Below are 127,047 nucleotides of genomic sequence, written 5' to 3' on the forward strand. Positions count from 1 at the left end.
CCGGGAGCCGGGCGCTGCTGTCACCCGCGGGGGTGTCTGTCACCCAGCAGAGCCCCCCTGCAGCCACCCCCAGGGACAGCGAGAAGCGGCGTTTTCTCGTGACACATTTCCCATAACCTTCTAAAAACGCTCCCCGGGCTGAGCCGCGCTCGGGAATGCGGGCGGCTGCTGTTTATTGACAAGACATTTCTATTTATACCCGGCCATTAACCGCTGTCACCTTGAGAACAGCCCAATAACCGGGCTCTGAGAGCGGCAGCAGCGACCTGACCGCCCCTGTTTGCTGAGGTCGTGACAAATCCCTCTGTAATTCCACAAGATGCAGAACCCCAGACAGACTGAGGCATTTCTCAGTTTAACAAATAAGAGTAATTAGGAGAGAGGCAACTCGGCCAAAATCCTACTGAATTTATTTCAACTATGATTTAAAAAACAGGTTTGAGCTAAAATAATGTTTCATAATGATTGCAGCTATTACGCAGTTATCTCAGCAGGAGTCTGGTTTGAGAAATCTCAGAAAATTAAAAAAATATATAACGTTTTTGAAGGAGTCCCTCACATCCCCCATTGTTTCAACAAAATATAGGAGATCGGTCATGGCAAAATTAACTCAACAAATCTGCATGTTAAAGATGAGATAAATAGAAGATAATTATTAGCTTATCTGGCTTTGGGGTATTGAGTGTTCACATAATTCCCCAGCTGTGAAACCACCACATCTGGAGACCCTCGAGGGGTACTGGCACATGCTGGGAACAGGATGCAGCTACTGGGAAGCTTGACCCCCATCCAGGGATAACCAAACAAGCAGGTGGAGCACACACACACACGGAGAGCCGTGGGGACAAGAACTGACCATCCACGGACACACAGAATATTCCTGTTCCTGCCACGAGGTTTCCCCTCCACCTCATTCCCGCTGAGTGGAACAGCTCTGGGAGGAGCTGGGGGAAGGCAAAAATCTTCAGTGATGGCAAGAGCCCCAACCTGAGCTCAGTGAGTGAGGCCAGCACCTTCGCCTCGAGCTTTTTGTTAAACAAAGGGATAGAAAATGTTCAATTCACCTCCCTGACAGGACTCAAAGGCCAGGGGGAACACTCGAAAAAACAAAAGCATGAATTTGCGGAACCGAGGCGCCGCATTGCTGTCTGGGAAACCCAATTCTCATCCAGTCCTACAGGGCAGGATTCAATAACGGAAATTTTATCCAATAAGGTGAGTTGGAGCACAGGGACGAAATATTGAATTAAAAAGTGAAACCAGGAGCAAAATCAGAGTATTAAAAAAGCTCACAAGGAAATAAATGAAGGATGGAGACGAGCAGCTGCCCTGGATGGTGGGTGCTGCATGGGGCTGGCACCAGCCTCTCCCAGGTGGAACGTGCAGCAAAGCTGGGAAAGGGGCTGAAGGCCCTGGATAGGCAGGAGCAAACCCTGGGACTTGGCTTGGTCAGGAGAACAAGGACTCCAGAAATTCTGGCTCCCTGTTCCCAGGCACCCACCTTCCACAGGGGATGGGCTGACACCCTCGGGGCTGACAATGTCCCCAGGCCTTTCCTGACACTTTTCCCTGGGTGGGCACAGGAGAGAGGAGCCAGGACCCAGCAGCAGCCACAGATGAGGAGAAGCCCCAGCCACTGCAAGGGTCCCAGCATGGAAACACCATTTCCTTATCCCAGCAAAGCAGGGCTGCAGGGGATGCTCAGAACCATGGATGGGAGCGGAGGTGGGAGGAGGAGGAGGGGAGGAGAATCCTGGTTTAATTTTATTCCGAGTTCAGGTTTCAACCCAGATGCCTCGAGATCTAATTCCGAATAAATAATTGTACTGAGTAACCCAGGTCCCCCGGTGATTAACTAAACACACTGAGGCTCGCTGAAATTGAATTAGTGGTGTGCACTCAGCCGTTATTACCCTCCCCACGTCATGAATATTAATGAGGGGTTATTAAGAAATGTAAATGATGCCTCAGGGGGTTGGGAGCACAGGGGGTGCAGGGCCGTGCGGGCTGATATGACAAACCATTAGGAAAACAGCCTGATTGAAGCCACTTTTTAATTATGTCAGATCTCGCTCTTTGGCGGGTGCAGCCGCGTTTCTGGATGCTTTCGTCTTTATTAAAATGAGAAAAAGGGAACAAGTCAGAGCTGGAATGGGAAATGAGCCTTCGCATGGGGGAAGATTCAGCCGCCCAACAGCCTGGCATGTGGGGGTGACTGAGTCTCGCATCCCACAGGGTCCCCCCCCACCTCAGCTCCTGCCAGGACACCCCTGTGCTGACAGAGGGGGACACTGGCATCTCCACAGCACCTGCACCCTGTCCTTGGACCCCCACAGCACCCAGCTTCCCACCACAGCCCTGCTGCCCGCAGCCCCTTCCCTCGGTTCAGCCTCGCTGGGCAGTGCAGCGGCTGCCAGAGGCTCATGCATTTTAACAGGCTCTCACAGGGCTCCCCACACCGGAATGGGAGCTGACAGGGCCAGCTGAGTTAATCAGAGTGGATAATGGAGGGAAAGAGAGAAATCTCAGCCCAAATTGCTGCAGAAATCATGAGCCGGGACTCAAAACCATCGAATTAAGCTGGGATGATGCTTAAAGTGGAAGGCAGCCGTTTTCCCAACCTGCTGTCCCCCTGAAGCAGGAAAGGAGAATGGCCACAGAGCCTCTGTCCTCCCACAGAGGGTAGGGGCCACCAAACATTGAGGAGAGACAGGTTTCACAGGAGAGATGTGCCACTGGCACTGGGACAGACATCTAGGTTCATCCAGCTCTACAGCATCAGGGGGTCACACATAAAACAAATCAGGCCAGGGGCTGTTCTTGGGAGGGCACCATCGGATCAGATGCTTTATTGTGGTGACGAGTATGGCACAAGCCTGGACCTGCTCCGCCATCCCAACACTCACTTCCCTCCGTGGCGTCTGAGCTCACCCTCCACGAGTATCAAAGCCAGGTGCCTGGACAGGGCTGAGCCGCCGGCAAGGGAACAACGGGCATCGGATGGAATCAAAGCGCATCCCTGCGACCCGCCGGCATCGCCGCGGTGTCACCGCAGACAGATGGAACAGTCTGGGACAGGCACGCACACGGAGATCGTTGGGATTCAGATCTCTCCGCCCTGATAGCTTCATAACACCAGGCTGCCGCTTAATTGCACCCGTAAGTGTTGGAATTACTGAAGGGTAAAATGCAAATGGTGTAACCTTTCCTGAGCTCGCCCGGCACTGCTGTTCCGGCTCCGTGCCGAAGGGAGCTGCCTGAATCCCTTCCCGCTTTTTAATTGCTTGGAAGCTGCTGGGGGATGCCCTCCCCAAGCCCCAGGAGGGAGAGGACAGGCCCCTTGTCAGGGCTGTGTGCTGGATCCCCAGAACTAGAGGCACTGCAGGTGCTGGGGAAGCCCTGGAAGCTGCCACCTGCCCAGTCTGACCGTGACACCATTCCAGCCCCACAGCACCGTGACCAGCTGAGCTGGGGCTGTGAAGGTGTAACCATGGAGCAAAACACAGCCTGTGCCCTCCCTCTCCAGTGCCATTTTCCCACCCTGAGGGCCTGGCACAGCTCCTGACCAGGATCCCTGCATGCCTGGTCCTGGGGTCCCGTGGTGCTGGATGCCAGGGCACAGCCCTGGCTGAACCTGCAGCACTGCAGGAGCTGGAGGGGTCCAGTGCCAGCATGGGAACCCAGCTGTGGTATTATGGTTAATGAGATTTTCATGAACCGGGGAATCATTTGGTGGGAGGGGTGGGGACAGGCCTGGGTAATTAAAGGTTGGTGACCTGTGAAATCAGGCTGTGAGAAGCCAGGCATGGAGCCAAGGGTAGATGGGGCTGGAGGAAGGAGGGAAGAGGAAGGTGCAAGAGGAGAGGGTGTCTGTGGTCAGTCTCTCTCTGCTCCCCACCTGCACCGGTGCCACTCACTGTCCTGGTGCAGCTGGAGCCTGGGTGCTGAAGCAGCACCTTATTTATGGCTCTACTTCCCTGAGATAAACTCCACAAAGTGTGACAATCAAAATTAAAGATTTCTCCAGAAAGGCAGCCTAGGGGAAATCACTGCTGCGGCCAGTGGAAATTTCCCAACGGTGACTTTTAAATTAAAGGAGAAAAAAAATTCTTTAATTTGGCAGCATGCATGGGATGCAGCTCACTGGGCACGTTATTATCCAGCTCAGCAAATGCTCCCAGAATTCACTCGTGCTCCAAATTACCAATCTATCTGTGAGGCTGCACATCCCCACCTGTGCCTGCATCAACCTGCACTGGGGGGCTGTGTCCCAGCCAGGACTGGGTGTGCCCTGTCACCCCAGAGCTAAGTCCTGGCAACTGCCCCCACCACACACAACCTGGTTTTTCTGCCCGAGCTGGAGCAGCTGCCACATGTCCCCAGCACAGGAGCTGCCCAAGGCCATGGGAAATGGTGGCGCAGGGGGTGCAGGCGGCTGTGGCCCTGCCTGCCCTGGCACAGCTCTTCCCCTCCCTCTCCCCCCGCCCCTTCAGGATGAAGCAATGAAATTATTTTTCTACTTGAGTAGTTTTCAATTTAGATTAAGAAAAATCTGCGCTCCGTTAGCGACGCCACAGTAAATCACGCGCGGGCGGCACAGCGCGGCCGCAGCCCCATCGCTTATCGCCTGCAAACCTTTTTTCACGTTGACAGGCTCCAAGTGTGACATTGAGCAGGGCAGCAGCAGCCTGGCAGAGACACTGCAAATGGTGGGGACTCCAGTGGCAGTGCCCAGGGCAGGCAGGCACCCTGGGAAGGATTAGGCCTGCCACCATCCCATCCGATCCCTGCTGGTCCCAGTATGGCTCAGCAGCGCGCTGGGGTCGCACCAAGTGCCTGCTGCCAGCATCACTCAGTACTCCAGCAGCTCACCAAGCCCTTGCTCTTGCCCGTCACCCAACACAGCTGTGACAGTGCCACCGCTGGCTGCCCTGAGGCCATACCGGGAGCAGGTCCCATCCTCGTGCTCATCTCAGCACTGCCACCATCCTCGTGCCGGCACCATCAAAAGGAGCATTTGACAGAAAACAAACCTTTTTTTTCCCTCTGGTTCTTGCAGCTCATTTATCGCTGGCGTGGGGCAGGCGGAGCTGTCAGCGCCTGAACCTCACTCATCCGTTTAACCTTGGGGGAAGAAACACATTTGTGCCGGATAACGTGCATCAGATGGTGGCACCAGGAGCGCCTGTAGCTGCTGCGCCTGATGGATGGGCTACAGGGGCCTCGCCTGACCTGTGCTTGTATGTTATCTGCATTGCTGCGGGAGGCTTTTCATCACGCCGACAGCTCCGGCAGCACCAGCCTGGCAGGAGAGACTCACCTCACCGGGAATGGCTGCGGGCACTGCAAACAGAGGTGCCCGGCCCTGTGGCTGTGCTGGCATCGTGGCACCTGAGGTAGCGAGCCACCATGCCAAAGGACACGTGTCAGGCTGTGCCTGTGCCAGATGCCTGGCTGCAGTGGGGCTGGGGAGAGCAGAGCTGGTGCCTGCCGTGCTGAGGGGACAAAGGGCACTCTCACTGCTGGCAATGCCATCAGGCCAGCTGAGAGGAGAGGCCAAGCTGCTGTACTTGTCCTTTGGGTGACATTTTGCCAACAAGGGGTCCTGTGACAGTGACAGAGAGGGCATGGTGCTGGGCAGCCTGGAGCCCCGGTGACGGATGAGCGCTGCCAAGTGCCGACACAAAAGCCATTTGGTGTAGGGAAATGATAGATGCTAACACTAATTTTAAGCACAGGCAGCCGAATTCCTTCAGACAGTCTCGGCACTCAGGATTTAGGGCACAGCTGCTGGGTTCAGATAAGGTGTGAAATCAGCCCAGTGTGCAGGGTGTTACTTGGTAATGAATGGCCAGTGATGGATGGGGGTGGCTCAGTGCTATAACCTCCACATTTGGAGCCTTTCAAATCTCTTGCCATCAATCCTGGTCGCTGCCAGGCACTGGGAGGAGGAGCCAGGAACTGGCAGTGGGCACACAGTGAGCACCACAGTTTGGATTCCCCCTGCACCACTGAGGAATACTGGAGGGGTCTGGGAAGAGATCCTGCCCAAGCTGGAGCAGTTAAAGCTGGTTTCTCCAGTACTAACACACACCTCTCCTTCTTCTCACCATGGAGCATCACTGGCTGCTTCCACGTGCTGGCAGCAACCTGGTAAGGAAGGGGATGGTGAAGCACCCTGCCCTCCATGGGGACATCGCTGCTCACCCAACACTGCCATGGTGAGCAGCCTCAGACCCACGTGGACAGTGCAGGGACAGCACCAGCCCAAAATATTTATGGTGAAAGTGATGCTGGAAATGGCAAGTGCTGTGCTTGTCTGTAGCATTTAATCTTTCCTCTGACCTTATAAAAAAATCTATTTGTGTTGAGATTTTAAATTCACTTCCTAAATCATCTACTACAGGCTTCACACCATATTAATTCCTCCTCAAGCAAATGAGCTTGGTATTTGTTCTTTTCCGGTACTGCCAAAGCCAGGGCGCTGGAAGGATGGATGCCATGCTTCCCTCAGACATAGTGCTGTGCCCCAGCTGGCACTCTGTGTCCCTTGCACCACTGTGAGCAATGTCACCCTGTGCACACACTCACCCCCCCACACAGCCCCTTTGAAGGGATCCCATCTCCTCCAGCTCACAGGAGAGCTCTGAGCAGGATGGTCACTGCTGCCACCTCCCAGGAGAAGGAAGACTCAGAGGTGAGGGTGAAGGCCAGGGTCTGCACAGAGCAGCAGCCCCCCAAGCACCCTCCTGCCTCACAGGTCAGGGACTGCCTTGTGCCAGGGGGACCTGTGGCACTGCTGCAGCTGGAACAGATCTTCCAGAGGAGCACACCAGCACAGAGCCATCAATCCAGAGCCACTGTCTGCCAGGGTGAGACACGGGCAGTCCTGGTATTGGGCAAATCGCTGGGAATGCAAACCAGGTGCACCTGGAGAAATACATCAACGAATTATTGATGAGGGTTACAGGGCGTTCCCATCTCACAAACTGCACCTGGAATCCTCTTCTCCCTCATCTAAGGTGAGAGGTTAATGATAAACCGTGGGGTTTATCAGTCCCTGTGCAATGGGTGTGAGCAGGGTGAGCAGACAACCTGCTCCTGATTTATTGCCCTGGAAACATTTTATTTAGGCAATGTATTTAAAGGAACTAATTAGAATTGTATTAATATTTATGGACCATATGGAGAAGCTGATAACTGCTATTGGAGGGTATTAGCTGTTATCTTACACTGGGCAGGACTGTAATGTTTGGAGGCAACTTTAATTGTGGTAAGAGCAGCAAAGGTCTCGCCAGCAGCCAGTGACAGCAGCCTACCTGTCACTGCATGGCCAAACCATGCTGGAATTAATAATTCTACTCACATGGTCCACCTAAGCAGCAGAGCATCGCTCCGGGCATCCCTCCACAGGGATGGGAGCCCCTGTTCTTCCAGCCCTCTGGAGCAGCAGCACAGTCTCCATGCTGGACACGACGCTCCCAGTCCTTTTGCTGCCAGTGCTCCCATCCATCCAGCCTGGAGCAGGGGGCCAGGAGGGGCCCCAGGGACAGGCAGCCCCAGCAGTCCCTGGCTCATCCATAACCAGCTCCCTGCCCGTGCCCGACCTCTCGCTATAGCAAAGTTCACATCAATTTTCCTTCCCCTCATTTGTCTGTAAACCATGAAGAAAAATCACTGCCGTCTGCCCGCATCAGGCCGCCGCTGTGATGTATGGCTGTAATAAAATCCCCATTTTGGGAGGCCGCCTTCCCGCGCAGCCAGCCAGGCGCCACGCGTGGCCGTGCCACCAGCCAGGCGCCACGCGTGGCACAGAGCCGTGAGCAGCCAGCACCAGCCCAGCCTAGACCCTTGCATCTTGTCTTGGCTTCACTGCATTATGGATAGGGGCTATTAGAGCTGCTATTGAGCAGCAGTCCCTGCGGGTGTTCAGGCAGGCAGTGCTGTTTAACCCCTAGATTGTGAGGGACAGCTCAAGGTGGGGCTGAGTGGGGCTGTAGCAGGCAGTACCCTGCCTGTGCTGGGCACCCTCCACACCCTGAGCTAGGGGACAGCTGTGGTCCTGCCTGATCTCCCTCAGCTCCTCCAGCTCTAGCAACAGCGTGCTGGGGATGAGGTGCCAGCCCCCTGCCTCCCACACACAGGAACTTTCATGTCAGCACCCAGCAGCAGCCACGGTGCCAGCTCGGGGCAAAGCAGTCCTAGAGTACATGGGACACCTTCCACTGGACCAGGTTGCTGCAACCCACATCCAATTAGGCCTTGAACACTTCCAGGGATGAGGCAGTCAGAGCTTCTCTGGACAGCCTGTTCCAGTTCCTTACTGCCCTCACAGGGAAAAATTCCTTCCTAATCTCTAATCTAAACCTGTCCTCTGTCAGTGGGAAGTCATTCCCCCTTGTTCTGTCACTCCATGCCCTTGTCCAAAGTCCCTCTCCAGCTCTCCCGGGGCCTTTTTAGGCACTGGAAGGTGCTGTAAGATCACCACGGCGCCTTCTCGTCTCCAGGCTGAACACCCTCAGCCTGGCTCCAGAGCATCTCCGTGGCCTCCTCTGGACCCACTCCAGCAGTTCCACATTCTTCTGACGCTGGCTCACCCCCGGGGACGGGGATGGGGTAGCGCTGGCAGAGCCCGGCAGAGCCCGGGCCGGCTCCCGGTCCGCTCCGGCGGAGCAACAGCCTCCTCTGCCGGCCGCCGCCAGGGATCGGCGCCGGGAGCAGGACGGGACCGGCCCCCGAGCCGCGACACACGGCGGGAGGAGACGGGGAGAGCCGCCAGAGGCACCGGCACCGGCCGGGAGGAGCTGCGGGAGGACAGTGGGTGCAGGTGGGGAAGGGGCTGCCCAGACCAGGGGGTCCATTCCCCACAGCCCAGTGGCGGAGGACACGCCAGGCTCGCACTGCCGTGGGCTATCGCTGATGCCGCTCCACGCCGTGACACCCACCAGGCACACAGCAGCTGGGGCAGGAGGAGTGCAAGGTTCCCCGCAGAGCCCAGGGCCAGCGCCAGCCAAAAAAAAAAAACAGGGCTGCTCGGGAGAGGCCCCTGCATCGCCACCACTGCACTGTGGCACATGCCACATTGGGGCAAAGGTGTCACTCAAAGGGACATGTGACCAGGCTGCTCTCAAAGCCCCTGGTTCCTGCTCGTGATTCCTTTTGCTTTAGACACAGAGTTCTGGCAGCAACAAATGCATTCGGCTGCTCGGAACAGGGATGACGCACACAGGAATTTCCAAGTGGGAAAGTACGATCGTTGAGCTGTAAAACCCCGGATGAGGCCACAGAGGTCACATTGGCCTCAGCAAAGATGCCTGCATGCTGGCAGGGTGGCCTTGTCACAACTTCCCAGGCAGGGCATGTCCCTGGTGTCCACCCCCCACATTGGGACCCCAGCTGAGGCCAGGGTCCAGCTCCAACACAGGACAAGTCTCTTCCACCAGCCCCTCAAAAAGCCTGTTTTTGTCCCTCTCCATCCACGGCAGCCCCGGCTGTGCTTTCCTGCAGCCCTGCCAGTCCCCTGCTCTGCCTGCTAAGCCAGGCTGCTTCTGCCCAACTTGCTGGCAGCACCTGCAGGTGCTCTTTGCCATTCGCTGTGCCTGCATGGCCACAGTTCAATGAGAGGAGCCACAGAACAGCCCCCTGGCAGGGCTGCAGTTCCTTGACCATGCCCCTGTCTGCATGGAATGGGATGCAGGAAGCAGAGGTCCTGCTTGGCAGGGTCTCAGACACAGCAGTGGCAAGCACCGTGGGGTCCCCAGGAGCAGGGAGCACACCTCACCCTTGGCATGGTCACCCTTCACATGCTCAGTTTGGGCTCCCTGTGACCCCTCCACACATTTAACCTTGGGCATCCCAGGGTCACCTCTCACCTGTCTGGGAGCATGGAGAGGTGAGAGGCAGCCCCAGTGCTGACCCCGCCACAGCACCCATCTGCTGGGACATGTCTGCAGCCAGCGACGTGTCGGCACTGAGCCACCAGCCTGTCCCCACGGAGGAATGGTGCTCAGCAACGGGTGCACCCAGCCTTGTGTCTCATGGAGGCTTCCCACGGGTTCTGCTCCCCCTGAGGCCATGCTTGCCTGCGGGGACCCAGCCGGTTGTTCCCTGAGGCTCCACCGGCAGACGTGGCGTGATGCAGGCACCAGGCCAGGACTGGGACAGGCAGGCACTGGGTCACTGGGATGGGCATAGCCCAGCAGACCCACAGCTCTGTGTCACCCCAGTGACACACTGCCAGGACAGCAGCCCCCAGGGGAACATCCTCCTGAGCAACCCCCTCTGGGTTCCTATCCCACAAATTCATCTAATCACTTGACACAGATAGGTAGTTCTGGGTTCTGGGCTCCCCAAGGCTGTCGGGTGACCCCAGCCCATGGCCTCATTTCCCTTTCCCCATGAGGGTGCTGAGGGTCCTTCCCCCTGCTGCAGCCGGGTTGCCAGGGCTGGACAAGGCCAGGTAAATCATTTCTCAGGCCGTCACTGCCTCGGGCACAACTGTGACACGCAGCAGCAGTGAGTGTTTTGGCACACGAAGATTGTGTGCACGGCCCCTCCCCAGCCCCACACAGATATAAACCCCGCCAACCCGTGCTCTCCATCCATACCTGTGGCATTCACCAACATGAAGACCACCATCATTTTGTTCCTGGGCATCCTGGCCCTGTGTGCCCAGCTGCAGGCAGCCCCTGCGACTGCTAGGGACAATGGTGAGTGCTGGGGGGCTTGGGGTGGATGCCTTCTGCTAGCCCTTAGAGTGCTGTGGGGCTGATTGGGGCTGGGCTCCCACATGGAACGAGCAGGTAGGAGCAATCCCACAGCACAGAGCCAGGCACATCCCAAGCTCCGGAGCTTCCATGCAGCACTGAAGCTCTGTGCCACAGGTCTGTGCTGCAGGGGCAGGGTGGGCAGTAGGGGGCTTGGTGGTGGCAGGATTGTGGCAGTGTGGCAGGAGCCCTCAGCAGGTGCACAGCTGGACCTGAGGGGCCATGAACCAGTCCATGCCCATGGTGTGGGCTCCCTGTGCTGCTGACTGAGGGGCCCAGCATCTCCAGAGGATGGGGTGTCCCCCTGTATCCCTGTACTTGCTATCCCTGCTCTGTGCCAGCAGCGGGAGGCTGGATCACTGCTTGGGGGCACCTCAGTGTGCCCCTTTTAATCATTGACCACATTCCCTCAGCAGTCAGGAGACGTGACTCCAGCACCTTCCCTGCTGCCATGGAGGAGCCACGGTCACCCGCAAGGCTTGGGTGCAGCCACTGTGACCAGGCTCAGTGGTGGTGGGAACAGCTCCTGAGGGATGGAGCAGAGACGAGCCTTTGGGGTTTGGCTTGGGGCTGCTGTTTCCATATGCTCATCCAGGACACTCCCTGGCCATGGGGACAGCTGGCAGACCCCTGTACTCCCCACAGCCATCCTCAGCCTCTGCTGAAGAAGCACCTGGCAGAGCCAGGGTGGGGACACCAATATCCTGAATGGGACTGGTGCCAAAGCATTCCTGTCTCCCAGAAGGTGATGCCAACTGCGTGGGCTGGAGCTGCTGGCACTGTTGCCAGCTTGCTCAGTCCCTCTCCAGGTGCTCCAGCTGGCTGGGGGCAGCTTCAGCTGGATTGTCCCCTCAGCAGCCAGCTGGGCACCTTGGAGCTGAGGCACAACTGTGGGCAAAACCACTGGTGCCCACACTGTTCCTGATAGCTCTCAGCTTTCCCTGTGGTTTTCCCCTTGTCTCCTCCCATGAGCCTTCCATTTCTGGGCTCCCATCTGCAGTCATCCAGCTGATCTTGTGCGTCCTGGCTGCTGGCATCCACCCTCGCAGCCTCCCAGTGCTGGCTGCTCACTGCCAGGTCACCCCACGCTGGGGTCACCCCATTCTGGGGCAGAGTTGTCACAGGGTCAGACCAGGACAATGATGCTCAAGGACAGCACCAGCACAGGGCCACAGCCAAGTCACAGTGGGACACCTGTGACCCTGGGTGGGCAGTGTGGGACTGGCAGCAGTGCTGCTGCTCTAGAGAAGCTGCTGCTGCGTCCAGGTGGGCTCTGTCCCTGTGCAGCACAGGTAGGGATGGTGCAGGTCCCTCCTCTCCATCCTGGTGGGCAGTGTGCTCACCTCCCAGCTGTTACCACCCCCATCCCACCCTGGCTGACACAGCACTATTCTCTGGCCCTACTGCAGGAGCCGCTGGGCTGCAAGATGATTGTTTTCATTCCTGGCATCCCAGTATTGGCCCTGGGCCCACTGTGAGCGCATCCCTGCCAGCCTGAGCGTGGCCAGGTCCCAGCAGTTCCTCAGCGGGTCCCCGTCCTGGAGGGTGCAGGGAAAACTGCTGCCTTGATGACCTCCCTGCCACCCCAGGCCTCTGCCCATGTGTCACTCCCACTGCCGACAGTGGTGACACGAGGTGCGGCGGTGGGGCAGGCGGCTGAGCACTGGCTCCTGTTCCTGCATAAACACCCGGCAGGGAGGGGACCACAGGCAAAGGCAAACAGTTACTGATTTACTGCCACGCCATCCTGCCACATTGTTGACTGTGGGGTTAAATTACCTGGAGACGGACCCCGGCAGAGCAGACACCAGCTCGTGACTCAGGCAGGGATCATGTCCTAGCCCCATGCACCCTTGGCCCTTGGGCAAGTTTGCAAGATGCCCGGAGCTGGGGCTGCCTCTGCCAGCAGCAAGGGCACATCACCAGGAACAGGGCAGGTTTCATCCTCCTGCAGGAGGCTGTGGAGGAGATGGGCACTGGCAGAGTGGGAAATGCTGATGTGAGCAGGGCAGCCATGCCAGGTGGACCCGTTCAAACCATCCCCAGCTTGACATTGCCAGGGGCAGTGAAGTGACCTGACCCGCCAGACGTGCCAGGGGAAGGGTTTCCTGGACAGGCCAAAGGGACTGGGGTCACACAGCATGCCCTGAGCACTGGGAGTGCATGCCAATGACCCACTCCCTGATAGCCACTTGCACAAATGGTGCTGTCGGATGGTCCATCCACATCCTCGGTGCTGTGGGAGGCTGTGAGGATGGCAGGGTCCGTGGGACAGGGCTGCAGCCGGGCAGGAGCTCCCCTGGCTGCGGGGAGGTGCAGGGCAGCCCTGCGGCAGGCGCCTGCCCAAGGCACAGGCAGCCTGGAGAAGCAAGAGCTGGAGAACAGGAGCAGGAGCTGGGTGAGCAGCAGCAGAGCTGAGCCACAGCCCTGTCTGCATTGCTGGTTCCTCGTGGCATCAGCGACCCAGGCCAGGGGCTCCATTCGAGCTCATGTCTGTGGCCAGGGCAGCGCAGGGTGAGTCTGAGCAGGGACGGGTCATGCCCCATCCCCGGTGCCCTGGTGCCCGCCTCACTCCCTGCGAGCGGTCCCGCTCCATCCCCGCGGCCGATGGTGCCGCAGGGCCCCGGGGGGCTCCGAGTGCGGCCCTGGGGGTCCGGCGTGCGGGGCCGTGGCCGGGGGTGGCTGGCTGGCTGCTGTTCCTGCCGGGCGAGTTCTCAGCATGGCCGCCCAGTCTCCTCGAGGCTCCCCCTCCCTGGTCGGCAGCCAGCAGCAGCAGATACCTGATACTCGGGTTGTGCAAGCGCGAAGGGGGAGCCTGGCCCTGCCCGGCCCTTGGGAGCCACCCGGAAGGCCGAGCCCGCCGGCCCCACCTGGAGAGGAGCTTAAAGGCCGGCCGGGCGGCCAGAGCGCAGCCGGTTCCTGCACCATGCCCACGGCCCGCAGCGTCCTCATCTTGGCGGGGTTCCTGGCTCTCTGGGCAGAGCTGCCGGCAGCATCCGCCCAGAATGACACCAGTGAGTATGAGCGCATGGCCCAGCACGGCTCGTCACGGCACGCCCGGCGAGCGGCCAGCATCCCTCCCTCCCAGCCCCAGGGCAGCCGGCGTGGGGGCCGGGGCGAGCAGCAGCCTGTGCCCGGTGCGGTTGGGCTCGGCAGCATCCCTGGAGCCAGCCCTGGGGCCGGGGCAGCATCTCGGAAAGGGACGCAGCCCTCGCCCTGCCCGGCGCCGGCCGCCCCGCGCCTGCCCACGGCCCCACCTTTGCCTTGCAGCGAAAGCCGGCGTGTGCCCGAGCCCGGCGATGGATGCGGTGAACTGCACAGTTGGGTGCCAGTCCGATGGCGACTGCGAGAGCACCCTCAAGTGCTGCCCGGCAGCCTGCGGCAAGGCCTGCCAGAAGCCTGACGGTAACACTCCCTCCTGCTCCTGGCCGTGCTGACCAGAGTCGGTGCCACTGCCTAGAGCCAGCAGCCCGTCCCAGCCGGCAGTACTGGTGCTCCGGGGTGCAGCGGTGGCCGCAGGCCTGGGTGGCCGATGTGTGTTCAGCTGCAGCACGGGGATTGGGGGCTGCATGGAAGCAGCCCAGCAGGCTCGGGGTGTGCTCAGGATGGGCCATGCTCACACCTTCCTCCTCTCAGTGATGCAGGGGCTAAGTGGACACCCCCAAATGATGCTGGGGCTTGGGTGGAGGGTGAGGTCTGCGCCGCTGCACACTGTTGCCTGCTCAGCCTTGTGGGCAGCTGCCAGCCCAGGATATGGGCACTGTTCTGTGTTGAGCACACTCACACTCCTTCTGGACAGCAACTCAAGGAGATGGGTGCAGGAGTTGGAATCTACAGCTGCAGACAGATGGATGTGACCTGGAGGCTCCAGTGCCTCCATGGCTGCCTGTGGGACAGTGCTGGCTTGTCTGTACCACAGTGGAGGGCATGCCAGTGGCAGGCAGTGGGACAGCGGGGCAGGGGCCCCACACTGCTGGGCAAAGGCTGTTTGGGTGGCACGTGATCCTGGCTGAGGCTTAGGCTGTGCCCCCATGGCATGAACGAACAGCCAGGGTCATCCATGGCATTGCAGAGGACAGAAGGGCCATGGCCTCCATCATGTCTGCGTGTTGTAGCTGTGCATCCTGTGCCAGCCACATGTCCTGGAGCAGGAACACTGGGCATAGGAATTGTTGGGGACCGCTATGCCACGTGGCCTCCCTGACGTGTCCCCATCAGGTCCAGCTGGCTGGGAGTGCCACCAAGCAGAGCTATGGGATGGGGGAAATGTGGGTTCCATGGTGGTCCCTCCTCCATGGCAGATAGGGGCCAGGGCCATGCCCACAGCTTTGGGAGCTGCAGGGTGGGCCCTGCCTAGCATGCCAGGGCCAGCAGGTCTCAGCCATGTTCCTTTGCCTTTCAGAGAAGCCTGGCACCTGCCCACCCGTCAACCCGGGCATCCCCATGCTGGGCGTCTGCACCAACCAGTGCAAGACCGACGCCAACTGCTCCGGGATCCAGAAGTGTTGCAGGAACGGCTGCGGCAAGGTCTCCTGTGTGACACCCATCCACTGAGGTCAGTTGGGTGCATTCCAGCCCCAGGGATCCCACAGCACTGCGTCATGGCACCTGTGCACCCATCCCGCTCACAGCCTCTGCTCCTTTGCAGGTGCAGCCGCCTCCTGCCAGCCCAGCCATGGGGAAGCTGCTGCCCGATGCCCATCCTGATGCCCTGGCCCTGCACCATCACCCCCTGTCTTGGAGCCTTCAGCCTCAGTTTTCTCCCTGGGGTTCTCTGCTCGGGGTGAGCCCCCTGCACTCTGCACCAATAAAGCAGCTTCTCCCTGTCACGCTGTGGCTGCCTCTCCATCCCACACCAGGGCCACCTCTCTGTTCCATGCTGTGGCCACCTCTCCATCACAAGCCATGGCTGCCTTTCCATCCCATGCCAGGGATGCCTGGAAGGGCTTCACACAAGCAGCAGCATCTACTGACTGTCATGCCTCCAAGGGTACCCAGCCTGTGCCCTGCCTGGGGCTGTCTCATGGGTCCATGGCCCCAGCTGTCCCTGTACTCTGGCTTCTCCACTTTGGGAGGTGTTCAGAGCACGTGTTCAGAGCAGAGCTGTTGAGGTGCAGCTGTGTCCATGTCCCATCAGAGCAGAAGTGGTCCCTGCTCCCTGCTCTGCAATGGCCAGGGGACAAACAGGCTGCAGTGCGTGCCCATACACCAGCATCACCCAAACTCCTCCTTACCTCTGCCCTCCCAGCCTGGCCATGGCACCTTGCCCACAGCAGAAGCCTGAAGGGGCTTTCAGCAATGCAACTGACATGCCCCAGTCCCATGCCCCTGCCACATCCCTCCCCACCTGCTCAAAGCTGGGTTCCTGCTCCTGTCCTGTTTTCCCCTGGCACTTCCTGCTCTCCACAGGTCTCAAGGGGCCCTGTTCCTCCTGTACCTGCCTGCTCCTGCTCCCAGCCCCTGGGATCAGAGCATGTCCCTCCTGCCTGAGAGGGGCTGGCACCCCCAGAGCCCCTGCCCTTAGCAGGGGACAGAGCAGAGCCATACCTGGGACTGAGTGAGCCCTCCACCTTGCCCAGCACTGCCCAGTGCCTGCTGCTGGTTCCCCCTCTCTCTGCGGTGCAGGTGCAGGCTGTGCCAGCACCACAGTTCCACAGCAGTTCTCTCTGCTCTATGTGTGCCAGGAGGGATCCAGTGGGCACTGAAGACTGGGATAGGACACTGCTCCTGTGTCCCATCCATGCTCACAGTGGTGTGGCTCTGGGAGTGCTGCTCAGCCCTTGGCCCAGCTGCTCACAGGTCACCAGTGACCTGGAAAGGAGCTGTGGATGTGTCAGCCATGGGCCATGAGCCCAGCACTGCCCCGGGAGTCTCCCCCAAGCTGAATTGTTCATGCTCAGCACTCCCACAGTCCTGAAACTGTGCTGCCATGAGAAGGAGTAGCTTGGCTTGGCCAGCCCCCACTCCAGCAAGGGTTTAAATCCCAGCCCATAGCCCAGAAGCACATTGATCGCAGTGCAATGCTGGGCCACCGCACCCTTCTTCTGGTGCTCCTGGCACAGCTCACCCTGGCCCAGCAGCACAGCCCCAGGGACCAGGGCACTGCCCTCACCTTCACTGCATCCCCACACCGGGCCCTGCAGGGACACTGGAGCCCCACTGCCCCGCCTGCCCCCCCCAAAGTGGGTGAGTGTCCGGCGGGGGCGAGTGGAGCCCCTTGGCGCCCCAGACTGTTTTGCCTCTCCGACCATGGCTGCCCTGGTGCTGAGAAGTGCTGCCAGATCGGGAAGGTCTGGACCTGCCTCCTGCCCGTGACAGGTACTGCTGCTAACCCCAAGGGATGCCAGCACGAGGATCAGGCAATGGGTGGGATGTGGGCTGGTGCCTGTGTTAGTGCCCCTGCAGCAAGCCCTGCTCCCTGGGACACGGCTGCATGGAGCATCTCCCTCTGCAGAGAGCCCGGGCTACTGCCCCCATGCTGGCAGTGCCATTGGGCCAAGCTGTGGGACAAGATGTCACAACGACACCACATGCCACTCGGGGGAGAAGTGCTGCACCCGTGGCTGCTGCACCCGCTGCACGCTTGCTGAGCCAGGTGAGGTGTCCTGGAGATCCCCATGGCAGGCTGAGGATGCCCTGGGGCAGCCCCAGGGGTCTGCAGCCCCCACCACACTGTAGGGGAGTTGTGGGCAGTGGGGCCAGGCTGGCTGCATGCCAAACCCTGAGTCTTCCCTCCAGCCAAACCTGGGTTCTGCCCTCGGAAGCGTGCCCAGAGAGCTGCTGCCTGCCCCAACCACTGCACCGATGACCGGGACTGCCCTGGAGAGCACAAGTGCTGCTTCTCTGGCTGTGGGTTGGCCTGCACCCCTCCAGACACAGGTACAGCCCTGCTAGACCTCTCTGATCCCCACATCCAGCCCACACTGGCGCTAGCCCAGCTCCCCGCTGGCAGAGCCCAGCGTGTGCCCGGCCGTACTGCTGGACAAGCCACGGCGGCTGTGCCCGGCCAAGTGTGCAGCTGGTGGCATCCATCCAGGCCCCAGGGAGTGTGTGCTGCTGGCTGTGGCTCCCAGTGCCACACGCCTGCTCTGGCCACAGCCCCAGCTCTCAGGAGCCCCTTGCCAAGAGCTGGACCTCAGAGTGCTGTGGGAAGGGATCCCCATGCCCAGCTCCTCCGTGATGGGTGGGAGATGGCTCTGAGTACATGAAAGGCTGAACCCCCTCCTGACCCTCCCTCCTGCACCCCCCCTCTGACTGTGCTGCTGCAAACAGAGCAAGGGCTATCTTTCACCACTCCAGCTACCAGCTGGCATCCCATATTGGGCTGTGACTGGTCCCACTGGGTGAGACTGGTATGGGTGTGAGGCTGTGAGGTCATCATGGTGCTCTGGGAAGGAAGACGGAGGCGCAGAACAGGGACAGGATGGAGACCGAGGCTATGCCAGGAGCAGGACTGGGGACAGAATCCTGGCACAGCTGCACCCCTCACTGTCACCAGGGAACCACCATGACACAGTGAAGCCTGGCCTGTGCCCCATGGTGCTGCGGGGCTCCTTGGGGCCCTGCCTGGAGCTGTGTGACACCGACAGTGACTGCACTGGGGACAACAAGTGCTGTACCACCGGCTGTGGCCACATCTGCAAACCACCCATCAAGGGTAAACCATCAGCACCCTGTGGGGCCAAGACCCCTGTGGCCCCTCCCTACCTGTCACCTCTGGGGACTGACTGAGCTGCTGTCCAGTGGGGCAGGAGCTCAGTGAGGAGCTCACCCCTGCAGGCAGGGCAGCTCCCCCACCCCAGAAGGGTGCCCTGAGCCCCCTTTCTCTCTCCACATGTGCCAGCGTGGCCAGGTCTCTGTCCCCCTGCAGCAGAGGGTGATGGGGCAGCCAAGTGCCTCCTCCTGTGCTTGCAGGACAAGGACTGTCCCCTTGGCCAGAAGTGCTGCCTGCAGGGCTGCAGCCGAGTCTGCGTCCACCCACTGTGGGTTATGTCCCCTCCAGCCTGCTGGGTCCAGCCTGGAGGGGACAGAGGGGGGTGGGAACACCCCAGGGCCCCCAGTCCCTCTGACAAGGAACACTGAGGCATCCTCCCTGACCACCTCACATGCCTCTTCCAGGTACAGCATAGCCATGGCCAGGAAGGGCTGCACCAGGAGCTGCCATTTCAGAGTCATCCCCCACCCCACTGCCATTGTGGGCTGAGCAGAGATGCACCCCACACCTCTCCCTGTGCTGGACCCTCTGAACTGGCAGGATGGCACCAGCATTGACTCTGATGCTTCTGGTCAGGGTCCCTGGCATCCCCAGCCATGCCATTAAGGGCTGCACGCTGCCTGAATTATGCCATGGCCAAGATTCCTGCATGAGGCAAAACCCTGCATCCACAATGGCCCCAGCTGCTCCACAGCACTGAGACAGAATAAACCATCCCACAGCCACCTCTGCTCTGGATCAGTATCCCTGTTCTGTGCTCTGGTTCCCAGAGGCGCTGGCAGCCTGGGCTTCGTGCAGGCAGGGAGGTGCAGGCAGCCATCCCTGCAGGCAGGTGCTGCCCCAGGGCAGGGAGAGGGTCCCAGTTCCATGCAGGTGACTTCCAGCCATCATCATTCCATGGTAACCCTCCTGCTGGCCTGGGGGCTGTATGATGTCCCCTCAGCAGTCATGGACTGGAAAACCAGTTCCCTCAGATTCCTTGTGCCAAGGAAGGGCTCATTTGCATCCCAGAGTGTGAAAACCTTGTGGGAAAAGCAGTCACAAGTCAGGACAGATGGAGCACCCGGACAAGGAAGGGGACTGGGAGAATCACTAATGTGCCAGGGGCCACAGCAGGACCTGCTTCCTTATGATGCTGGACCCCAAGCAGTCCCATGCATGGAAGCTACACTTGGCTGAGGAGCAGCACCATGGCAGTAGAGTTGTTAGAACCTCTTGTGCTGCTCCCACTGCCATGCCAGGAGCCATGGGGTCTATCCACAGCCCCCACTCCAAGGAGTAGAGGGGTGAGTGTGGCTGGAAGGAAACCCAGAGAGGGACTGGCAGCCAGCTCCAGCAAGGATGGGGTGGTGCAACATGGGGGTCAGTGCCTGATCCCACCTGGCCTTCCCAGCCCCACAGGTCATTCTGACCCCAAAACAGAGCTTGGCCAGAGATAAGCAGGATGGCTGGCGGGGCGCCGGCGGGTTCTGGGAACTGCCCCTCCTCCTGCCCCTCCTGCCCATAGCACAACCAGCTGCCACAGCAGGCAGCTCAACTTCAGCTGCCCTGGCACTTCAGGCACCCTTGCCACAGACTTTAAACCAAGCCCCAGCTCAGCTCCAGACATTCACAACACCCCTGGCACCACCATGAGCCCAGGAGTTTTCCTCCTCCTGGGCCTCCTCATCCTCAGGGCAGAGCCGAGTGTAACACCAGAGAAGGGCGGTGAGTACCAGGAGTCAACCCCGGCAGCTGCCAGGCACAGGCAGCCTGGGAGCAGCTCCCTGCATCCCGGCCCCCGTGTCCCTGCTGTGTCCCCTCTGTCCCTGCCCAGCATTTGCTGACAGGGACAGTGTCCCAGCTAGCTGCAGCACCTGCACCGCAGCCCTGCTGCCTGGGGGACCCTGTCCCCACCCCGGGGTGCAGGGACATGTGTGCATGCCCTCAGCCCCGGGGGCACCCCCTGCACCCCACAGGCACAGCAGCTCCCAGAGGTACCACGAGCAGCAGGGGCTGTGCTGTGTCCTGGGCACAGCCCCTGCTGCCAGCCCCTGCCCTGGGACAATGCCTGGGGCGGTGGTGCCCAGCTGCGGCGTGGCTCTGCCCACACCGGGACCACAGCCGGTGCCTCTTTGTTTGAACCAAGCAGCTGCTGTTTGCAGTGAAACTCCGGCGGCGTCTGTTTGCAGCCCAAACACCCGGCCCGGACGGGCGGCTGGCAGAGGCGGCTCCCCCCGCAGCCCCAGCTGGCAGCAGGAGCCGGGCACAGGCACCAGCTGGAGCTCGCCTGTACCAGAGGCAGGGCTGTACCAGGTTTCCAGCATGGCCAAGAGGAGCACAGGGTGCCAAGAGGAGGAGGAGAAGGAACAGGAGGAGACAGCTGCAGTGAGGAGTGTGCTGCTTGCAGTGAGGATGCCTGCAGCAGCAGGATGCTCAGGAATAGGTTCTGACCTCCAGCTGGTGCTGGCTTCACCCTGACAGGACCAGTGACACTCCTCGTGGAGTCTGTGCCACACCGCACCATGACATGCCATGCTGTGCTGTGCCACACTGTGCTGTTCCATGTAGGTCTTGATGTGTCCAGCAGCCCCGGCCATGATGCAGAGAAGTCTCCAGCCCCTGGGCTGCAGTCCCTGCTCCGATTCCTTGGCCCCTGCAGAAAGAGCCACATCCTGCTTCCCTAGGGATGGAGGATAAGGGGCTCTGGCACTGTCCTGATATTGCCATCCCAACGCAGGGGACCTGCAGAAACCGGGGAGGTGTCCACGGGACTTCATGCGCTGCTTGCGCCTGGACTCCCCACTCTGTGCCAATGACTCCAGCTGCCCCGCTGGGCTCAAGTGCTGCCACTGGGAGTGCCGGCTCCGCTGCATCCCCCCGGCAGAAGGTACAGCACCGCGCTACAGCCGCTGACACCACCTCTGTCCCGAGGCAGCTGGCACCCTTCTCCCTGTCCCATTCCCTGTGCAATCCCCATTGCTACGGAGCAGCTCCCTGCTAGCAGCCTCCTGGCCGTCGCTGGGATATGTGGATGGGATGGGACACAGGAAGGGGTGCAGCCAGGGCGAGGCACAGGAGCATGGCAGGGGCAGGTTTCTTGGTGCTGCCCTAGGACAGTGCCGTGCAGCCTCACCTCTCGGCCCCTCGGCGCTGCAGAGAAGCCCGGTGCCTGCCCGGCAGCAGCCCCGGAGAGGCTCATTGCCGCCTGCTCCTTCCCCTGCCTGGAGGACAAGGACTGCCTGGGAGCGCAGAAGTGCTGCCCGCTGGGCTGCGGCTCTGCCTGCTTGGAGCCGGCGCAGGGTAAGGACTCGGGGGGACGGCTGGGAGCCCTGGCTCACCCCAGGGAATCCTGTGTGCCACAGTTGTCTCCCTGACGCCCTGGCCCCTGGGGCAGCACACGCAGCTTTCCCTGCACCGGCAGCTCCTGACAGCTGCCGGGAAAACCCAACGCCGGGACGTGGCCGCAGGCACCAGGAACGTGCGGGTCACAGCAGGAACCAGGGACCCCCGGGGCAGGTAGAGCGGCCAGTGGGGGATGCTGAATCGTCACACCCCTTCTGCCCTGCCAGACCAGCCCAAGCCCAGCCAGGGCCCCACGGTGCAGCCAGGACCATTCCGGGAGCGGTGCCGAGATGACGGCGACTGCCCCGACGCGCAGAAATGCTGCAACAGCAGCTGTGGCCAGCAGTGCCTGCCGGGAGCGCCGGCCGGTGAGGCAGGGTGGGACACGATGGACACTGAGGGCGGGGACATGGCTCAGACACCGGGAATGATGCCTGAGGTAGCAGCCACCCTGGCACAGAGCTGTGACACAAACGGGACCCCTCACCCCATGCTTGCCAGGGTGGGGCTCTGTCGGGTCTGGGGCGGGGACACAGTGTTGGGCCTCTTCAGCCCAACATCCCGGTGGTGCACAGCCCCCAGGTGGGCACTGGAGCGGGGAGGGAAGGGGACAGTGTGACCACCCTCATGCTCTCATCCTGCTCCACGGTGCAGAGGACACCAGCCCTGCCCCAGTCACTCAAAGGCCACTGCAGCACAAGTGGGGATGCCTCAAGGACCAGGACTGTCCCCCATTCCATGTGTGCTGCCACCAGCTGTGCACCAGGCACTGCGGGGCAAAGAGCCAAGGTGAGAGGGCTGGGAGCCACCCCAAAGGTTCGACAGCCCCACGTGCCCCGGTCCCCACGGCTGTGTCTCCAAGCAGCGGCACCGCAGCCACCCCACACCGTGCCTGCAGGGAAGGACGGATTCTGCCCAGCCCGTGCCGGGCTGTTCCCCAGTTACGACTGCAGAGCCTGGTGCCGGCACGATGGCGACTGTCCCCGCAAGGAGAAATGCTGCCTCCGCGGCTGCGATTATGTCTGCCTGCCCCCATCCCGAGGTGCCAGAAACGGGCAGGGGTGTCCCCCAGCTCCAGGGACTTTGAGACTGGGTGGGGAAGACCCGCTGTTGCTGCTTGCACTCCCAGCCCCGCTGCCTCCTGCCCCCAGAGAAACCAGGCATCTGCCCGCTGGCCGAGGAGGCTCCGCTGGCCCCGTGTGGCACCACCTGCACCGAGGACTGGCAGTGCCCGGGGGCTGAGAAGTGCTGCGGCAGCAGCAGATGTGGCTACGTGTGCTCAGCCCCCGAACCAGGTGAGGAGATGGTCGCTAGAACAGTGATCCTACCGGGAATGCTGTCAAAGCTCCTGGGCGCAGGATGTGTGACGGCGCTGCCACAGGGCGGGCACTCAGACCCCCGGGCACCCCCAGGCTGCAGGAAAGGAGGTGCCTGCAATACAGGGTAGTCCCTCCTCCTGCTGTCTCTTCCCGCCCTTCGCAGACAAACCCGGTGAGTGCCCAAAGGTGAGGCCACACCAGGCATCCGAACCGTGCACGGAGATGGATTCCTGCAGCCACGACAGGGACTGCTCCCGGCAGGAGAAGTGCTGCTTCTCTGGCTGCGCCATGCGCTGCACCCGCCCTGCCCGAGGTGAGCAGCACGGCCACCAGCACAGGGAAGGGATGTGAGAGCAAGGCTGGGACCTCCGCCCTCCCCCGGCTCCCCTCCTGTGGCAGAGCACCCCGGAGAGTGCCCCCGGGCAGAGCCGTGCTGGGACACGCGGCGCCGGCGAGGGAGCCAGTGCCTGGATGACAGCGTCTGCCGGCGACAGGAGAAGTGCTGTGACACCGGCTGTGGCTGGGAGTGCATGGCCGTGCCCAGAGGTAGAGGGCACAGCCTGTTTGGGGGGAGCTGGCTCCAGCCCCCCAAGGGCAGCCAGGTGACAGCAATTTGGTGCCCCTGCAGCCAGCGGGGACAAAGCTGATGGTCAGTGTGTGGAGGAGTGCCAGACTGATTCACAGTGCCCCCGGGGACAGCGGTGCACCAGCATCAGCTGTGGCCACATCTGCATGGACATCCCTGGAGGTGAGAACCAGCCAGGCCCGCCGGGAGCCATGTGTGGCTGCCCTGGAGTGCTCCATGGTGAGGTGCCCCAGGCCAGATGTCCCGCAGCTGGGTGATTATCTTGCAGGCAGAGTGGGAGTGTGCCCCATCCCCAGGAAGGGCGGCACGTGCTTGGACCTGTGCAACTTCGACGAGGAGTGTCCCTGGGGCCAAAAGTGCTGCAGTAATGGCTGTGGCCACGTCTGCACGCCAGCCTCTCTGCGAGGTCAGCCCCTCACACCCACCCAGCCCAGCAGGGACAGAGCCCAGGTCCCCTTGGTACCCACCCCGGGGCATCCTGGCCCTTCATCCCCAATGGGGACCCCTCACCATGACCACACTGGAGCCCTGAGCTGGGTCTGCCAAGGCAGTTGTACCTCTGGGGTTCTCACACCCTCCACGGATATGATCTGCCCCATCCTTCTTTCCATGCCTCCCCCTCTTTCTGTGCAAGTGGTGAGCACACACAGCCTCAGTTTAGTCACCAGGTGACCATCCTCCCCTGCCCACAGAGCATGACACTGTGGCTGTGCCCCGGCCCGGTGCTGAGCGGTGCTCGGAGGAGTGCGAGGCCAACTCACAGTGTCCCTGGGGACAGAGGTGCACCCGCACCTCCTGCGGCCGTGTCTGCGTGGACACTCCTGGAGGTGAGGCACAGGACACCCAGTGTTGCCCCAGGAGACGTGGGGTGTCTCAGCCAGGTGGTCCATGGCAGGGTGCTCTGCCCTGCAGGCAGAGGTGGAGCCTGCCCCATGCCTGGGGGCAGTGGGGGCTGCCTGGACCTGTGCAGCCTCGATGAGGAGTGTCCCTGGGGCCACAAGTGCTGCAGCAACGGCTGCGGCCACGTCTGCACGCGGGTGCCTGGTGGCAAGGAGGCCTATGGGCACCGTAAGGGGGCCAGCACCAGGGCTAACACCAGGTCATGCAGGGTGCCAGCTGACCTATATGAAGGGAACAGCCCTCGGCGTGCTCCCAGCATCGCTGTGAGGCCAGTTCCCACTGCTGCCCCATTGCTTTGCTCCCAGCAGATGCATTTGCAGGGTGAGGGGATCTGAAGTGATGCAGAGTGGGATGGAGCTCTCAGGGGCTGGCCAGCATGGCTGCAATCATGGCCACTGGTCCCTCACTCCTGCAGTCTAGTTGTTCCCTAAAAGCACATCCTCCTTTTCAGATGCTGCGTGATGGGAGAGCAGCTCCTCTGCAGCAGGAAGATGCCTTCATTAGGGGACATGGGACAGTCACAAGCCCCACCTGGCCTGTCCCCTCCCCACCACTTCCAGCAATAAAGCCTGTGCTTGACTGCCCCACGTGGTCCTCGAGTGGCCTTGAAATCACCTGAGGCCTCCAGGGCCAGGAGGTTCAGCCAGAGTTGGTGCCACAGGGCCAGTGAAGCAGTGCAGACTGGGACAGGCACCACCCCGGGCATCCATCGAGGCAGGAGCTGCTCCTCCTCCATTCAGTGGCTTCAGCTCCTGGTCAGCTTGAAGGCAGGGTTGGGCTGGGAGCCCACTGGTGGCAATGGGAGCTGCAGGGTGGTGGCTGGGTGAGCCCTGCCATGCCATGCTGCTGGAGGCACCCACCGCCCAGTCCCCATGAGGGAGGAGTGCCCAGAGGGATGGGCACTGTCTGCTTCTGCCAGCACAGGCAGGAAGGACCAGACCCAGACGTGCTCATCCAGGGACCCGTCCTTGTATTGTCACAGTCCAAGGGGAGGGACAGGCTCCTCCGGTCAGGCACCACTCATAGGAGGGGGCATCCATGGGCACATGTCCCTGTCCTTAGGCCAGTGAGCATCCCAGGCAAGCCACAGCCCCCAGCATGGCCACCCTGGCCCACAGCCCTCGTTGCCACCAGCCTCATGGTCTCCCTGTAGGGTCAGGGGTATGGCCACCAGCAGCAGCTCCCCCCAGGCAGGGCAGTGCAGATGCCACCACTTCCCAGGCCAGCACTACCAGGCACCTGGCACTGAGAGCTGGGGCATCAGGAGAGGGGCCAGGAGCAGCTTCCATGTGTGGCCCACAGCACATTGCTAGTTACTGACGTGGGAACAGGCCTGGAAACACTCGCCCATGGTCTCAAAGTTGTTCCTGTTGCCGCCGCAGCCGCCGTAGATGAACTCCTCACACTGCTGGCTGGAGGCATTGAAGAAGAAGCGGCGGAAGAGCGCCTTGCAGTTCCCACAGACTGAGGGCAGGTAGCAGAAGTCTGCATGATCCAAAGGGGACAGGCTGAGCCAGGATGGCGGGGGGACACCACCACGCTCAGCACTCTCAGGTCTTCAGACAGCTCTGCACAGTTCTGGTTCCTTTTTACTGCCATACCTTTGTGCCAGCACACAGCTCTGCACCCACCTGCCTCCAGCCCCACACACCAGTAGCTTCCCCACAGCACAGTGTGGTGACCCCCAGGGTCTGCAAGACCCATCAAGAGCTCAGAAGCACCCCAGGGACCTCCCTTCCCAGTTTGCTACCTCATGTCAGCCAACACCCCTCCTGTCACCCATCCCTGCGAAAGCCACGCTGCCACTCCAGAGCCCCACCACTGAGTCCTCACCCAGCACTGGCTCCTGGCACGTGTAGCCACACTTGCTGGGACAGCACTTGGTGACTCCGCGGCAGTCGGCATCGCTGGTGCAGTGCGAACAGGAGGCACCCCTGTGGCAGGAGCCACAGTCCTTGTCCAGCAGGTCCTCAACCTCTGGGATGTGGTAGCAATACCCAGGCTTTGCTGCAGGACACAGTGGCCAGGATGCTGGTGAGAGGCACAGAGCAGGGGCCACAGCAGCCCCCCAGTGCCCTGGGGTCAGACCCCAGGCTCCCACAGTCCCACACTTGTAGGCACCTGGCAGCATATGGGCCAGTGGGAAACACTGGGTAACAGAGGCACCCAGAGCATCCCTATTCCCAGGCCATGACCCGGCCACACTCACCCATCCCCAGCTCCTCTCGTCCAGTTGTGTGTGGGGCTGTGCTGGACCGCTTGGCAAGAGGGAGCAGGGCAGCAAGGAGGAGAAGACAGCCAGATGGCAGCTCCATGGTGCCCTGGATGGCTGGGTCTGGCCCTGGGTGTGGTGGGCTGGGATTTAAGGTGCGCAGGCGGGGCGGAGGGAGCAGGGCTGGTGCCTAAACCCAGCTAATTCCTGCCATGCAGGTAACAAGCCACACCCAGGCAGGGCCTGGTCTCCCTGGTGGCATCCTGGCCACAGCCCTCGAGCTGGGGGGACCGGTAGGACGGGACAGCTCTCCCGGCACAGCCCCTGGGGAGCCCAGCTGGGTGGCAGCAGCATGCCCAGGCTGGGCTGGGGACAGTACCAGCGACTGACACAGTCTTCTAGGGACAAGACTGTGTTGGAGACAGAAATGGGAAGGTTGACAGTGGCCTCTCCATTGCCGGGGATCATGACAGTGCCAAGGCACAACATGGAAAGCCACCAGCTGTGGCACAGCCATCAGCCAGAGAAGGGCTGAGGCACAGCACGCTGCAGCAGCACTCTCTCTATGCTCCCTGTGGTGCAAGTGCCAGAAAGGCTGTGCCAGAGCTGTATCCCTTCATCGCTTTCTCCCGTGTCTGACAGAGAGCATCCCGAGCAGGATGGGCCCACACAGGGCTGAGCCTGTGGGTACCACCTCGCTGCCTACCACTGTGACTGTGGAAGGCAGGTCCTGCTGGACGTGATGCTCCCATCCATTCCCATCCTCTGACCCTTTGCCGCCTCCTTCATCACCCTCTCTCGGTCTGGGGCCTTTCACCCACCCCCCTCCCGCGGAACGCCGGTGCGGAGCCGTGTCCTGTGTCCTCCGGCAGCCCCCTGCTCCTGGCAGCAGGTGGGGTCCAGCGGCTGCACCGTGCCTGGGGCTGGGACACGGCTCGCAGCCGGCTCAGCTTCCAGGCGAGGGGCCCCGGGCGCTGGGCTGGGAGGAACCCGCCGGTACCCGTGGGCGGGCGTGGGGTGAAACCTGCCAAAGGAGGGAGAAACAGATTAAGATGTTCCCATTCAGCAAGAATAATTGTCTTCCTAATTACTGCCGTAATTACTGTCCCAAGGGGGAAGCGGAGGGCGAGGAAAGCTCCGTGGGGAGGGGTCAGGAAAGTCTGAGCGGGGTGGGGTTTGGAGGGCAGTGCCACCCTCGCCCCCCGCCCGTGCCCCACCGCAGCTTTTCCTGCCTCTCGTCGCCAGCCCCAGGATGAGGTCCTGGCGGTGTCCCCGGCACGGGACACGGTGACGTGGCCAGTCCTGAGCAGGGGTGGGAGCAAATCCGGAGGGACGTGCCGGAGGCGGTGGGGGGTGCAGGGGCAGGGTGGGCAGTGGGAAAGCCACAGCCACAGCGCCAAAATCCACCGGGGCTGAATTTATCCTGCTGTCTCCCCGGGGAATCGCAGCGGCTGGGTGGTCACTGGCCGGACTGATGGCGTCTGCCGGAGCGGCCCCGCCTGTCCGTGCGCCGGCAGCAACACCGTGCCAGGGTGGGACAACACCGCGCTGGATGCAGGGACGGTCCAGAGATGGTGGGGGGGATTCTCCCAGGTAGATGTTGAGGTTTCACATGACAGCGAACCACTTGTGGGGGAGGACCTGAGTCGTACCCCCTTGTCCTGCCCTACAGCAGGGACCCGCAGGGTGAGCAATGGGTGTAGCCGTCAGGGCAGAGCCACCAGCCAGACCTCCTCTATGGGAAAGCAGTGACTGGGGTACCAGGGAACACCCAGGAATGCGGCACCTCCCAGGAATGCGGCTCCCAGCAGGACAGAGAGCGAGGCGGCGCTGTGCCGCCGGGGTGATGCTCCCGGCCAGGCCAGGGCGCACGGCAGAGCGCAGGGGGTGCGGGCTGCACACACACGTGTCCACACCCTCTCCCACGTGTGCACACACACGTGCGTGACCCCTCCTGCCTCTCCCAGGGACAGGCACTCCCGGAAGGGACTGTCAGGGAAAGCCCCGGTAGCTCCGGTGCTGTCCTTGCCACGCTTTGCAGTGTCCAGTGCCAATCCCGGGGAAGGGGCAGGGGAGCTTGAGCACCGTGTGACGGGAATCTGAGCACCCACTCTGCCTCCGGCAAGGACACGGGACGCGTTGCTCCAGCCCTGCAGTCCCGGCGCCCTCGCAGAGCTCCCACCCCGTCCCCAGCAGCAGGACTCCGTGGCCCTGAGGCTCTCCTGGTCTCCAGGTGTTGGGCCAGCTGGGCAGAGGTCGGCCAAGAGATGCAGGGCTGACCGGTGGCAGCGTGGAGCTGTGGACCGTGTCCGGTCACAGGACGTCCCTCGGGAACCAGCGATTGTTCCCAGAGGCAGAACAATGCCCGGAGAGCTGCCAGGGCACCACGGGCTGCTCCACAGCGCCCGGCCCGGGGAGCCTCCTCCGCTGTTTCACCAGGCCAGCCCCAAGCGGGATCCCCCGGCCCTTTGCTGCTGCCTGCCCCGTACCTGTCTCCTGGAAGTTGCACTGGCTGCTCTTGTCTTGTGGCACAGCGCAGCTCTCTTGAGGCTGCACGGAGCCCAGCACCAAGCAGCAGCACCTTCCTGCCTCCCCCGAGGCTTGTCCAGCAGCAGCTGCCTGCGGGAGGGACGGGACGGGAGGGTTCACGCTCGGATGGAGCGTGTCAGGTGCTGGGGCACGGGCCAGGTCATGGGCACCAACCTTCTGCCCCAGGAGGATTTAAACCCCTGCCTGTGCCCGGAGAGGCAGCCCCCACGCTGCCCATCCATGCCATGCGGCTGCTGTCGCTGCTCCTGCTCCTGGGGCTCTGCTGCCTCTGGGCCCGGCTGGTCTCCCCAGGTGAGTGTGGATGGGCACGGGTGGGCACAGGTGGGCACGGGTGGATGTGGGAAGCCAGTGGAACAGTGCTGCGGGAGGATATGTGGCCATGAGCACTGTGACCATGGCTGGGAGTGCAGCATCCCACCTGTGCCGTGTCCCCTACATCTCTGCATGCTGCAGAAATGACCACCAACCCCCCACAGCTCCCTGGGAGAGCTGTCTGGGGTCTCTGGAACCCTCACCCCCAGGGTCCCACTGTGCGGGACAGATGTGCCCAATCATGCTACAGGGTGAGGGCCTGAGCGTGGATTCCTGTCTTTCCCAGAATTCACCTAGCCCCCACATGGACCTGGACCAAGGACCCAGTCTGTGCAGCCAACCCTCACCAGACAGCCAGACAACAGCTGGACAGCTGGACAGCCAGCCATGGAGGGCTCCATCAGCTGCTGGATAATCACCCAGCCTCCTCATCCCACCTCAGCACCCTCAGCTCTGTGCTTACCATGGGGGTCTCTGTGCCCCCCACCTCCCAGTAAACTCAGTCTGTGATGAACAATGTCTGGCTCCTGCTGCATCTGTCTCCTGGTGGGCCCCCAGCAGCTTCTGAGAGACCTTCAGTGCCTGTGGGGGGGATGGGGTCTCTGTCCTCATGGCTCCTGGTCAAGCTTTTGGAGGATGCTTGGGGAGCCTCAGGGAGCTGGGGCCACAGACCCTATGGGGAGGTTTCCTCTGGTCCAGAGATGCCCTGTGGATCCTGGGTGGGTGCATGTCTCTGTCTCTGGGGGTCTCCCTCAGGGAACAGAAGCACGTTGCTGTGCAGAGGGCCCTGCTGAGCCCACCCTGAGCAGGAGCAGCACCAGAGGACCCCTGTGCAGGGACAGAGCTGGGGCAGCCACAATGACCTGGCTGTGCCAGTCACTGACCAAGGACAGCTTGTCACAGCCAGTGGCCAGTGTGGGGTTTATTAGGAAAGAGAAGATCCTGCCCAAAACACCTCTGGTGCCCAGGACCAGCCCTGTAGAGTAAGGCAGAGGAAGAGGCCCCTGCACCCACACACTGTGGGCTCTCCTCACTTCACCTGCTCCTCATACACCTTGTGGCATCAGTCAACAAGTGTAATCACTGTCACCAGCACCATCACCATAACCGTCATCATCATATTATCATCATTGGTGTTAAAGAAATTTTTGACTCCAGGCTCTCTCATCTCCATCAGATAGATTTACTGGCAGAGATTAATCATGAAATCTGGTAGCTTGAGCTGTAACCTCAAAAGGAGGACCCCAAACAAAGAAGTCTCTGGGCAATTTTACCCTCATAGTATAAACTCCCCATCTCTCATGTGACAGTCCAGATCAAGAGTATTCTTAGGCTCTGGGGTCTTCTCACTCTTCATTGCCTCGCTGTTTTGTTACCAAGTGATTGCCACGTGGTCATTTTCACGCCCTCTGAAGTCAGTTTTGGTGGGGGTTTCACTCAGTTCTCAGGTCCATGTTACAATATGGTTGTTACAGTTCACACACTGTGATCTATGGGCTGTCCACTCCAGCTATTCATTTTTAAGTAACATTTAAGCTACAGCTTTGTCTATTCTAGCACTAATGTTCAGATTGTCAGCCTGAGTTTCATTACTCTGTCTTTCACCTACACAACACACCCAATATGGTTAGGATAAAGTTCAAATTGCACCCAACAGGTCCAGTTCCTGATATCAAACAAGCACTCAGGTACTTTCAAATAACAGAAGATTTTCAACAGTCATGGTCACCACAGTCATCATCACTGTTGTTATCATCATCATTGCCATCATCTGCCTCCCTGTCACCATGGTCAGATCCAGGATTCTTTCCCTCCTCAGGCTTCTCTGGCTTCCCCTGATCCCTGGCTTCTCCCCCAGCACAGATCTCTCCCCAGATACCAGCTTTCCACCAGTCTCCAGCTTTGCTACAACCTCTAGCTTTTCTCTAGTCACAGTCTTCCCTCACATTCTGGGGTTACTTTCCCTTAATTTGGTTTCTTTCCAGGGGAATTACCATAAACATTCAGTGAATGTTTACACCCCAGTTTGTTAAAGGTATATCGTCCCTTCTCAAGGAAATGCCAATTTCTGTTTTCTTCTCTAATAAGGGGGCTACAAAGGGCACATCTTTCATATGCAGTGCTGCCATCCATGGGTGTGTGGCTACAGAAATCCCATTTTGTGCTGCAGCAGAAGTGGGGTATTGTGGAACACTAGTGATTGTCGAATCAGGGAGTGCAGGTGCTGCACAGAGCACACACTGCAGCCTCCTGATTTCAGGGGTTGGCATTTGAACTGAAGGACCTTACCCTACTGAACAGCAGACACCAGGTTTGGCCTTTCAGAACATCTAAACCCAAAAGTTTTCATTATGATCTCTAACTGCAAAGAAGTGGCTGACATACACTTCATGCCCACACGAGCTTCTTGCCCAGGGGCCATGAATTAACCTGTGTTGTTTGGCATTTGGCACTTGCTCTGTTTACTCCGGTAACTTTAACTCTTTGCTGACCAGGTTTAACACAGCATTCTGTTGTGTTAAAATTGAATCTTGTGCTCCTGTGTCTGCTAAAAATTGCATTAATTTTTCATGGGGTCCAATAGCATCAGAATGTCTGGACCATTATTACGTCTGCATTAATAGGATTTCACTTGCCAGATTTCAGTCTGGCCTGGCTTACAGCCATAGTGCTCTCACAAATCAGTCATCTAAATCAAATCAAATGAGGCCGGTTTGGAGTACAATTTCCCACTCTATCCCAAGGTCCACTGGTTTCTTCTGTTTCTATAATGAGTCTGGTTTCATATTCAGGGGGATTTGAAGGAAACAATCATCTTCTCTAGGTTCACTATGGTCAGGGCTACCCCAAATGTTTCCAGTCTCATTCTTCAGGGGATAACAGTTTTTAATCTATACAATGTCGGGGGACAGGGAGTTCATATAAACTTGAATCTTTTCTTCTGACTTTTATTTTTTTCCCTTTTTTTTCTGTAGCTTTTCTTCCTGTTTATGCAGTTTCTCAATTTTCAAGGACAATAATACAGCTTCTTTCCAACATTCTGTTTCTCTCTTAGATCTTGTTTCTCTCTGCTATGGTTTTTCCTATCCTAACAGGCAGCTTCTATGCAGGTGTCTAATATATTACAAAAAATTCCTTTGCTCTTTTCATCTTTTATACAGCCCCTGGCCACTTTTAGCTATTCTTCCACAGCTTTCCAATCATGCCAGTTTTCATCATGTGGAGCACAAATTTGATTGAGCACATTGCTCTGCATCTTTCCTCAGCCTTGGCATGTTAGTAGTCAACAACACTGAATCTCCTGTAATCCAGAATCAATGGATATAAATTAAAACAATTGTTGGCTGCCCATTAATTACAGTACTCACATAATTTGCTCAGATTGATTTGGGGCACTTGCAAGTGAAGTAGCAGTGAGCATGGAAAGCAAAGCTACAGGAACAGACAGTGGAAAATCTTTTTTAGTGGGCACACAGGGAAGAGCAGGGTCTGGGCTAGAATTTACCTCAGGATATCATGTAGCATCCCCAATCCTGAGATGCTGCTTTTCTCAGGCTCAGTTATTCCATATCAATAGTCCGTCTGCGCTGTGTATCAGTCCTGTAGTCTATGTCGAAGGCAAATCAAAACAGTCTCTTTGAATCCCCCTGTGTGGGCCACACTTCTGCAGATTTTGCCCCAGCACATCAAGCAATTGATGGCCATTCCTTCTGGCATAATATCACTGTGAGCTTTAGAGCTCATTTAGTAGTGCCAACTATCTTCTCCCAGTTCTGCAGCACCTCAGCTAAAAGCATTCCTTTCTTTATGCCAGGTACATTGCTCATCTTTCCCAAAACCCACAAAACTCAAACTTGTAGAAGGCAGGACTTGAACCTGCTTTCGAGATTTCCCACTCACTACTAAGTCTTTCCTTACTTCAGAGCTCCTGGGTGAAACTACCCACTGCTGCAAATTTGGGTATCTGGTGCTTAGAAGAAAACAGGAAAGTAACCAGGTGCCCCATTTGGGTTGCCAGGCTGTTAAAGAAATCTTTGACACTAAACTCTCATGTTCACTAGATACATTTATTGGCACAGAACAATCATCAAATCTGGTAGTCTGAGCTGGGTGCCACAAAAGAGAAACCCAAAAATCTCTGAAAATCCCAACTGTTACAATCTAAAATCCCCACCCCCCATAATCAGCATAATTTTCATTGTTATTGGAGTAATCATATTCATTGTCATTGGAGTCACCATCTTCACTACTATTGTAACTGTCACTGTTGATGTCATCATCACCATCTTCATTGCTGTTGGAATTTTCATCATTGATGAGATCATCGCCATCATCCCTGTCATTGCCACCATTATCATTGTCAGTGTCCTTGCTATCAAAAAGGTCATTTTTATCACCATCATCACCATCTTCATTGCTGTTGGAATTTTCATCATTGATGAGATCATCACCATCATCATTGGCATCATCACTGTCATTGCCACCATTATCATTGTCATTGTCCTTGCTATCAAAAAGGTCATTTTTATCACCATCATCACCATTTTCATTGCTATTGGAATTGTCACCATTGACACCATCATCACCGTCGTTGTCACCATGGTCATTGCAATCACACAGCTGATTTTTATCACCATCATTGTCATTGGCATTGTTGCCATCATCACCAGTTCCACTGCTATTGGAGTCACCCGTTTCATTGCTATTCGAGCTGTTATTGTCATTGTCACCATTACCATTATGAGGCACCATCCTGGGCTCTTTCCCAGGCTCAAGGCTCAGGACACTTCCCAGTTGCCCTGGTGGCGGCCACCCAGCTGGAGCTACTCCATGGAACTCTGTAGGAGAGCAGAAAGCAGCAGCATCAGCCCCAGCATGCTGCCCTCCCATCCACCCAGCAGCCCAGTTTACCACGATGCTGTGCTGTCTTCTCTGCAGCTTTTCCTGGTGGGTTTTCAGGGCTCTGTCTGATCCCTGCTGCCCCCAAGGCTGAGGTGACACAGCACAAGGCCATGCTGGTACCTCCCGGCTCATGGTAGGATCATGGTGGGGCTGGTGCCTGAGGGGCCCTGCTGGCCCTGGCAGGCTTGTCCCACCCCACTCTCACCACGGCTTCCCTGGCCCTCACAAGGCAGCAACCTGGCCCCTGCCAGCACCTCCAAAACACCTGTGATTCTAGGAAAATAAGGAAAAAAATATTCTTAAATATTCTTCCCACCCACCCACACTTGCCTGCAATGGGTGCTGCCTGCAGCTGCGCCCACAGGGCGAGGAGCCCCAGCAGGAGGATGCTTCGTGCCATGCCGATGAAGCCTGTGTCCAGGGCTGTGCCAACTGGCAATTTAAAGCGCCTCGCAGGCAGCCCGGGTCCAGGTATGGGAGGAGGCAGCTCGCAGGTGACTTCAGGAACCTCCCACATTTGCCTCTAATTCTGTTTACCGAAGAGCCACTCCACCTCCACCCACAGCCGAGGAGCAGGATCCAGGCTTGGCGGCATTCCAAGGAGGACAGCACAAGGACTGGTGGACAGAAGGGGAAACCAGGATGGCACAGAGGCAGATTCTTCACTGTTCTGATTCTGTAGGAATCCCTACACTGACCTCTATCAACAGCAGTGACCCCAGTGCCGGGCTCTGCCCCAGGGCTGGGCTCTGCTGCAGGCAGGAGCTTGTCCTGGCCCTGCCATCCCGGATGGAACAGGAACAGGGCAAGAGCACCTGGCAGCAGCACCAGGAGCTCCCTCCTTGCACATGCAAAATGCCCTTCATTCACAGCTACTGTTTCACACGTAAGACTCGTTGCAGATTTTTGTAGGTCAAATATTCAAAGCTTCATTTGAGCATCTGTCTCTGAACCATCCCATTCCCAAGCAGAGTGCTCCAGCTCCTTCAGTGTTCCTACTGTCAGCTGCCAGGTTTAGGTACACAAATGAGCTCAAAGTCTCCTGAGCAATGCTGTTCCCCAGCCCCATGGTCCTCCTGCTTTGTAGCCCCCCCAGGACCCCCCCTTATCACAAGACAGCCCAAGCAGCTCAGCACACTCTGGGCAAAGTCAGAGCCCAGTGTGTCTTTCCCCCAGACCAAACAGACTCCATCAATGTAGCCTCCACACAGCTTTTGGGAACTCCTGAGCATGAGTTGCAGGATTTAGTGTCCATGCATGAGAGCCCTATTAATTTACACACAAGCATTCAATAACCACATGAATTTGCAATGGGAGTGCAGGGTTACTGCATGCACAAACACCAAATTAGTTACTGTCCAAGCGAACATCTGCTCCAATGAAACAGTGCTGCACTACAGTGGACCTTTGTGGAGGAAAAGGTCTTGGGACTTCAAGCACGAGGGCTCACCTGAGGTGAGGAGAGCACAGGAGCCTGTCTGCAAACTGCCAGCCAAACTGCTGGCCTTCACCAGAGACCCACAGTCAGAGTAAATGAAAATTAGATGCACTGCCAAGCTGACTTCCCTTTCCTCTGCATGTGATCTCAGGGTAAAGGCATATTAAATATGTTTGAGACAGCAGACATAGCTTAATTAATTAATTAATTCTGTGAGTGTTAACCCATTTACACCAAGTTACTCTCCAGTCATCCAGGAGTGCGAGTTGGAATCTAATTTTTCAAATTTTTCCTTCTCTGTTTAATTATTTCTTTCTGAATTATGCACAAACCAATGTGCAATCAATAGGATAGGGGAACTTAAGGACTGGTCTGCCCAGGACACATCAGCACCAAGCACAAATGGGCTGGAGTTTCTGTTTAATAGAAAAACTTTAAATTTGCAGCTGTGGGATGAGTGAAATTAATTGGTCTGAGATTGACATTGTTACTACGATTCTAAACTGGCACTTGACAGGAGCACTGGAAAAACAAAGTCATGCTCAAAGAGGTTTCCAACAACATCACATCACGACGATGCAGGAACAGTGCAATCAATGAAAGGAGCACAGCTCTGCACAAATCTCCACAAATCTGTGAGGGAAGAGGGCTCATGGGAAGAAAAATGCTTTTAGTACAGGTTTATCCTTCTCCTCCTGCTGTGACTCAAGGTGGATGCAATTCCTCCACGAACCACCCGTGTCCACCGGAGATGTGGTGCTCCACACCTCGCAGCTGCCTGGCGGAACCCGATGGCCTGGTGCTTATCGCGCGTTTCTGTGGCTGTTAATCACCACCGAGCTGGACACCCCGGAGCAGGCAGTGCTGGCCAGCCCGTGTCAGCAGTGACAACACCCTTCCACACACCTGGAAAACCATCTGGAACAACCTGAGAGATTGCAGGGCTCCTTCCAACCTCAGGAGTGCCATGATGCAGAGCTCAGCACTGCTGCTGTCCCCGTGCTTGCCTGGTGGTTCCTCCTTTTTGGGAACACCGTGATTCTGGCACATTTCTGTTTTAGCAGATCATAATCCTGGATAACATTTAGGGAACTAATGGAAGAGAATGTCTGACAAGCAAATTGCTCTGATGAAATAAACGCCTGAGGATACTGAGGGTCACAGGGTGGGTACAGAGCACAAGCTGGTCTCATAGATTAACAGTATCACTCTCCTCACCTTTCCCTGCGGGTTCCTACAGCCACAGTCATTCTTCCTCTCCTCTGGGCAATGACCGGTTTTTGTTGATGACAACTTAGGGCAACCAAAATAAGTGCACAAGCAGCCCAGTGCCGGTGATAATGAAGTGATGTTGGTGTTGATGGTGACTTGGGTTGGTACCACATCCGCCACTGGGTTTGTCTAACAGCCCAAAGCTTACCCCGGGCTGGTGCAGCCCCAGCCAAAGCAGCAGGAAGGGGACAAAGGCAGGAGCTTCTTCCATGGCCACAGGCTGCAGTGAGAGATGCTGAGACACCAGCACAACACCCTCTAGAGGCACCAATACAGCACCCACAGCATTGGTCACAGATCCACAGAATGATTTAGGTTGGAAAAGACCTCTGAGATCATCGAATACAAGCTTTGACTGATCACCACCTTGTCAATTAGATCATGGCTCTAAGCGCCAGATGCACTCATCCCTTGAACACAAATGAAACAAGATGGAGCATCTGGCAAAGCTGGTGGGAAGGAGATCCCACTTTCCCCCTCAGCACGGCTCAGGGCTGCCCCACTGGCACACACAGGGACAGCGCTTGGAGATGGCTGCTGGAGCACATCCTACACCCCTGCCCTGCACAGCGAGACCCACCCTGCGCTCCAGCAAGTCCCCTTTGCTTGGTTTCTCCCACTGAATCATCTTGGAATGAGGAAGAATGTTACCAGCAAAATAGTAAATGGTTTATCAGTGCAAATTGTTATCCAGCTGATTCAACAGAAAAGCTTCTCTTTGACCACAACATGGGGTGAGATTATCTAGAAAACGACAGTAATGTTGTTTTGACTATTCTGCACATATTAGACAAGATGAGGAAATGCTGCTTCAGAGAAGCAATGAGATTCCGGAAAGAGGAATTATACAAGGAACACACAGATCATGGAAAGACTGGCGTTCACTCCATCTGCAGGGACTCGGCTCTCAGGGCCAGAGGCCACGCGTGTCCAGCTCCACCCGCAGCCCTCCACCCCTGGGTGGGACAGGCTGAGTCTCAGACTTTGGGACTCGGGATGCCCTGCCTCGCCCTCCGGGACCGCTCAGCCCTCCGGGACCGCTCAGCCCCCCGTGCGGGGCGGCGGGGACACCCGGGGGGCTGCGGCCAGCGCTCCGCCGGCACCGTCCGGGCGGGCCCGGTGTGAGCCCCAGGGCTCGGCCAGCACACACCGGGTGTCCCCCGGGCCTCGCCCGCCCCGCTGCCGCCGCGGGCCCGGCCCGGCCCGTGGCCCCGGTACCGCGTCACATCCGTCGGGGCCCGATGATGCAGGCGCGGGATCCCCGCGCATCCGGTCACTCGCAGCGCAGCCGGGAGCGGGGCCATGGGCGCCGCCCGCGATGCGGAGCAGCAGCCGGGGCCGCCGGGCGAGGAGGGCCCGGGTGATGCCGAGGAGCAGCTGGTCAGCACGGTGAGGAGGGGGCCGGGCCGGGCCGGGCCGGGCGGGCGGCGGCGGGGCCGCGGCTGACGCGTGTGTCCCGCAGAACCCCTGGAACATCATGATCAAGCACCGGCAGGTGCAGCGGCGCGGACGGCGCTCCCAGATGACCACCAGGTACGGCGGGAGCGGGATGAGCGGCCAGGGCACGTGGTGGATGGAGGGCGAGGGTGGAACAGCGGGACCGGGATGGGAGCCGGACAGAGGGAGGATCGGGTTAGACAGGGCCGGGCCAGGGGGTTCTGCTCCCTCCTCCTGAGTGCTCCACCCGCAGCTTCACGGACCCGAGCGTGTCCATGGACCTGCTGCGCGCTGTGCTGCAGCCCAGCATCAACGAGGAGATCCGGGGCATCTTCAACAAGTACATGAAGGTGAGCGCTGGGGACAGGTGGGCAGCGGCAGGGGCATGGGGACAGCTCGGCTGCCACCAAGAGCATCGTGCCCGTGTGTGGGAGCTGAGCCAACACGCGCAGGCTGTCACCCTCTCCTGCCTTTTCCCCTCCAGTTTTTCCAGACAGCAGCAATCAATGTGCGTGATAACGTTGGGGAGGAGGTGGACCCAGAGCAGCTCATCCAGGAGACGTGTAGGAGCTGCCTGGAGCAGGTGGGTGCTGGTGAAGTGTTTCTTGGGTGTCCAGCCAAGCAAAGCTGCCTGGCTAGAATGTGTCCCTCTTAAAACCTGTGCTGTCACCATGAGGGGACATACACAGCCCTTGTGTGACTGCTGTGTTGGGATTCATTCTCACTGGGAAGAAGGGAGCAGTCAGGGCTGGGCAGCTTATGCTGCTTCTTCTCACTGCTGCTGTAGGAACATGGCACACTGCTGAAGTCACACAGAAACTGCCCCCCAGCACCCGTCAGAGGGTCCTGGCAGGGTAGGGCAGGATTTTTTCTTTTCACATCTTGCTTATCTGCCAGTTTCTCAGAATTTATCATGCTCAGATTGTGCTTTTGCATCTGGCTGTCCGTGGAAGCATGGCTTAGTAGCACTCCAAAAGCAAAGCTGTTGCAGGGCTTTTAGGTAGATATGTAGATATGTGGGGGTTGCTTATGGGGCCTTCTCTGAGCCCAGAATCCATGGAACCTTCTTTGTTTTCCTGCAGGCCAAACTGTTGTTCTCTGATGGCAAAAAAGTGGTTCCCAGGTTGCCCCATGAACAGGCAGTGCCAAAGGTAATTGTACACAGAAGTTTGAATGACTTGTGAGAGCTGGGAGAAGAGTTGGGATCACTTTGTTGCCTGGTTCTTCTTGGCTGCCAGTGTGGTAGTGCAGAAGCAGAGTGGGGGATGTTTGGCTTGAAGGTGTTCATTCCTCTCAAAGGGAATACAGGGCAGGGAGAATCCCAGGTGTGGGTGCTGCTCACAGAGGTGGGCTGGGTTCAGTGTTCACCTGGCCAGGTAGGGAGAAGAGCCTTGCTCATCCCACTGCCCTTCCCCTTCCAGCGTGCCCGACAGATGGATGAGGAGCTGAGCCGTCGAGGGAGCCCCATTCCAAAAAAGGTAGGGTTGTTTTCCCCACAAGAGATTTTATGTTTTGAGAAACCCGGCCATTCCCACAGTGTGAGTGCATGGAGGTGCACAGGCAGGTTTTTGAGGCATTGGAGGTGCTCACTCCGGTGCCAGGCAGTGTTTTTGCCTGTGAGTAAAGCAGCTTCCCCATGAGAGGGAGAGTTGCTGAGAGGGTTCCCTCAGCCAGCACAGCTGGGTCACAGAAGGGTTTCTCCCATGCAGAGGAAGGGGCGGCCTCCAGGACAGAGCCTGTCAAATGACCGTGGAGTCTCAGGCATGGCAGCGTGAGTACAAACCCTGAGCTAGAGCTCCTGTTTTGGGAGGGCAGGAGGAATGAGGCTGCCTGTGGGGAGCACAGAAATCCCACAGACTCCTCTCCTACAGAGGGGTGATGGGAGATCTGGGTGTGGACAGAAGCAGGGTTAGGTTGAGGTGTTCCCCTCAGGAGGCAAAGACATTCAAATAAGTGGTTTTAAACAGGCCCAAAGGTGTGCAAAGGTCCAGATGGACCATCCAGAGTGAGTGGTGAGACATGGGGGGTGGTGGGATCTGGGCAGCCAGGAGACGAGAATGGGCAGCAAAACTGAGGGTCCAAAGCTGGGCGCTATGGGGGAGTGGAGGGTGTGAAAAAGGGTGGATCTGGAAGGGCTTGGGCTCAGTCCCTGCTGCTGACGGTGACTGAGCTGATCCCACTGGGACACATTCTTACTGTGTTTTCTTTCCCCTCAGGTGGAAGCTCAAAGTCTCTGAGCCTGTGAAAAGGGATGGACCAAAGGTATTAGCTGTCCGACACTGCTGGGCTCCCTCTCTCCTCCCCTTTGCTCCCCCTAGCAGAGCCCTGCAGCTGCAGGAGCAGAGGCTGTGCTCTGGCCTGATGGGGCCCTGGGCAGGGGTGGAGCAAGAAGAGGAAGCGAAGTGCCCGGAGGCCTTTGCTGGTCTCCCCAGGCACCATAGCCTGTAGTCCTGCCGTGTGGTGCCGCTAAGGGAGACCTGAGGGGACCAGGAGTAGCCTGGAGAATCCCACAAGTGTTTCCCATGAGGGAAACTGCTTAGATCAGCCCAGACAGAATGTAACGTCCCTCCCCTGCGGAAGGCTGGAGGTCTGTGGCCAGCTCCCTCCCTCCCAGTCTGGAGGCAGCTCCAAGGTTCCAAGGTTGTCAGAGAGCCAAGGCTTGTGGAGCATGGCCAGCAGCAACTTCATTTCTAATGTTGCCCCTTTTCCAATTGCTCTGTAGTGGGATCCATCCCGACTGACTGAAACCACAACCTTTGTGCTGGGATCTCGAGCAAACAAGTAAGGAACGGCCCTGTCGATGGAGGGTGGTGTCCCCAGGCAGGAGCCCGTGACACTCCTCCCGTCACTTCGCTTCTCTGCCTCAAAAGCAGTAGGAAGGGCTTGGGGAGGAGAGGGGTGTCCCTGTGCCACCGCAGCTGCCCTCCCCACAACCCTAACACCCCTCATGTTCCTATTGCAGAGCTCTCGGGATGGGAGGAACAAGAGGGCGACTCTACATCAAGCATCCCCACCTCTTTAAGGTCAGGTGCCACAGCCAGATGGTTTCCCATGGGAATTGGGAGCGTGTGCTTCAGCTCCCTTGTTTACTTCCACCCCCATGCCCTTGTTTGTTATCTTGGAGCACGTTCCCAAGGTCTGGCTAGCACACAGAACACGAGCCAATGTTGTCGCATGCTGCCGAGGCAGTGGATTTGCCAGAGCCAGGGCTGAGGCTGGAGCAGGGCAGGCGGAACGGGGGGCAGAGCAGAGCGGGGTGCAGCATCGGGCTGCACAGGACACAGGAGCGGGCTTTTAGGGGAGGGTCTGTCACCCGTTCTCAGCTCGGTCCTTGCTGCTTTGTTGTAGTACGCGGCCGACCCGCAGGATAAGCACTGGCTGACAGAGCAGCAGCACATGAGGGCCATTGGGGGCAAGATGGTGAGTACGGCCGGGCACAGGGCCTGCCACAGGGCCAGCACGGGCGGAGGAGCCACGGGCCAGGTGGCGGTGGCAGGAGGATAGGCAGGGCACCGGGACACAGCGCTGCCAAGGTCTATCCCCTGCCCACAGGACTGGGGCATGGGCCAGGAGGCACAGCTGGCTCCCACGGGGACAGCGGTCGCTGGGGCAAGTGGCCCTGCCCTGGCTGCCCCTCACAGGCATCCTGAGGTGTTCCCCACCTTGTGCCACAGGCCTACCTCCTCATCGAAGAGGACATTCGGGATTTGGCTGCCAGTGAGGATTACAGGTGAGGACTAAAGCAGACACTCTGAAGGTGCTGCTGTGCCTGGGGCTGCTTTCCTGGGGGCCTTCAGCACGTCCCCCCTCACTGCTGCACTGCAGGGGTGTCCTGTGTGGGAGGGGCTCTCTCCATGACGGTTGTGGGGCTCGGTCAGGGTTGGGGTTTGGTGCCCAAGGGCCATGGTGGGCGATTAAGGTTTGGACTTGGGGGTACATGGTAGGTTTGGGCTCAGTGCTGATTAAGATTCAGTGGTAGGTTTGGTGGATCTGGGTTTGGTAGTGATGTGTGCCAGGGGACATGGCAGATTTGGGATCAGTAGTGAGTGCTGGAGTCCCTCCATGTCACTTTCCTTCCTCACCAGGGACTCTGTTGATCTGCGGCTGGAAGAGCTGAAGCCCTTCATCCCACCAGCCTGGATGACTGAGAAGATGCAGAAGCACATGGAGACGCTTCGCCGCGGGGGGGACGTGCCGCCCCCCGAGGAGCCCCCCGAGCCCTGATACCCCCCAATAAAGCCGCTTCGTTCCCACCTCGCCGCCTCCTGGGGACCGGGCCGGGGCTGTGGGGCCATGTAAGGGCCTGCGGGACCCGCGGTTCCGCCCCTCGCGGGGCGCTGACCAATCACAGCGCTGCGCGTCAGCGCGGGCGGGCAGTCAGCAGCCGCTGGCCGTTACCGTGGGAGCTGCATCCTCGGCGGGCGGTGATTGGCCGGCTCGAACGGGGCTGCACGCCGATTGGTGGAGGGGCCGCACGCGGAAATATTCAAACGGGGCGCGGGGCCAGCGTACCGGAGAGTGTCCGGGATCGGGACTGCGACCGAGCCGCTCCTGCACCGGAGAGGGGTCGGGACCGAGCCGCTCTTGCACCGAAGAAGGGGTCGGAACCGAGCCGCTCCTGAACAGGAAAGCGTCTGGAACGGGGATTGGGATTAGGCCGCCGCCGCCGCACGGGAGAGCCCCAAGCACCGCCGTTCGGCACTGGGGAGCCCCGCTAGGGGAGCCCTGACCGCCGCTCGGCACCGGTAGAGCCTCACAGGGGCCCGAGTCCTGCCCCGAGCGGGACTGCGGAAGGAGCCAGCGGAGCCCGGTGCGGCGCCGCCCGGGAGCGGGAGCCGCGTCCAGCCCGTGACCCGCCGGCAGCGGCGGCCGGAGCCCGGTGTGCCGGTCCGGGAGCGGCTATGGCCTCACAGAACGCCGACCCCGCCGCCGTGTCCAGCGCAGCAGCCCGCAAAGCGGCCGAGACCGGGGCCACGGCGGCCCGCGGCGCGGTGGGGAAGAGGTGAGCGGGGCCGGTCCGGGGCTGGGGGCGGGGGCTGCCCCGGGGAACCGGCCAGTAACGTGTGATTTCCCCGCAGGCTGCAGCAAGAACTGATGGCACTGATGGTGAGTGGGGCCCCGGGGCCGAGTCGGGGTTTAGGGATCCAGGGACCAAGCCCGGGGTTGGGAGTCCCAAAGGTACCTGGGGCTGAACTAGGGTGGGGGGTGGGGTATCTCGGGGTGTCCTGGGTCGCCCTGACGCGCTGCCCCCGCAGATGTCCGGTGACAAAGGCATTTCTGCCTTCCCCGAGTCCGACAATCTCTTCAAGTGGATCGGGACCATCGACGGCGCCGCCGGGACGGTGAGAGGGGAGATCCCGGTCGAGGGGGGGACCATACCCTGCTCCACCTTCCTGCCTTCAGCTGAGGGTGGTCCCCGCCCTCCACTGCCCCTGTAACTCTTTTTCCCTAAGGCTTTCCCCCACCTCTGGGGCTACAGCCCCTACTGACTCCTGTCCCCCTCGACTCCCACCCCCAGGCCTATGAGGAGCTGCGGTACAAGTTGTCGCTGGAGTTCCCCAGCGGGTATCCCTACACAGCACCCACCGTGCGGTTCCTGACCCCCTGCTACCATCCCAACGTCGACACCCAGGGCAATATCTGCCTCGACATCCTCAAGGAAAAATGGTCGGCACTTTATGATGTCCGCACCATCCTGCTCTCCATACAGAGCCTGCTGGCAGGTGGGTCTAGTGGGCAAACTGCTGCTCCAGTGGAGTGTTGGGGGTAAGGGGTGATGGTGGTGGTGGTGGGGATCTCCAACCCAGATCAGGGCTCAAGGGTGTCCAGTTCACCCCCCACCAGCTAACCCAGCCACTGTTTCCAGAGCCAAACATCGAGAGCCCTCTGAACACACATGCTGCTGAACTCTGGAAGAACCAAGTCGGTGAGTGGCTGAAGCAGAACCGTCCTGCCCCCTCCCCAGTGGGACAGGCAGTAGCACAGCCCCCAGTGCCTGTCTGGCCCCACAGCTGCCCTGGCTGCTGCCTCAGGACCCTTGACATCACGTTCTTCTCTCTCCTCAGCCTACAAGAAGTATGTGCGGGAGACGTACAACAAGCAGACCAAGAGCCAGGAGACCTGACCATCACCACCCCCCAACACACCCCCTCCCTCCCAGCTGTCCCCTGTGTTCTGTATCATAGGCTGTTTTTAAATTAATGTTGCAGTCCGAGCCACGGTTAATGTATAAATAAATGCACATTTATAACTTCTGTAGGGGATTCTATGGCAGCCCTGGCACACCCTGAGTGTCCAGAGGCCCCTATGCGAGTGTGGGCAGGTAGGGTGGAAGGGACACTGATCTCTGTGGGGTAACAGGAGCTTTATCAACATTTGGAGGCCTGGAGTGGTCCCATTCCTTCTGCAGGGTGGGAGCAGCCCTCACCATCACCTGCAAAGGCAGGGGTTGAGGACTGTAGGTATATACAGAGGGCCTCTGTCCCCTGCTCTGTGACAGGGGTGCCACCTCTGCTGCTATCTCCTGGCCCCCTAGCTCACAGCACCCCACAGCAGTGCCCAGCACAGGGGCCTCCCCAGGCTGCTCTCTCTGTGGTGCCGCTTGTCTCTGCTGGCTGTGCGGTCTCTGTGGCTTCCACTGTCCATGGTGGAATGTTGGCTCCGCTCTCCATCTCTGCCAGTGTGGCCCTCACCTGCTCGATCTCCTCCTCTAAGCACTGGGAGGGTGGGGGCTGTGTGGGACCCCCTCCTCGCCGGCTGGGCAGCCCCCAGCCCCCCAGCCCAGTGTGCAGTGGGGCAATGCCACCCCCTTTCACAGAGAAGAGCTGGCAGAGGTGCTGGGCTCTGTACAGGTCCTGCAGGAAGAGCTCCAGGGCGGAGAGGAAGAGCACCCCCAGCCGCTCCAGCTCCTGCTGCTCCGGGGGGCTCACTGGGGCCTGTCGCAGCCCCTCTAGCAGCACCCGCCGCAGCCCTGTGGGATAGGCATGCTGAGCAGGAGCAGCTCTGGAGCCCCTCCTTGGCCCCAGTGTGGGTGCAGAGGTTCCCCGCGGCTGCTGCCCGGTACAGCAGTTTCCTCCTTACCCATGCTGAGCTCACAGGCCTCTGCGCTCCTCCTGCGTCGCTCCTCACGCAGCTGAGGGCTGTCACTGCTCCCCCCAAGCTGCAGCACCAGCTGCCGGTGTCCGGCCGTGGCCTTGCAGAGGGCAACCTGGGCTGTGGCACACGTTCCCACTGCCCCCCGCCCACGGCACGCATCCCTTCTGCCTGGTGCCATTACACCCCGTGAATACAGGGCAGGGGCAGGATGCCCACGGTGGTCGCTGGCTCTCCAGGGGACTCGGCTGCTCTGTGCCACAGCGCTGCGGGTATGTGACCAGCTCTGAGCTGTGTCTGGGTCCCGTGGTCCCACCCACCCTGGCTGGGAGCTGTACCCCGCCTCATCCCTCTTGCTGTGCTCCACCCCAGCTGGTCCCCGGGGAGCTGTGATGTCCAGCAGGCTGGCACAGCCTCTTCAGAGAGACATGCAGAGACAAGTGTCACCCTTCCTCTGTGAGGAGGGGGCTGCTCCTGCCCTTCCACCTTCTAGCCAGGACCTCTGGGTGGGAGATATGGGTCCCAGTGTGGGGCAGGTAGTAGTGGCTCTCTAGGACCCCTGTGGTCCCACAGCCCTGCTCTGGAAGACCCTCGGGGCCAGGGCCATGCTCTCTCGCCCTCTGGCGTGTGAACGAGCTGCTCCGCATGGAAACTCTGAGCTCAGCACTGGCGCCTGCTCAAGAGCCCGTGGGAACCACAACTCTGGGCTGCCCCTGCAGCACCGCCCTGTGGTGTGAGCTCGCCCACGTTCCCTTCCTGGGGAGCAGAGCAGGGGCACACTGACACTACCCCCTCCCCATGCACCCCCAGTGAAATCCTACACCAGCAGCTCAAGCCTTTCCTCTTTAATTGAGGCTTGAATCAAAGCCACAGGTGACAGATGGGAGGAAAAGCTCAGCCGCCGGTGGTGAGATGAGACCGGGATCCTGGCACGGAGCAAGGTCCCAGCCAGTGCTGAGGGCCAGATGCTGTGGAGCTGCTGCTCCCTGGACAGCACGGGAGCAGGGCTGGGTGCAGCAGCCGGCCCTAGGAATGTCTGGTCCTTTACTGCACACCCTCCATCATCTTCAGGAACTCTGCAAGAAAGCAGCAGCCTCAGCCCATGGCCCTGCCTGGGTGCACAACATGGGTGCTTGGCTGGGGCCATCGCTCACCATCAAAGTCGATGCGACCGTCATTGTTCTTGTCTGAGTCCTTCATCATGTCCTCTATGTCGTCATCAGTGACAGGCTCCCCAGTGGCTCTCAGGATCTCACCCAGCTCCTCAATGTCAATGAACCCATCTGCATTCCTGCAGAAGGGTGAGGGAGGGATGGGACCTCACTTGTCCCCACAGACAGGATGGGTCACTTTGCCCCTACACTCACCGGTCAAAGATGCGGAAGCAGTTGGCCAGCTCCTCCTCAGACTTGCCTTTGGCATCCTCTTTCATCTGGCGCACCATCATGACCAAGAACTCCTCGAAGTCGATGGTGCCACTGCCTGTGGGGAAGAAGCCAAGCATGGGTCAGGCTGCCTGCCCAGGGTCCAGTACCCCTCCACCAACCACCAAGGGCTGCTCACCATCCTCGTCCACCTCCTCAATGATGGCATCCAACTCCTCTTTGGTGGGGTTCTGGCCCAGCATTCTCATCACCGTCCCCAGCTCCTTGGTGCTGATGTCTCCACCGCCATCAGCATCAAACATGTCGAAGGCGGCTTTGAACTCTGTAGAGAGACAGGTCAAGTCTCCACACAATGGGACAGAGCCAGGCCCTGCACCATGGCCATGTCTGACCCCTGTCACTGCCATCCCCACACTCACCCGCAATCATCTCCTCGCTGAGGAAGGCACGGGCTTCTGCCTGCTGGTCCGTCTGCAAGGCAAGGGACAGGGGTCACCACACCATCCATATCAGGCCACAGACCCCTCACACAGCATGGCCCAACAGGCCTGGCTGTGGGAAGAGCCTCTCCCCTGCTGCAGGACGATCCTGCCATGGCATGGGCCACAGACACCAGCAATCCCTACAGTTGTGATCCCTTCCAGGCATCCATGAACAATGTGGGCTTCAGGGAGCCGTCAGCTCGAGTCCCCCACTATCTGGGGGACTCCATTGTGCTGGGGTCATGGTCCCTTTGTACAGCCTTGGCATCCTGGGTATGCAGTGTTATTTTTGGGATCTCCTCAGCTCCCCTTGTAGGGATCGCTGGGTCTACAGCCGTGGCACCTGTCAACCCTGATCAAGTTTCTCCTGGAGGCGCAGGCCGGCCCTGGAGCCAGCAGCGATACTGTGTCGCATGACCCAGCACTCGGCTTTCAGCCACCCCCTGCCACCACTGTCTCTGTGCAGCCCTGAGCTCCGAACAAGGCTGAGATGGTGTCCCCAGGCACCTGCACTCCCTCAGCAGCCACACGGTCACCCTCAGATCTGTCCTGCAGGGACTCTGCATCACCCCAATGCTTCCCTGCCCTCACCACCATGGTCAGCCCAGCACTGGGGACCGTACCCCTACTGCCCTTTGCAGAGGCACCTCCACAGCTTAAATCCCCCTGGTGCCTCCTGCCCAGTCAGGTCTTGTCCTGGCACACAGCACATAGCACACAGCACACGGGAGCACTTACCATCTTGGGAATTTATGGTGCTTCCCACCCCCAGAGAACCACCAGGTCCTGCAGCAGGAACTCCCAGAAGCTTCGTGGTGCCCCTGGCACCCCAATTTGTACTGTCTCCTCTGTGGGATGTGTCTCCAGCTACTGCCCCCTGGTCCCCTCAGCCTATCAGCGCTCTGGCAGCACCCAGCCCTTCTCACTGGCAACTGGTGCCTTTACCTAATTTAGCCAAAGCTTTATTGGCCAAGAGCTGGGATTAACGTGGGGATGAGGCTGGGATGGAAATTCAAGCCCTTCAGGAGGGAGACCGAAGCTGTGGCAGGAGCGCAGCTCTGCCCACCCCCAACACCCCCATCCAAGGCAGCTCAGCAATGAGGGGGTTAAAAATAGCCCTGGAGCCATCAGCATCACCCGGGTAAGGGGGACAAGGTTCCCCCTGCACAAGGGGCACGGGCTATCACCCACTGGCCCCTGAAAACGCAGCCTTTCCTGTGTAAACCTCCCAATACCAAGCTGGTTTTCCCCAGTGCAGTGTCCCCCCACTTGCATCCCCATTTTCTGCTCCAGGGGGCCCAGGCAGAGCAGTGTTGAAGCCCCCTGCCCCAGATAAGGAAGGGGTCCCCAGTGGAGCCGAGGGCATGAAGTCCCTGTAGAGATTTGGAGCACGAGCCCCATGGTTTGGGGTCCCCAGCACTGTTGGCATCTGGTTCCGGAAATGGCTCCATCTTTTCGTGCTTCTGAGGAGTGGGAATTATGCCCGGTGTCTCCTCGAAGGCTCAATCTTCACACTCACAGCCCATGCCAGCCACTGCTGCCAGGACCGGCTGGGACTGGTGGCTCTGGGGACACACTGGCCAAGTGGCCCATGCCCTGTGGTGCTCAGCCTCAGGGCTGCAGTGAAGTCAGGGTGACAGATCCCTGTCCCATAAGGTCCCAGTGCCAGGGACACCCAGGGCTTTCCTGGCTCCTGGTTTTGCCAGGACCCTCATTCACCAGGTGGGAACTGGGAGCGAGTCCAGCCCCTAATGCATCCCACCCTGCCCAGGAAAGCTCAGGGGTCCCATCTGAGCCCGGGTGGGGTGCAGGGTGCTGGAACACGGCGCAGTGAGCAAACGATGGACAGAGCGATGGCAGCAGCTGGGCTGGTTCCTCGATATTTATAGACATTCCCAAGGAAGTGGTGAGGAGTGAGCAGGCAGGCACTAAAAATGGCTGGGCAAGTGCCGAAAGCACAGCCTGGCTACGGGGTGCATGGTGAGGCTGACTGAGGCCAGGGTGGCAGGATGCCAGGGTGGTCTGGGGGACATCCCAGTGGGATTGGACGCCTGTGTCTGGGGTACCAGGATACAGGTGTGTTGGGGAACCTGTCAGGGCACAACGGTGCCAGGGTATTGGGGTATCAAGTCCCTGGGACACCACAGCGCCGAGCACGGGAGTTCCTGCGGCCCCAGGGCAGATACCTGAGGCTCGGGCCGACCAGGACATCCCGGACAGGGGACAGAGGAACCGAGACCGGGAAGGGCGGGGTCGGTTCATAGACAGGGGATGCGGGCAGCGCCGGGCTGAGCCCTGACCCGAGAGTCCCGGACGGTGCTGCAGGGACCGATCCCGATCTCGGCCGTGTCGGGCAGTGCCGGGAGAGTCGATCCCGATGGTGCCGGACTGTGCCGCAGGCTCCTATCCCGATCCCGGCCGTGCCGGGCGGTGCCGGCTCCGCCGCTCCGATCCGGGTTCCCGGCGGAGGCGGAGCCGCGCAGGGAGGATCCCGGGACGAGCCGTGGCGGAGCGGCCATCGCTCGGCACCACCCGGCTGAGCTCGGCCCGGCCCGGTGCAGCGCGAACGGACCGGGGCGGGGGCAGCACCGGGAGGGTGTCCCGGGGCCGGGCTGTCCCCGCGCGGGGCCGTGCCGCGGTGGGCAGCCCCCGGCCCCGCCGTGCCGCGGTGCCGGCCCGGACCCCCCGGCAGCGATGGCCGCCCGCATCCTGCACCGGCTGCGGCACGCGCTGGCGGGCGAGGGCGGCCGGGAGGAGCCGGCGGGCGGCGGCGGCGAAGCCGAGGATTGCCCGGAGAGCTCGGAGCTGGAGGACGACACCGAGGGGCTGTCGACGCGCCTCAGCGGCACCCTGAGTTTCACCAGCCACGAAGACGAGGAGGAAGAGGAGGAGGGGGACGGAGCTAGCGAGGAGCTGGAGGAGCCGCCGCAGGCGCCGGGGACGGCAGCAGGCACGGAGGACGGAGGCAGGTGCTGGGGTGGTGAGCTGGGGGGACTTCAGGGACACTCGTGCGCTGGTGGCGTCCGGCAGCCCGACAGATGTCAGAGCCCTGTCCCCACGGAGGGCACTGACCACCCCTCTCCCACAGAGTGGGTCTCTGCGGCGGAGCGTCCCGGCAGCAGCCTGCTGACCCGGCAGCTGCAGGAGCTGTGGCGGAGGTCGCGGGGCAGCGTGGCACCGCAGCGGCTGCTCTTCGAGGTCACCAGCGCCAGCGTGGTCAGCGAGCGCTCTTCCAAGTACGTGGTGAGTGAGCCCGGCGCGGCTGGGCGGGCACGGGGTGCGTACGAGTCCTGCTCTCCCCGGGGCAGGGATCCCACGGGGCTGGCGCTTATTTTTTTCTCTTTCCCCTTGCTGCTCGGATGGTGCTGGCGGCTCAGATGAGCCTCAGGTAACTATTGCTGGTGGGTGCTGCGGCTGCAGCAGCCCAGTCCACTCCCTTCTGTCTGGGCAAACTCCCCCAGCCCGTTGTGGCCGCACACCCCGCTGTGCCGGTAGAAACGTGCCCATAGCACTGCCTGACACGTGCCTCCCCCGCAGCTCTACACCATCTACCTGATCCGCTCTGGCCAGTTTGACAAGGCCCCTGCCACCATCGCCCGGCGCTACTCAGATTTTGAGCAGCTGAACCGCCGCCTGCGCTGCCGCTTCAGCTGCGACATGGCCGGCGTTGCCTTCCCTAGGAAGAGACTGCGCCGGAACTTCACTGCTGAGACCATTGCCAAGCGGAGCCGAGCCTTCGAACAGTTCTTGTCCCATCTGCACTCCATCGATGAGATCCGCCGCTCTCCTGAGTTCCTCGAGTTCTTCTTCCTACCGGACCTGCAGGCCGCACAGCGCCTGACCTGCACCGGCATGTACCGCGAGGCCCTGGCCACCTGGGCCAATGCCTACCGGCTGCAGGACCGGCTGGGGGTCTGCAGCTCTGGCCGCTTCCTGCTGACACTGGCTGGACTGGCCGTCTGCCACCAGGAGCTGGACCAGCTCAGTGAGGCCCATGGCTACTGTGAGCAGGCGCTGCAGCTGCTGGAGGCCCAGGGCAGCCACCCACTCCTGGGACCCTTCCTGCAGGCCCACGTCCACCTGGCCTGGAAGGTGGGCAAGGACAAGCGGCGCTCGGAGGCCCGGCTGCAGGACCTGCGGGAAGCTGGGTTGCCCCTGCAGCAGCAACCTTCCCTGAAGGAATGCCTGATCAAGGAGCCTCTGGAATAAGCCACCTGTGCCCACATGGGTGAGAGGGCAAGGGCTGTGGGGGGCTCATGCCTGTGGCAGCTGGGAACAGTAAGGGCAATGCCGTGGGTGGCAATGGGGCAGAGGAGCAGCACTGCAGTCCCACGGGCAGCACAGCCCATGTCTGGAGCTGCCTCCTGAATGCACTTTCTCTGTGGTTAGTCTGTCTTGCTGGGCTGGGGACTCAGGGGGGTCCACCACCCACATGGGTGCTGCCAGAAGCTGCTCCCCCTCTCCTGGGGATCCCGGAGTGGCTGAGACTTTAGCTGGGACGTACTGGCACCTTGCAAGGGAACGGGAAAGCTTCTGGCAGGGTCCAGGGCTCTTGCCGGGAACTTCCCATGAAACTTACACAATAGAAAGGACTTTATTAAATAAAGTCTTGGCAGGAAGAAGAGCAAGGCGCCTGCTGTGTCTGTTCAGCCCCACTACCCTAGGGCACCATCAGTGGGAGGCTCAAGCTTCCACACCGAGGTGGGAGTTGCCTCATCTCCTTCTCCCGGCTCCCAGCCAGGCCCAAGCCCAAGCCCAGTCCTGGGAAGGAGCCCAAGGACAAGCAGAAGCAGCAACTGAGGAGCCAGGGCACAAGCAGTGCAGAAGTGAGAAGAGGAAGCAACGTGTGCCGAAGTAGCACCTTCCCCTCCTGTGACCCAGCCTGCCATGGGGGCAGAGCTGATCCTGGCACTGTGCTCCTGGCACTGCCTGTCCTCGAGCAAGCACAGTCACAGATTCAAGGGGACAAACTCCAGGGACAGAGTCCAGCTCTTCACCCAACAGCTTTATTTTAAGGTGGGTGAAGGACAGCTGATGGCAGTGTGCAGTTACATGCTGTGCAGCTAGCAGCTGGTTGCAGTGATGCTCTGTTGGTCACAGTCTGTCGCAAACACCTCTGGCACCAGGACTTCCCGCAGTCCTTGGTCCCACCTGGTCTCCTTCCTGTTCCTGTCGAGGTCCTGTCTTGATCTCAGGGTCCCTCCCTAGGCATTCCTGAGCCCCAGCTATAGGGTCTCCTCAGCTAGAGCTTGCTCTGGTTTGGTGTGTGTTCCACCCTGATGACACCTTCCTGTGCGCAGGTGACAGCCAGGACCCCATCCCTGCGCCACAGCCGTCCCTGCACCAAGCCGCGGCACCCACCTGCAGAGAGCAACTGTCAGACTGCAGCCCAGTGTCCGCAGGACAGGCAGGGCTGGCCTTGGCCATGAAGGTCTCCCAAAAATGCACTAAGGACTTACCAGCCCAGGGGCTCTCACATTCGTACAGCATCCAGTGGTCAGCTCTGAAGGGCGCATGGAACCACATGGAATGGTCAAGGGACACCATGAACTTGACGTTGTACTGCCGATGCGGAAGCAGGGCCGTGCCCAGGAAGGCGTAGTCAGAGATGTAGGCAGCCACACAGCAATGCACCTTCATGTCAGTCTCCCCTGTAGAGCAACCAGTGCTGCCTGTCCCGCGGGGGCCCATGGGACACGCCTGGGGGGCAGCGCAGCACAAGGGAGAGCCCCAGGGCTCTGCTGCCCTGGAGCCAGCTGCCAAGCACAGCTGAGATTCTTCCAGACTTATTCTCTTTGCCATGCCATGCCCCAGCGTGGGTCACAGCATCACCTCTGCACCCACACCTGTATTACAGCCTTGAAGTGCCCAGGCTGGGGTGCAGGCAGCCCCCTTATCACAGCCCTACCAGCCCACTCTGTTTGCAACAGTGCTCCACAGTGTGAGCTGGTGCTTAAGCCCTTGGATTGGGAGGCACCTGGACCCAGCAGGACCCACCTATGTAGCCTCGTGCTCGCACCCAGAAGAGCTGCTTCGGCTCCTGTGGCTCTGAGCTGAATATATCTGGTGGGTTCACGGGTTTAATGTCAATTGGCACATCCTGAGCTTGGATCTTGGTGAGATGCTTCCTGTATCTCTCAGCCACATTAGGATTCCTGCAGCCCGGAACAGAGAAGCAAGGTTAACACCAGACAGGCAGGTTGGATCACATCCTACTGGCAGCAGCTCCAGCTCAGGGACCCAGGGGCACACAGAGACTAGAGCAGCACAGCTCCTGTCATGTCCTGCTCCTCTGTTTCCCTCCCAGGTATACTGGAGAATTCCTCACAGTCCTCTCCCACACCTCCCTATGCCCCAGGCAGCAAGGAGCATCCTCAGCGTGTCCCTTCCACCCCACTACTCACTGCAGGAACTTCTGGATGAGCTCCTCCTGTGTCAGAAGCTCCTCGGGGGGTGGCACGGTCGGCATGGTGAACTGGTGCTGCACTGGGCTTCCCTGGGAGAGCTGGAAGGAGGCCTGGCAGGTGAAGATCGGCTGTCCGTGCTGGATGGCCTTTACGGAACGAACAGAGAAACTCTTCCCTGTACGGGTCCGCTCCACCTCGTACAGCACTGGCACCTTGGGGTCCCCTGGGACAGGAAAGGAACGTGGCTGGGCCACGGAGCACCAAGCACAGCCGAAACCTGCCCTGCAGCGCCACTCACACCCTCCCTATTTTGCTGGGACCGGGATGACGGCGCCTCCTCACTCCTGCGAACTTCCCTCGCGTCTCAGACACTGCCGAGCCTCTCCCGAAGCCCTGCACCCCGTCCCCGCCGCCCGGTTTCCCGCTTCCTCGGGCGCACCTGTCCGCACGAAGTAGCAGTGCAGCGAGTGCACCTGCTCGTCGCGGCTCACGGCGTGGGCTGCCGCCACCAGCGCCTGCCCCACGATCTGCCCGCCGAAGAGATGCTGCGTGGCGGGTACCCAGTGGTGCCGGCCCCTGCGGGGAGAAGGCGGCCGCGGTGAGGGTGGCGGCGGAGGAGGAAGCGGCCCGGTCCCGCTGCCCCGGCAGCCACGCGCACCTGAAGAGGTCGACCTCCAGCCGCTCCAGATTCAGCACACTGGTGATCAGCACGCTGCGCAGGTCCCCGGGCGGCGGCGACCCGGATCCCCGCCCCGCTCCAGCCCCAGCGGCGCCGCCCGGAGCCGCCATCACCTCCGGGAGCTGGGACCGGCACCGCGACCCGACCAGCACGGCGGACCAGGAAGCACCGCCCATCCGCGGGGCGAAGGCCGCCATGTGATTGGACGGTAGAGTTGTCAGTCACGCTTGTCTTGTCGGGATGCTCTGGGCTGGTTGGTTTGCCTCCTGTCAATCGGAAGAAGACGGCGCTGATTGGTCAATATCAATGCGAGGGCGGTGCCCGGCTGGTTTAACGGGGATGGCGGGGTGGGCTTGGGCCGGTCCTGGGGCCGCGGAGCCGACGGCCGGGCGGAGAGTGTCCGGGCGTGCCCCCGTGCCCATCCCTCGCCATGCGCCCGCTTCCTCGCCTACAATGGCTGCCTCTGCGGCCTGCAGAGCTGCGTCGCGGTGCGCAGCCACTAACCGGCAGCATGGCACCGCTGTCCGCCAGCACGTCAGGTAAGGCCCGCCCGCCGCGTCCGGCTGCAGCTCGCAGCAGCCCCTGTGGTAGGGCCGGGTCCCCCGGTGTAGCATCGTCAGGCCCCGTGGTGACACCGCTTGGGCCCAGCCCAGCGCTGCCCCGGGACACAGGCCCTGTCCCGTACCTGGCTTTGATAACCGGGCTGATCCCCGTAGTGTGATGCCCCGGTACCGGGGCACTGCCAGCTGTGCCACTGACGTGCTGTGTTCACTGTACAGCTTCTGCCTTTTTCAGCTCAAGACTCCCAAGCGTCGGCATCTGCAGCATTCTCCAGCTGTCCTTACCTCACTGCAGTGGAAAGGTGATATCAGGTTTCCCTCAGGGAGCACTTGATTCCACGGCCTTCGCTTCTCCAAGCGGCTGTAGTGACCCTGTTTCCATCCCAGCTGGTGGATCTGCTTCTGTGTACAAAGGCTGCAAGGTCACTCACTAGTTACACAACTGCTCCCTTTGCCCTTTTAAAATATAACTTAGCTTCTTAAAATACAGTTTAACCTCCTTCCTTGAAACATTTATTGTCATGTTCTAGCCTGCTCCTCCAGAGCTGCAGAGTCATGCTGTTTAGGGATAAAGACACAAACACATGGATATCAGCTTCCACACCAATGTGATGAAGTGCTTCTTCAAGCAGTTGCTCAGAGTCTTTTCCTACACCGGGCGCCGGGCAAGGGAGGACAAATCCTCTGCACCTTCCTTGTGGAGAGCAAGGAGCGAGGGCGGAGAGCGGTGCGCTTGTTGCTGAAGAGAGAGACATGAGAGTCCAGTCGCTGAGCCTCGAGCTGCTGCAGAGCGATGGGGAACAGCTGGAAGAGGGAGGAGGGTGAGGCAGCCAGGCAGGAGCCGGTGTCCGCAGGTCTCTCTGGGTAGCGGCCGCACCGAGGGGCACTCCCGGCGTCCCGGGCCGGGTGCGATGCAGAGCGGGCGCTGCGGGCGGCGCCCGAGCGCTCCGGTCCCGCCGCGGCGGGCGGTGCCGTGCGAGGCCACACCGCGCGGGGCCGGGCACGGGCGGGGGAGGCGGCGGCGGAGCGCGGCAGGGACCGCGACGCGCTGCGATGTCCCCGCCGGTAGCGGCAGCCCGGAGCTGGCCCGCGCCTTCCCGGCGGCCGCGTTGCAGCTCTCCGTGTTCCCCCTCTGCAAGTGGCTGCAGCAGCTGTGCCTGGAGCACCGCACCGAGTGGCTGGTCGTGATCACCGCCAGGCAAGCTATGGGTGCAGGCACAGAGAGCCGCCAGCAGGAGCTGCTCACCGTCCTGAGAGACCTCATCAGGCTGGACTTGCTGCCTCAGCTCCACCTTCACTGGCTACTCGAGGATGGGATCTGGGCCACGGACAGAAGGCAGCTGGGGGGAGAGCAGCGACTTCTTCATGGAGCTGGAGATTGTCATCCGAAGGTTAGGTCAGATTTTCAGTGCTGAGCTCTCTCTGGAGAGCTGCATCACCACCTTGGCTCAGCACTACAAAGAGTGTGTTTCTAAGATCCCACCTGATGCCGTGATGCTCTCTGCTCCCCATCCTGATCACTGTGCTGCTCAGGCAGCTCCCCAAAGTCTGCCTATTTCAGACTCACCTCTTGCCCCTCTGGTGTGCCGGGGTAACACATCCCAGAGTTCTGGCCAGGCTTCTCCTGCTATGGCAGCAGCTCAGCAGAAGCAGCAGCCTGTGTCAGCTTCTCTTGCAGCTGTTGAGAGTTGTGTGATTGTTCCCTGGAGTCCACGAGCTCTCTGAAGCCCTTCAGTGTCAGCCTGAAACACCTCATCCTCTTCTCCAGAGTGAGCCAGCAAGCTCAGTCCCTGTTTGATACTGTATCTTGTGTTAAAACTGGAGGCCACAGAAACCTCAGAGGATGACAGTGAAGATTAGATTACCCAAAGGACTGAAGATGGCATCAGGCAGTCTTTGAGCGGCATTTACACAGAGACTGCTGCCAGGCTGTGTCTGAGTGAGTTGGCAGTGGTTTGGAAGTCCTGGCACCAGGTAGGACACGCTCAGTTTACATATCCTGGAGGATGCTCACCCTGCGGGCATCTTCCAGGAAGGCCCAAGTAGCTACACTTGCCACTTCAACCATGCCTTCCAACTGCCCTGCTGGCACATCTCGGCTGTGCTGAATTCAAACAGGAAGCTCTTGCAGAGGGAGATGCTCAGTAGACCATGGGAGAGGGGATGTGATGCTCATCAGGCTGGGTTAGACAGTGTTGATGGCCTCTTGCAGGTCCTAAAGAGCTCCTGGAACAAGTCTTTGGATAAATGCCTGGTGGTGTCCTTCCTTACAGCAGAGATCAGCCAGCTCCCCACCACGGTAGTGAGGACTTTGAGCACACGACTCTGGGAGCTGGCTGACAGCTGGATCAGGCCCCACACTGAAGTCAAGCTCCAGCACAGAGTGGGAGCTGAGCTGAGTGGTTCCACTGTGTTCTGTCTTGCACCTTCATTCCCCTCAGCCTGCTGTTTCTTCGGTGTGGAAGGGGCAGTTTGGGTCCTTGATCTGCTGAGTGTGCGTCACTTCTTGCACAGGGCAGCAGAGGAACTGGATTGGGAGCTCCTGATCCCACAGGCAGTGTAACAGTCACTGACCTGGCTAGCATCTGTGGCCAGGAGCCAGCTCTGGGTGGTGTGATGTGGGAGGTGCTGCTATCATAGAATCTGCTGAGTTGAAAGGGACCCATTGGGATTGTGTCCAACTCCCAGTCCTGTGCAGGACACCACAAAAATCCCACCATGTGCCTGAGAGATACTTCCTGAGTCCAGATAATACCTGAACAGGCTTGATGCCATGGCCACTGCCCATGGGAGCCTGTTCCAATGCTAGCCACCCTTTAGGTGAAAAACCTCTTTCTGATAGCCTATCTCAATCTCTCCTGACTCAGCTTTATACCATTTCAAGTTCTGTCACTGGTCATGACAGTGAAGAGATCAGTACCTGCCCTTCTGCTTCCTCTCATGAAGATGTTGAAGACCACAATGAGGTCTTCCCTCAGTTTCCTCTTCTCCAGGCTGAACAGACCAAGTTACCTCAACTATTCCTCATAAACTTTGCCTCCAGTCCCATCACCATCCTTGTGGCATCTTTTGAACTCTCTCTAACAGCTCAATGTCATTTTTATATTGTGGTGCCAAAACTGCCCCCAGGACTTGAGGTGAGGCTGCACCAGAGCAGGGCAGGACAATCCCCTCCCTTGCTGGCAGTGCTGTGCCTGATACACCCCAGGACACGACTGGCCCTCCTGGCTGCCAGGACGCTGCTGACTCACATTCAACTTGCCATCAACCAGGACTCCCAGGTCCCTTTCCACAGTGCTGGTCTCCAGCTGCTTGTTCCCCTGTCTATATATGCAACCAGGGTTGCCCTGTACAAGGTGCAGAATCTGTCACTTGCTCTTGTTAAACTTCATATGGTTGGTGACTGCCCATCTCTCCAATTTATTGAGGTCTCTCAGCAGGGCCTCTCTGCCCTCAGTGGAGTTGACAGCTCCTCCCAATTTAGTGTCATCAGCACTAAACATTAGTATATTACTTAGAATTCCTTCAAGTCCTGAGTCCAAGTCGTTAATGAAGATAATTGGGTCAACGATAGAGCCCTGTGGAACCCCTCCAGTGACTGGACACCAGCCTGATGTCATCCCATTCACTATAACTCTTTGTGCCCAACCTGTGAGCCAGTTGCTCACCCATTGTGTAACAGGATTATTCAGCTGCAAGCTGGACACTTTGTCCAAAAGAATACTGGGACAGACAGTATCAAAAGCTTTGCTGAAGCCCAAAAACATTAAATCTACTGGCTTTCCTTGATCAATTAGGTGGGGTTACCCTGTTGAAGAAGAAAATCATGTTCAACAAGTAGAACTTTCCCCTCATGAGGATGTGCTGGCTGCAACTGGTGACTATGTTCTCCTCCAGGTGTTTTTCAATACCTGCCAGAATTATCTTTTCCATGATTTTACTGGGCACTGAAGTGAGACTGACAGGCCTGTAGTTTCCAGGGTTTTCCTTCTTGCCCTTCTTTGAAATCGGGACATCATTCCCCAGCTTCCTGTCATTTGGGACCTCTCCAGATTTCCAAAACTGTTCAAAATCATCGAGAGTCTTTGTGATGACATCAGCCAGCTCTTTGTGGTTTCTCAAATTAATCCCATAAGGCCCCATAGATTTGTAGGATCTAGGTACAAAAACATGTGACAAAACTATTTCATCTGTGGCCAGCACCCGCAGGTCCTTGCAGCATCCAGCTGTGAGGTTGTGCAACAGAGCCAATAAATCACCCTTGTGTTGTTTGGGAGCTGAGTCTGTCCCTGTGCCAGCTGCAGCCACCCCTCCCTTCCCAGAGAACAGGGAATGGGGAATCAGGCAGGGCTTTAGGCAGTGCTCCTCAATGGTTGGTGGTCTTGTCCCACCGTGGTGCCTGAGGTGGCAGCTCCTGAATCCCTGCAATCCCACTGTGCTGCAACCCATTATAGAGCAGGGCTGTTGTTTGTCTGGTTGCAGCAGCTGCTCTCAATTCCTCAAGAAGAACCCGCCCTCGTGTGCGGGGGTCACTGCCGGGCAGACAACATTGCAGGGAGGTGGGGAGCAAAGGCTTCGTGCAAGGCTGGGGGAGGGAAAACAGCCTGGAGAGTAAACGCCCTGGACTGTGGGTGCTGCTCTGGAGTGGATGGGTTCCCCAGCCCCATCGCAGCCAGACGAGCTCCAGCCCCAGCAGCTCCCAGCCTGTTCTCATAGCCTGTGCTATGTTGGGACATAGCAGAGAATGTCAGAGAGCTTGCTCCATTTCTGTGGTTTGTTCACTGTCCCTGTTTTCCCCATTTAGCAATTCCTTCATTAACACTTTGATGTTGATGAAGTTGGCCATGGTTGCGGGCTGGGGATTTCCTTTGAGCAAGAGTTTTGTAACATGATCTGATATTATCGAGTCTCCAACTAAATATAGCATCATGTTTCTTTAAAACACCTTTGTGTAAGCTTAGAGATGCTTGTTTCCCCTTTGGTTGTGCTGTGGAGGAAGCCTGGAAGGCTTTGCCCACCCCTTCGCTATCTTTTTGGCTCCTGTGGGCACCCCTCTCATTTTAGGAGACCTCCCTCCTCCAGCCTGTTCATCTGCACAGCTGCCACCCTGCCTCCCCTCCAGCCTGGCACTGCAGGATGCCAGCTGCCATCCCCACCTGCCAGGAGTTGAGGGGTCTGGCTGAGGGCACGGAGCTGAGGGCATGGAGCTCCAAGTCAGGATGGCTGCGCCCCGCACCAGGTCACTGTGACTGGCTCTGTGACCACAGACACGTGCCCAAGCAAAGGCTGCTGCCAGCACTGCTGTCTGGGTGCTCCAGCATCTGACCCGTCCCCCTCCAAGCTGAACACACAGGAAATAGCTCATCGTTCTCTGGGTAAACATCTTTCCCAAGAGTGAAACTGCCCAGCCAGGATGAGCGTCCAGCTGTAATTTACCTCCACGTGAGTGCAGTGCTGTGCCCTCCCACGTTTCACCCACCCCAGTACTCGCTCTGATCCTCCCAGACAGTCCCAGTGTAATTCCAGGGCCGAGGACACGTCCTGAACCCCACAGGGCTGTGGCCTGTGCTCCCTTCCTCACTGGTGGGGGAACTGCTCCCACGAGGGGTTGCTGAAGCACAGCGGGGGGGTCCCAGCTCCCCAAGCCTCCTTTGACAGAGTCTTGTCTGGAAGCACTTTATTGCTCTCTCTGACCCATATAAATTCCCCTGCCCGTGCTCTGGGAAGGCCACAATGTCAGTTTGGGGAAAATCCCAACCCCACTTTGCCCTGCTCTCACGTCAGCCCTTCAGTGGCACATGCTTGGGTGAGTGGGCAGGGAGGGGCACAGAGCCTGCTGGGTATCCATCACTGGGGAGCTGTTGATGGGGGGCAGCCCAGCAGCACCTTCGATACCTCACTCATGTTGGCAGAAGCTCTTGAGTAGTGGGGGCAAGTCCAGGCCATCGATGGCCAGGCGGTGCACGATGTGTTTCTGGATAACCAGCCGGCACAGCGTCTGCAGGGAAGGAACTGGAAGAGAACAGAGAGTACCTGAGCTAGGCAGGTCAGCAGTGAGGCTGAGCACAGAGGGGTGGAGGAGCTGGTGGAGCTTCTCAGAGGCACTGTGGTTCAAGGGTGAGTTCTGTGGTATCGTCCTGCCGTGGGTTTGAACTGGCTGTGCGGGGGCTGGTGCCAGGCTGCTCCAGCAGGGCTGGAAGCTAAAGGGCCCCGGGCAGCAAAGTTATTAGGAGAAAGGTTGAGAGACAGTTATGTGCCCAAGCTGTGTGTGAATGTGCCTGGTTTGCATTTCTTTCTCTGGCAGCTGTCACGCACCTCTCTGCTGAGCTCCTTTTCCATCCCACTCCCTTGGTCTGCCTGCCCCAGCACTAGGCTGCTGGGTGTCTACAGGCTGGGGCTGCACTGCCTGCAGAGACAGCACCTGCCATGCCTTTGGGGCAGACCACCATGAGAACCATCTCCTTGGGCACCTGCACAGAATCTGTCTGGTTCCTGCTCCTGTGATACCACTTCCTGGAGCTATGAGTGGCTCAGCAGTGTGGGTACTGTCTGCTGCAGCCAGCACTCCCCTCAGGTGTTTCACCAGGGAGAATACCAGCTTCTAGCCTTGGGACAGAAGCAGCTGCTCTTGACACCAGCATATGAAGCAGTGTCTCCCAGTGCTGGGGGCACAGTACTCTGACTGTAGCTCATCTTCCGGCTCTGTCTCACCTGATCCATGTCCTCATTTTTCCAGCATGGTGCTAATTAGCACTCATTAGCCTTGTCCCTCCCAGCAAACCAAGGGACGCAGGATAATGCCCAGGCATCACAGGGTGTCTGCCCATGGAACACCGTGTCTGGGGCACGCGGCAGGTGCGTGGGCACAGTGTGCTGAGCCCTGATGCATGTAGGCGGATGTTTTGATGCCAGAGCAGGATCTTGGTTGGCTCTGCCTGCCACGTGCTATAGGCAAGACTGGGCACAGTGAGGCCTCACAGCTCTGGGACGGCCCTAAACACCCAACCCCGTCACTCTGGGAAGGGTGGCCAGGGGGGCTCCGCCTGACTGCTGCTGCTGAGGGTCTCTCCCCTGGCCCCAGCACAGTGCCTGTGGCAGAGCTTTCATCAGACACTGCCCAGCAGCAGTTTGTGCTCCACAAGGACCAGAGGCTTTCCTGGGCCCTCTCACCTCCTGTGTCCCTCTGCCCAGTGGCACCTTCCTACTGTTGGCGACTATGGGATGACCCCGCCAGAGCATCCCCACTCCCGGCCCACGCAGCATGTGCCACAGGGAGGGGCACAGGTACCTACAGCCATAATCCACTGGGATGACTCGGACACTCTTGGTGGAGGCGAAGACGTCAATGACGGCGTAGAGCGGGCGGGTGGTGGGCAGGCCCCTGGCGCTCGGCCCCATGTCCTCGCCGTTGATGATGATGTGCATGTCAGCAGTGCCGTCGGGCTGTGGGGCGTACAACACCCCGATGCGGCTGCGCCGGGCGGTCGCGGGCAGCACATTCATCTTGTACAGGTCATCCAGGATGTGGCTGTAGCGGCTGGGCCGGCTGCGCCCCACCAGCGTGTCACGGGGGATCCGCACCCGCTGGATCAGCAGGAAGGGCTCCCAGGGCCGCCCCCGTGCCTGCACCTCCTCCCCCTCCACCACCACACGGTTGTGGTTCCGGGTGATGGCAAACACCCAGGTGTCTCCCATGTTGACCAGGTCCGGCAGCGAGTACTCAGGTACTACCTCCAGGCTCTGGGGATCACGGGCTGTCAGTCCCACACGCAAGTGCCCGCACCAGCCCAGCTCCTTCTCCTCAATCTCCACCAGGAATATCTGCCCAGGTGCCAGAGGCTCCTGGCTGAAGCAAAGCCCGTTGGCGAAGCTCTCCACCCGTGTGGCTTGCGTGTGTGAGGCATCCAGGCGGATGTTGGTGCCGTGGATGTGGTGGAAGCGTGCAGCAAGCCGGCACCGGGCAGCCATTGTGGCCGGAGCTATTTTTAACTGTCCCTGTCACAGCTGCTGTGAGGTGGTGACAGCCCGGCTGGGAGGGACAAGCAGAGAGCTCAAGGGGGGTCCTAGTGCCATGGGGGAGGTTGGGGCGGGGGGCAGTGGCTGCTGGGCACAACCAGGCCCAAAACAGACCCACAGACATTCCACAATGGACTGTCCAGTGATGCCACCTGGGCCGGAGTGCCTGGCTGTGCCCATGCTGTTCAGCAGTGTCCGGAGGTGCACACTGATACCAGCTATAGCCAGCAGTGGCCAGTGGTCATCACACGGTGATGCCCGGCTTTACCCAGCGGTGCTGGGTGGCACCCAGCTGGCGTTCCCCACCGGCCGGTGGTAGTGGCCGGCGGTACCCAGCCATACCGGCTATACCCAGCAGTGCCCGACACCCAGCTGTAACCGGTGGTGCCCGGCAGTGCCCGCTGGCTGCCCCGTTGGGGTGCGGGGGCTCCGTCGGTGCCCCCCGCAAGGTCCCGGTCCCGTTCCCGGTCCCGGGCCGCTCCCACGTGCGCGGGCGGGGCCGGGGCGGGACCGGCCGCCCCCGGGGCGCTGATTGGGCGCCGCCGGGCCCCGCCCCGCTCACGTGAGCGCCACAGGTCATATGGGCGCGTGTCATGTGCCCGCCGTGACCGCCGCCTGCGAGCGCCGCGCCGGGAGCGGCCGCGGTCAGCGGGAGCGGGGGGCACCGGGACGGGACCGGGGGGATGGGCTGGAGGGACCGGGACCCGCGCCAGGGGAGCCGATTGTGCCGGGCGGGGAGCAGCCCCGAGTGGGGGGCCGGGGCGGGGCAGCCGGGCCGGGGCGCTCGCGGAGCGCTGCCGCGGCCGTTCCTGGCCGACGGCGCCCTGACCGTCCCTTCCGCCCGCCGCAGATGGGGCCAGTGTTGCTGTCGTCGCTGCTGCTGCTGGGGTTGTGCCGGGCCGCCCCCCCGGACCATGAGGTGACGTACCTGCCCGGGCTGCCAAAGCAGCCCTCCTTCCGCCACTTCTCGGGCTACCTCTGCGCCGGGCCGGGCAAGTACCTGCACTACTGGTACGTGAGACTGCGCCTGGCGATGGGGGGGCATCGGCTGGCAGCGGGCACTCACAGCTGTACGTCCACAGGTTCGTGGAGGCCCAGAGCAATCCCCAGAGCAGCCCCCTGGTGCTGTGGCTGAACGGGGGCCCTGGCTGCAGCTCCATGGAGGGCTTCCTGAAGGAGCATGGCCCCTTCCTGGTTAGTAGTCACTGCTATCCCGTGGCTCAAGGACTTAGGGGATGACCGGCTGCGTGGCACGAGCCATCCCGCTGTGTCCTGCCCTGCTTTGCCCAAAGTCACCACCTTCTTCCTTAGATCCAGCCCGATGGGGTCACACTGAAGTACAATGAGTACGCATGGAACAAGGTACAGGCACTGCTTCCCTTTGTGGCTTCAAGATGGGGTGGCCCTGAGCGAGTTCCTCCTGCCCTCTCCATGGAGCTGACCCTTCCGCCGCTCCCCTTCCACCCAACACACCCTCCTCTCGAGTCTGCTGTTGAGCAGCACAGGAATGTGGCCACCCCAGCACAGCCCTGGGGCGGGCCATACTCCTGTGGGTGCTGCCATGGGTGGGGCCAGCAGCCCTTGGCCCCACTGAGCCAGATGGTCCCCCCTGATTGCTGGCTCCTCTGCTGTCCTCGCAGATTGCCAACATCCTCTATGTGGAGTCTCCCGCTGGTGTCGGCTTCTCATATTCTGATGACAAGAAGTATGCCACAAATGACACAGAGGCGAGTGACTGGGGTGTGCTCCCCTGCCTGCCCTCTCCTGGGCATAGAGTACAGCCTCACCACCTGACCATGCCACCTTCTCCCTGCAGGTTGCTCACAACAACTACCTGGCACTGAAGGACTTCCTCCGGCTCTTCCCCGAGTACTCCAAGAATGATCTGTTCCTCACAGGGGAGAGCTATGGAGGGGTCTACATTCCCACACTGGCAGAGTGGGTGATGCAGGACCCCAGCCTCAACCTGAAGGTGGGCAGCTTGGCTCTGCCTAGCTGGGGAGCAGAGGGCTTGGCACAGCCAGGGTGGGACCAGCCGGGATGTAGGGCACGCCTGGCCCTGCAGCCTTTCATCTCTTCCTGGGGTTCTGGCAGCAACTGCTGGTGGACGTGTCTGTCCCTGCTGCCGGGGCAGCGTCCTCAGGCACCCCCAACCCTCCCTGTTCCCTCTGCAGAGTAAACAGTTCCACATCTGCTTCCTGCCTGTGGCTGCTGTGCTGTGACCGCCCCGCGGGGAGCTGGAACACAACAGGGTTGTTTTCTTCTTGCCTCGCAGGGAATCGCTGTGGGAAACGGCCTCTCATCTTATGAGATCAATGACAACTCCCTGGTTTACTTTGCCTATTACCACGGGCTGCTGGGGACTGAGTAAGAGCAGAGGGAATGTTGATTGTGCCATCCCTGTGCAAGCCGGATGAGTGCACAGCTGAGGCTGGGGCTGTCTGGGTGGGTGGTATTGAGACAAGGGCAGCACCTACCCTGTGGCTCCTTGCCCCAGGCAGCTCCCATGGGTGCATTTGTTTGTGGGGTAAAGAGGGCACGGGGTTAAGCTGTGTGCTTTGTGGCCACTGGGCAGAGAGCTGCAGCGCAGCTGTCAGGTCAGTGTTGCCACCTGGTCCAAGTAGTCCTGGTCTCTGCCTGCAGGCTGTGGAAAGACCTTCAGGAGTTCTGCTGCTCCCAGGGGAAATGCAACTTCCATGACAACTCCAACCTGAACTGCACACTCAAGGTGAGGGAACCAGAGCCTATACATGTGCTGAACAACATGTGCCTGGCTCTCAGTGGGCCCACAGTTCCACAAGGAGCCTGCTGAGTCACAAACCCTTCTTACGGCTCCTTGCAGATGGGGGAGATGATTCAGATTGTAGAAGAGTCTGGCCTCAATATTTACAACCTCTATGCCCCATGCGATGGCGGTGTCCCAGGGAGCATGAGGTAAGAGTGGCCCCAGGGAAAATGGTTCTATAGGCACCAGCTCGCTTTGGTTGCACTGGCACAGAGGGACATGGTGGGCTGGGCAGAGTGCCCCTCTGGGACAAATGCGTGGTGTGTGGCTGCTTCTGAGGACTCCCCCCCCAGGAGAGCCCTTAGCCCTTGTTCTCCAGGGTTTTCAGTCTGTCCTCATACTCACTCTGGCTACAGGTACGAGGGCGATTATCTCATCACACATGACCTGGGAAACTCCTTCATCCGGATGCCCCTGAGGTTCTCCTGGCGGCAGGTGAGCAGTGGTGCTCATGCTGCTGGGCTGTGAGCAGCCTCTGTTTAGCCAGTTGTGCTGTTGTGGGCAAGAGGGGCAGAAAGCAGCTGTTCCATGGGGCAGGTGCTGCTGTGACAGTGACTCTCCCAACTCTCCCAGAACTTGTTCCGGATGCCAGTAGCCCGAAAGAAGGTCCGGATGGACCCACCCTGTACCAACTCCACAGCCCCTAGCATGTATCTGAACTCCCCTGAGGTGCGGAAGGCTCTGCACATCTCCCCTGAGGCCCCAGAGTGGCAGGTGTGCAGGTGAGCAAGCTGTGGACAGGGAGGGATGACTCTGAGAATGAGCAGACATGATGCCAATGCTTCCTTCACAGCTTTGATGTGAACCGCAGCTACAAGCGCCTGTACATGCAGATGAATGAGCAGTACCTCAAGCTGCTTGGAACCACGGTGTGTGCAGGGGAGCCCACAGACTGGGAGTGTCTCTGCCAGCTCAGCCTCCTACCTGGCTGGAGCTGCTGCCCTGCCAACAGCTCACCCTCTTGTCTGCTACACAGAAATACCGCATCCTGGTGTACAATGGGGACGTAGACATGGCTTGCAACTTTCTCGGGGATGAGTGGTTTGTGGATTCCCTGTGCCAGAAGGTAAATGGGCAGGGCCCAGACCGTGCCAGTCACTGGCTTTGGGCTATGTGCTGTACCGGGATGTGGCAGGAGCATGGGCAGGGCCAGCCACAGGTGCTGAAGACTCTGCTACTACTCCCAGGTGCAGGTGGCTCGTCGGCCCTGGCTCTACACTGAGAACGGTGAGAACCAGATCGGTGGCTTTGTGAAGGAATTCACCAACATTGCTTTCCTCACTGTCAAGGTAGGGCTGGGGGCCAGGGATGGGGCTGTGGGTGGGTGTGCTGGACACCAAGGCTCCAGTCAGGGTAGGGTGGTGTCAGCTGGGCCGTGGCAGCACCCCAGCCACACTGACAACCACTGCCCCTTTCCTACAGGGAGCTGGCCACATGGTGCCCACTGACCGGCCGCTTGCTGCCTTCACCATGTTCTGCCGCTTCATTAAGAACCAGCCTTACTAAGAGCTGCAGAGATAGTGCCTGGTGCTCCAGCTGCTCTCACCACCCCACCTGCCCTCGTCGCTGGCACCTTGCAGAGCCTGTCCTTGCTGCTGCTCAGCTACACCATGGATGTGTCATGCCTGCAGCCTTCCCCCCTGGCTGGACAGGGCTGCCTGCTATGGGTGGGGGGCATGGGCTCAAGGACTCTTGTCCTTGCAGGAGAGGCATTGTGCACCTGCTGCAGCCACTTCCTCCCTTGTGGCTTCCTGTCTTGCCTCCTCCCTGTCTGCAGCGGAGGCTGCTTCCCTCCCAGGCAGGGAGCAGTCCCCAGCACTTCCTCTCAGACCCACACGCACACGGCCTGGGCAGGCTGAGGAGCAGCAGCAGGGGGCACCTGGGCCCTGTTCACCTCTACCTTGGCTCCCACCACCTCTGCTCCCACTGAAGGAGACTTACCACCACTACCACAACAATCCCACTGCTAGGGCACGCAGTGCTTCAGGAACTTGCAATAAACTCTGACCAAGGTGGTTCTGCTCCTTCTCGCACCTTTGTGCCAGCCCCTGCTTCGCTTTGCTCTCTGAGGAGCACCGGTGAGTGCCAATGCTCTGTGCCAGGGAGCCCTGGGCTGTGAGCTATGCCCTGTCTGCAGGGGTCCCTTCCTCCTGGAAACTAAGGACCCACCGAAGTGGTAGCAGCACAGTCACTCTGAGCCCTCTGGCACTACACTAAGCTGTGTCTGCTCCCAAGGACCTAAGCTGGGTAGCATTAGCTGCCTCCTTTCCATCTCCTCACCATGTACCCCAGCATGGACAATGTCCTCCAAGCAACAAGGCTATGTGGTTGGAGTCAGGTGGTTTATTAGTGTAATGAGCAGGGGTGCAGCAGGGGTTCCCAGAGCACCCTCTCCACCTTGCTGCGCCCCACCAGGGCCTGGACGCCCTGACAATGTGCTGGTGGTACCAGGGAAGCTGCTTCCTACCTACAGTCTACGGGTCCAGCCCAGGATCTGCCCTTGGTCCAGGGAGGAGAGCTAGAGTGAGCTGGGGTCCAGGCTGGGCTCTGTGGGCTGGGAGCTGGAGTAGGCAGAAGCAGTTGGCACTGGGCGGTATTTCTCAATCACCTCCCGAAGCCCCTTGGAGAAGTGGAGATCAGCTCCCACTGTGAGGAATCCCTGCAGAGGGAAGAGGGCCAGTGCAAGGCTGGAGGTGACAATTCCCTTCCCAGCAGGACATGGAGGCACAGGCTGTCCCATCCCACCACATACCGCATGATTGGTGACCACCTCCCTGGTGAAGTCCATGCCTTCAGGCAGTGGGATCTGCACCCCCTTCTTTGTCCTCTCTGCAGAGAGGGAGATGGGATGAGGCTGAGCCCCTGCTTAAACTACCAGTTGAGTGGGAGCAATGATGCCTACCGTTAATGATGGGCATGATGGTCAGTTGCAGCAGGGTCTTCAGTGGGGCCTGCAGTGAGAACAGCTGCAGGAGAAGAGCTTGGGTCAGTGTAGTGGCAGAGCTGCCAGCCAGGTTAAGGAGGGCTGTAAGTGGGGATCCTGCATGGACAGCCTCTCCCCAGCCCACCCCACACTGTGGCTGGGTGTAAGGGTTCCCAGGCCATCACCATGCTCTCACCGCAAGTGACTCCAGCGCTGACTGCTTGGAATAGATGCGAAACCTGGACAGAAGGAAGCAGCTGTGAGCAGGGTCTGGAGGGGACTCTCCCCATGCCCCCATGGGACCCCAGCCATACCGTCTTAGGTCCAGCTGCACACGCAAAGCCTTCCCTTGCAGAAATACCTTGGCACTCAGCTTGGTTTCCTGGGGAGGGAGAGAGCTGACTCACAGCAGGCAGAGGACAAACAGGCCAGCTCATCCCACAGGTCCAGTGTCCCTCTGCTTGGTGACATCAGTACCTTACAACATAGGATGGGGGACACTGCTCCCATATACACTGGGGTGACTGCACAAGGAGCCCCAGCTCCCTCCTCACCATGGCCATGCTGGAGAGCTGGACAGGAGGACGGTCCGGGGGCACCAGTGAGATGTTCAGGAAAGCAGAGACAGAGACTGAGGTCCCTGAGGGTTTGATGATGCAGCGGGGAGGAGCAGAGACCTGCAGCACGAGCCGCAGCGGAGCATCCACAGAAGGGCTCTGGGGAAGGCAGATGAGCTGGAAGCTGGGAGCAAGGCAGGGCTGTGCTCTGCCATGCCTTCCACCCTGTCCAGGGGCTCCTTACCAGCATGAAGATTGTTCCAAAGAATGTGGCTCTCAGCAAAACCTCCAGGTCCTTGGGCACCTGTGGGGAGCACAAACCACTGGAGGAGAAGCAAGCTGCTCCTGCAGGTCCCAGCAAAGCTGCTCCCTGGATGGCATTCCTTTGCTCTGTGACACAGCCCACCCCTCCGAGTGTCAGGTGCTCCTTACCTTCTCCCCCTGGAGCTCTATGGTCAGCACTCCTGCCTGGAAGTATGAGTGCATGGCTGAGTCGAAGAAATATTCAGAGAAGGCAACATAAACCATGCGTTCAGTCTCCTTAATCACCGGCTCCACCGCGTGGTTCTCCAGCTCCTGGTCCTCTCTCACCCGAGGGAAGAACATGCCCTAGACCAAGAGCACGAGAGGTTCCCACAGCCACGGGGCAGCCCACCTCACCTGCTCCATGAAGCCAAACCTGCCTGCTGGCACAGCCTTTCCCACAGGGATGGGGAAGGACCAGCAAGGCAGGACCCAGTGTTCACCTTGAAGTCGAGGTCAAGGGTGTCAGTGGAGATGGACGGATCCCGTAGGAGGGAGTAGTCAATCCCAACGTGCTCATCCACATAGTTCCTCACTGCCAGGGAAGATATGCTGGTGTGACTTAGCCTGGAGCTGCCTAGCAGCCTGATGCCCAGCCCTGTCTGCCCCACAGTGAATGGGACCCAGTCCCTTTCCCAGGGCAACACACACCAGGCACTGTGTCCAGCAAAGAGTTCAGCAGCACCATGCTGGCATGCTCCAGGGATGGGCAGATCTGCAAGGCAAGGAGCCAGGCTGATGGGAATCACTCCCGGGATTCGATGAGGAGCTGCAGAGGCAGGACAAGGCCCAGCAGACAGGCAGGATACAACTCTGCCCTCTCCCACACACAAAGGGCAGAGCCCTAACAGCCCACAACCCCTCTCCTCTACATTCAGCTGTACCTGCTGGCTGAGGAGGAAGCGCATCCCTGTGACGATGAAAGTGCTCAGGAACTCGTAGACCTTCCTGGAGGACACAAGAGTGGTTCTGCACTGCCTGTTCTCCCTGTGGCTCTGTGCCTATTTCAGCTCACAGCTGGGCTGAGGAAGCACTGAGGGTGTGGGAAGGGGGTCAAGGAGCCAGGCACAGGCAGAGGGGTCAGGTGTACCTGAGAGTGCCAGAAAAGCCAGCATGCATTCTGGCTATGGAGGCATTGCAGGTCATATTGGAGATCTTGAGGCGCCCAGCTTCATCCTTGGCCAACTGCAGCACTGTGTAGATGTGGACACCATCCGCAGAGGCATTGATAGACCCAATGTCGTAGCTGGAAATCAGTAAAGCAGATGAGAGGAGCACACAGCTCCTGCCAGCTGCAGGACAGCAAGGCATCTGTGGCACCCCGCAAACACAGCTATGGGGTGGGCTAGCACCCAGAGCAGCAGGAAGGGAGGCAGCTCACAAGAACCAGTAGAGCAGCTGCCTGCGGAAGCGTAGGCTGATGGAAGCATTGTTGATGTTGAAGACAAGGTGCTGCCGGGGCTGAAAGTTCAGGTCCGCAAAGGCCAGCTGCAGGTCTGTCACCTTGACTCTGCAGGGAGGAAACAGGGTGGTTAGATGGACAGATGGACTTGAGAAGGTGCGGGCAGCAGGCAGCACTCACTGGCTGATGTTGTACTGGAACTGCCCCTCATTTCCATGCAGGTCTGACACTGTGATGTTCTGCAGCTCCTGCTCCACAAAGCGCAGCCCCTCCTGCTTCACTGCAGGGAAGAACAAGGCTGGGCTGGGACGTGCCCTGCCGGCAGCATGGCCCCTGACAGCCCCCACTCCTCTCTGGCTGCCCCATGGTGGGGCAGTGCAGGCAGAACCCTGCACAAGTACAGACCCCAGGAGGGTGCCTAACGTCCCTCTTTCCCAGACTGCGAGATCCTGGCTGGCCCCTTACCCAGGTCCAGTCCCTTGGAAGTAATCCGGATCTTACAGCCAGGAGAGCTGTGCAAGGCTATGATCAGCGAGGGCAGGAGGAGGAGGAGGAGGCAGCTGCCGGCAGCCATCTCATACCTGGAGCAGAGAACAGGGTCAGCACAGACTGGCCTGAGGACATGCACGGGTATCAGCACGGACAGGCCTGGGGGACACACTGGAAGGGAAGCAGCTACTACCCAGACTGCCTGCGGCAGGGGATAGCTCCAAGGACACCCCACGGCTCCACTGTTCTCCCTGAAACCCCCTAGTGCTGCCCAGGTCGCCTTTGCCCGAAACCTCTGGACCAGCAGCCCATGAGGGGCACGGCCCCCACCGCAGGTTTCTATGCACAAGCCCCAGCACTGGCCCTGTGGAGCCCGAGGGTCTCACATCTGGGAACACGCACTCCAGCACTCCCCCCGCCCTGAACACAGCCCACTCCCCAAACCGCAGGGACAGGCGCCAGCCCCATGTGTGCTGCTGCAGCGGGGAGCCCCAGCACTACGCAGAGGAGCGAAACCTCGCCAGTGGGGCCGTCCCACAACCCTCACAGCACCCCCCCGAGATGTGCCGCCAGCCCTCAGGCTGGTTTGAGATGGGAGCTGGAACCTGTCCATCCCGCAGCAACAGGCGGAGCTCCATGCGAGGCTGTGGGATGGGACGGGGCCCCCCAACAGCTTCCCCTATTTCTCTGAAGGGAGAGGATGTGAGACCCCCTCCCTGGGGCCCGGAGCCACCGTGGTGCCCAGAGGCTGGGGGGTTCCCCTACACAATGCCGGCTCAGTTCGGGTACTTACAGCGAGGCTTGTCCTCGGCTCCCGGCGTGGGGAAAGCTGAATCACGTGAAGGCAGGAGGAAGGGAGAACACAAGATCCAAGACTTTCTTTTGAGCTGGCTGAGGTTTCCCTGCCTTTATATAGCCCCCAGCTGCCACTCCTTGCGGGCTCACAGCTGGGAGGAGACAGCGGGACGGACGGACGGGGAGGATGCAGGTCTGTGTCCCGCCGAGCCCGGCTGGCTGCCAGCACCGGCACAGACAGCGGCTCGCCTGGCCACCCCAGCTCCCGGATGGACACGAAGCCCTCCTTCTCCCAAAACACCGCTCCCCGCGTCCTGCACACGCAGCCACGGCCGTGGATCTCTCCAGCACCGCCGTGCGAGGGGCACATGTGCAAAAGGCGTCCGGGAGGGCCTGGGGTGCTGGGGACTCCCAGTTTGCGTTATGAAGCTTCTGCCAGTGCTGAGCTATCCCAGCTTCAGTGCAAACTCCGCGGCCCCAGACCGGGGGTGCTGCTTGGCGCTGGTTTATGCCCATCTGTAATGTGAACCTGAGCAGAGAAGCTGCCGAGGTTGTGGACCCTCAGGACTGCCTCCACAGGCTCTGCCCCGACCCCAAGGCAGGCAGCAGTGGCTCTGCAGGACGTGCCTTTGGATGGCCTTGCCCCGTGTGTTAGCGGCACCTTGGCTGCCAGGGTCACAGCACTGAGATGGGCACTGCCGAATTGTCCCCATGAGCGCCCATGCCACCGTCCTGCTCCCGTCACGGGAAAGACAGGCAGCTCCTCAGCCCGGGGCTCCTTCCCGAAAATCCTTCCTGGCCGAGCCATGCCGAGAGTCTGCCCCTGCCCTCACCACCCCCTCGGCCACTTCGGCTGCCTCGCTCCAAGGCTGGAGTTTCATTGTCCCTTCACAGAGTCCCCTCTGCCCCCAGGGGTCGGTCTGAGCCGGCCCCTTGTGCCCCGGGCGGTTATCGGTGCTCTGGGCAGCGGAGCCGGGCTGCTGGAAGCCCAAAACGGGAGACTCAGTGCTTACACAGCACTTATCCCTCCAGAACTGCTGCGCCAGCGTTAACTCATTAAACTGACCCCGGTGATCCCGGAGCAGAGGGCAGGACTCCGGGCGATGGGAAACCCCTTGTAAAGCTGGGCAGTGGGGATATCCCAGAAGAAGAGGGCAGGAGAGGCCCCGCGGTTTCCCCAGCCCATCTTCACCAGGGGACGTGGGCAAGCACCAGCCATCGGCTGCCCAGGGAGGTGGGGCCGAGGCAGGACGGGTGCTCTGCTAGATGGATGCGACAGAAGCTCCGAAGGCTGCGAGGGGGTCCTGCGGTCCACAGGGACCCCCAGTAACAGCCGTGTTCTCCTTCCACGTCCCGTGTCATCCTCCAGCATACGCTGTGCAGCAGCAGCCACGGGCCGCGGGAGCGACCCCAGCGATCACCCGGCTGTGCCCTGCGCTGCACCGCGTCCCCCACTGCCTGGCACCGGGACCCGCGGGCCAGGGAATGGCCACGGCAATTGTGTGGGGACGGACGTGTCAGCGGTGCGCCCGAGGGACCGCCGCGACAGGCAGTGGCTGCCAGGGCCGGCCCGGGCTGGAGCGCAGCAGGAGCAGCCGCTGTGCCCAGCGGGCGGCGGAAGCCCCGCGCCCGCACATCAATGCAGCCCCCCCGCCCCGGCCGCCGCCCCACCCCGGCGCCGCCGCTCTTCAAAGACCCTTTGGTTGCGACCGCTGCGGCCGCGCCCTGCCAGTGCCGGGAACCGCCCGCGGCGGGTGGGAGGGCGGGCTCGGTCCGCACTAAGCGGCTCCGGGACAGCGCGGGCGGGACCGCGACCGCGCCGCACCCACCGCGGGGCGGTGCTCGCCACAAAGATGGCTCCGGGCGGGCGGGGTGACCGCGCAGCCTTTGCGCAGGCGCCATGTAATTCCCCCAAGCGCGGGCTCTGCTTCGCGCATGCGCTCCACACCCGCGGCCCCGGCGCAAGATGGCGGCGGCGGGGCGGGCGAGGCGGAGGTGGGGCGGCGGCGGTGGCGGACGCAGCGGTGCCCGGTGCCTGCAGCCCCTGGCCTCACGCCCAGGTAAGCGGCGCGACCGCGTGGCCGCGGCCCGCCGTGCAGGAGGAGGCGGCGGGGGCGGGCAGCGGCGGCGGAGAGGAGGCGGCGCAGGCCCGCAGCCGCCATCTTAGAGCGCGGCCGCCACTGCCGCCGCGCTCCCGCCGCCGCGCCCCCGCTGTGCCCCCGCCGCGCCTGCGCGTCCCGCGGCCCCTCCCCGCGGCGCCGTAACGGGCTCCTGTCTCCGCAGCCGCCCCCGCGGGCCAGGCGCGGGACGCCCCGCTATGAGGATGCGGCCCCGGCGCGCCAGCGGCGAGCACGGAGCGACGGCCACGCGTCCTGCCAGGCAGCCCGCCACCGTAAGTACCCGCCCGGCCGGCCGCCGCCCCGCTTAGGCCGCGCCCCCGGACCGCTCCCGGCCAGACTGCAGAGTTGTCGCCGTCGCCGCCTCCTCTCCGCACTCGCTGGGCGCTCGTGGCCGCCCGCCGGGCCCGGCCCGTCGCGCCGAGGAGCTCCGTGCCGTCTTCGCCGCCGGCAGGGCAGCCCCAGGAGGTTCCCGTCCGCTTCCCCGCGCAGACACGGTGCCCCGGTCCCCAGTGCCCGTGCTGCCCCGGGAGCGCTGCGCTGCTCAGCTCCGGGCCTGCCGGCGGGCGCTCGGGAAAGGAATGGGTACCGATGGGGAGGCGGTGACCTGGCTCTCAGCCTTCTGGAGCAGCCGTGGTTCTGGGATGGGGCAGAGCCGCGGAGTTGTCCCGGGGGGCTGTCGCTGATCTCCTTTGTCTGCATTTGCTGTTGTCTTGTACAAAATTCTACCTCGGTGAAATGGAAACAAATACCGGTCCTGTTTGCTGTACTTCTTTACTTTGTGTCTCCTTACCCCTCGCTGTGGTCTCTGGTTGTGCTGCTGCTCTAGGTTGTAAGCTCTCTGGGCAGGGACAGCGTTGTACCGTGTTTGTGAAGCACTGTATGCATTGCCATGGTGTATAAAAACATACCGTAATCACCATAAAATGCTTCCTCTGGATCCCTGTCACTGTCTAAGTCCCAGTGTAGTTACATAAAAGTAGAGTGGCTTCTGCCAGGATTCCTGTTAGTTTGGCTGTTTCCTTTTCCCAGACCTTAAGGGTACTTGGATTTAGTACTTGTTAACACTGATCAAGTGATAAAACTTCTTGGCTACTTCTGCCATTCCAGTTTATCCATAAATGGGAGAAGGCAGAGCCAGTGACCCTATTTGACAGCTCTTTTGAGCAATGGGTGGTGAAAAACACTGGCAGGTCACTGGAGCTGGCATGTGCCATCCAAGCTGGCCAGGGCTCTGTGCCCAGCGCTGTCTGTGAATTCTGACATTCATCACTTTGGAAGCTCTGGTCCCCCCAGTACACACCAGTTCACTGCAGCCTGTGCTCTGTGTAATGTGCAGGACACGGCAGCAGCTGCGTGTGCAAGTGTAGCTTTAGTTTGAGGAGGGACTAAACATCCTTCACAGGTTCCCCACGCTCCTGCCTTGCAGACCTATGGTCTCTGGGGTCCCTGTACCCATGGGCTGACACAAGCCTGAGCTGCTGCCACTGGCCCAGCTCACCTTGGCACTTTTGTGAAGTGACTGTAAGGACATGGTGGGGTTGGAGTTCAGGAAGGAGTGTGAGATTGCACAATGCTTACTGCTGAGGCCATTAAAGGTCCCCAGTTGTGTCCTACACACTTCAGCAGGCACGGTGCATTACCTGCTTGCTCTGGAGCAGAGACCCAAACTCCACAGTGTCCCACACCTTCCCTTGTGTACCCTGACTGGAAGGATGGAAACATCTTCCGAGGGACTGAAGGTGTTGAGCTCCTCAATGCTGATCTCAGCGAATGCTGTGGGCAGCTGAGTTAATGCCCACTCACTCTTGACTGCTGTTTGTTCCCACCATTCTGTTCTGCTGAAATAGCCACTGACCTTTATGGACAGGAAGGGCAGCAGAGGCTTCAAATCCAAGTGACTTAGTAAAAAAAAAAAAAAAAATCCAGAGGTTTTTATTGGAGAGCTCCTGTACATGGCTCTTGCTGCCAGGTCCTGTGCTGCTCAGGTGAGGAGCACACTGCACAGTATTGTGCTGCTGCTGCCCTGACTGCTGGTGTGTGCTGTCGGGTGTCTCTAAAGCCTGAATAGAGTTAAGTGTCTGAGATAGCTGGGAATTATGTAAAATGCCTCGTTTCCCCCCAGTTCATTGCCGATGTGTTTCGGGCTGCCAGAGAAGAGCAATCTGCAGTGCTGTTTCAGAAACTTCCCCAGGGGAAGAGTGGTGACTAAGAGAGGAAAAGCCTGGCTGTTTCTCTCCAGCTGGCAACATTAAATTATGATTAAGAGGAGCTTTATTGTTCCAACAGACCTTCTTTTGCATAACTCTTGTTATGCAGATGAAGAGCAGCAAGGGCCAAAACAGCTGGCTGAGGCCCTGCTTGTGGGCCTGGGACTAGGACTAGGACGTGTTGGCCTGGGACATGCAGAGGGTAATAATTTAGGAGCTCCTGTCTCCCAGCCTGTGGTTTTCTGCACCACAGAAGTTGTTAGTGAACCTCCAGGGCTACTTTTTATATAGCAGATTTTTTTTTTAATTAAAGCCTTTTGTTAAAATAATGTGCAGTTATGTGTGTGTGAGTTGGTTTAAACTGTCTCTGAGGATAACAGATCAGATCAGACCTGGCCGGTGGTATTGGTGTGGCACAAGGTGGCACATAATCACAGAGGAGCATATGTTATTTTTTATAATCTGATGCTTCAGTCTTTGAAGAGATCTAGCTGAAAAGGGAATATTTTGAATGCTGGCCTGAAGAATACCCTAGCTAACCTCATTTAACGCTAAGCATTCCTCATAGCTAGTTGTGTCCATGATAACAGGTGTTTTTCAGGGCTGAGGTGCTGTTTGTGTGTACTAGTTGAGTCCCTGTTTTATTGTCAGAATTAACTTGTATTGCTACACCTGAGTGTGCCAAGCAGATCTGGGACCTTTCCTGCTGTAACACTAGATATTGCTCTGTTTTTTCTAGTGTGGTTGCTGAGAAATGGCCAATGAGAATCACAGAAGCCCTGCGGAGGAAGCATCTCTCATGAGTCACTCACCTGGCACCTCCAACCAGAACCAGCCCAGCTCCCCCAAACCCATGCGCCTGGTACAGGACCTGCCAGGTACCAACTCTGCCTTCAGGAGTTGTGCAGGGCCCTGGGAGTGGGGAGGGGGCTGAAGCACAGAGAGACTGGGAATGATGTGTGTTTCAGAGTGTGCTGTGACAGTGCTGGGCACCTGCAGGGCAGGTCTGTGGTGCAGGATGCTCCTCTCCTGACTCTCACTGTCCTCTCAGATGAGCTGGTGCAGGCTGGCTGGGAGAAGTGCTGGAGCAAGCGGGAGAACCGCCCGTACTACTTCAACCGCTTCACAAACCAGTCTCTGTGGGAAATGCCTGTGCTGGGACAGCACGATGTCATAGTAAGTGCTCACTCACCTCGGGGGGCTGTGCCATGACTGGGGTGTTCATGGTCTGTGGACCTTAGATTACAGGTGTGGGAGGGTCTTCTGTGCCTTCAGAACTCCTTGCTTGGTCCATTGTCTGGCATGATTCTGGGGATGTGTTCCTCTGTCAGGTGATGCTGCTCCAGGGGTCATGCAATGCTCAAAGAACAGTCAGCGTGGGGGATTTGTGATGAATTTTTCTCATTAAAGTATTTTAAAAAAGCATATAGACATCTAGAAGAGAATCTTAGCTTTGTGCAAGTGTGACTAGTGGTGTCCTTGTTTCCATCCACGTGGGAGCTGGGAGCAGTGCAATGGGATGCTGCAGTGGCAGTGGGTGAGCTTGACGTGTGCTGTTTGGACTCTCATAGTCAGACCCTCTGGGACTGAACGCGGCTCCAATGCCACTGGAAGGTGGGGTGGCAGATGCATCTGTGGAGAGCAAGCAGAGGAAGAGGAGGTTCTCAGAGGAGGTTCCAGCAAGTGGCAACAGTGTGAAGAAGCCCAAGGTGAGCATGGTGCTCTGAAACAAATGTGTGCAGCCTGAAACCAAAGGGGCTGGAGTGCTCACAGGGGTCTTCCGTGTAATGTGCTGGTGTGGGACTGTTTGGTTCACTGAGCTGCTTCTCCTTTACCTGTCTCTCTGGTGCAGTAATTGATCTTTCACACACACAGGCGGATGTCCCAGGGAACCCAGCTATTCAGCCAGTCCCCAGCTCTCCCAGTATTCCAGGAACCTCTGTTTTGAAGGCATGGTGTGTTTCACCTGAAGACAAACAGCAGGCAGCTCTTCTACGACCAACTGAGTGAGTTGTCTCTATTTGTCTTCTGTTCCTTTTTCAGTGAGACAGGAAACCTGAGGGATAAATAATTGCCAGGTGTCTTGATAGTTTGGTTTCCTGGCTGGTGAAACAGCCCAAGGAAGCATCTTTAAAAGTAATATTTGATAATTAGCCTGTGATTTGGTTATCCTGATGACATTTTTCTTCTGCCACAGAGTATACTGGGATCTGGATATTCAGACAAATGCCGTGATTAAGCAGAGGGCACCATCAGAAGTGCTTTCTCCACACCCCGAGGTGGAGCTGCTCCGGTCCCAGCTCATTCTCAAGCTGCGGCAGCATTACCGTGAGCTCTGCCAGCAGAGAGAAGGTGAGTTTCTGTTGGGTTCCTTTGATTTCCTTCTCAGTTCTGCAGTGCTGTGGTAATCTGCCTTTTGTTTTTTGCTTGTCTAGTCCCTGTGTTCTCTTTTTGTGATGGTTATATTCTGGGACATAGTTGGTTAATTGATTAGGCAGAACTTTGTGTGATGATCCTTATTATATACTGGGCATTTCTGTATTGTATTGATTATTGATTAGATTATTGATTCTTCTGTGTGTCTCCAGGGATTGACCCCCCAAGGGAGTCATTTAATCGCTGGATGTTGGAAAGGAAAGTGGTTGATAAAGGGACAGATCCTCTTTTACCGAGTGACTGCGAGCCAGTAGTTTCTCCTTCCATGTTCAGAGAGATCATGAATGACATTCCCATCAGGTACTCTTCACAGACAGAGCGCTTTGTTGGGATGGTTCTGGGTCGGTCTGATCTGGTGATTTACCTGCCACAGTTCTGCTGCAGTGCCTTTGGCTAATGAAGTGGTTGGATGCTGGTGAAGGAAAGCTGGGGAACTAAACCTGGCTTCCATGCCTTTGTGAGACTCATGCATATGAATTTAACTTACCTCAGGTTATCCAGAATTAAGTTCCGGGAGGAAGCCAAGAGGCTGCTCTTCAAGTATGCTGAGGCTGCAAAACGACTGATTGAATCCAGGTGGGAGCTCTTCTCGCAGTGCTGTCACGTTCAGAAAAGACAAAAGGACTGTAGGGGCTTCTCATCCTGCCTTATCCAGCACTGGTCATAATGTTATTGAGGAAAAGCAAGGTTAGGAACATACAGAAGAAAAACAGTAGTGTTGGAGCCATTTTTTGATAGTGATGTTACTGTAAAATGTCATACTGGGAGCTGAATGTGTGTGGAGACAATGAAGTACTGGGTGTGGAATGTCTTCTGTTATCACTGAGATAAAATCAAGAGTGCTTGGGCAGTCACTGCTGTTGCAGAGCAACAAGCTTAGAGTGGCATTTTATACACAAGGTAGTGGTTTTTTGACCAGTTCTGCCACAGGAAACAGAACTGAGGAGGATAGTGGGGGAGAGCCTTGTGGAGGAAAGGAAAAGCTTATAAACAGGGTAGTTTTCTCAGAGTCATAAGCCCCTAGCAGTACTTGAAAATTAGAGGCAATATCAAAGTGGACCACTGCCATGACAAATAAAGGCTTTGTGGGCCTCTCCTGTTGCAGCCAAGTTTTGGAGAGAGCATGGCAGTCTGCAATCATACAAATGTCTGGAAGGCGTTTCCAGACAGCTGGAGGGAGGGTGATGGGGTGGGCCTTGAGGAAGTGTCAGTGTCCACATTCCCCACTGATAGAAAACTTTGGAGGGGGGTGGAATATCTTGCTGTGCAGCCATGAGCTAAATTTTGCCTCTGTTTTTGCAGGAGTGCTTCCCCAGACAGCAGGAAGGTGGTGAAGTGGAATGTGGAGGACACCTTCAGCTGGCTGCGACGGGACCATTCTGCCTCCAAGGAGGACTACATGGTCAGTGTACCACTGATGTGTGGCTGGGCACAGGGAGCTGGGGAGGGGGCATGTGGGGACAGCTGCAGGTCCTTCTGAAGATGGCTGCCATTGCCTCCCCTCACTGTGTGCCATGGGAGAGCAGCCTGGACACTGAAGAGCCCTGGAGGGCCAGTGGTGGCCACGTGAGAGACTCTGGTTTTCTGTTTCCACAGGACCGCCTGGAGCACTTACGCAAACAGTGTGGGCCCCATGTGTCTGCTGCAGCCAAGGACTCTGTTGAAGGCATCTGCAGTAAAATTTACTACATATCCCTGGAATACGTCAAGCGCATCCGGGAGAAGCATCTTGCCATACTCAAAGAGAACAATATCTCTGGTACGCAGCCAGCTTTGAAGAGCTGTAGAGCTACAGCACTGCAGTTAAAGGCCCCGTGGTCTGGCCTGTTCCTGTTCAGAGAGTGTTTGTTACCTGTTGGAAGGGCAGCTCTGTCTCCAAAAATCAGAAAGTCTGTGTTTCAAAGTAAGAAACAGCCAGTCCAGCATAGGCCTCAGCTTTCAGTCACCATGTCTGTGCAGTAACAGACTGTCTTCCATCAGGTGCTGTGACCAGCTGTTATATCAGATACTATAAATACGTGATTTGCCAGGATGAAGTAGCTTGTTAGGAGCAGGTCACACTGTGCAGGGCATTCATTCATTTCACTGGACCATGCTTTTTTGCTCTGCTGCTTCATGAATTCCTGGGGACAGCTCACACCCCCTTGGTAATGCTGAGTGTTCTCCCTTTATTCTCATTTGCCACATTTCTTGTGTTCTGAACATCTTTCTGCATCCCTCTTCCTTCCAGCTTGTCACTGTGTGCTCTTTCTTGGCAGAGTTTGTGTTCCTTGTGTTCTTTTCTCTGTTCTTTGTTTCATTCACGTCTGTACATCTGCCTCTAGTCAGCTTTTCCTTCCTCCATGGGGTCTGTTCCTTTCAGTACCAGTGTAGTTCTTTTCCCTTTTGGGTCCTGGCACTCCTCAGCCTTCCTTCAGGTCCCAGTGTCTGCCTTTTGCCATTCTTCTTGATGCTTGTCTTCCAGCCCCACTAAGTCAAAGATTCTTTCCAGCTGATCTGTGAGCTCTCCCTGAAGCTGAGGCAATGGATAACCACAAGGTGCAGGGAGATTCCTTTGCCTCCTGCCTTTGGCAGCCTGGGAATTTTTATTGTGCTTTGGATGAGTTTGGGGCAAACTGAAATAAGAAACAGTAGCAACGAAAAGAGTGTTTTGTGTGCTTGGAACACGCCTCAAGATGCTGGGCTGTCTGTGTGTTTTCTGCAGTTCTGCAGGGTTGGATGGGGAGAAGTGCTTTCAAGTGGGTCCTCTCTCTGCTCTGGCAGTGGAAGATGGAATTAATTTTGGGAATTAGCTTTGAACCTAGGTAGCTGCCTATGAAATCTGTGAGGGACCACCATGGTGGTTTTCTGGGAGGACCACCCTACTCTTCAGCCCTATTTGGTTTGCTGTGTCTTCTGAGGTGGACTGAAGATTGGTCCTGAATACCCTTGGCTTCTCACAGGCTGCCTTTCTGTTCATTCTGCATAGCTGAGGTAGAAGCTCCTGAGGTCCAGGACAGGCTGGTGTACTGCTACCCTGTGAGACTGGCCATCCCCTCCCCACCGCTCCCCAGCGTGGAGATGCACATGGAGAACAACGTGGCGTGTGTGCGGTACAAGGGGGAGATGGTCAAAGTGAGCCGCAACTACTTCAGCAAGCTGGTAAGGGCTGGGTGCTGACTGCTGCCCCTCGGGGCAGGGCTGGGCAGAGGCTGGCCAACTGTCCCTGCAGGGCTGTCAGACACTGCCATGGCCATGAGGACAGCTGCTCTCACCTTAACTGGGGTCAGGCTCTGCTGGGAGTATTTCCCAGGTGTTGGGTGTGTGCTCTGAAGAAGTGTTGTGCTGCCAGAACATTGTACTCAAACTGAGGCAGCCCTTGCTGAGAGACACGTGCTGCTGTGGTAGTTCATTCATTTCATGTTAGTGACAAGCTGGTGGCTCACGCAGTGACAGCAGATGTGCTGACAACTCCCTGCAGAGCCCACCTGCTCCTCAGCCTCCCTCTCCCTGTCACAATGTGCATGTATCACTGTAGCTTGGCTGTTCCTGGTGTCTTCAGTGGCTGGGCTTTCTCTTCCAGTGGCTTCTCTATCGGTACAGCTGCATCGACGACTCGGGCTTTGAAAAGTTCCTGCCCAGGGTTTGGTGCCTTCTCCGTCGATATCAGGTACGGTCTCACCACAGCTGTACATCAGAAAGCCTTGGCAGCACTGGGAACTTTGCTCTGGGAAGGGGTCACAGCTTTGGGAGCCTGAAGCAACACAAGGTTTAAACTGGGTCCAGTCTGCTAATACTGTGCTGAGGTAGGACTGTGGACTGGGGAGCAGTTGTGGACTTGACATGAGACCTTGGTGCAGGTAAAGATTTTTGTGAAGGAAACCTTCAGTAGCTCTTGATTTTGAGGAGCAGCTGAAGGGTGACTTGGGTACAAGAGAAAACTGCTGGTTATGTGGGGTCAGAGTTGGATAAAATCTCTAAAGATTTTTAAAAGAGCATTATTAAAAGAGCAAGATTATTAAAAGAGTATTGTTGGGTACATGCAGGGGCCTACACGAATTTGAGAAAGGACGAGGGGGCCCTGCATACCTAGAGGAGTGGGTGCATGGACATGTGGCCCTGGGTCCGTGGTCAGAAGGGAGCAGCAGGAACAGCGAATGCAGGCACGGCTCACCAGGGTTTGCTCTCCTCAGATGATGTTCGGTGTGGGGCTGTATGAAGGGACTGGTCTGCAAGGCGCACTTCCCGTGCACATCTTTGAAGCCCTCCACAAGCTCTTCGGAGTGAGTTTTGAATGCTTTGCCTCGCCCCTGAATTGCTATTTTAAACAGTACTGTTCTGCCTTCTTGGACACAGACGGGTATTTTGGATCCAGGGGGTGAGTATTACGTTCCCTTGCTCTGTGTGGGTGTGGGTGCGTGCCTGTGAGATGACTCAGGATGACCTGATGGAGATCTCTGCCTCTTTCTCCAGCCCGTGCCTGGATTTCTTCCCTATAAGTGGCTCTTTTGAGGCAAATCCTCCATTCTGTGAGGAGCTGATGGATGCCATGGTCTCTCACTTTGAGGTATGTCTGCTCACTAGCGGGGCTGTTTGTGATGGAGCTGTGCTGTCCATCCTCTGCTCCCCACCACTCCTGCGCCCTGAGGGCAGGGACAGAGCACAGTGACAGCTGGGCACTGCTCTTGAAGCAGAAGCATTTCCTTTCTACTGGACTCATTAAATACGTCATTGCTCAGTCAGGGCTGAAATTGTTCCTTCTTGCACTAGAAACTGCTGGAGAGCTCCAGTGAGCCGCTCTCCTTCATTGTCTTCATCCCTGAGTGGCGGGACCCCCCCACGCCAGCCCTGACGCGCATGGAGCAGAGCAAGTTCAAGCGACACCAGCTCATTCTGCCGGCCTTCGATCACGAGTACCGCAGCGGGTCCCAGCACGTCTGCAAAAAGTAGGCTTTGTTCTCAGATCCTTCTGGGAACACAGCTCTGAAGCTGTGTGACAGAAATATCCTCTCCGAAGCTGAAATCAGTGGGAAGCAGGGAGCAGGCAAGGACAAGCAGAGCGCATCATCACTCTGGGTGTTTAGGATGGGCAGACAGCATGGTGAATTCAGCTTCTGTTTAATGACTGCTAACTTTAGCCTGTGAGAGGTGTATGCCTTGGGCACGAGTCCAGCTGGAACAGGTCACACCTGTGGCACTGATCCATGCCTCTGCCAGCCCTCAGGCCTGGTAGCTGCCTGTGCAGCAGCAGCTGGATGTCCCTGGGGGAGCAGAGGCAAGGGGCAGTGGGGGCTTGGTCCCCAGTGGGGCAGGCTGGCTTCCACTCTGCTGCTAGGGCAACAAGTTTGAGCAACAACTTGTTTGAAGCAACAGGTGCCTGAACACTGAAGTTATCTGCTTAGGACTGATGCCTCACTGTGCTGAGTCCCCTCTGCAGGGACAGCGAGGTTCCAGCACATGCGTGTTCTGATAGGGAGCAGTGGGGCTCTGCAGCATGAGTGCTTCCCTCTGGAAGCTCAGGAGCTGAGGGCTTTGGGTGGGGGCCAGGGGAGGTGCTGATGCCTGTGCTCTTCCCTTGCAGGGAGGAGATGTACTACAAGGCTGTGCACAACACAGCCGTCCTCTTCCTGCAGAACAGCGCCGGCTTTGCCAAGTGGGAGCCCACGCCAGAGCGGCTGCAGGAGCTCGTTGCAGCCTACAAGCATTCGGGCCGGACCCTCAGCTCCTCATCTTCCTCCTCGTCGTCCTCATCCTCCTCCTCCACAGCGGACAAAGAGCGGGAGCTGGGCCGAGAGCAGAGCAGCAGCCGAGAGACTAATCCTAACTAAGGCAGAGGTGCGAGGCAGCAGGGGAGGTGCCAGCGGCCCCGGGCGAGGCTGGCCGGGGCAGCAGAGACTGCTGGCTGCACAGCACCGGCCCAGGACTCCTGTGCAGCAGCTCCACAGCACCCGCTCTCCTCTGCGAACTGCACGCCAGCCCCCAGGAGCCGGGAGCGCCCGGCAGCCAGTGGGAGAGGAGGCTCAGCCGCAGTCCTCACCAGGGGCGAGGGAGCCCAGTGTGGTGCGGCAGGAGGAGCTGGCAGCTCCGCGACGCCGGAGCGCCGAGGGAAGGGACAGCCAGAGCTGGAACGCGCGCGTGGGCAGAAGAGAAGGACAGCGGAACAGATGGAAGGATGGATGGCAAGCGCGAGTGCTGGGCGCTGAGCGCCGCGGCCGGAGGGGCCCCGGCAGGAGAGGGACGGGCAGAGCCCGGGGGCTCCTGCGGCCAGACTGGCCCCAGCATGGCTCCGTGTCCATAGTGTAAATAGTTCTGTCTGTGGCACCCACACTCCTCGTGGGGCTGCTCCCATCACATCTGTGTTTCTTTCTCATGTGTGAGTCCCGTGTTCGCTGACATTGTGTCCTGGAGAGGGGAGGAGCAGAGGAGAAGAGTTTCTTTGGTGTGTAAAGATGTCTTTGCAGCTGTTTTGTAGTCATTGTGGTTTTTATGCGGAGCCTACGGGCTTTATTTAACCTCCTTGGGTTTTGTTTTGTAAGGATTAATTTAACACCGCTAACCATTTTATTACTTTTATCAAGAAGAGCAAAGTCTATTTTTGATTTCTGTTTCCTAGTTCTTAGGAACATTAAAACCAGCATACAGCTCTGCTTGTGTCCATGACTTGCCTTCTTTGGTGTCTGGGGTGTGTGCTTGCCCCTGCCTGGGTAGAAGGTAGAAAAATGTTGGAGTTTGGTTTTTCAGAATTATCTGGCATCTGCCCTGTTCCAGGCAGCCTTGCCCTCCTGCTGAGTTTTGTTTCTTAATGACCAGTGTGAACACCTGAAGCAGCCTGACCATCACACTGCTCCAGTAAGGTTTTGGTGCTGTCCCATTGGTGAGGTGCAGGGAAGTGCACTGCCTTTGGGCTCGTTGGGGCAGGGAGCACAGCCAACCTCTCCTGTGGGGTGCCACAGCACTGCTGGTGCTGGACCAGTGTCAGTGCCACAGCAGTGACAGTGCCACCCTGAGGTGGGCAGGAATTGCCCAGCCCCAGATGCTGCCCACTCTCAGAGGCTTCACAGCACTCCAGACATGCTTTTGATGGTGGCAAGGAGATCAAGGAGTCAGTTGTGAAAGTGGCGGTTTGTGAAGCCTTTTTTTCCCCTTTAATCATTGTTTGTAAGCCAAGACCACCTACTCCTGAGGCACAGGTGAGCAGAGATGTGCTGATGCTGGGAGTGTCCCTAACCCACCCCTCGGTCAGTCACTGCACACTGAGCCCTTGCCCTGCTCCCTCAGGTGAGGGACAGTTACCTGGTGAAGTATCCAGCAGCTGTGGTCTCGCAGGGGATGTGTGAGTGACATCAGTGACCAGAAGCCTGGTGCCATGGGCAGCTTCCAGACTCTCCTTTATGCCTTCTCCTTTCTGCCTAACAAAGCAAGAGATGGTCAGCGAGGCATATCAGGTTGACACTGGGGGCATTTCAAGGGCAGATAACAAGGACTAGGTCAAGCTGTGCGAGGGGCTGTGGTGTGGGGGGCAGCTGTGGGAGAGTTGGGAGCAGTGGGTGGTGTGGGCAGGACTGGGGGGACTGAGGCACACCAGGAGCTGGAGCCCTCACATCAAAGCTCTGTCAGGCTGTACTAAACCTGGACGATTTGAACTGAAAGACCCTCACTACCTGTGTCCCTGTGGTGGGCAGTGCTGCCACTCTCTTGTCTGGAGGGGACAAGGGGGTTCCTGAGTGCTTTTGCCCCCCAGGGGCTGCTTAAAATGCCTGGTGAGGACAGCAGGTGGGGGTGGGTTTGACCGGGCTTAGGAGACACACCCGGCAGTGTGGGATGTGCAGGGGGCTTGGCTGTGCCCAGCCTGAACCTGCCAAGTGCCGTGTCCCCCGACTGCCCGCGACTCGACTCCCCGGGGCTGCTGAACCCCAAGCGCCGCTACCGCAGGCCCCACGCCGGGAAGGAGCATCCTCAGGGCTGACCGTGAGCGGGGAACCCTGGAGTACCGGGAGCCGCACCGATCCCGCACCAACACCCGCACCGCCCACTGCATCGACCCCTGCGCCTACCCCTCAGCAGCCGGCGGGGCCCGGTTCTGCGAGAGGGAGCTCCGCAGAGCTCCAGCACGGCCCGTCCGAGCTCCCCCTCCGTTCCGCGCTCCCCGTTACCGGGCCAACGCCGCGGCGCTGCCGGCGGCCCCTGCGCCGCGCTCGCCCCCGCAGCGCGGCGGGCAGCGCCCCGCGCCTCCCCCCATGGGGCTGCCGGGCCCTCGCCCACCGCCGCGGAGCCCACCGGTGCCACCGAGCCCACCGGCGGCGGGCACCGACCCGCCGCTGTGTCCCCGCCGGGAGCCGCGGAGCGCAGGTACGGGAGAGGCTGCGGTGCGGGCCGGGAGCGGGGGCGGGGAGTACGGACCGGGAGCTGCTCGGCTCGGGAGCGGGGAGCGGGGTCCCCGCCGCCTGCAGAACCGGTGTTCGGTGCGGTCCCTGCCCCAGGGAACCCGCAAGCACCGTGAGGGCCAAAGATGCGTCCGGGAGCTGCCCTTCCGCTGGTGCCGGCCTCTGGGAGCAATTTTTTCCCCAGCAAAGCAGGGGCCGGGATGACGGCGAGTCCCAGCGCCGGTGGCACCAGGCGGGGGTTGGAGTCGGGGCTGGGGAGGGGGCTGTCGCCACCATTCCGTTCTCACTTCCCCGCTCTCCCACCGAGCCGCGGGGTCTGACCGGGACAATGACCATGGGATGCAGCAGAGCCGGGACCCCACGCGTGGGAGGCAGCGGGTCCGGGGCCTGGCCTCAGCCCTGGCTGACAGCTGTGCCCCCTCCCTGCAGCCCAGGCAGCCCCCAGCAGCCCACCAGGAACATGGCCCAGCCAGAGAGCAAAACCGCCACCCTGCCGGTGGCACCCTCGTCCCCCGAGCTGGAGTGCCAGATCTGCTACAGCCGCTTCGACGCCCGTGCCCGCAGGCCCAAGCTGCTCCGCTGTGGCCATCGCCTCTGTGCCCGCTGCCTGCGCAGGATTGTTCCCCCGGGGGACACTTCAACCCCTCAGCTCCGTTGCCCCTTCTGCCGCCAGCACAGCCCAGTGCCGGGCGGGGACGTGCAGCAGCTGCAGGATGACGGTGAGGCATTGGCACTGCTGACAGGCCGGGAACGGGCCAAGAAACGGGGTCCACCCCGATCTCCTGAGGTACTCCTTTGTCCCAGTGTGCTGGAGCCCACATCCAGCCCCGACTGCCTGGTTGTCACCATCCTGGAGGTGCCAGAGGATGTAGCTCCACCAGAGAGCCTGGGCAGGCTGGAGGTGGTGCGGCTGTACCGCCCCACCAGCCTGGGTGCACTGCCCTGCCACGGCCCTGGGCAGAAGTGGCGCTCCTGGGGGTGGCAAGCCATCCCCCGCTTCATTCTGGGCGTCCTCTGCCTCCTCTACTTCAGCTCCCTGCCCTTCGGCATCTACCTCCTGCTCATCGAGCACCACAGCCTGGGCATCATCCTGGTCAGCCTTGTGCCCTCCACCCTCCTTCTCTGCATTGTCTACAGCCTCTGCCAGTGCCTGTGCCTGGAGGTCTTTGGGTTCCCCCACTCCTGACCCTGCACAGCCAACCCCTGTGCCTGAGCCAGGCAGGATTTGGGTTCCTTTGGGGCATTGTCCCTTGAGGTACACGTGTCCTCTGACCCACAGCATGCTCTGCCTGGACCATGGGGAGAAGCTCAGTGCCTGGTGCCTTCCCATGCAGAACAGCACTGTATTTTCCATGTGGGTGCTCACACTGGCTGGAGTGGCTGCAGGAGCTCGTTGCAGCCTACAAGCATTTGGGCCAGACCCTCAGCTCCTTGTCCTCCTCCTCCACAGCAAAGAGCAGGAGCCAGGACACTGACACCAACTGAGGAAGCGCGAGTGCTGGGCGCTGAGCGCCGCGCCGGAGGGGCCCCGGCAGGAGAGGGACGGGCAGAGCCCGGGGGCTCCTGCGGCCGGACTGGCCCCAGCATGGCTCCGTGTCCATAGTGTAAATAGTTCTGTCTGTGGCGCCCACACTCCTCGTGGGGCTGCTCCCATCACATCTGTGTTTCTTTCTCATGTGTGTCTCGTGTTTGCTGACTCTGTGTCCCAGAGAGGGGAGGAGTGGAGGAGTTCCTTTGTGTAAAGATGTCTTCGCAGCTATTCTCTAGTCATTGTGGGGTTTTTTTTTTGCAGAACCTTCAGTCTCTATTTAACCTCCTTGGGTTTTGTTTTGTAAGGATTAATTTAACACTGCTAACCATTTTATTACCCTTATCAAGAAGAGCAAAGTCTATTTTTGATCTCTGCCTTAGACCTGCCCTGCTCCACAGGGGCTGCTCACTGCAGCACTGGCACTCCTGCATCCCTGCCAGCATCCCCACCAGCATCCCCACAGCACACAGGCAACTCCAGGAGACCCAAGACAGAGTCATATTTATTACTGTGTTGTGTCCCTCCCCACCCACATCTCCCACTCTCCTTGGCCAGGCAGCTGCTGCGTCCCATGGGTGTCTCTCAAGCCATGCCCTTGGGGACAGGAGATGCCTGTCCCAGCCCTATACCTGCTCCAGCACCACTGGCACCCCCGGGGGACACCTGTTCTTGCTGGAAGGAGATTCCAGCATCTCTGCCACACTCCAAATCTTGGGTTTCTGGGGCTGCTTGCCCTGCCCAGGGCCTGTCCTCATCTTGGGACTGCCCTCACACCCATCCTGCGCGGGGCTGGAACTGGGAATGGGGACGGCACCCGATGGGACCCCCTCGCCCTCGCTGTCCTCGCTGTCTGAGGCGCTGCGTGTGGCCCAGCTCGCCTTGTTCTCCTTCTTGAGGCGTCGGCGGGCATTGGCAAACCAGGTGGAGACCTGGGTGAGGCTCATCCGGCTGACCACAGCCAGCATCACCTTCTCCCCCTTGCTGGGATAGGGGTTCCTGGGGTGTCGTGCCAGCCAAGCCTTCAGTGCCCCGGTGCTCTCTCGCGTTGCCGCTGCCTTCGCCCGCCCCGGCTCTGTGGGCAGCCCCAGCGGCACTTCATAGGGTGCTGAGACCTGGAGGGGCAGAGGGGTGTCAGGGTGGGACAGGGGGGCATGATGGCCAGAGGAGAGGGGCTGTGGATGTCAGGGCTTGGCCCTTTGTTTGTGGGAGAGGGCCAAGCTGTATCCTGCCCATCGTTTTCCTCTCCCATGTGCACCCAAAGTGCCAAGTGCAGGAGGGTATGTGTGTGGGGGCAGGGGAATGCCAGGGAGGGGTAGGAACCTCGGGACAGCAGGTCCCCAGCCCCGATTCCAACCACCCAACACGGTCCCAATCCCAGTCCTGGGAAAGCCCCATATCCCGTTCCTCCCCCGGAGCTGCAGCGCGGCACTTACCAGGGGTGTCACAAGGCTGAGAGGGGGTGGCAGGAGGCTGTACCCGGCCAAAACGGGACAGGAGCAGGAGTAGGGGTAGGGGTAGGGCAGTAGGGCTTGGGGCGGCCCCCGCAGGTTCCCCCAAGGCCCCCCGCAGCCCCCCAGCTCTTGTCCTGTGCTCCTCTCTCCCCGAGGTGCTGCCATACTGCAGAAGAGGAGCTGGGGAGCTGCTCCTGGGTGTTTTATAGCTGCTGGGGTCTGCAGTGACTGACAGCTGATTAGGTGGTATTAGCACCCACGAGAGCAGCAGCAGGATCTGGGGCACCTGATACCCCCCCTTTCCCTGCTACTGTTAGGCAGGGACTTGCAGGGACTGTCCTCCCCGCCTGCCTGCCACCAGCCAGAGCCCTGCTCCCTCCCAGGCCCCCAACTCTGCACAGGCTACACAACTCCCAGGAACAGGGTAAACGGAGTACAGTGGCACCCAGGGCTGGTGCATGGGGCCCACCGTGAGCCCCCCGGACACTCACAGTCACAAGCACACAGCCCAGTTGGGGCTTTACTGCAGTGCTGAGCTGTGTCCCATGCATGACCCCAGCCCTGATTTGGGGCTGTGGGTGGCAGAGCCCCCTATGCTGTGGAAGGGTGGGTTGGAGGGCCAGGGGATGGTGGAAGAATTATGGCACCGTGGGAGGACAGCAGCCCATGCTGCCCCATCCTGCTCCAGCTTGGCCAGGTCCTCATCCAAGCCCCAGCATTGCCATGCCTATCACTGGATTCCCTGCAGCAGAGTGGTGAAGGGGAAGTGCCTCACAGCCCCACAGACAGTGGGGACCCCTGCAAGGCACTGGGGGGTTCCTGTGGCTGGCACAGCAGGGCAGGGGTGGGCAGCTGTGTGAGGGGCCTTGAGAGCCCACGACCCCCTGAGCCACCTGCTCCTGCCACCACGCCTCCCCACTAAGACTGGGATTATCCCACAGGTTGTATCCGTCATTAAATACCGACTAATAACGCTCTCAGGATATTAAATATGTAACAAACCCGCTTAGCGCTGGCCAGGACAGGAAGGCGAAGGTCACCGGTGCTAATGAGCCCGGCCACATCCCTGGATCCCTGCAGGCCCTGGTGACAGCAGAAGGTCCCAGGGCTGAAGTGCCAGCACCCAGAGGTCTCAAGCCTCCGCACAATCCCATGGCCACAGCCCAAGCAGCACCTGGAGTTCCCAACATGCAGCACCCAGAGTTCTGCTCCCATCCATCCCACAGTGGGCTGACCTTGTGCTCTGGGCAGCCACAGGCATGCAAGCCTCAAGCCAGCAAGGACACTGGTGCTGCTGCCTGGGACCAGCCCTGGCCATGGCCCTGCAGTGGCCCCATAACCTTGTCCCCACGGGACTCGTCCAGCCCTAATCAGCGCCGTGGATCTGCTTGATTAGATAATGGGGCTGTAATCTAGGAAAGCGCCTGCGGATTGCGCGCAGCACCCTGACCCTGCACAGCACAGCTGGAGAGGGAGGGCCACAGCCAGCAGCCGGCACAGCGGGCAGACACAGCTGGACACCGACCGAGCCGCAGCCGGGCAGGCACAGCCGCGCACCGGCACAGGCAAGGCTGGTGTGAGGGCAGCGGGACAGAACCACAGCTGGGAACCACTCATCAGCCGCAGCCACCTCAGGGGAGGTGTGGAGCCACCCACACCTCACCTCCCCGGTCCCACAGCGGCCCCGGTGCCATCGCCGTACCCTGCAGGAGGGCAGGGAGAGACCACAACAGATCACCCCGCCCCCGTAGGGCTCAGGCTTCACAGAGGCTCTCACCGAGCCACGGTGCTTCCCGGCCTTTTTCCCCTCGATGGATAATCAGTTTAATGCAGGAGCAGAGAACTAAAACTCTGCGATTAGCTGTTATAATCGCATGTAAATACGCCCAGACAAGCCGCTCAGGAGGGTGCTGTGTGGCTCGGGACAGAGTTACACGGGATTTAGGCTGTTTACCACTTGATTAATTTCATGACTCCAGCCCCAAGCCCACCGCTGTCCCAGCTGCCCGGCTCACTTCCCAGGAGTCAAGGTCACTCGGGCGGGAGGCAGCTGATAGCCCAGGGCATCTGCCAGCAGTGAGTGGCCCAGCCCGGCGCTTGGCTCCCGGACCCACGTGCCTCAGCCCCACAGCCACGCTGAGGCTGGGCTGTCACATCCCTGTCCCCTGCACCCCCAGGCACACACACACACAGGTCTCCATCCCTTTTTATTCATAAGCATAGTCAAAGCTTGAGAACATCACAGCCAAACCCCTCCAACAATCACTGATGGACTAACATGAGAGTCCATCCCTCTTCAGAAGAAAAAGAGAGCATCTTCTGCCTCCTTCTCCTTGGGTTCCTCCAGTCCAGAGCCCTGCTGCTGCCTGCCCGCAGGCTGGTGATACCACAGGAGGGCTGGCTGCTGGCACAGTAGGACCACTGGCCCCATGGCTGCGGGGAGCAGTGGCTGTGGCTGCACACACCTTGCCTCTGGCACTGCAGCACAGTTGTGCCCAGCCCTACGGCTTCCCCAGGATCCTCACGTTCTGGGCAGGCGCCGATCCATGGCTGCCCACGCGGACCGTTCAGGAAAAGGGATTTCAGACCATCAAGTGCAACAGGCAGAGACCGTCCACACGAGGGCTGCCCCCGTGGCTGCTGAGCAGTCTCTGGGGGGAGCTGCAGGACTCCCACGCCACAGGGCCGAGCGGCAGCGTGTCCCTGGCTGTGTCTGTGGCACCGCGGCTCAGGGGTGTCCTTCACAGCCCTGGCACAATAAGGCAACTGCTGGCTGGGGCGGCTGCTGCCGGTGCGGCCGCCTGCCTGGCACGGTGCGGCCCTGCCCGGTGCTAGTCCGACAGCGTGATGACATCGTAGTGGATCCCCGGCTGCAGCTGCTGCATCTGCTCCGCTGCTGCCTCGGTGGTGAAGACGCCCTGCGCCTGGGCCATCGCCGCATCCGCCACTGCTGCAGGGGAGGTGGGTCAGTGACTGAGGGCAGGTGGAGCTGGTGGCTACTTAGGGCTCCCCTCCATATTCCTCGCCTGCCCCCAGGGAAGGGACGTGAGGTGACCCTGCCCATGTGAGGCTCCAGCACGGAGCCAAGCTCCGGATAACCCCGTTCCAGAACTGACAGGCTGGGACCAGCAAATATCTGCCCTTGGACACCATGGCTGGCAGCAAAACAATGATCAAACCCAATATTCCCAGCCCTCCCACCAAGGGCTGCTGCAGGACTTGCTGCCAACTCCAGCAACAGGACTGGCACCCCCAAACCCTGGGAGGACTGGCCCTTCTGGCAAAGGGCCCTGCTACTACCTGAGACAGCTGAGTGTGCTGCTGCTTCCAGCTGTGCCTGGGTGACGAGCTGCTGCTCAGGTGACACGGGCATGTACTGGATCTACACAGGGGAAAATAGGGAATCCCTGAGGGGAGGGTTCCTCCTGGAGCCGCTCCAGCCATGGTTGCTGCACTCAGGCACCAGCCCATGAGCTCCCTCTATTTCACATATCCCTCTCCAACTGCAAGCTCAGACCCACCCTCCAGCTCCTGCCACTATGCCTGGCTCCTTACCTGCGACTCCGGGAGGAACTGGCCACCCTGCTCGTACTGGATATGGGTGATCTGACCGTCCTGCACCTGAGGACAATCAGTGAGGCTGCAGTAGGGTCTGTGGCTGCCCAGGCCCCCAGCAATGCTGTGACCCAGGGTAAGCAAGAGGGAGCAGGAGGGGCCCAGCCTCACACAGGATATGCCATGAGCCCCACCTAGCACACAATGGGAGCAGACAGTCTGAAGCTCACCTGGATGTGATGTCCCTCTGGGACAACAACATACTCTTGGGGAAGCAAGTGTGGGACGCCTTCCTGGGCAATAATGTACTGAACCTGCAAACAAGAGAATTCAGATCCAGAAATAGGTCACCACTACTCACCCCCCTTAAAACAGCTGGGATCTGGTCTGTTTCCTGTGCCTGTTTGCACCACCCCAGTGCCTTCAGCTCTCCCTTCTGCTCTCCCCACTGCTGCCAGCTCTTCCCACTGGGCAGTCTCCCATCCCTGGGCCATGTTCCCTCACCTGGTTGTCAGCAGTCACTAAGTGCTGTACTGTCTGTCCGTCAGCAGTCGTGATCTCCTGGATGTAGGCTGCCTCCTCCTGCAACGTCAGGAAGCGCCCATGTGGTCATGGGGCTGAGCCTGACCACAGTCCCCCAGGAGGCCCCCACTGTGAGGAGTGGCCACACAGGACTGGAGGTTGAGGCCAAGAGACTCAACTCACCTGGCTGGTGACGCTCTGCTCCTGTGCAACAAGGATGTGCTCCTGCCCCAGAGCCTGCTGCAGCCGCTCGGGAGCCAGCACAGCCTGGCCAGCCTGCAGAGCTGCTGCAACACAGGAAGAGCTGGTGGGGATGCTGCTGGGGACACTGCCAGGGCTGATAACGGCCTTGCTCCCCACTGGCCACTGCCTGATATCTGCCCCAGTGAAAAGCACAGGGCAGTCTCTGGGCTCTGCTCACACAAGGTGAGAGCTAAATAACTATGGGCAGAAAACACCCTCCACATCAGACCCTGAACTCTGCTTCCAGTGTGAGCTTCTCCCACATGCACTATCTACCAGGACCAGCCTGGAGGGAACACAGGCCCCCTCATTCCGCACAGTTGCCCATGCCCAGCCCCTTGATCTCTGTCTCCACCAGCAATCCCAACTGCAGGATGATCCTCCTGGCCCTTCAGCCCCACCAGACCCGCAAGTGGGGTGAATCCCACATGGTGCTCCAGATGTAGGACATCCACATGTTCCCTGGTCCCAGGGACATGTCTTACTGTGTAGGGTGGCCAGGGTGTCCTCGTCACTGTTCAGGATGATGGTCTGCTGGGCAGCCGGCCCTGGCCTTTTGCCCTCTGAGCTGTGCAAACGCTGCGTGTGGAACTTGAGGTGTCCATTACGGTTGAACCTATGGAGAGGCAGAGTGAGGTGGACTGTGCCACAGGCAGCACAGGATCCTGTGCTCTCTGCAGGCCACAGGCCCCATAAGCACATCCAACAACATGGCTTGTCCCCTCTCCCAGCATGTTCCCATCAGTGCCCAGGGACTGAACCCTCCTTGGTTCCTTGGAGGTTCCTTGGAGACAAAGTTGGGTCCACCTGCAACAGGAACCATTCCCAAGGGCACTGCCTCCTCTAATGGGCTGATCTGGGGAAGGTTTGCAGGCAGACACGTCTGCTAAGAGAACCTTGTGGAACTCTGTGGGATCTCCCAAAGCGGGATCAGCCCAGAACCATCACTCACCTCTGACCACAGACCTGGCAGGCAAAGGGCTTCTCATTGGTGTGGGTCAGCATGTGCCTGCGCAGGTCCTTCTTGTTCTTGGAGGCAAAGCTGCAGTGGGGGCACTTGTGTGGCCGGAGGTTGGCATGTTGAACCATGTGGCTCTGGGGCAGGAGGACAAGTGCTGTGTCAGAAACCCCCCTGGTTTCTCCAAATGCCTTGTTCCCAGGGCTGTTCTGCACCAGGAAACTTACCCGGACCTCTGGCCAGAGTGTGGCAGTGAAGGGACAGTCAGGACACTTGAAGGTGCTGGGCCCAATGTGGGCTCTCTTGTGACTCTCCATCTCTGCTCTCCCTGTGAACATGGCTGTGCAAATCTTGCATGAAAACTTTTTGGCCGTGGAAATCTTGCATGAGAGCTTCTTGCCTGTGGAAACCTTGCATGAGAACTTCTTGGTCATGCCTTGGATTGCAGGCCACTTGATCTTTGTAGATGAGACTTCCTGCCCCTCGGATGCTGGGGATAAAGATGAGTCCTTCTGGAGTTGCCTGGTGACACACTGCAGCAGGGGCCACTTGACGCTGGCGGGCTGTGCCTCCTGGCCCTCCGCAGGTGAGGAAAAGGCAGCATCCCCGCTGTGGGGCTGCGAGAGAAACACCAGTCACATCTGCTCACACTGCTGCTCGGGATGGGGAGAAGGCTCAGATCCTTACCTCCATGGTCTGGAACTGGCTCCCTGGAACACTGGATGACATGATGTAGTGATTGCTATGGTCCTTCAGTGCCTCCTCTGCCATCACAGCTCCGCTCACCACAACTGTGTGGGAGGTCTCCATAGGACTCTCCTCCTCACTGCTGGAGAGCACAGGGTCAGGGAGGATCTGCCTGCTCCTCACCACTAAAGCCTCCTTACTAGATGCCAGAAGTGCCTCCCTCTCCCCACTCTTTCCAAACAGCTGACCTGTACAGTGTGCCAGGAGCCTGGATCTCCTCGCTGATGGGTGCAATGATGCTGTACTCTGCTGCTCCACTGAAGGGGATGGTGATCTGCTGCAGCTCCGAGCCACTCAGGCTTGCTTCCCGATAAGCCTCCTGCACAAGTGTCTGCCCAGGCTCTGCCATGTGCAGCATCACCAACTTTTGCTGCTGCTCCTTAGAGTCCACCTTTGTGTCCTCCTCCTGTGCCTGCAGCTCACAGGGGCCTGGTGTCTCTTCTGGGTCATCTGGCTTCACCACTGCCACCTGCACAATACAGCAGTTCAGCCAAAGAGGCAAGGCTCTGCAAGACACCCCTGTAGCAGAACAGGGCTGGGAACCCTCCTTGCGCCAGCCCCCAGCAGGCCTGGCTCCCCTTGACTCTGCCCACCTGCAGTGAGCCGGTGGCCAGCTCCCGCTGGGCGCTCATGTTCAGCAGGAGATCCAGGGCCGTCTGCGTGGCCAGCTCTGCTGATCCAGCCACATCTGGGGGATGAGGAAGGGTCAGGCAGGAGTTCACCTACCTCCTTTCCCATCCAACCCCCTTACCGAGTGCTCACATACCTTGTTCATAGATGATGGTGGCCCCTTCCAGGGAACCTTGTGAGAGAACAGAGGGCTCTGCACCTGCGACAGTCTGAACCGTGTGGCAGGTGATGGGGCCAAGAGGTGCCTGCATGAGAGAGAGAGCTGACAGCACAGTGGGCAGTGAGCACCGGGAGGAGCTGGGGCCAGGCATGGCACTCACCGGTGGGCTGGCCTCTGGCTCAGCTGGTGCCTGCACCTGGCTGTGCTGCTGCTTCAGCTCCTCGATCTGCTGCAGGGTGAAGAAGGGGCGGCGGCGGCAGGGCGGCTCCTCGGGGTGCCTCTGTGCCCACTCCTCGAAGGAGTCAGCATGGCGGCATTGCACGTGCAGGCGCAGGTTCTTCTTGTGCTTGGTGGTGAAGTGACAGAACTCGCAAGCAAATGGCTTCCCTCCTGCAGGGACCCGGAGGGGGAGTCAGGCAGGAGGTCCCCAAGGGGTGGCAGGCAGAGCAGACAGACTCTGAGTATCTCTGGGAGAAGGGAGGGTGCAGGACATCGATCAAACAGCTCCTCTCACCTGTGTGCTTGACTGCCATGTGCGAGACCAGGAAGTCCTCCCGGAAGGTGGAATACTTGCAGACACTGCACTTGTAGGGCTTGTCATTCATATGCGACAGCTGGTGGTTCAGCAGGACCTTCTTGTCCTCGCAGACATAGTCACAGAACTCACACTTGAACCTGCCAGGACAAAGCCACCTGTCACACCTGCTGAGGGGGAGCGGGACACAGGCTCTGCCCAGGCATGCCGGGCTCCTACCTGCGGTTGGCAATGGCCTGGATGTGCGTCAGCAGGTGCATCTTGAAGGTGTAACGCTTCTTAAAGGACTTCCCGCACTGTGGTGAAACAAAGTGAAGCAGTGTTCACTTCCTGCCCTATCTCACCCACTGCCAGCCCCTCCCCAGGCTGTATCCCCCTCACCTTGTCACACATGTGTGGTTTCTCTGTACTGTGTGTCTTCATGTGCTGTGTAAGCCTCTTCTGCATTGGGTAGACACGGTTGCAGACAGGGCACGGGAAGGAGTTCAGCTTTGGTGGCTGGATGGAGAGCATAAAGATGAGATCACCTGGATGAGCTCACCAGTTTCTTTACCCTCTCCCCATTGGAGAACGTGAGTTGGCTTTCCTCAAGAGATCCAGAAACAATGCACTCAACAAGGCATTGAGATTTTGTGGAAGACCCAGATGTGCTTCTTCCCATACAACAGCTCAAGTCAACAGAGTATTCAAACTCACCGGATCAGCTCTCTTCTTCCTGAAAAAGAAGTAAGAAAAGCCCCTTGTGTCAGCCACACCCCAAGGCCAAGCTGCCATATACCCAGACACCAAAACTCCATTTTGGAAAGGGTCAGGGGATGGGGCAGCCATAGAATCCTCCATGACAAGAACAGTGTCAGTGCTATTCAGTTCCCAGGATTGTGCTGCCCTCACCTGTCCCGGCTGTGCACTGTGGAGTGCCGAATGACATCCTTCTTGTACACACTGGTGTAATTGCACTCCTCGCACTTGTAGGGCTTGCTGCCCACATGGTTGAACATGTGCTCCTGTAAGAGGCAGACCAGGGCCATGAGATCTGGGGCTGCCAGGCAACTTGTGGGTTCGAGGCAGGGAAGATGAAGCTCACCTTGAGAGAGGACCAGCGCCGGGAGCGGTAGCTGCACTGAAGACACTTGAAGAGCTGCGGGTCATTGGCCTCGTGTGAGTTGACATGGAAGCGCAGGTCATCGTGTGTGAGGAACCGCGAGCCACAGATCCGACACAGGTAGGGCCGCATCAGGGGCTTGGGGGACTTGTAGTAGTACCTGTAGGAACAGGAACAGGGCTCAGAGTTGCGGTGACAAATGGGCTGGACTGGCCCTGGGCACAGGCCAGAGGGCCCAGCACACCCTCACCTGCGCCCCATGTACTTGCGGTATTTCTTGCCCAGGAAGCGGCGGGAGGGCCGCCCGCGCCGCCGGGGGATGACATCTGCATCCTCAGCACCGATGGACGTGGGGTCCTTGGAGGAAGGGTCCTTGTTCTCGGAGTCAGACTGGCTGATACCAGGCTCTGCCAGGCTCTCACCAGTCCCATTCTCCATACCAGAGGAACTGGCTGCTTCCAAGTTCTGCAGCTCCTGGCTTGGTGTGCTTTGGGACGTCACCAAGGGCTCCACCTCTCCTCCTGTTCCATAGGACACAGCACAGTTCCATCACATTCTTGCTGCGGCTGCAGGAGCTTGTGCACCACTCCCTGTTCCACCCCTGAACAGGGTTGCTGCCTCCTGCCTCCCTCACCTTCTGGCATATCCTGAGATATATTCTCCAGACGATGCAGCTTGCGGGGTCTCCCTGGGCGTCGACGTGGCCTCTCCTCACTGGACGTGGGGACAATGCGGCCATACTTGGGCAGTCGCCCCCGGGGCTCATCCTCAGCTGGATTGTAGTCACTGTCCTCTGCAAGCAAGTGCCCCAAAACATCAGGAACTGAGAAAAACACTAAGCTACCTAAGATGTAGGGAGGGCAAGTCCTACCTTCAGGATCATCAATAGCACCAGCATCCATAATATCATCATCTTCTTCTTCTGGGGCCTCCTCATCCTCAGTCTTTGGAACAGCTCCCACCTTCCGTGGTCGTCCTTTCTTCAGCGCCAGAGCTGAACCCACTGCCACAGAGAACAGGGTGAAAGCTCTTTACCAGCCTGTGCCAGAAAAGGCCCTTATGCTCCAGCTCCTCTCTCGTTTCTTCCCAGCAGAGAGCAGAGCCTGTTTGCAGTGTCCCTCAGCATTTGGAACACACCTGGCTGGAAGTGACGCTCTTTCATGTGGTTGATCAGTGTTTTCTTAGAGACACTCTTGTACTGACACATCTTGCACTTGAACTGCTGCACCACCACCACTTCCATCATCTCTTCCAGGGTCTCCAAGTCTGGCTGGTCCAGCTCCTCCCCACCATCTGTTTTTTGGGCTCGGTCTGGCTGTGCAGGCAGCTCCAGCACTTCCAACTGCCCTGAAGGCTCTGAAGAGCCAGGCTGGTCAAGGTACGTGGAGGTAGGTCCATCAGCAACAGCTTCTATTGCCAAGCTACTGGCTAGAGCAGAAGTGGCCATCTGGGACACCATGGGGGCACCTGAAACCAAAACCCATTCAGCCAAGGGGTAAACCCTCACCTGCATCCAAGGCTGCACATGTAGAGGGGGCACAGGACTGAACACAAGCTCAGAAACAGGCTCACAACAGGACAGTGGTACAGAAGCACTGTGGCTGATACAGCTGCAACACCCACTCCAGGCCACACTCCAGTGGCATAAGGCTCAGAGGCAGAGCTGGCCACCATGGACAGCCCAAAGAGCTCCCTCACCATCATCAGGGCCTTGCAGAATGAGGTACTGCGTGGTCTCTGCTCTTCCATCCTCTGCGCTGGTCACGGCGATGCAGCCTGGCAGGGAGAGGAGAGGAGAGCAGAGTGGTGACTGCCAGATCCAGGGGCTGTAGAGTCACTGGGGCTCTTCCAGTTCAGACAGAAGCCAGAAGGTGTGAGGAGGGTCTGGCTTTGGGGATGGAGCCTGCTCTGGGCTGAAAGAGCTGCTGAACAGAAGGAATGCTGTCCAGCAACATGAGCTCCTCACCAAACCCTCCAGTCACAGCAGCAAGGCAAGAAGAAAAAACCCTGCTGACGACTTAATGATCTTAGAGGCTTCTTCCAGCCTTAACAATTCCATGTCCATATATCCCCCACCTCCTGAGGTCTGGTGCAGTGGCAGCTCACTCCCCAGCCCACCAAGCCATCTCCACATGGGAGCACACACTCACTCTGGATGATGTCAGGTCCGATTGTGGACTCGATGATTTTGTCAATGGCTGAACCCAGGTCTGAGGAAGTGGATGCAGTGGAGTCTGACACAACTGTGGCTCCATCAGTGACGACACTGGAGTGGACCAAGACTTGTGGGGACTCTGACACCATGATGGATTGGCTCACAGTGGAGACACTGGAGACCAAGGTGGATTGGGCAATAGAGGATGAGTCTGGCAGGTAAATCCTTGGAATGGTGTCTGTGCTGGAGCTGCTCTCCGAGACCTCTTCCTGGCAGATAAAGAGTCCAGAAGAGCTCAGGTAAGACACCTTCGCCAGCCCAAGCCCCTGGAGCAGCCAGCTTAGGCAAATGACCCGATGTATCACCGCAAAACTTCCAGGAAAGGCATCAGAGGAAATCCTTTGGTACTGACAAAAACCTGGACCCCCAGGGCTGCTTTTGATACTAAGGGGAGTTCTGCTCCTCAGACTGACAAGCAGATGCTGGACCAGAGGTATGACAATGCCACAAAACTCAGTCTGTCAGAAATGTCTACAGAAACCCCTAGGAACCAGAACCACGGCTGCCCTCCCTGCCACCCCATCCTTCCCACCAGCACCTACCAAGGAGACGCCGCTGCTGTCGGAGCTCTGTCCCACGCAGGAGTCATCGGTCCGGGAGAGGAGCCCAGGCCCCGCGGCGGCATCGCTGCTGTCCGCTGACACGGCCTCCGAGCTCCCGACGCCCAGCCCGCTCTCGGTGGGCTCTTCCCGGGCCGCCTGCAGGGTCGCGTCGCTGCTGCTCTCCACCGCATTTTCCTCCATGCCCGCCCTGCCGGGACCCGCTACGCTCGACCTGCGAGAGGACCGCCGCCGTCAGGGCCGCCACCCACTCCCCGCTGTCCCGGTCCACCGCGGAGCTGCAGGCTGGGCAGGCCCGGGGCCCCGGAGCCGCCATGGGCCCATTCCCGGCGGTCCCGAGCAGCCTCACGGGGGTCCCGGCGCCGCCTGGCGCCCCCGGTCCCGTCATGCCCCGCGGCCACGCCCGGCGTTCGGCCGCCATCTTGCCGCGGGGTCCCCCCCGCCGCCTCCGCGCGCGCGCACACGGCGGGGCGGCCCCGGTGCCGCCGGGGCGGGGGAGCCGCCGCCACGCCGGGGCGAGGGGGTCCCGCCGCCGCCGCCCGCCCGCCAATCCGCGCCCTCACCCGGTTCGCCGCGGCCCAGCCGTGTCCCCGCCGGAGCCGGCACCACGGCGGCCGCCATGCCCCCCCGCCCTCTTGCCGCGCAGTGATATGGCGGCGCTGGACCCGCGCTGGGACTACTTACTGCCGGCCAGCCCCTGCCCCGCCTGCAGCGCTCGCTGCAGCGGAGATGCACTCCTCGTCCCGGCCGCCACCTCAGGCGCCTCCCGGCGCCGCCCGCTCCCCGCGGGAGGGGAGAGGCCTCGGCGCCCCGCCGGGGACTACTTTTCCCGCGGAAGGGTCGGCGGTGGTGGGACCTGCGTCATGGCGTCAGGAAGCGGCGCCCGGGCCCTGAGCGTCGGCGTCGCGCCGGGTTGCGCTGGTCACGTGGCGGGAAGGCGGAAGTGGCGGCCGGACTGGGCTGGGAGCGGAGTGTGGGCGGTCGGTGCGGTCACACCGTTCTCTCCCCTCCCTCCGTTTCCCGCCCGGCCCGGCAGCGTGTTCCCCCAGCCGAGGTCCTTACCTCGGGTGAGCCGTGCAGCCCTGGCGCTCCAGCTCCCGTTCCATAGCCCGCGGTGGGCGCTGAGACCGGCGGGCCTTGTGGGCTGGGGCTGGCCGAGCCGCGGGACCTCCGCCGCGCCCTTCCCTGCGAGTCCCGGGGCCTTGTCGCGTTCAGCCCCGGCGGCGGCCCAGCCTCAGGCTGCTGGGCCCTTTCCCCGTCGGTCTCTGGCGGGGAATGGCACCTCCTGTCCGTTTGTTCCTTGGTGCCGAACTTGCCTCTTTCGATGGCAGCTCTGTGTCTGAACAGCAGCCACCTTCCGATGGGCTCTCGCTCACCAAATTCTGCCCTCCGGGACGGTTTTCCCCCAGAGCAGATGGTGACGGGCACCTGATCTGGGGGGAAATCGGGCTGCACCCGCGCTTGGGGTGCACAGTCTGGGGGGCTGCTCTGGCCTCACTGGGGGCTCCCAGAGCACTGCCGCTGGTGGGGCATTCCTGCCACGTCCCGATGCCACAGCATTCCCTGCAGGGATGTGCTCGAACTTTGCTGCTGTCCCAGCTCCCTGCAGCACTGCTGATCGCGCTGCTGTTCCAGATCCTCCAGCGGAGCTCAGCTGTGAGTGGCCTGGGCTTGGCCTCTGCTCCATGGTGATGGCTTTAACAAACGCTCAGGTGGCTCCTTGTTCCCACTGATATTTTCTCATGTTGCAGTGCTCTAAAGAGAACGGCTTTATCCTGTTTTTTTTTCTGCAGGAAAGGCAGCTGTATTGTGCCTGAGATCTGTTGGGGCTGGGCCATGGTGGGCTGACCCTGGCTCTGGGTCCCTGTGGAAGGAACACACGGGGCGAGGGGGTCAGGGCTCTGCATCCCAGCCGGTTCCGGGGCCCCTCAGACAAGGCCAGCCCGCAGTGCGGGTCGGGGTGGGCAGTTCCATCGTGTCACTGGCCAGGATGGCCGGTCCGGAGCCGGTGCTGACATGGTGCCAGCTGCTGGAGGACAGACAGTGTCTCATCTGGCGCAGTCTGTGAGCATGGACGTAGCCTGCCAGAAATCCGAGCCGATGGGTGCTGGGCTGGATCAGTACTCTGCAGCATTTGGCTGTGGTGTCTCTGTGGCTCTGCTCTGGTGCGAGGCAGGCGGTGCCTGGATCCATCCCCCACAGCCCCGGGCTCTTCCTTGGGGCTCCGTGTGTCCCATGTGTCCTGCCCCAGGTGAGAGTTCCCGGAGACACCGTGTGCCCGGCAGAGGCAGTAGAGGAGCTGCACCGCCAGCTGCTGTGTGTGCACCTTCCGGCTCTTTTTCAAGCTAATTAAATGCATCCTTGAAAGGTTTATGCCCTCATCCATCATGGGCAGACAGCAGCGGTGAGATCCATCCCCGGGCTGGCTGAGCTCTGCTGCCGCAGCGCTGCTGCCAGAGCCTCAGGGCTGAGTCCCCACATGCGCCCGGCTGCTGCCGTCACTGTCGTGTCAGAAACCCAGAAAGACCGAGGGCTTGAGCTTTTTTCTCCTACTACTGCTTTTTAAAGCAGCCCTGTGTAGCTCAGTGGGGGAAGTGGAGTTGGGGAGGATGGGAGGGAGGTGCTCCTGTGCCTGATGTCCCCTCTCCATAGTTCTGTACCTCACGCCGGTAGAGCCTAGGACTGCCTGTGACCGGCTCTGTCTGGGTTTGGAATGCCCTTGTGCTCCCTGTTGGGGGAAGCTCTGTGTTTCTGTTGGGGAGGGGGAGTGGGGTCAGAGGAACCCTTGGCTAAAGCTGCCTGCCAGGTAGAGGAAGCGGGATGGATTTGTGTCAGACCAGCAGGTTTCCTCTTTTTGCCCTCAGTCAGCTGCTGTGTGAGACAAGTGAAGGATTTTCCCAACGGGTGATGGCTGCAGGGCAAAACAGCCTGAGCTCCAGGGGCCTCAGGGGCTCACACGATCCCTCCTGGTGCTGGCTCGGCTGATGGAAAGTTGCGTCAAGCTTCCCTATCACCCTGCAGAGGTGCCCCATGTCCTCTGTCTCAGTGAATTGTCCCAAGCAGAGCTTTGCTGTGATGGGTAACCTGCTATTTTTAAAAATGCTGTGTGCCCCCGAGCAGGGTGAGCGGGGGATTTCCAGGGCTGGCAGAGCACGGCTCCCGTCCTCAGCTCCAGAGGCACAGCTTCTTGCTGATAATTCTCTGCTGTTGTGCCTCCGAGCCTGAAATCACTTCACAGCCAAAGAAAACACAAGGAAATCTCAGCAAGAGGCTTAAAGAGAATCCAAAAATGGCTGCAACACGTGTTGGATGTGTGTCCAAATACCTTAGTGGGGGGAGCAGCAGGTTAAAGGCCTTTTGGGAGCGGGCTGAGAAGACAACGCAGCGCTTGTGCCTGGAGGACAAAGCTCAAGCTTGGGCGGAGTATGAGGCTGGTTTTATCAGGCTGCTTGATGGGCTGCGCTGACAGGCTGTCCCATGCCCAGGGAGGTTTCCCAGCTCCATGCTCTTCAGCGCTGGGAAGGAGCTACCATCAGCCAGGCTGCCATTCAGGCAGGGTGGGTGCACAATGATAAGTGACCGCAGCCAGGGGCTTGTTCTTGCTGATGCCCCATAGCCATGCCAGGCTGTCCCCTCCCCAGTGCAGTTTGCTGAGCTGTGAGTGGACTTGTCCAGCTCCCACAGTGGCTCTTCCATGAGCTCATGGCTCTGGTCACTGTCCCAAAATAGGAGATGGTTGTGCTGAGCACGGTGTCCAAAGCAGAGCCTCAGCTTCCCCCGCCGCAACCCGAACCCCGGACTTCCACTGCCAGTGATTTTGTCATCTGTGCTGTTTGTTCCTCCTTGTTTTCTTTTTTCTTTTCAAAGAAAACATTGTTGCGATGTTTGTGTAGCTGCAGGGCACGAATCCACATCAAGGCTTGTATTTATATCCCACCTGGGAAGGGCAGTTGCATCAGCACATTTTGTAAAACGTTGAGCAAAGCAGCCCTTGCTGCAGGAAATGGTTTTTCTTCACACCAGATTGCCTCACTGCTCTGTGCCTTCCCAGCAATGCTGGCTCCTGGAGAAGGCTCCTGGGGCACTCCTGGGGGATTGCTCCATGCCAGGGTGGCCATGAGAGCTGGGATAACTTCCTGCTAGGCACTGCCTCAGCCCCTCTGCCCTGTGCCAGGGTGGTGCTTCTGTGGTGAGAAGCCTCCCCCGGTGTTGGCTGTTTCTGCTGGGATCCCCATTTCCCAGAGCGCTGGCGTGAGTGGGAGTGCCATAGGATAATGCCTGTGTTCTGTGGCCACCAAAGCTGTGGCTGAACCCGTGACCTCAGCCATAATGCCACCCTTGGGCTCAGGCAGGCACTCCCAGGACAGGCAGGAGCCACTCCCAGTGGAGGAGCATGTGGAAGTTGATGGTGAGACCACTCAAAACCTCACACGGTCCTCGTGGCAGGAGGCAGCTCACTGGCCCTGGAGGTGCTGCTGGTGGCTGTACCTTGGGCATGGAGGGGCTCTCCTGGTGTGTCCTTGTTCCTTTTGTGCCGTCATTGCCTGCCCTGATCCCAAGACGGAGCAATGGTGGCACTGAGCCATGCATTCCTTCTCTCATGTGTCTTGTCCCACACCCAGGTCAGTGCCATGGCTGCCATTCCTGAAAGTTTTGGGGCTATCAACAGCCTTTCCAGGATGTGCTTGGAGCTGCTGGATGCAAACAGCTGGCTCCCTTGTGCCTGCCAGAACTGCTGCTGCTACTGCTGAGTGTTTTTTTTCCCCTTCTGGAGGGATCCTGTGGCTTCCTTCCCAGACCCTGAGACCTTGGAGCCACGGTCCAAGGCCACCAGTTTCCAACCTCTCCCGTGCTGCTGATTCATCACTGCTGGTTAGTTAAAAAATGGTAATCAGCAAATTACTGAAATATAAGTAAAATAAACAAGGTGGGCAGAAAACTGTGTATGTTGCAGGGCCCCAAAGGCCTCAGCTGTGCTGGGCTCTGTCTGTCCCCTGCTCTCATCCCCGGCACAGGGCCTGTGCCTGGATGAGCACTCCTGGAGCAGGGGGTTAGTACCTGGTGCTGCTGTGGGGTTCCTGACCCTGCCAGTCCTGCATCCCTGCCCACAACTGGTCCTGCGAGGCTGCTCTGCTGAGTCTCCCTTGCTCCAGCCCCTCAATTGGAGGAGGTCACTGCACCCCAGGGCAGAGGCTCTGGGGCTGCTCCCAGTGGGGGCATGGCAGCTCCCACAGGTCTGCTGGCTCTTGCCTGGGTGCTCTCCAGCCCTTCTCCACCAGGGCAGTATGGCAGCTCTGTCCATCCTGGTGTTCCTTCAGCCCAGGATGTGCCGCCTTCTGCTCACACCATGCCCAGTTTTGAAAGGTCTCAGGTTGTGTGGCCAGGGCAGCTCCTGGCAGACAGCCAGGCTATGTGCCATTCCTGGGCTGCCTGGGCTTTGTCCATATGCCTGTGTTGACAACTGAGCTGCTCTGAGTTAATTTGGCAGCAAGCGCTGGAACAGTTGTCAAATGTTTTACTGAAATCCAAACGTGTTGCATCTACCGCCCTTCCTTCTGCTTTGCGCAGTTTACAATTAAATACCACCAGTTTTGCCCATATTCCACCTTCCACAAACCCCCGCTCCTTATTCCCGAGCCGCTCCATTGCTGACAGCCATGGATTCCTGGCAGCACATTGTCCCCTCGCTCACAGTCAGGTTCCCTGTCATTGTCACAACTGCTGCTCTTCCTGTTTTAGCAGGCAGCTGCTGTGCCCGTGTCACTGCTGGGAACAAAGTGCTGCCCACCCGTCCTGTGCCATGGTGCTGATGGTTCACCACAGCAGCTGTGTCCCCTGGAGCTGGCAGCCACCCAGCTCTGTCCTGCCCTTCTCTCCTCCCAGCTCCTGCCTCACTCCTCTGGTGCACAGGAGATGTTTCCATGGAGCTGATCCAGCTCAAGAGGGGATGCTGAGGGGATGATGGCCATGATGCTGCCCATGGATACCCCTTCCCAAATGCTCCCCAGCTGACCTGGACCCTGTGCCCCTCTCACCTGCCTGAATACCCCGTGGTCTTGCTCCCAGCAGGTGGGAAAGTTTGAGAGAAGAAAGGCTGGTCAAAACTGGAGGCAGAAGCTGAGGCAGGAGGAGGGTCAAGGGATAGGATGGAGTTTACAAAGAAGTCCTGAAGTACAAGAGCCTTGTGACGTTTGGAGCAGGCTGCTGGTGGTGTTGGTGTGAGGTGTGCCATGGTGCCAGCTGTCAGCCCCAGCAGCTGGTGAATAGAGCTCTGGGTGGGATTCCTGCAGCATTCCAGTGGGACCCCAACAGATAAGGGGAGTTCCCAGGGTGGGCACGGAGGGGGATGTCCCAGCCCAACACAGGAGGTGACTGTGCCACCCACCTGGATACCGGGAGTCAGTGTGGCAGGCAGGGGATCCGTCATGTGTGGTTTGCAGCTGGGATGGGTGGTGACACAGCAGCGCTGGTTTCAGTGCCTGCAGGGAGGAGTAAGCCTCCCGGTGACAGCCACGTCATCCTCACCCAGACAAGAGGTGCGGGAGCAGCAGCATCAGGCTGGGGCAGCTGGGCTGGGTGGCAGTGGGACTAGGGGGTAAGGGGCTGCAGGGGGCAGGACACCAGGCAGGCAAGGGTGAAGGGTTGGCAAGAAGGGGATGCTGAGAGGTGGGGAGTTCTCCAGGTGAGACAAGGGGCAGGCACGGTGTATCCACAGAGTTTGGGGCAGGCAGGGAATGGGTGCAAGGCCAGGAACTGCTGGTGCTGGACAGCTGCGGGTCGGTGGCATGCAGGGTGGTTTGCCAGGAAGGGTCCTGGGCCCAGCTGGAGACTGCAGCCCCAGCCCACGCAGGGCCCAGTGCCGGGACAGCAGATACAGGAATTGTGTGCAGGAATGTTGTTTCTGTCTGGAACCCTTGAGCAGGGGCTCTGAACCTCTGACGCAGAGCTGCTCCCTGTGCCCTGTCCTGCTCCCATGCCAAGTGTCCCTGTGCTCCTGTCACTGCATACCATGGACTGCTGCTGGCTATGGCAGCCAATGCTGGGGTGTTAGCTCTGCTTCCTGGACATGGAGTGGTGCAGAGCCCATGGGACAGGGACGGGTTTGGGACACTGTAGCTCAGGGCAGTGGGGCCAGTGGCTGCCTGGCTCAGCTAGAGGCATGCAGTAATGCCCTGCCCGCTGTTCAGGGTGTCTGGCTGTGCTGTGGTGGCTGTGTGGCACTGGCTCTCCCTGAGGCTTCTGCCAAGTCCAAGTGCTCCCTTCCCTTTGCACAGGTCGTATTCCCAGTGCGACCGGCATTTGCTCTCCCCAGTCCAGTGCTGTCTCACCCACACAAGATTCTGACTCTCTCCCACCCCACTTCCCCTTGCCACCACACTCCTGCTTATGCTGGGAGGGCACCTGATGCCATCCACACACCTGTGCCTGTCCTTTGCTCCTGTGTACCCCTGTCCCCTTCCTGGGGTTCCTGGGTGTAAAGCAGTGACTGTGGCAGCTTGGTGTCCCCTGGCTCCTCAGCTCCCCACCAGCTTGAGTCCCCCAAACCTCACTGCTGACCCAACCAGCACCTCCTAGCAGGAGACCCTCAGCCTCGCAGAGCTGCTTCTGTGTCCTGTCAGCCTCTGACCTGGTCAGGGGTTCAGGCAGGCACCAGCCCCCTTTGACGTTCTGGACCAGTTTCCCACAGAGGGTCTACATGAGAGTGGCCATGAGTAAGGGTGTGTGAAGGGGCTGCGGTGGCTGTTCCTTCCCCTTTTGGCAGCGACGGCGGTGACCGGCAACCTCGTGGCTCGGCCAGTGTCTGGGTTGGAGGATGTCTGCCTGGGTTTTTCCATCTCACTCCTTTCAGGGGCTCTGGGAGCAAAAAAGGCCATGGGCAGCCTGGGCTGGGCACAGATCATGTGTCTCTGCCATCCACAGCCCTCTCCTGCCTGTGGCACTGCCCCATCACCACTGCCCTCCTCTCCTTCCCTGCAGCCATAGCGGCTGCCCCAAGCCTCCCTCCACACATGTGCTTTCTGAGGAACCTGTGCCTTCACCCCGCTCCCATAGACAAGCTGATTGAGGCTGCCTTGCACAGGGCTCATGGCAGCAGTGCCAGCCCATCCCACAGAATTCCCTGCCTGGCACAGAGGCTGCCAGCACTGCCAAACATGGGGGTTTCCCTGCTGCCCTGGCCCTGCTCCCTGACGAGCCTCCAGAGAGTCACCAGAAATTCCCCCGGGATGGTTCCAGGAGGAAGCTGATGAGCGGGGCCGTGAGTCAGTGGGAGCGGCCAGGACGGGGGCAGAGCTGTGGCTGGCAACCCCCACTGGAGCTCCCACCACCCAGCTCGAGGACCTGCTGGGGCTGATGCACAGTGTGTGGGGCATTGGACCTCATCTCCTTCTGCCATCACTTGCTCCAAGGCCCCACTCCCCTCGAAGCCCCATTTCTGCCAGCACTACTCTGTGCTGCTGGGCCGTGGCTCTGCCCTCAGGGTACCACAGGATGCCATGTGTGCTCTGGCAGAGTGCCCAGGAGCTGCTGTTGAAGCTGCAGCTTCTGCATGTAGTGGAAATGAGGGATGGGAATAGCATGGGGAAGGCCAAAGGATCTGCCACAGTGCCAGAGAGACTAGAGCTGGATCTGACTTTCTGACTGTATCCCAGAGCTGGAGTCAGAATTCTCCTTGCTGGGGCTGCCCTGCAGGTTCATCTTCCCAGGGGTTATTTAGCATCCAGCTCCCACAACAGCTCTGTGCTGTGGGCTGAGGTCCTGGCAGGCTGGAAAGTGGAAACATGGATCAGTGCCTGATCCCCAAATGCCTCAGGAGCCACCAGCCTCAGGGCCCCTTGGCAAAAGCCCTCCTCACCTCAGCTCCCAGCCAGGCACAGAGAGCCACTGCCTCCTGCCTGGTGAAGAGCTGGGCCACCACAGGGACAAGGGCGGCAGGCTGGACCCTGTGGGAGGGGGCTGTAGGGTGACCTGGCTGCAGGGTTTCTGGGCTATGTCCCACCATGAGGGAATGCTTATCTGGATGTGTTTGTCACACCGGGTGCAGGATGGCGGCTGCTTGTGAAGCAATTTCCTGTGCCAGGGAATGGGGGCTGCTCTTGCAGGGCTGTGGTGGGGGAGTGAGGCAACCCCCTGATTTCTCATTATTGCTTCCTTCCAGCTTAGCCCACACTGCCGGTGAGTTTCCTGTGCCCAGCCAGCCGTGGCCCTGGGATGCATCCCACCAGCACAGGGCACCTGGCAGGTGATGCTGCCCCAGGGATGAGCCCTCCCTTGGGCATAGGGGTTCATCTTCAAGGGCATGGGGAGCACAGCCCTGACCTCTCACTGGCCCCAGCTGTGCTGGGTGCCAGCATAACCTGCTTGTCCTTTGGCTGGGCCAGGAGCTTCTGGCTTGGCTCAGCCAGAGCCGGGGGGATACTGGGAGGGGGCAACTGCTGAGCCAGTCTGGCACTGTTGGGAACTGGAAGGACAGGCAGTAACAGCAGTGGGGTGAACGGGAAGATCCTCCTGATGAGCCAGCTGAGGACCCCTTGGGCTCGTGGGATTTGTGAGAGCTGGGGCAGGGGATCTGCTCTGGGACCTGTGTCAGGCAGCCTTGCTGGGCTACACCAGTCCTCCCTCCCCCCCGCTGACGCTGCGCCTTGTTCTCTGCCATCTGTTTTCCCCTCTCTCCTCATCCCTGTTTGCTTTCCCCTTCACTGCTCTCGTTCCCACAAGCATCGGCACTTTGGGAGAAGCAGGAAAACACCATCCCATGGCAAGGTCTGTGCTGTACTGGGTGGGAACCTGAGTCAGCAGCACCCTGCAGAGCAGTGCAGCAAGGATAGGGCACCCCTAATGTCCCAGGGCCCCAGGTGGGGCATTCCCATGCCCAGAGCTGCTCCTGGGCAGGCACTGCCTCTGGTACCAGGAAGCTCTGCCATTCAACTTCTGGCATTTGGGCTTAGAGGTCATGGGGTGAGGAGCCATGGGCATCTCCAGTGCTGGAAACATTCAGACCCACTGGGGTGGTGGGGAAGGATGCAGAGTCTTGGTGAGGGTGCAAGCTCCCAAATCCCAGGCAGATGGTTTCCAGGCACTGGGGCTCAGGTGGGGGTTCCACTGTTATCTGCCCCCATGCCCACCCAGGCCCTTGCAGGTCTGTGTCCAGCACCATCAGCCCTTGGCCAGCCAAGCTCAGTGTCAGCCAGTGTGATGACACAGCTACAGGGTCCTGAGCACCTGGCTGGCCTCCAGTGATGCCCTGCTGTCCCCACAGTTAGCATGGTCTTGGGGCCAGCAGGGCAGTGCCTGTGCAGGGCAGCCCCAGGGTGGTCATTCAGTGCTGTGCTGTGGCCCGGTGCAGCTGCCCAGCCACTCTTCCTGTCCTCGTGTGGCTGTGGAACGCAGCGTGTTTAGTAAACAAGGTGATGAAACAGTTAAGGCAGAGATGGAGTGTGCATTTCGTCACCGTGGGAAGGGAGAAGGGAGCGTGAGTCGGCGCTGAGGGGTCTGAGGGTGACTCACTGCCCTCCCACCCCATAAATAGGAGCGGGTAGCCCGGCGGCATCCAGAGCAGACAGCGGGGACCAGCACAGCCACATCCCTCCTGTCACCGCCGAACCATGGCACTCTTCCTGGCCCCGCTTGTCGTCGGGCTGCTGGCTGGCTCCTGCTGTGCAGCCCCTCTCCAGGGCAAGCCACAGGCGGTTGTCACCTTCCCGGGGGACCTGGTCAGCACTCTGCCGGATCTACAGCTGGCAGAGGTGAGGGGAGCACGGCCCCGTGGTGCCCTCCTGGCACTCAGGTCCCCAAGGGGTACTCAGGCTGACAGTGAGGGGCTGCAGGCACGGCTTGAGAGCAGTCAGTGTCCTTGAGCTCAGGGAGGCACCACAGCTGGGATGGGTGCCCGGGGCTGCTGGAGCCCCCTCCTGCCTCACTCACCCCTCTGGCTGCCTTTCCTCCACAGCGCTACCTGCAGAGGTTCGGCTACACCACGGAGGCAGAGGTAAAGATTGGTAGCAGGCACGTGTCCCTGGGCAAGGCACTGCTCAAGATGCAGAAGCAGCTGGGCCTAGAGGAGACAGGAGAGCTGGATGCTGCCACGCTGGAAGCCATGCGAGCCCCCCGCTGCGGTGTCCCTGACGTGGGAACCTTCCTTACCTTTGAGGGGGACCTCAAGTGGGACCACATGGACCTGACTTACCGGTGAGTCTGCTCTGGAGATGAACCCTTGTGTCCCCAGGGTGATGGTCCCAGGAGAATGGAGAGCCTGAGGGAGCAGGAGGATGGCAGCCTCTGCTCAGTCCTTGTCTGGGCTTGGTGCTGCCTGTACAGCTGGGTCTCAGTGCTGCCAGGGCCAAGCCGGGATGGCAGCACCATCTGCTCCCCGATGCCCTGAACACCTGAGCCCTGGGGGAGGTCAAGGGTGGTGGTGACTGCTATCACCTTTGGGGGTGGGGGTCTCCTCCTTCCTAGAACAGAGTCACTCCTGCATGAGGAGGGGACCTGGCAGCACTGACCCTCTCCTCCCTGGCAGGGTGATAAACTATTCCCCTGACCTGGACCATGCTGTGATCGATGATGCCTTCAGACGAGCATTCCAAGTGTGGAGCGATGTGACCCCTCTCACCTTCACCCAGATATACAGTGGCGAGGCAGACATCATGATCATGTTTGGCAGCCGAGGTGATGTCCTTTGGGCAGGCAGGGAGTGAGGAGGGGCCTGGGGACGTACCCTGCGTGTGGGATCCTCATCCCATGTCTCCTTGGGCTGTGCCCAGAGTCCCCCTGCTCCCCACATGCAGGAGGTGTGCAGGGGTGTCTGTGTGCATGCTGGGGATGTAAGAGCTCCTCTGGCAGGTCCAGCTGAGGGTGCTTTTCTCTGCAGAGCATGGGGACGGGTACCCCTTTGACGGCAAGGACGGGCTCCTGGCCCACGCCTTTCCCCCAGGCCAGGGCATTCAGGGCGATGCCCACTTTGATGACGATGAGTTCTGGACACTGGGAACTGGCTTAGGTAAGGGCAGGGTGTGGTGGTTTGAGGGGGGTCTGATGGTGCCAGCCTCAGCAGCAGCATTGAGCTGCCCCTCTCTGAGCAGTGGTGAAGACTCGCCACGGGAATGCCAATGGAGCCGAATGCCACTTCCCCTTCATCTTCGAGGGCCGCTCCTACTCCCGGTGCACCACGGAGGGGCGCAAGGATGGGCTGCCCTGGTGTGCCACCACCTCCAACTATGACCAGGACAAGAAATACGGCTTCTGCCCCAGCGAGCGTGAGTAGTGGTGACCATAACCCCTGCCCAGCCCCACGGTGCCTGGGGCCTTCCTCACTCTCCCTCACCCCACAGTCCTCTACACCAATGGTGGCAATAGTGATGGAGCCCCCTGCGTCTTCCCCTTCATCTTTGATGGCACTTCCTACGATACCTGTACCACGGATGGGCGCTCCGATGGCTACCGCTGGTGTGCCACCACCTCCAGCTTCGACCAGGACAAGAAATATGGCTTCTGCCCCAACCGAGGTGCCAGCAGGGAGGGGGGCATGCGGAGGAGGGGGCACACAGGGTGGCCACATGAAGGATCTCAGCGCTGTCCTGGGTTCTGGCCAGTGCAGCCAGGGGCCAGGGACAGCCTCACTGACACTTTGCTGCAGACACGGCGGTGATCGGTGGCAACTCCCAGGGGGACCCGTGCGTCTTTCCCTTCACCTTCCTGGGGCAGTCCTACAGCGCCTGCACCAGCCAGGGCCGGCAGGATGGCAAGCTCTGGTGTGCCACCACCAGCAACTATGACACCGACAAGAAGTGGGGCTTCTGCCCTGATAGAGGTACCTTCTCCTCTGCCTTTTATGCCTCCCAGACCCATGCCACATTGTCACACTTCTTGCGGGGACCACAGCCTCTAGATGGTGTGTCCTGCCGTGTTGTGGCCCACCGGGCACTTAGACCAGTGCTTTCTCCCAGGTTACAGCATCTTCCTGGTGGCTGCCCATGAGTTCGGACACGCACTGGGGCTGGATCACTCAAGTGTGCGTGAGGCCTTGATGTACCCTATGTACAGTTACATCCAGGACTTCCAGCTGCACCCCGATGATGTCCAGGGCATCCAGTACCTCTATGGTGAGCAGCTGTGCTGCAGCTGGGTGCAGAGTGTCCTGAAGCACCCAGCTGATTCCAGCCTCATGCCCTCCCCTGTATTCACTCAGGTCGTGGCTCTGGCCCTAAGCCCACTGCACCTGCACCTGCTCCCACTGAAGAGCCCCAGCCCCTGCCCACAGAGGAAACCCAGCCCATGCCCACAGAGGAGCCTCAGCCCATGCCCACAGAGGCTGGCAGCACCTCCACCACTGAAGAGGAGGAGGAGGAGACACCAGAGCCCACAGTAGGACCCATTCCTGTGGACCCCAGCCGGGATGCCTGCATGGAGAAGAACTTTGATGCTATCACAGAGATCAATGGGGAGCTGTACTTCTTCAAGGATGGGTGAGTGGCAGCATCTGGCACCTCCTGCCCTGGTGAGGTGGGATGTGGGGGAACACAGGGATGTGGGGGACATGGGCTGTGGCAAACTGAGCTCATCTTCCCCACCAGGAAATACTGGACCTACTCGTCCTTCTGGAAATCGGGCATCCAGGGTGCCTTCTCTGTTGCTGATACCTGGCCTGGCCTCCCAGACACCATCGATGCTGTTTTCCAAGATTTGCTCACCAAGAGGGTCTTCTTCTTTGCTGGTGAGCTCTGCCTCCACTGCCCCCGGCCCAGTCCCACGGGGGAGTGGGAGGAGCCTGGCAAAGCCTGTGAGCTCTCAGGGCTGTCTGACACCCCCACTATCTCCCACTGCAGGTCGGCAGTTCTGGGTGTTTTCTGGGAAGAGTGTGCTGGGCCCCCGGGGGATCGAGAAGTTGGGTATAGGGAAGGAAGCTGGCCGCCTCTCGGGGGCCCTGCAGCGGGGCCGCGGCAAAGTGCTGCTCTTCAGTGGGGAGAGCTACTGGAGGTGAGCAGGACTGGAGAGCAGCAGTGCCTGCCTGAGCCCTGGCAAGGCAAGGGAGGGGGGTCCCAGCAGCCCTGAGCACGGCTCTGCTGTCCTACAGGCTGGATGTGAAGGTTCAGAGGGTGGACAAGGGCTACCCCCGAGCCACCGATGATGTCTTCACCGGTGTTCCCCTTGATGCACGCAATGTGTTCCTCTACCAAGGTGAGTGGAACCTGGTGGGTGGGTGCTGTGTCTTCAGGCCTGGGCTACCTGAGCCTCCCATGGCATTGCTCCAGTTCCTGGCTCGGGTTGCTCGGGTGTGTGCGGAATGGCCCTGGGACAGGGCATGCCGTCAGCCCCGGTGGGTCCTTGTGGTGGAGCTGGCAAGGTACCAGCTTGTACCTTTGTAGGGTGCCATGTGCCTGAGCTGCTTGGGCAGCCACGGGGATGGGTCTTTGTATGGCCAAACTCCTACTGACCCTCCAATCCCTCTGTCCCCCTCCTTGCCCAGGCAAGTACCACTTCTGCCGAGGCAGCTTCTACTGGAGGATGACACCGCGCTACCAGGTGGACCGGGTGGGCTACGTCAAGTATGACATCCTGCAGTGTCCCCAGCACTGAAGGCCTGACCAGCCACCAGCTCTGACAGTGCTGCTCCCTGCCCACTGCTCCCAGCCTGCGGGCTCCTGTCTCATAGGCTGACCCCTGGGAGCCCTGTGGCTGTGGGTAGCCCCAGATGAGGTCACCATCTTCCTGGAAGAAAGGGACAGGGGGTCCTGGGGTCACCCCCTGGGGGCTGCCCAGCCTGGGGAGCCCCAGCTGGGGAGAAGGACTCTTGCCACAGCTGGCATTGTGCCACCCCTGCTAGTGCCAGCTCCACTGCACAGAGGCGTTTGTCTGGTGCAAACCGCACATGGATTCGAGACAAATTTATTTTTTTCCTGAGCCAGCGATGCCAGGTCAGGCTGAGCCCCACTGGGAGCTGGCGCCTGGGGACACATGAGGGTGGGAGATGTGGTTTTGCCTATTCCTGCCCACTCTGCCAACCACCCCCTCTGCCAATTGCCTGCCCATTTGTAATAAAGACAATTCTTTGGACACAGCCTCGAGTGCTCTATCAGCTATTGGTGCCATGGTTTGGAGAACCTCCGTGTACTGGGGGCATCATCCAGGAAGGATGTCCCTCGGTCTCAACACTGTCTACCATCAGCCCTACGCCAGGCGCGGCACTCCCCGCCCCGACTCCCCGGACCTCCCAAGCCCTGGCTCCGCATAATCCTCCACCCGCTTCCCTCTCCTGCGCTCCACCTTTGCTCCGAGATGAGTAGCGGGCGGTTGTCACCGCGTGCGGCCGGCACACAGCGTGTGACCGCACTCCCCACTGCAGCTGAGACCCCGCCGCAGGCTGGGCCCGTAGATTCCCCCGGCCCCGGTCTGTCCCTGCTTGGCCGCAGAGCGCGGCGGCAGGGTCAGGGCTCGGATCGTGCCCAAGGGTGCCCGGGTCCGCGGCAGGGTGGGGCAGCCTCAGCTCCGGGGCTGTAATTAGCGGCCGCGACTCCGGACAGGGCGGGGGCAGAGAGTGGCCCCCTCCCGTCCCGTTGCGGCACGGTCCCAGCGCCCCCAATTCGGCGGCGGCTGCGGGACCGACCGGGCGCGGCGGAGTGGTCCCGTCCCGTCCCGTCGGGTCGAGCCGGCCAGAACGAGGCCGAACCGAGCCGACCGGAGCGGGGCCGAGCCGATCCGCTCGGACTGGAGCCAGCCCTGCGGCCGCGGGGGCGGCGCGGCGGGCGGTGCCGCGGGCACTAGGACCCCGGTCAGCGCCCGGCGGGGCCGCGCTCAGCGACCGCCGGGGCCGGAGCCACTTGTGGCGACGACGGGGCCATGAGCGGGCGGTTCACAGTCACCGGCGGCGGGGGTGAGCGCCGGGGGCAAGGGGGGCCTGGGGAGGCTCAGGAGGCGGGACACGGTCCGGAACGAGGATCCGTGGGGCAGGACAGGACAGCGTCCGCGGGGAGGGTCCGCGAGAAGGGTCCGCGAAGAGGGCCGGGCGGTCCGAGCACCATGGGGGGCGCGGAGCTGCGGTCGGTCTGGCCCCTCGGAGGCAGTGCAGACCCCCGGAGTAGGGATGGCGCGGAGCTGCGGGATCCAGGAGATGGGAGGTGCAGAGCAGGGAGTGGGGCTCAGCCCCCCGGGCAGGACCCCTCGTCCCAGACTCTTCTCCGCGGCCACCTCCGCTCCTCAGGGAGCTCCCCTGTTCCGTCCCCATACCGGAGGCTGTTGGAGCGAGGACCTCCCGCTGCCGGAGCGGCAGCGGGATGGAGCGGGATTGCGGCTGTGGGTCGGCTGTGGGTGCGAGGTCACATACTGCTCCCCAGGGAACAGTGGTGGAGAGTGGCTGCTGCCCAGCCGGGTGAGGGCAAGTTGTGGCCAGCCCTCGGATGCAGCAGTGCCCACTGGGCTGCCATGGGCACAGGCGCTGGAGCCGGCAGCCATCACCTCGTGGTGCCCAGGGGACGTGGCGGTGGGGTTTTGCTGTCACCAGAGCCGTATCGATCCCAGAAAACCGGCCGACGGCAGCACCGTGCTGCCGGAGCTGTGACCTTGCACCCTCGGCGAAGGGCGCGGGTGGGAGGCGCGAGCAGCCGGACAGACACCACGACACCCGGGCTGGGCTGAGCCTCCGTCAGTGGGCTCTGGCCTTGGGGGCCCTGTCTAGGATCACGCTGTTGTGGGTGATGTAGGGCTGCATCGAGTGGCAAGGGGATGCAGGGACACTTGCCATTCTATGGCAGCTGGGCCAACTGGGCCTGGCCTGTGGGCAATGTTGGGATGGAGCAGACTGTGATGAGCTGGGGCTGTGGCTGAATTCTGGGGCCCTCCCGGAACAACTCCTCGGTTTGGCAGCCAGTCTGCTGGTGAGGGGGCTGAGGGAAACTGGGGTGGGCATGCTGAGTGGCCATGGTGGGAACAAGGGACACATCCTTCTGGCTGAGCTGTGACCTTGTGCCCTCCCAGAGGACAGCCAGTGGTTGGTCCTGCTAGAGCTGCCTTGTCTTGTGGGGTGGTCGTGGCCATGGCAGGGTGGCTACTTAGGGGTTGGCAGCATTCAGGGATTCCTCGCATCCCACATTTCTCCACAGCGCTGAGACCATGGGGTTGGATGGGAGGGGGTGCATGGGGCTGGCGCTTGCAGGACTGGCAGGGGCTGCGGATGGCAGGCGGGAGCCCTGGGCAGGAATGGTCCCAGGAGTGACTCGGCCCTGGGCGAACGCTCGGTGGTTGCCTGGCCCCATGTCAGTGTCACGCGTGGCGGGACAGAGTGACGGAGATCTCGGGGATCTCGGGGCGGTGCGGGAGCGAAGGCTGCAGCCGGCCGTGCTGCCAGTGCCGGGGCTGTGCGGGGACCCCCGGGTCAGCAGGAGGGCCCCTGCTCATCCGTGACCTGGCGCCGTGCTCAGGGTGCCTTGCGGCTCCCGGGGCCGCCCTTTGGGAAGGCCCTGCCCTGGAGCAGCCCCAGGCGGGTGGTGCTGAGGAGGGATCTCAACCCCCGGGCAGGGGCGGTGGCGGCGAAGGAACCGCCCGGTGCCGGGAGGGGCAGGGCACGGACAAGGCTCCGCCGTGGGGGCCTCGGGGCCGGGCGCAGGTCACTGCTGGAGTACGGCGGGATCCGGGCTTGGCCCGGGAAATGGAGTCCGTGCGGGCGGGGGCGGGCAGGGCTGCGCGGGGTCCGTGCGGGGTCCGTGCGGGGTCCGTGGGGCGGGGGCGGGCAGGGCTGCGCGGCGCCGCCAGGGGGCGGTGACGGGACGGGACGGCTCCGGTGGGGGTGTGCCCCTCCCGACCCCGCCCCCGCCGCCCCGCCCCGCCCCCGGGACCCGCCGGTGCCGCCGGCCCGCGGGGACCCGCTCCCACCGCCAGCGCAAGGCGGGCCGGACCCCGCGGGACCGGATCCATGTGCTCCACCTGGGACCCGCCGTGGGGCTGGCCTCCCCCCGGGGGCTGCACGTGTGGGGCTGCCGGCCCCGCGCCCGGTGCGCTGCCCGTGGGGCAGCCGTCCTGGCCCGAGAGGGCACCGGGGCACCGCCACCGCGGAGCCCTCTGTGTCCCGAGCGGTCGGGCTCGGCGGCAGTAGCCATGGCAACCACCCAGTTAAGGAGCCTCTCTCGTTGCCATGGAAACCGGTCCCGGTGTCACCCTTGCCGTGACTCTCGGTGCTGAGGGGGTCCAGCAGCTCTCTCGGCCCCCCTGGGGTCATGGGGCTGTGGGCCTTAAGCCATGGGCAAGGCTCTGTGGGGCGGATGTGTGAGGCTGGCCCCAGGCGGGAGGTGAGGCCCTGAGGGGGGCTTGGGTAGAGTGGGGACCCCACCAGCCCTGGCTGCACCCCCATGCAGGGCCCCTGCTGAGGGCCCCCACCTGGGGCACCGTGCACAGAGGGGTACATGTGAGGGACAGGGGCTGCTAAGGAGGCTCCCTCAGACCCACCATCTCCTCCAGCCTCCTTGCAGACACTCAGATCAGGTTTGTGGCAGACTGGGTGCCCTTGGGATATCATTAGAAGAGCCAAGGGTACGGCAGGTAGAGGCTGATGATATGGTGGGGTGGAGCAGCCGAAGCCCCATCAGCTGCCTGTAGTAGATTTTCCAAGGAGTCTCCATACCACTAACACACCGCAGGTGCTTCAGGGGGGTGCCAGAGTGGAGGTCCCTGCGCAGGCTGTGGGGCTGAGTGAGGGGTGCTGTGTGGGACACGACCCTCCAATGTCTCATCAGCTGATTCTGCACCCAAACCCTTCTGACAGGGGCTGGCAAGTGGCCGTGCAGCTGCTCCTTGGCCATCACTGGGCCCTCAGGCCCTGGCTCAGCAGCGGCTGCCTGGAATCCCCAGGGTACTGCAACTGCCACAGGGCTGCTTGGGGGCTCCTCAGCTCTGTCGCCAGGAGCGGGGCCTGGTGGGAGGAGGCTGCTTCTGCGGCTGATCCCTGTGCCAGGCTGCCCAGCCACCCACTGCCACGGCCCTGCTGCTGGCAAGACATCTGGGCAAGGGCAGCTGGGGACGCTGCGCCAGCTGCGCGCTGTGCTGGGCTCGCATGACGCAGGAGCTCACAGCCTTGCCCCATGGCCTCTGCCAGCCCTGTCCCACTGCCGCTCTTCTGCTCTCAGCCTCAGGCAGCTGCAGTGGCTCCTGTGGCTCCCTTCCCAGCCCCTTGGGATGCTGCACCTCCCTCCATGTCCTGTCTTGCTGCTGCAGCTGGTGTCAAGACCCAGCTGGTGCCCGTGTCAGCTCTGGGCTCGGCTTTTGCCCCATGCTGGTGGCAGGGCCCTAACCTGTCTGGATGGTGATGAACAAGAGTGCTCCATCCTGCCAGGGTGCTGCAGGATGTGTTGCCCCTGGGCTCGTGGAGCTGTCAGGACAGCGTGGTGAGGGCACACTGTGACGAAAACCTCCCTCTACAACACTTGGCTGGCATCGCTGCCCTTCTGCCTGGCTGCACCTCCATCATCTTGGGATCTCTCCTGTCCCAGCTCTTTTCTTTGGGAGCTGCTTGCCCCCATGCCTCAAGCCCTCAGTGCTGGGTGTCCCATCCTGGCAGAATGTGGATGGACAGGCTGTTGGCAGTGCCCAGGGATCACAGCAGGCAGTGCAATGTGCTGACCGGCATCTCCACAGTACAGCTGCCCTCACTGCCCGGGTGGCACACTGCCAGGCTGCCCGCTCCCTGCCCTCAGGAGGTTTCCCAGTCACTCCAGCACGTGTCTCGCTCCTGGGAGGTTTGACCGCTGCTGATAATAGGCAAGGGCTGTGTGGCCGGTGGCCAGGCTTCCAGCCCTGGGAATGTCTGAGAATGGCTCCCCTCACCCAGGCTCTATGCAGAGGGGTCTGGGACATTCTCAGGAGTCTCTGCAGGGGTACAGGACACTTTGCAGGGATCCTTCTTGGCTTGGTCGCTCTCCGTCGTCATTCCTGGGCAGCCTCTTGCAGTTAAGTGGGGCACTGATGCTCTGCCTGGCCTGGTGCCAGGATCCTGCCTGCTACTCGGACTCAGGAGCCACTTGCAGTTGATCCCCCACTCCATGGTCAGGGAAAAGTGTCTGTCTTCCTCTTTCCCCGTGCCCTTGTGCTGCCTGCAGCATGACTGCAAGCAAGGCACGGGCATAGATGATGCCCAAACCGTGCCAGACCTCTCCTTTTGACACGCTGCACCAGATACCCCAGTCATGGGCATTTGGACCAGGGTTAAGACCAGTGCTCTTCTGGGGATCAAGCCCCCTCAGTCTCCTCTGCCTCAGAGACACCCTCAGTTTGTCCCCACATGCTGGTGGGACCCTGTGCACAGGCTAAGCCAATGCAGTCTTGATAGCGTAGCCCACTGTGCTGCCGTCAAATCCCAACCCCTGAAATGGAGCCATAATCCAGGGATTAGGGGATTAGTGGTCTTTCACGTGCTCCCTCCCCTGCATCTGTTTTAGTAGGAAAATCCCTCTTGTGCCGAGCCCACGCACTGTGGCCTCCTGCAAAAAACCACCCTCTGGTGCTTGGCACTCACCGTGGCTGGCTGGACCCTGGCCCACTGCCCTTCTGCCCATCCACAGCCTCCTTGGGGTGGCTGGGGGTGCCCTCTAACCCCCCAGGCCCACATGGGACGGTGGTTTTGTCCACTGCATCCTGTCTGCAGCCCCTTCCTTCCATTCCCAACCCTTGGGAGTGGGCCAGCCCCGTGCTCCAGCGCTGGCTCCTGCTCAGGGCTGCGGGATGCAGGTGTGAGGGGTTGATGCTGCTGCAGCTGGACAGGGGCAGCCCCATGTGGTGACTGCCACACAGAGCCCTGGGTGGGGGGTGCCCACCCTCAGCTGCCCACCCTGAACTGCCCATCCTCCCTGCCACCCTCCTGTGCCACTTGCCATGGAGCTGGGGCTGTGCTGCTGCAGCTCCCCAGGGATGCCAGGTCCCGGGGTCCTGGCTGCAGCCGTAGGGCAGGGATCAATGCTGCCTGCCGGGCTGGGGTGAGGGGTCTGAGCCTCTCTCCTGGCCGCGAGGTCAGGCTGGGGAGCATCTTCGCTGCGGAGCAGCTGGCTCCGCACCAGGAGAAAGTAAACAATTAATTACAGCCGTCAAGAAGTAACGGAGGCCAGCGGGCTGTCATGATCTCAGCCTGTGCCGGAGGAGATGCCGGGAGCTGCAGCCAGCTCCGGCTGGGGGATCCTCCCGGATTAAGTGCATGAGAGAACAGGGGGCTTCAAGCAGCCCTGCAGGGTCCCTCTACAATCCCAACTCGAGAGTGGCCTGTGTCCCTGGCCTGTGGGTGACAGCTGCAAGAGCTGGGCCCCCCGTAGACAGCACAGGGCCTGGGAGTTTTGGCCCTATTGCAACCTTTGTCCAAGTCTAAAAAGGTTGTTATGGGCGTGATCCTGGCCCCCTGGTCACCAGGGGAGGTCACATTAAGCCTGTTCCCCTCTGCAGGCAGCATTCCCTGTGCTGCAGGTCAGCTGGCCAGAGGAGGGTTAATCACCTCTACCATCTCCCCAGCCCTCCTGTGGGGTGGTCTGGATGTCCCCTCCCTCCCCCGTGTATCCTGGGTAGTCCTGCTACTGGCGCAGGGGTCTCCATCCACAGCCGGAGCCCCGGTGCCCGCAGAGGGGTCCCCTGCGTGACCTGCTGGGTGCTGCCCACCCGGGAGCCGTCTGTCCCGGGGCATGGGCCACGCAGGCAGGGGCTGCCGTCATCCCGGGCCTCAGCCTCCTCTGGGGATGCGTCTGTCCCGCAGGCACGGGTTCTGCCCCGCTGTACACCCTGAGTGTGTTCCAGGTCCCGAGGCTGCGCCGAGGTCCGGTGCGGGAGCTGGTGTGGGGTGCGGGGCCGGTGAGAGGGCCGGTGCGGAGTGCGGGGGCTGGAGGCGGGGTTCGGGGCCGGGGCGGGTGCGGGGTCGGTGCGTTTGCGGGGCCGTCCCGTCCCGTCCCGCCCGCGCCAGCCGGGCCCGCAGCGCTGCCCTAGTTCCCCCCCACGCCTGGCGCAGCCGGGAGGCGGCCCCGCTCTGATCGCTCGTCTTTGTGCCCCCCCCGCCGCCGCGCCCCCCCTCCCCGCCGCGGCGGGGGCAATGCCTCCCGCATACGTGATGAAGCGGGCGGCCGGGCTGGGCTCCGCCGGCATCAGCCGTGAGCCGTGAGCCCGGGCGCCTCCGCACTGCAGCCCCCTCCCACCGGCGCGGGGGGCGGCGCGGGGACGCGGCTGCTGCGGAGCGAGAGCTCCAGCTCCGGCGGCAGCGAGCGGCCGCGGCACCGGCGCCATGCTGAACAACCTGACCGACTGCGAGGACGGCGACGGCGGCGCCAGCCAAGGTGAGGCACCGGCATCGGCACCGACGAGCGGGACAGCGGGACGGCCCGGGGCGGCCGCCCCCACCGGGCCGGGAGCCGGCGCTGGCGCGGGGCAGAAGCGGCGCGGAGCCGGGGGCAGCGGAGGCTGGGGGTGCCCTGCCGCGGGGCAGGCGGGAGGCACCGGCACCGGCACCGGCACCGGCACCGGCACCGGCCGCGACGGCGGCTCTCCGCCCGCGGCCCCGCGGGGCTGCGGCGAGCGGTGCGGGGATGCTCCCGCTCCCGGCGCCTCCGCGCATCCCCGGCCGCACTCCCGCCGCTGCGGCAGCCTCGGGAAGCGGCGGTGCGGCCGAGCTGTGCGGGGCTCAGCGAGGAGCCTCCTCCCGGGCGGGGGCTGCTTGCTGTACTCCGAGCGAGCCTCCTCCCGGCGGGGGGTGCCGGCCCCGCCGCCTCCCGGACAGCACCCCTAGTCACTGCACCAGTCCCACTCCCGCCCGCCCGGGACCCCCACAAGGGTCCCCGCGCCCGGGAGCCCCCCACCCCTGCCTCCCGCATCTCCGCTGCAGCCCCCCCATCCCTCCCTGATGCCGCCCCCCATCTCCGGCTACCGCCCCCCATCTCTCCATATCTCCTCTCTCACCCCCGCTGCCCTCCCCCCCATTCCTCTCCTCTGCCGCCCCCCCATCTCCGGCAGCCGCCTCCCCATCCCGGGCAGCCGCCCCCCGCTCCCTTCTCCGCTCCCGCCCCCCACTCCCTGCCGCCCCCCGCACCCCCCGGAGCCGCCGCCTCTGTCCGCGGTGCTGAAGTGGCCGCCCGGGCCCTGCTCCGGGGCCGCAAGAGCCGTTCGTCCCGGGGCCGAGCCCAGCTGAGCCAAAGCGAGCCCTGTCGTGCCGAGTCGAGCCGGTCCGGTCCGGTCCGTGCCGCGCCGCGCTGTGCCCCGTCCCGCTGCAGCCCTGGCGCAGGGCCGCTGTCCGTCGTGGGCGAGGGGCCGCTCCGCCCCGCAGCAGCCCCGTCCCTGCTGGCGCTTTGGCCTTCGCCCCTCCCGTCATCCGGCACTACTGAGCTGTGTGAGGGTCCCCGTTCCTCCTGGGACCACGTCCATCACCAGGTAGCCAGGGAGCGTAGGCCCCATTCTTGCGGGTGTTCCTGCAGGGCACAGGGGTGGGCTGCAGCCAGGGGAATGCAGTGTGTGCCCAGGAGGACTTGCAGTGCCCCTCTGACCCTCCCAGGCCCCGCCAAGTCTCTTCTCTGGGCCCCTTCGTGGGGTCTATCAAAGCCCCAGCCGGGAGCACATGGCTGGCTATGGCAGTGGTTGTGGGGGTCCCGGCTGCCCACAGTGAGGCTCTGGGCACAGCCACAGAGGGGCTCTATGTATTCCTCTGCTCTCCTGACCCCAGTCTGTTTATTTGCTTGCTTACTTGCCGCTCTGCTCAAGGTCAGGGCTAGCAGGAGACTTTTGGGAGCACCTTGCTGGGCTGGGGTTGTCGCACTGGCCCTCGGCCATGCCCTTCCCTGGCCACTTGCCCTCCCCTTGCCCTCTGCAGCACCAGGATCTCTCCCACTCACTGATTTCCATAGCAGCAGTGCCAGCGACGTGGCAGCAGGCGGTTCTGCCATGCTGGGGTCTTGCAGGAGGGCTGGACACAGTGCCACTACAGATGGACCAGGCAGACTGTCCCTGGAGCTGAGCCTGGTGAGATGGTGCCCTTTGGGACAGTGGGTGAAGGGCTGGAGGAAGCAAGGGCCCGGAGGGCTTGGGGGAGCAGAGATTGTCATAAGAAGGGGCTCAGCTGAGCTCCCCACACAAGGGTGGTTGCAGTGGGGGGTTGGGTTATCCCCCGATGCCAGGGGTCAGCTGAACTCCCATCATGAGGGCTGTCTGCAGGGACCGTGGAAAACCTGCTGGGTGGCAAAGCTGCTGCATGCCAGTGGGCCCCCTCCACATGTCCTGGCTGCTCCAGTGCTGGCTGTCCAGCAACTTGCCAAGCCCAGAGCAACCACTGAAACCCTGGGTACCACTTAGGCATTATTTGTCAGAAAGGTCAGCAGTGTCCCCACTCAGGTCATGCTCTGGAGCCACATGACAAAGGCTGGAAGGGCTCCAGCCCCAGAAACCCAACAGGGGCTGGACCAGCACAGACCCTCTGGGGAGATGGTGGGAGTGGGGAGCAGGCAGGGCCGCTGCCTGCAGTGTCCGGGCTGGCACCTTGCGCTGCTCTGGTTGGAGTGTTGGGATGTCAGCCGCAGCCCCACTGCAGGGTGCCATGCTGACACCCAGCCCGGGGGCACTGCGATGCCTGGGGAGCCCAGATCCAGGACCAGGAGCTTTGCTGGAACTTGTATCCATGGCCATTTCTAAGGCAGGGCTTGGACTGTCGGAGAATCTGGGAAGCTGTTTAAATGCAGCCAGGCAAAACGCCTGTGCTGGAAATCCTGTGCTGCAGGGCTGGCTGATCAAAGGGAGGATAATCCTGGGTTTAGGAAAGCAGAGGATAGGTCTGAAGTAGCAGTTGGTCCAATTTGGGTCAGGCAGTGAAGGAATCCAGCCCAAAAGGCCACTGGGTGTGCTTGCTGGCTGGAGGGGGAAAGTGCAGCCCTGGGATGGGGGGAGCATCCTACTCCACCATCCCACCCATGACCCCCATCCCTGCTCCCCTGCCACGCTGCAGCTGGAGCTGGCTCTGCTGTGACACTGCCAGCACGAGCCAGCGCTGCTCTGATCATCAGTGATCTCTGCCTCAGTGGGGCTGCAAGGGCTGTGTGGCCTCTCCAAGGGCCGCCCTCCCCAGGGCAGCTATCAGGCACTCCTGTGCAGGGTAGAAGGAAGCCGTGTGGGCGCAGAG

General features: G+C 60.1%; 20 protein-coding genes across 33 annotated transcripts in view; 12 read left to right on the forward strand and 8 right to left on the reverse strand.

The window, feature by feature from the left end:
- The first annotated feature begins 12,297 nt into the window (after positions 1–12,297).
- LOC131585177 (WAP four-disulfide core domain protein 2-like) lies at positions 12,298–15,595 on the forward strand. Its single transcript, XM_058850994.1, has 4 exons — positions 12,298–13,780; positions 14,037–14,171; positions 15,169–15,321; positions 15,415–15,595. The coding sequence occupies exons 1-3, from the start codon at positions 13,486–13,488 to the stop codon at positions 15,318–15,320; spliced, it is 582 nt and encodes a 193-aa protein (XP_058706977.1). The 5' UTR covers positions 12,298–13,485; the 3' UTR covers position 15,321; positions 15,415–15,595.
- Positions 15,596–15,729: 134 nt separating this feature from the next.
- On the forward strand, positions 15,730–19,186 carry LOC131585176 (WAP four-disulfide core domain protein 3-like). Of its 2 annotated transcripts, XM_058850993.1 has the most exons (5): positions 15,730–17,084; positions 17,221–17,361; positions 17,505–17,645; positions 18,265–18,423; positions 18,885–19,186. In XM_058850993.1, exons 1-5 carry the CDS (start codon positions 16,787–16,789, stop codon positions 18,893–18,895), a joined length of 750 nt encoding a protein of 249 aa, XP_058706976.1. In that variant the 5' UTR covers positions 15,730–16,786; the 3' UTR covers positions 18,896–19,186. The 2 variants fall into 2 exon arrangements, with proteins under 2 accessions (XP_058706976.1, XP_058706975.1); XM_058850992.1 differs by lacking the exon at positions 18,885–19,186 and having other exon boundaries at positions 18,265–18,710.
- An 850-nt stretch (positions 19,187–20,036) lies between these two features.
- On the forward strand, positions 20,037–26,214 carry LOC131585003 (keratin-associated protein 10-7-like). The gene is made up of 12 exons (XM_058850659.1): positions 20,037–20,187; positions 21,200–21,349; positions 21,619–21,762; positions 22,032–22,172; positions 22,459–22,593; positions 22,703–22,846; positions 22,956–23,099; positions 23,287–23,436; positions 23,523–23,669; positions 23,752–23,871; positions 24,402–24,536; positions 25,992–26,214. Exons 1-12 carry the CDS (start codon positions 20,112–20,114, stop codon positions 26,075–26,077), a joined length of 1,572 nt encoding a protein of 523 aa, XP_058706642.1. The 5' UTR covers positions 20,037–20,111; the 3' UTR covers positions 26,078–26,214.
- Positions 26,215–33,774: 7,560 nt separating this feature from the next.
- Positions 33,775–35,421, reverse strand: LOC131585012 (uncharacterized protein DDB_G0290685-like). Its single transcript, XM_058850681.1, has 2 exons — positions 34,916–35,421; positions 33,775–34,521 (listed from the first exon to the last, which is right to left on the reverse strand). The coding sequence occupies exons 1-2, from the start codon at positions 35,100–35,102 to the stop codon at positions 33,845–33,847; spliced, it is 864 nt and encodes a 287-aa protein (XP_058706664.1). The 5' UTR covers positions 35,103–35,421; the 3' UTR covers positions 33,775–33,844.
- A 3,104-nt stretch (positions 35,422–38,525) lies between these two features.
- DNTTIP1 (deoxynucleotidyltransferase terminal interacting protein 1) lies at positions 38,526–42,972 on the forward strand. 2 transcript variants are annotated; one of them, XM_058850626.1, is made up of 13 exons: positions 38,526–38,684; positions 38,758–38,828; positions 38,986–39,082; positions 39,217–39,315; positions 39,815–39,883; positions 40,154–40,210; positions 40,442–40,503; positions 40,949–40,994; positions 41,455–41,513; positions 41,695–41,755; positions 42,081–42,152; positions 42,407–42,462; positions 42,818–42,972. In XM_058850626.1, exons 1-13 carry the CDS (start codon positions 38,598–38,600, stop codon positions 42,954–42,956), a joined length of 975 nt encoding a protein of 324 aa, XP_058706609.1. In that variant the 5' UTR covers positions 38,526–38,597; the 3' UTR covers positions 42,957–42,972. The 2 variants fall into 2 exon arrangements, with proteins under 2 accessions (XP_058706609.1, XP_058706610.1); XM_058850627.1 differs by lacking the exon at positions 42,081–42,152 and having other exon boundaries at positions 42,818–42,960.
- A 630-nt stretch (positions 42,973–43,602) lies between these two features.
- UBE2C (ubiquitin conjugating enzyme E2 C) lies at positions 43,603–44,960 on the forward strand. Its single transcript, XM_058850629.1, has 6 exons — positions 43,603–43,734; positions 43,811–43,838; positions 43,988–44,074; positions 44,251–44,455; positions 44,599–44,658; positions 44,798–44,960. The coding sequence occupies exons 1-6, from the start codon at positions 43,634–43,636 to the stop codon at positions 44,854–44,856; spliced, it is 540 nt and encodes a 179-aa protein (XP_058706612.1). The 5' UTR covers positions 43,603–43,633; the 3' UTR covers positions 44,857–44,960.
- A 299-nt stretch (positions 44,961–45,259) lies between these two features.
- Positions 45,260–46,517, reverse strand: LOC131584982 (regulator of G-protein signaling 9-binding protein-like). The gene is made up of 2 exons (XM_058850628.1): positions 45,813–46,517; positions 45,260–45,702 (listed from the first exon to the last, which is right to left on the reverse strand). Exons 1-2 carry the CDS (start codon positions 46,003–46,005, stop codon positions 45,269–45,271), a joined length of 627 nt encoding a protein of 208 aa, XP_058706611.1. The 5' UTR covers positions 46,006–46,517; the 3' UTR covers positions 45,260–45,268.
- A 137-nt stretch (positions 46,518–46,654) lies between these two features.
- Positions 46,655–48,584, reverse strand: TNNC2 (troponin C2, fast skeletal type). The gene is made up of 6 exons (XM_058850630.1): positions 48,430–48,584; positions 47,629–47,680; positions 47,388–47,531; positions 47,192–47,306; positions 46,979–47,115; positions 46,655–46,900 (listed from the first exon to the last, which is right to left on the reverse strand). Exons 1-6 carry the CDS (start codon positions 48,430–48,432, stop codon positions 46,869–46,871), a joined length of 483 nt encoding a protein of 160 aa, XP_058706613.1. The 5' UTR covers positions 48,433–48,584; the 3' UTR covers positions 46,655–46,868.
- A 1,042-nt stretch (positions 48,585–49,626) lies between these two features.
- On the forward strand, positions 49,627–52,319 carry SNX21 (sorting nexin family member 21). Of its 3 annotated transcripts, none has more exons than XM_058850299.1 (3): positions 49,634–50,656; positions 50,780–50,927; positions 51,372–52,319. In XM_058850299.1, exons 1-3 carry the CDS (start codon positions 50,386–50,388, stop codon positions 51,898–51,900), a joined length of 948 nt encoding a protein of 315 aa, XP_058706282.1. In that variant the 5' UTR covers positions 49,634–50,385; the 3' UTR covers positions 51,901–52,319. The 3 variants fall into 3 exon arrangements, with proteins under 3 accessions (XP_058706280.1, XP_058706282.1, XP_058706281.1); XM_058850298.1 differs by having other exon boundaries at positions 49,638–50,656; positions 50,780–50,934; positions 51,229–52,319; XM_058850297.1 differs by having other exon boundaries at positions 49,627–50,934; positions 51,229–52,319.
- A 356-nt stretch (positions 52,320–52,675) lies between these two features.
- ACOT8 (acyl-CoA thioesterase 8) lies at positions 52,676–55,759 on the reverse strand. Its single transcript, XM_058850301.1, has 7 exons — positions 55,623–55,759; positions 54,757–55,043; positions 54,538–54,674; positions 54,096–54,321; positions 53,689–53,846; positions 53,151–53,342; positions 52,676–53,052 (listed from the first exon to the last, which is right to left on the reverse strand). The coding sequence occupies exons 2-7, from the start codon at positions 54,972–54,974 to the stop codon at positions 52,934–52,936; spliced, it is 1,050 nt and encodes a 349-aa protein (XP_058706284.1). The 5' UTR covers positions 54,975–55,043; positions 55,623–55,759; the 3' UTR covers positions 52,676–52,933.
- A 489-nt stretch (positions 55,760–56,248) lies between these two features.
- LOC131584809 (uncharacterized) lies at positions 56,249–57,222 on the forward strand. The gene is given in 2 exon segments (XM_058850306.1): positions 56,249–56,667; positions 56,669–57,222. Coding segments are annotated over 2 exon segments (813 nt in total). The 3' UTR covers positions 57,063–57,222.
- LOC131585173 (zinc finger SWIM domain-containing protein 1-like) lies at positions 57,207–60,462 on the forward strand (the record flags this gene model as incomplete). The annotated part of the gene is given in 2 exon segments (XM_058850989.1): positions 57,207–57,316; positions 57,318–60,462. Coding segments are annotated over 2 exon segments (693 nt in total), but the record flags the coding sequence as incomplete, so codon positions are not given.
- A 540-nt stretch (positions 60,463–61,002) lies between these two features.
- NEURL2 (neuralized E3 ubiquitin protein ligase 2) lies at positions 61,003–63,426 on the reverse strand. The gene is made up of 2 exons (XM_058850307.1): positions 62,630–63,426; positions 61,003–61,349 (listed from the first exon to the last, which is right to left on the reverse strand). Exons 1-2 carry the CDS (start codon positions 63,303–63,305, stop codon positions 61,234–61,236), a joined length of 792 nt encoding a protein of 263 aa, XP_058706290.1. The 5' UTR covers positions 63,306–63,426; the 3' UTR covers positions 61,003–61,233.
- A 481-nt stretch (positions 63,427–63,907) lies between these two features.
- On the forward strand, positions 63,908–68,153 carry CTSA (cathepsin A). Its single transcript, XM_058850296.1, has 15 exons — positions 63,908–63,997; positions 64,204–64,364; positions 64,436–64,547; positions 64,665–64,715; positions 64,994–65,080; positions 65,170–65,325; positions 65,629–65,720; positions 65,997–66,081; positions 66,196–66,287; positions 66,495–66,573; positions 66,712–66,860; positions 66,932–67,007; positions 67,115–67,204; positions 67,326–67,427; positions 67,561–68,153. The coding sequence occupies exons 2-15, from the start codon at positions 64,204–64,206 to the stop codon at positions 67,642–67,644; spliced, it is 1,416 nt and encodes a 471-aa protein (XP_058706279.1). The 5' UTR covers positions 63,908–63,997; the 3' UTR covers positions 67,645–68,153.
- A 143-nt stretch (positions 68,154–68,296) lies between these two features.
- On the reverse strand, positions 68,297–72,753 carry PLTP (phospholipid transfer protein). Its single transcript, XM_058850294.1, has 16 exons — positions 72,606–72,753; positions 71,789–71,904; positions 71,504–71,603; positions 71,303–71,431; positions 71,012–71,167; positions 70,806–70,869; positions 70,573–70,636; positions 70,365–70,456; positions 70,051–70,227; positions 69,863–69,922; positions 69,616–69,777; positions 69,376–69,443; positions 69,258–69,300; positions 69,041–69,104; positions 68,891–68,967; positions 68,297–68,797 (listed from the first exon to the last, which is right to left on the reverse strand). Exons 2-16 carry the CDS (start codon positions 71,895–71,897, stop codon positions 68,657–68,659), a joined length of 1,506 nt encoding a protein of 501 aa, XP_058706277.1. The 5' UTR covers positions 71,898–71,904; positions 72,606–72,753; the 3' UTR covers positions 68,297–68,656.
- A 1,780-nt stretch (positions 72,754–74,533) lies between these two features.
- PCIF1 (phosphorylated CTD interacting factor 1) lies at positions 74,534–85,995 on the forward strand. The gene is made up of 17 exons (XM_058850292.1): positions 74,534–74,667; positions 74,891–74,999; positions 77,674–77,812; positions 77,986–78,110; positions 78,506–78,643; positions 78,810–78,940; positions 79,132–79,286; positions 79,523–79,670; positions 79,863–79,946; positions 80,673–80,772; positions 80,967–81,129; positions 82,339–82,511; positions 82,933–83,019; positions 83,543–83,727; positions 83,823–83,916; positions 84,120–84,295; positions 84,931–85,995. The coding sequence occupies exons 3-17, from the start codon at positions 77,689–77,691 to the stop codon at positions 85,175–85,177; spliced, it is 2,130 nt and encodes a 709-aa protein (XP_058706275.1). The 5' UTR covers positions 74,534–74,667; positions 74,891–74,999; positions 77,674–77,688; the 3' UTR covers positions 85,178–85,995.
- A 3,827-nt stretch (positions 85,996–89,822) lies between these two features.
- Positions 89,823–90,564, reverse strand: LOC131584811 (iroquois-class homeodomain protein IRX-3-like). The gene has a single exon (XM_058850308.1). The coding sequence runs from the start codon at positions 90,227–90,229 to the stop codon at positions 89,888–89,890; it is 342 nt and encodes a 113-aa protein (XP_058706291.1). The 5' UTR covers positions 90,230–90,564; the 3' UTR covers positions 89,823–89,887.
- Positions 90,565–92,909: 2,345 nt separating this feature from the next.
- Positions 92,910–102,838, reverse strand: ZNF335 (zinc finger protein 335). Of its 8 annotated transcripts, none has more exons than XM_058850277.1 (28): positions 102,627–102,838; positions 101,925–102,156; positions 101,318–101,591; positions 100,866–100,943; positions 100,305–100,634; positions 100,039–100,170; positions 99,802–99,960; positions 99,418–99,688; positions 99,150–99,327; positions 98,957–99,069; positions 98,762–98,780; positions 98,447–98,563; positions 98,285–98,361; positions 98,045–98,205; positions 97,691–97,920; positions 97,507–97,615; positions 97,334–97,428; positions 96,929–97,209; positions 96,681–96,822; positions 96,221–96,610; positions 95,988–96,130; positions 95,521–95,651; positions 94,976–95,079; positions 94,775–94,852; positions 94,501–94,584; positions 94,271–94,336; positions 94,016–94,097; positions 92,910–93,665 (listed from the first exon to the last, which is right to left on the reverse strand). In XM_058850277.1, exons 2-28 carry the CDS (start codon positions 102,123–102,125, stop codon positions 93,547–93,549), a joined length of 4,164 nt encoding a protein of 1,387 aa, XP_058706260.1. In that variant the 5' UTR covers positions 102,126–102,156; positions 102,627–102,838; the 3' UTR covers positions 92,910–93,546. The 8 variants fall into 8 exon arrangements, with proteins under 8 accessions (XP_058706260.1, XP_058706259.1, XP_058706262.1 ...); XM_058850276.1 differs by lacking the exon at positions 102,627–102,838 and adding an exon at positions 102,506–102,578; XM_058850279.1 differs by lacking the exon at positions 102,627–102,838 and having other exon boundaries at positions 94,976–95,076; positions 101,925–102,406.
- A 9,394-nt stretch (positions 102,839–112,232) lies between these two features.
- On the forward strand, positions 112,233–116,994 carry MMP9 (matrix metallopeptidase 9). Its single transcript, XM_058850293.1, has 13 exons — positions 112,233–112,687; positions 112,891–113,129; positions 113,461–113,609; positions 113,812–113,940; positions 114,023–114,196; positions 114,272–114,445; positions 114,577–114,750; positions 114,887–115,042; positions 115,129–115,405; positions 115,514–115,653; positions 115,766–115,916; positions 116,014–116,117; positions 116,407–116,994. The coding sequence occupies exons 1-13, from the start codon at positions 112,547–112,549 to the stop codon at positions 116,514–116,516; spliced, it is 2,118 nt and encodes a 705-aa protein (XP_058706276.1). The 5' UTR covers positions 112,233–112,546; the 3' UTR covers positions 116,517–116,994.
- A 536-nt stretch (positions 116,995–117,530) lies between these two features.
- SLC12A5 (solute carrier family 12 member 5) overlaps positions 117,531–127,047 on the forward strand; it is a 27,524-nt gene continuing 18,007 nt past the window's right edge. For 2 of the 3 annotated variants that reach the window (XM_058850284.1, XM_058850285.1), the window contains exon 1: positions 117,531–117,810. In XM_058850284.1, the coding sequence (XP_058706267.1) occupies positions 117,777–117,810 (34 nt within the window). In that variant the 5' untranslated portion in view covers positions 117,531–117,776. The remainder of the gene's footprint in view (positions 117,811–127,047) is intronic. The other variant, XM_058850287.1, reaches the window with a different exon arrangement.

This window comes from Poecile atricapillus, chromosome 15, assembly GCF_030490865.1.
Source record: "Poecile atricapillus isolate bPoeAtr1 chromosome 15, bPoeAtr1.hap1, whole genome shotgun sequence".
Classification (NCBI taxonomy): Eukaryota; Metazoa; Chordata; class Aves; order Passeriformes; family Paridae; genus Poecile; species Poecile atricapillus.

Excerpts from the sequence above, each read along its gene's own strand:
- LOC131585177 (XM_058850994.1), top strand. The coding sequence starts at position 13,486 with ATGGCCGCCCAGTCTCCTCGAGGCTCCCCCTCCCTGGTCGGCAGCCAG. Across the intron at positions 13,781-14,036 it reads ATCCGCCCAGAATGACACCA|CGAAAGCCGGCGTGTGCCCG; the intron begins GTGAGTATGAGC and ends TTTGCCTTGCAG. Across the intron at positions 14,172-15,168 it reads GGCCTGCCAGAAGCCTGACG|AGAAGCCTGGCACCTGCCCA; the intron begins GTAACACTCCCT and ends TTTGCCTTTCAG.
- LOC131585176 (XM_058850992.1), top strand. The coding sequence starts at position 16,787 with ATGCTGGGCCACCGCACCCTTCTTCTGGTGCTCCTGGCACAGCTCACC. Across the intron at positions 17,085-17,220 it reads CTGCCTCCTGCCCGTGACAG|AGAGCCCGGGCTACTGCCCC; the intron begins GTACTGCTGCTA and ends CTCCCTCTGCAG. Across the intron at positions 17,646-18,264 it reads CTGCACCCCTCCAGACACAG|GGAACCACCATGACACAGTG; the intron begins GTACAGCCCTGC and ends CACTGTCACCAG.
- LOC131585003 (XM_058850659.1), top strand. The coding sequence starts at position 20,112 with ATGAGCCCAGGAGTTTTCCTCCTCCTGGGCCTCCTCATCCTCAGGGCA. Across the intron at positions 21,763-22,031 it reads CTGCTTGGAGCCGGCGCAGG|ACCAGCCCAAGCCCAGCCAG; the intron begins GTAAGGACTCGG and ends CTGCCCTGCCAG. Across the intron at positions 23,100-23,286 it reads GTGCTCAGCCCCCGAACCAG|ACAAACCCGGTGAGTGCCCA; the intron begins GTGAGGAGATGG and ends CGCCCTTCGCAG.
- LOC131585012 (XM_058850681.1), bottom strand. The coding sequence starts at position 35,102 with ATGTGGGAGGTTCCTGAAGTCACCTGCGAGCTGCCTCCTCCCATACCT. Across the intron at positions 34,522-34,915 it reads GCAGGCAGCACCCATTGCAG|AGTTCCATGGAGTAGCTCCA; the intron begins GCAAGTGTGGGT and ends GCTCTCCTACAG.
- DNTTIP1 (XM_058850626.1), top strand. The coding sequence starts at position 38,598 with ATGGGCGCCGCCCGCGATGCGGAGCAGCAGCCGGGGCCGCCGGGCGAG. Across the intron at positions 38,829-38,985 it reads CGCTCCCAGATGACCACCAG|CTTCACGGACCCGAGCGTGT; the intron begins GTACGGCGGGAG and ends CTCCACCCGCAG. Across the intron at positions 39,316-39,814 it reads GTAGGAGCTGCCTGGAGCAG|GCCAAACTGTTGTTCTCTGA; the intron begins GTGGGTGCTGGT and ends GTTTTCCTGCAG.
- UBE2C (XM_058850629.1), top strand. The coding sequence starts at position 43,634 with ATGGCCTCACAGAACGCCGACCCCGCCGCCGTGTCCAGCGCAGCAGCC. Across the intron at positions 43,735-43,810 it reads CGCGGCGCGGTGGGGAAGAG|GCTGCAGCAAGAACTGATGG; the intron begins GTGAGCGGGGCC and ends ATTTCCCCGCAG. Across the intron at positions 44,075-44,250 it reads TCGACGGCGCCGCCGGGACG|GCCTATGAGGAGCTGCGGTA; the intron begins GTGAGAGGGGAG and ends TCCCACCCCCAG.
- LOC131584982 (XM_058850628.1), bottom strand. The coding sequence starts at position 46,005 with ATGGCACCAGGCAGAAGGGATGCGTGCCGTGGGCGGGGGGCAGTGGGA. Across the intron at positions 45,703-45,812 it reads GGCCTGTGAGCTCAGCATGG|GGCTGCGGCGGGTGCTGCTA; the intron begins GTAAGGAGGAAA and ends CCTATCCCACAG.
- TNNC2 (XM_058850630.1), bottom strand. Across the intron at positions 47,116-47,191 it reads TGCTTCCGCATCTTTGACCG|GAATGCAGATGGGTTCATTG; the intron begins GTGAGTGTAGGG and ends ACCCTTCTGCAG. Across the intron at positions 46,901-46,978 it reads CGGTCGCATCGACTTTGATG|AGTTCCTGAAGATGATGGAG; the intron begins GTGAGCGATGGC and ends GCTTTCTTGCAG.
- SNX21 (XM_058850297.1), top strand. The coding sequence starts at position 50,386 with ATGGCCGCCCGCATCCTGCACCGGCTGCGGCACGCGCTGGCGGGCGAG. Across the intron at positions 50,935-51,228 it reads AGCGCTCTTCCAAGTACGTG|CTCTACACCATCTACCTGAT; the intron begins GTGAGTGAGCCC and ends CCTCCCCCGCAG.
- ACOT8 (XM_058850301.1), bottom strand. The coding sequence starts at position 54,974 with ATGGCGGCCTTCGCCCCGCGGATGGGCGGTGCTTCCTGGTCCGCCGTG. Across the intron at positions 54,322-54,537 it reads CTGCTACTTCGTGCGGACAG|GGGACCCCAAGGTGCCAGTG; the intron begins GTGCGCCCGAGG and ends TTCCTGTCCCAG. Across the intron at positions 53,847-54,095 it reads CTCATCCAGAAGTTCCTGCA|GAATCCTAATGTGGCTGAGA; the intron begins GTGAGTAGTGGG and ends TCCGGGCTGCAG.
- NEURL2 (XM_058850307.1), bottom strand. The coding sequence starts at position 63,305 with ATGGCTGCCCGGTGCCGGCTTGCTGCACGCTTCCACCACATCCACGGC. Across the intron at positions 61,350-62,629 it reads CATCCCAGTGGATTATGGCT|TTCCTTCCCTGCAGACGCTG; the intron begins GTAGGTACCTGT and ends GTTCTCTTCCAG.
- CTSA (XM_058850296.1), top strand. The coding sequence starts at position 64,204 with ATGGGGCCAGTGTTGCTGTCGTCGCTGCTGCTGCTGGGGTTGTGCCGG. Across the intron at positions 65,081-65,169 it reads ATGCCACAAATGACACAGAG|GTTGCTCACAACAACTACCT; the intron begins GCGAGTGACTGG and ends TTCTCCCTGCAG. Across the intron at positions 66,574-66,711 it reads TGAGGTTCTCCTGGCGGCAG|AACTTGTTCCGGATGCCAGT; the intron begins GTGAGCAGTGGT and ends CAACTCTCCCAG.
- PLTP (XM_058850294.1), bottom strand. The coding sequence starts at position 71,897 with ATGGCTGCCGGCAGCTGCCTCCTCCTCCTCCTCCTGCCCTCGCTGATC. Across the intron at positions 71,168-71,302 it reads CAGCTGCTCTACTGGTTCTT|CTACGACATTGGGTCTATCA; the intron begins GTGAGCTGCCTC and ends ACTGATTTCCAG. Across the intron at positions 70,637-70,805 it reads GCTTCCTCCTCAGCCAGCAG|ATCTGCCCATCCCTGGAGCA; the intron begins GTACAGCTGAAT and ends CTTGCCTTGCAG.
- PCIF1 (XM_058850292.1), top strand. The coding sequence starts at position 77,689 with ATGGCCAATGAGAATCACAGAAGCCCTGCGGAGGAAGCATCTCTCATG. Across the intron at positions 78,941-79,131 it reads GCTCTTCTACGACCAACTGA|AGTATACTGGGATCTGGATA; the intron begins GTGAGTTGTCTC and ends CTTCTGCCACAG. Across the intron at positions 80,773-80,966 it reads CCTCCAAGGAGGACTACATG|GACCGCCTGGAGCACTTACG; the intron begins GTCAGTGTACCA and ends CTGTTTCCACAG.
- LOC131584811 (XM_058850308.1), bottom strand. The coding sequence starts at position 90,229 with ATGCTGGCTGTGGTCAGCCGGATGAGCCTCACCCAGGTCTCCACCTGG.
- ZNF335 (XM_058850277.1), bottom strand. The coding sequence starts at position 102,125 with ATGGAGGAAAATGCGGTGGAGAGCAGCAGCGACGCGACCCTGCAGGCG. Across the intron at positions 98,206-98,284 it reads CAGGCCATTGCCAACCGCAG|GTTCAAGTGTGAGTTCTGTG; the intron begins GTAGGAGCCCGG and ends TTGTCCTGGCAG. Across the intron at positions 94,585-94,774 it reads TAGTGACTGCTGACAACCAG|GTTCAGTACATTATTGCCCA; the intron begins GTGAGGGAACAT and ends TCTTGTTTGCAG.
- MMP9 (XM_058850293.1), top strand. The coding sequence starts at position 112,547 with ATGGCACTCTTCCTGGCCCCGCTTGTCGTCGGGCTGCTGGCTGGCTCC. Across the intron at positions 113,130-113,460 it reads CACATGGACCTGACTTACCG|GGTGATAAACTATTCCCCTG; the intron begins GTGAGTCTGCTC and ends CCTCCCTGGCAG. Across the intron at positions 115,406-115,513 it reads CTGTACTTCTTCAAGGATGG|GAAATACTGGACCTACTCGT; the intron begins GTGAGTGGCAGC and ends CTTCCCCACCAG.